At 45.8% G+C, this 121,896-nt stretch overlaps 6 protein-coding genes, 1 long non-coding RNA gene and 1 other non-coding gene across 12 annotated transcripts; 3 read left to right on the plus strand and 5 right to left on the minus strand.

Moving 5' to 3' along the window:
- The first annotated feature begins 14,607 nt into the window (after positions 1-14,607).
- LOC111858883 (U1 spliceosomal RNA) lies at positions 14,608-14,771 on the plus strand. Its single transcript, XR_002841702.1, has one exon. It is a non-coding gene; the product is annotated as a U1 spliceosomal RNA (small nuclear RNA).
- An 11,883-nt stretch (positions 14,772-26,654) lies between these two features.
- Positions 26,655-37,322, minus strand: tekt4 (tektin 4). Of its 2 annotated transcripts, none has more exons than XM_072711853.1 (6): positions 36,707-37,322; positions 33,966-34,036; positions 33,604-33,747; positions 29,143-29,365; positions 28,866-29,020; positions 26,655-27,377 (listed from the first exon to the last, which is right to left on the minus strand). In XM_072711853.1, exons 1-6 carry the CDS (start codon positions 37,241-37,243, stop codon positions 27,164-27,166), a joined length of 1,344 nt encoding a protein of 447 aa, XP_072567954.1. In that variant the 5' UTR covers positions 37,244-37,322; the 3' UTR covers positions 26,655-27,163. The 2 variants fall into 2 exon arrangements, with proteins under 2 accessions (XP_072567954.1, XP_072567953.1); XM_072711852.1 differs by having other exon boundaries at positions 36,656-37,322.
- Positions 37,323-39,831: 2,509 nt separating this feature from the next.
- Positions 39,832-45,652, plus strand: LOC111858878 (cell death-inducing p53-target protein 1-like). 3 transcript variants are annotated; one of them, XM_023841051.2, is made up of 8 exons: positions 39,832-40,039; positions 40,382-40,971; positions 41,114-41,253; positions 42,116-42,216; positions 42,390-42,537; positions 42,846-42,914; positions 43,548-43,695; positions 45,320-45,652. In XM_023841051.2, the coding sequence occupies exons 5-8, from the start codon at positions 42,402-42,404 to the stop codon at positions 45,423-45,425; spliced, it is 459 nt and encodes a 152-aa protein (XP_023696819.1). In that variant the 5' UTR covers positions 39,832-40,039; positions 40,382-40,971; positions 41,114-41,253; positions 42,116-42,216; positions 42,390-42,401; the 3' UTR covers positions 45,426-45,652. The 3 variants fall into 3 exon arrangements, with proteins under 3 accessions (XP_023696819.1, XP_023696818.1, XP_023696816.1); XM_023841050.2 differs by having other exon boundaries at positions 40,382-40,483; XM_023841048.2 differs by lacking the exon at positions 42,116-42,216 and having other exon boundaries at positions 40,382-41,253.
- A 26,834-nt stretch (positions 45,653-72,486) lies between these two features.
- Positions 72,487-80,363, minus strand: LOC111858864 (CD209 antigen-like protein C). Its single transcript, XM_023841023.2, has 6 exons — positions 80,134-80,363; positions 77,026-77,127; positions 76,526-76,678; positions 75,811-75,956; positions 75,113-75,219; positions 72,487-72,976 (listed from the first exon to the last, which is right to left on the minus strand). Exons 1-6 carry the CDS (start codon positions 80,228-80,230, stop codon positions 72,814-72,816), a joined length of 768 nt encoding a protein of 255 aa, XP_023696791.2. The 5' UTR covers positions 80,231-80,363; the 3' UTR covers positions 72,487-72,813.
- A 68-nt stretch (positions 80,364-80,431) lies between these two features.
- LOC111858869 (uncharacterized) lies at positions 80,432-87,709 on the plus strand. The gene is made up of 6 exons (XR_011991658.1): positions 80,432-80,916; positions 81,020-81,146; positions 81,275-81,342; positions 82,821-82,876; positions 83,144-83,228; positions 83,651-87,709. It is a non-coding gene; the product is annotated as an uncharacterized lncRNA (long non-coding RNA).
- On the minus strand, positions 81,816-92,996 carry LOC111858866 (CD209 antigen-like protein C). The gene is made up of 6 exons (XM_023841025.2): positions 90,406-92,996; positions 85,511-85,612; positions 85,224-85,292; positions 84,803-84,945; positions 83,609-83,715; positions 81,816-82,862 (listed from the first exon to the last, which is right to left on the minus strand). Exons 1-6 carry the CDS (start codon positions 90,527-90,529, stop codon positions 82,676-82,678), a joined length of 732 nt encoding a protein of 243 aa, XP_023696793.1. The 5' UTR covers positions 90,530-92,996; the 3' UTR covers positions 81,816-82,675.
- Positions 92,997-93,956: 960 nt separating this feature from the next.
- Positions 93,957-100,797, minus strand: LOC111858868 (uncharacterized). Its single transcript, XM_023841027.2, has 7 exons — positions 100,783-100,797; positions 100,472-100,653; positions 99,445-99,546; positions 96,677-96,898; positions 96,080-96,222; positions 94,747-94,853; positions 93,957-94,407 (listed from the first exon to the last, which is right to left on the minus strand). Exons 2-7 carry the CDS (start codon positions 100,554-100,556, stop codon positions 94,251-94,253), a joined length of 816 nt encoding a protein of 271 aa, XP_023696795.2. The 5' UTR covers positions 100,557-100,653; positions 100,783-100,797; the 3' UTR covers positions 93,957-94,250.
- A 3,658-nt stretch (positions 100,798-104,455) lies between these two features.
- On the minus strand, positions 104,456-120,056 carry LOC111858867 (uncharacterized). 2 transcript variants are annotated; one of them, XM_072711854.1, is made up of 6 exons: positions 119,938-120,056; positions 119,508-119,609; positions 110,604-110,864; positions 110,248-110,390; positions 108,150-108,256; positions 104,456-106,389 (listed from the first exon to the last, which is right to left on the minus strand). In XM_072711854.1, exons 1-6 carry the CDS (start codon positions 120,011-120,013, stop codon positions 106,227-106,229), a joined length of 852 nt encoding a protein of 283 aa, XP_072567955.1. In that variant the 5' UTR covers positions 120,014-120,056; the 3' UTR covers positions 104,456-106,226. The 2 variants fall into 2 exon arrangements, with proteins under 2 accessions (XP_072567955.1, XP_072567956.1); XM_072711855.1 differs by lacking the exon at positions 119,938-120,056 and adding an exon at positions 119,769-119,880.
- Between the last annotated feature and the right edge of the window lie 1,840 nt (positions 120,057-121,896).

Genomic DNA, 121,896 nt, shown 5'->3' on the forward strand with positions numbered 1-121,896 from the left:
CTTTCAGACTCTCACGGATCTGGCGTGACACTCACACTTTCAGACTCTCACGCTTTCAGACTCTCACGGATCTGGCGTGACACTCACACTTTCAGACTCTCACGCTTTCAGACTCTCACGGATCTGGCGTGACACTCACACTTTCAGACACTCACACTTTCAGACTCTCACGCTTTCAGACTCTCACGGATCTGGTGTGACACTCACGCTTTCAGACTCTCACGCTTTCAGACTCTCACGGATCTGGCGTGACACTCACACTTTCAGACTCTCACGCTTTCAGACTCTCACGGATCTGGTGTGACACTCACGCTTTCAGACTCTCACACTTTCAGACTCTCACACTTTCAGACTCTCACGGATCTGGCGTGACACTCACGCTTTCAGACTCTCACGCTTTCAGACTCTCACGCTTTCAGACTCTCACGCTTTCAGACTCTCACGGATCTGGCGTGACACTCACGCTTTCAGACTCTCACGCTTTCAGACTCTCACGCTTTCAGACTCTCACGGATCTGGTGTGACACTCACACTTTCAGACTCTCACGCTTTCAGACTCTCACGGATCTGGCGTGACACTCACACTTTCAGACTCTCACGCTTTCAGACTCTCACGGATCTGGCGTGACACTCACACTTTCAGACTCTCACGCTTTCAGACTCTCACGGATCTGGCGTGACACTCACACTTTCAGACACTCACACTTTCAGACTCTCACGCTTTCAGACTCTCACGGATCTGGTGTGACACTCACGCTTTCAGACTCTCACGCTTTCAGACTCTCACGGATCTGGCGTGACACTCACACTTTCAGACTCTCACGCTTTCAGACTCTCACGGATCTGGTGTGACACTCACGCTTTCAGACTCTCACACTTTCAGACTCTCACGCATCTGGCGTGACACTCACGCTTTCAGACTCTCACACATCTGGCGTGACACTCACGCTTTCAGACTCTCACGCTTTCAGACTCTCACGCATCTGGCGTGACACTCACGCTTTCAGACTCTCACGCTTTCAGACTCTCACGCATCTGGCGTGACACTCACACTTTCAGACTCTCACGCTTTCAGACTCTCACGGATCTGGCGTGACACTCACACTTTCAGACTCTCACGCTTTCAGACTCTCACGCATCTGGCGTGACACTCACGCTTTCAGACTCTCACACATCTGGCGTGACACTCACGCTTTCAGACTCTCACGCTTTCAGACTCTCACGCTTTCAGACTCTCACGCTTTCAGACTCTCACGGATCTGGTGTGACACTCACACTTTCAGACTCTCACGCTTTCAGACTCTCACGGATCTGGCGTGACACTCACACTTTCAGACTCTCACGCTTTCAGACTCTCACGGATCTGGCGTGACACTCACACTTTCAGACTCTCACGCTTTCAGACTCTCACGGATCTGGCGTGACACTCACACTTTCAGACACTCACACTTTCAGACTCTCACGCTTTCAGACTCTCACGGATCTGGTGTGACACTCACGCTTTCAGACTCTCACGCTTTCAGACTCTCACGGATCTGGCGTGACACTCACACTTTCAGACTCTCACGCTTTCAGACTCTCACGGATCTGGTGTGACACTCACGCTTTCAGACTCTCACACTTTCAGACTCTCACGCATCTGGCGTGACACTCACGCTTTCAGACTCTCACACATCTGGCGTGACACTCACGCTTTCAGACTCTCACGCTTTCAGACTCTCACGCATCTGGCGTGACACTCACGCTTTCAGACTCTCACGCTTTCAGACTCTCACGCATCTGGCGTGACACTCACACTTTCAGACTCTCACGCTTTCAGACTCTCACGGATCTGGTGTGACACTCACGCTTTCAGACTCTCACACTTTCAGACTCTCACGCATCTGGCGTGACACTCACGCTTTCAGACTCTCACACATCTGGCGTGACACTCACGCTTTCAGACTCTCACGCTTTCAGACTCTCACGCTTTCAGACTCTCACGGATCTGGTGTGACACTCACACTTTCAGACTCTCACGCTTTCAGACTCTCACGGATCTGGCGTGACACTCACACTTTCAGACTCTCACGCTTTCAGACTCTCACGGATCTGGCGTGACACTCACACTTTCAGACTCTCACGCTTTCAGACTCTCACGGATCTGGCGTGACACTCACACTTTCAGACACTCACACTTTCAGACTCTCACGCTTTCAGACTCTCACGGATCTGGTGTGACACTCACGCTTTCAGACTCTCACGCTTTCAGACTCTCACAGATCTGGCGTGACACTCACACTTTCAGACTCTCACGCTTTCAGACTCTCACGGATCTGGTGTGACACTCACGCTTTCAGACTCTCACACTTTCAGACTCTCACGCATCTGGCGTGACACTCACGCTTTCAGACTCTCACACATCTGGCGTGACACTCACGCTTTCAGACTCTCACGCTTTCAGACTCTCACGCATCTGGCGTGACACTCACGCTTTCAGACTCTCACGCTTTCAGACTCTCACGCATCTGGCGTGACACTCACACTTTCAGACTCTCACGCTTTCAGACTCTCACGGATCTGGTGTGACACTCACGCTTTCAGACTCTCACACTTTCAGACTCTCACGCATCTGGCGTGACACTCACGCTTTCAGACTCTCACACATCTGGCGTGACACTCACGCTTTCAGACTCTCACGCTTTCAGACTCTCACGCATCTGGCGTGACACTCACGCTTTCAGACTCTCACGCTTTCAGACTCTCACGGATCTGGTGTGACACTCACGCTTTCAGACTCTCACACATCTGGCGTGACACTCACGCTTTCAGACTCTCACGGATCTGGCGTGACACTCACACTTTCAGACTCTCACGCTTTCAGACTCTCACGGATCTGGTGTGACACTCACGCTTTCAGACTCTCACACTTTCAGACTCTCACGCATCTGGCGTGACACTCACACTTTCAGACTCTCACGCTTTCAGACTCTCACGGATCTGGCGTGACACTCACACTTTCAGACTCTCACGCTTTCAGACTCTCACGGATCTGGCGTGACACTCACACTTTCAGACACTCACACTTTCAGACTCTCACGCTTTCAGACTCTCACGGATCTGGTGTGACACTCACGCTTTCAGACTCTCACGCTTTCAGACTCTCACGGATCTGGCGTGACACTCACACTTTCAGACTCTCACGCTTTCAGACTCTCACGGATCTGGTGTGACACTCACGCTTTCAGACTCTCACACTTTCAGACTCTCACGCATCTGGCGTGACACTCACGCTTTCAGACTCTCACACATCTGGCGTGACACTCACGCTTTCAGACTCTCACGCTTTCAGACTCTCACGCATCTGGCGTGACACTCACGCTTTCAGACTCTCACGCTTTCAGACTCTCACGCATCTGGCGTGACACTCACACTTTCAGACTCTCACGCTTTCAGACTCTCACGGATCTGGTGTGACACTCACGCTTTCAGACTCTCACACTTTCAGACTCTCACGCATCTGGCGTGACACTCACGCTTTCAGACTCTCACACATCTGGCGTGACACTCACGCTTTCAGACTCTCACGCTTTCAGACTCTCACGCATCTGGCGTGACACTCACGCTTTCAGACTCTCACGCTTTCAGACTCTCACGGATCTGGTGTGACACTCACGCTTTCAGACTCTCACACATCTGGCGTGACACTCACGCTTTCAGACTCTCACGGATCTGGCGTGACACTCACACTTTCAGACTCTCACGCTTTCAGACTCTCACGGATCTGGTGTGACACTCACGCTTTCAGACTCTCACACTTTCAGACTCTCACGCATCTGGCGTGACACTCACGCTTTCAGACTCTCACACATCTGGCGTGACACTCACGCTTTCAGACTCTCACGCTTTCAGACTCTCACGGATCTGGTGTGACACTCACGCTTTCAGACTCTCACACTTTCAGACTCTCACGCATCTGGCGTGACACTCACGCTTTCAGACTCTCACGCATCTGGCGTGACACTCACGCTTTCAGACTCTCACACATCTGGCGTGACACTCACGCTTTCAGACTCTCACGCTTTCAGACTCTCACGCATCTGGCGTGACACTCACGCTTTCAGACTCTCACGCTTTCAGACTCTCACGGATCTGGTGTGACACTCACGCTTTCAGACTCTCACACATCTGGCGTGACACTCACGCTTTCAGACTCTCACGGATCTGGCGTGACACTCACACTTTCAGACTCTCACGCTTTCAGACTCTCACGGATCTGGTGTGACACTCACGCTTTCAGACTCTCACACTTTCAGACTCTCACGCATCTGGCGTGACACTCACGCTTTCAGACTCTCACACATCTGGCGTGACACTCACGCTTTCAGACTCTCACGCTTTCAGACTCTCACGCATCTGGCGTGACACTCACGCTTTCAGACTCTCACGCTTTCAGACTCTCACGCATCTGGCGTGACACTCACACTTTCAGACTCTCACGCTTTCAGACTCTCACGGATCTGGTGTGACACTCACGCTTTCAGACTCTCACACTTTCAGACTCTCACGCATCTGGCGTGACACTCACGCTTTCAGACTCTCACACATCTGGCGTGACACTCACGCTTTCAGACTCTCACGCTTTCAGACTCTCACGCATCTGGCGTGACACTCACGCTTTCAGACTCTCACGCTTTCAGACTCTCACGGATCTGGTGTGACACTCACGCTTTCAGACTCTCACACATCTGGCGTGACACTCACGCTTTCAGACTCTCACGGATCTGGCGTGACACTCACACTTTCAGACTCTCACGCTTTCAGACTCTCACGGATCTGGTGTGACACTCACGCTTTCAGACTCTCACACTTTCAGACTCTCACGCATCTGGCGTGACACTCACGCTTTCAGACTCTCACACATCTGGCGTGACACTCACGCTTTCAGACTCTCACGCTTTCAGACTCTCACGGATCTGGTGTGACACTCACGCTTTCAGACTCTCACACTTTCAGACTCTCACGCATCTGGCGTGACACTCACGCTTTCAGACTCTCACACATCTGGCGTGACACTCACGCTTTCAGACTCTCACGCATCTGGCGTGACACTCACACTTTCAGACTCTCACGCTTTCAGACTCTCACGGATCTGGTGTGACACTCACGCTTTCAGACTCTCACACTTTCAGACTCTCACGCATCTGGCGTGACACTCACGCTTTCAGACTCTCACACATCTGGCGTGACACTCACGCTTTCAGACTCTCACGCATCTGGCGTGACACTCACGCTTTCAGACTCTCACGCTTTCAGACTCTCACGGATCTGGTGTGACACTCACGCTTTCAGACTCTCACACATCTGGCGTGACACTCACGCTTTCAGACTCTCACGGATCTGGCGTGACACTCACACTTTCAGACTCTCACGCTTTCAGACTCTCACGGATCTGGTGTGACACTCACGCTTTCAGACTCTCACACTTTCAGACTCTCACGCATCTGGCGTGACACTCACGCTTTCAGACTCTCACACATCTGGCGTGACACTCACGCTTTCAGACTCTCACGCATCTGGCGTGACACTCACGCTTTCAGACTCTCACGCTTTCAGACTCTCACGGATCTGGTGTGACACTCACGCTTTCAGACTCTCACGCTTTCAGACTCTCACGGATCTGGTGTGACACTCACGCTTTCAGACTCTCACGCTTTCAGACTCTCACACTTTCAGACTCTCACGCATCTGGCGTGACACTCACGCTTTCAGACTCTCACACATCTGGCGTGACACTCACGCTTTCAGACTCTCACACATCTGGCGTGACACTCACGCTTTCAGACTCTCACGCTTTCAGACTCTCACGGATCTGGTGTGACACTCACGCTTTCAGACTCTCACGCTTTCAGACTCTCACGGATCTGGTGTGACACTCACGCTTTCAGACTCTCACGCTTTCAGACTCTCACACTTTCAGACTCTCACGCATCTGGCGTGACACTCACGCTTTCAGACTCTCACACATCTGGCGTGACACTCACGCTTTCAGACTCTCACACATCTGGCGTGACACTCACGCTTTCAGACTCTCACACATCTGGCGTGACACTCACGCTTTCAGACTCTCACGCATCTGGCGTGACACTCACGCTTTCAGACTCTCACGCTTTCAGACTCTCACGCATCTGGCGTGACACTCACGCTTTCAGACTCTCACGCTTTCAGACTCTCACGCATCTGGCGTGACACTCACGCTTTCAGACTCTCACTCTTTCAGACTCTCACGCATCTGGCGTGACACTCACGCTTTCAGACTCTCACGCATCTGGCGTGACACTCACGCTTTCAGACTCTCACGCTTTCAGACTCTCACGGATCTGGCGTGACACTCACACTTTCAGACTCTCACACATCTGGCGTGACACTCATGCTTTCAGACTCTCACGCTTTCAGACTCTCACGCTCACGCAAGAAATCTTATGGCAAATCTATATTACGGTAAGTCAAAGAACTCGTTACAAAATATCGTATTTGGCACCATGTATTCCCTTTTTTGTTTAGACCCCGAAAACAAAACTAGACCACTGTTTCAGATGAATTTTGAGGGAAAAAAAACCCATCTTATATTCGGGTCAAAACGGTAATTATTTCAGTAGTAGTTCCCTCCACTGCCACCATGTGGCAGTACACATTTAGACAGGGCGATGCATGACAGCTAGACGACAATTTTGACTTTTGCAGTTTATCTATGAATGTGAATGAATGAATGTTACATTCATTTTACATTTATGTTACATTATTAATGGGCATTGGGATCCACACAGACCACAGGATGGGCTCCCCTGCTGGCCACAGTGTCCCCGTCACTTCACTGGGGCATTGGGATCCACACAGACCACAGGACGGGCTAACCTGCTGGCCACAGTGTCCCTGTCACTTCACTGGGGCATTGGGATCCACACAGACCACAGGACGGGCTCCCCTGCTGGCCACAGTGTCCCCGTCACTGCACTGGGGCATTGGGATCCACACAGACCACAGGACGGGCTCCCCTGCTGGCCACAGTGTCCCTGTCACTGCACTGGGGCATTGGGATCCACACAGACCACAGGACGGGCTCCCCTGCTGGCCACAGTGTCCCCGTCACTGCACTGGGGCATTGGGATCCACACAGACCACAGGACGGGCTCCCCTGCTGGCCACAGTGTCCCCGTCACTGCACTGGGGCATTGGGATCCACACAGACCACAGGACGGGCTAACCTGTTAGCCTCAGTGTCCCCGTCACTGCACTGGGGCATTGGGATCCACACAGACCACAGGACGGGCTAACCTGTTAGCCTCAGTGTCCCCGTCACTGCACTGGGGCATTGGGATCCACACAGACCACAGGACGGGCTAACCTGTTAGCCTCAGTGTCCCCGTCACTGCACTGGGGCATTGGGATCCACACAGACCACAGGACGGGCTAACCTGTTAGCCACACCAACATCTCTTCCATTCTTTTTGTTAGCACTGAGGTGTATTTATTGCCGAGTGCTACATCAAAATCAGAACTATCGATCTGGGTTGGGTTCTAAGACAGCTGCAACTCCACACTCCACATTCTGGAAAGTACTTTATTGTTTTATTTAATTTATGTTAGCACTGAGTGCCTGGATATAATTGACCTCCAAAGGCAGTCCTCAGAAATTATTAAAGAAGAAACACTAATTAGTCTGAGGTTTCAGTTCTATGCAATGTCCAAAAGATTAATTCACTGTACAGAGGAAAACGATTAGTCTTATAGTCTGATTATAGGAATTGCTCATATTTTCAGAGAAAAAACTGGAATAAGGTTAAAGACTGTTAGAACAAGTACTAGAACATTCTGATACATTGCAGAATTTAACTTGACTTAACATCGGCTTATCAAAGGTGTTAGTTATTATGCTAATAGGCCTCCTTAGTAATGTACGTTTACATAACATTTCAGGTATTTTTTCTTCATTTTAAAACTGAAATAATTGTCAAGCTTTAAGTATAATATAATGGTACAATGTAATGTAAATGATACATGCATTAGTGATCATAAAGGAAACAGAAACTGATTGAGAGTCACGTAACTCATAACTTGTAACGTTATAAATAACGGAACCGCTTGGAGTTGCCGACACACTGGTCCTGATGGGATCCACGTACAGAGAACGATGTGGCCTCTGCGGGCAATCAGAGGCTCAGAGGAGGAAAGCGGGAGTCGCCGTCATTGCAGCATCCTATCATCTCACTGATTCATCTCACCTTTCAGAAGCAGCATTGCAGGAAGTGATTCTCAGACTTTTACCCCATAAGCCGCACTGCGTTCTTTTATACTTGCTGAGAATGGATATATATTAAAAAACCCATAAGCCACTCTGTGTTGTTCCTTTATACCTGCTGAGATATAATGGATATATTAAAGTATATTATAAAATGCAATTAACGCTAAAGACAGTCATTTCCTTAATCCTTCTAGCACTGATTCACTTTTGGAGATTGTACATAAAAGTAACACAATAAATACCTAATAATAATAATAATAATAATAGATAATATATGTGTTCCTCACAAGTTGACATTTACATACCTGATTTATATGTATTACTTTTCTCTCTATTCATCATATTATATTATTTTGATCCTTGCCTTAGTTTTTAGTTTCCTTGAATATTTGTATCACGTCTGCATGCACCCAAACAAATTCCTTGTAAGTGTAACATACTTGGTGAAATAAAGTGATTTTGATTCTGATAACTCCCCCATGAAAGCAACGGGGCAAGCAGCACGGCCCCTTCCAGAATGGGGGCAACTCTCGGTGGGTCTCTGACTTTTTGCCCAGATCTCACACCTGCCTGAGGTGAGTTTCCTGCATTTGTGAAAGACTCCCATTGGCTAAAAGGGGGGCGGGGTGGTCTGGCTCATCCAATTATGAGCTTCGCCCATGGGAAGGATGACAGTTTTTAAGACAAACCTTTTGGACTCTCACACCCAAAGCTGCTGCCTATAAGATCCTGAGCATCTTACAGAAATACTGATGCTAACGTTATTTTCCAGGTGAGACTGTTAGTTACCGATTCGAGAATTTAGAATAACAGAGCAGTACTGGTGCCATGAAAGCAATAGTGTGCGTGTTTTTGTAATTATTATATTGTGGGGTCCAGATTCCCCCACAATATGACAAAAACCTGTAACTTATTACTTCGTGGGGACATTTTTCTCATGCTAGAAGTCTTGTATTTTGTTTGGTTATTTATGGTTAAGGTTAGGGCTGGGTAGGGGTTAAGGTTGTCCTAGTTACTTATGGTTAAGGTTAGGGCTGGGTAGGGGTTAAAGTCGTCATGGTTACTTATGGTTAAGGTTAGGGCTGGGTAGGGGTTAAGGTTGTCCTAGTTACTTATGGTTAAGGTTAGGGCTGGGTAGGGGTTAAGGTCATCATGGTTACTTATGGTTAAGGTTAGGGCTGGGTAGGGGTTAAGGTCGTCATAGTTGGGATTAGGGTTAGGGTTGGGTAGGGGTTAAGGTTGTCATAGTTACTTATGGTTAAGGTAAGGGCTGGGCAGGGGTTAAGGTCGTCATAGATGGGATTAGGGTTTTGCCCATAGAAATCAATGGACGGTCCCCACAAAGATATGACTACTAATGTGTGTGTGTGTGTCTGTATGTGCATGTGCCCCGGATGTGTGTGCATGTCCGTGCCCATGTGTCTGTATCTGCCTGTATTTGTATGTGTGTGCCCATGTCAGGGTGCCCATGTGTCTGTATCTGCCTGTATTTGTATGTGTGTGCCCATGTCAGGGTGCCCATGTGTCTGTATCTGCCTGTATTTGTATGTGTGTGCCCATGTCAGGGTGCCCATGTGTCTGTATCTGCCTGTATTTGTATGTGTGTGCCCATGTCAGGGTGCCCATGTGTCTGTATCTGCCTGTATTTGTATGTGTGTGCCCATGTCAGGGTGCCCATGTGTCTGTATCTGCCTGTATTTGTATGTGTGTGCCCATGTCAGGGTGCCCATGTGTCTGTATCTGCCTGTATTTGTATGTGTGTGCCCATGTCAGGGTGCCCATGTGTCTGTATCTGCCTGTATTTGTATGTGTGTGCCCATGTCAGGGTGCTCGTGTTTGTGTGTCTCAGCAATGGATCAAAGGCAGTTGTCATCAGAGCTCGTAAAAACCTTAAACATTTGGAGGAGGTCTGTAAAGAGGAGTGGATGAAAATTGCTGAGCTGAGTGCAAACCTGGTGACCAACTACAAGAAACATCTGACAGCTGTGCTGGCCAACAATGGTTACTCCACCAAGTACTAAAGCCTGGTTTCCAAGTGATCAAATACATATTTCCCTAGATAAATGACAAATTGCTTTGTAACTGTTACATAATGATTTTTTCTTGCTTGTTTTGTTGATAATCTATCTTTTGCTGTTAAAATAAACCTACCAGTGAAATTATAGACATCACATTTCTTTATTAATGGGTCAACTTAAGAATTCAGCAGGGGGTCAAATAATTATTCCCCTCACTGTAGTATTGGCTGTTTGTGTCTAGTGAAAAAGATCACATTGGAAGATCAAAGTAGAGTTTTCTGAAAATGAAAAATGTCACTGCTGTTGGGTTATCGAGGTTTATTTTTTTATTCATAAATGCATGCTTTTTTGATCAGGGAATGCAACATACCCGCACTGTTTGCTCAATTTGATGAAAGAGAATGGTGTGTAAAGGAAAAATGTTCTGAATAGTAATTAACTTTGTTGATATTCCCCGTCAGAACATTGTCACCATTTATGTCCCAATTTCTACATTTGGATTTTTTAGAGTTACAGTCAAATTATTATTCAAACAACAGAATTTCTTGAAAGTTTCTAGAAATCTGTATTTTACAGAAAGCACGCACACACACACACACACACACACACACACACACACTGACCTGTACTCATATCTTTGTGGGGACCGTTCATTCATCTCTATGGACAAAACCCTAATCCCAGCAATGACAACCTTAACCGCTACCCAACCCTAACCTGAACCATAAGTAACCTCTTGTGGAAACTGAAAAGGTGGCCACCACAACATCAACATAACAGGTTTCTATAACATTCTGGAAACACTTGGTCCCCACTAGTAATATATATGTGACTGGCTACAAACAAACCTTTTGAATTTAAATCAGCAATTACCTAAGAGCCAATGATTGGATCATTGTTATGACTCATGTTATGTAGCAGTAACGTGAAGTCAGTTGAGTACCTGAATATACTGAATGGCCAGATTTCCCATCAATGGACTTTTTCATACCTAATGGAATGAGCATATAATCCAGGACGATAATGCCAAGATTCGCCAGGCTCGAGTTATCAAAGAGTGGGTCTGGGAGTGTCAATGGACCACCGCAGAGTCTTGACCTTAACCCCATTGAAAGTCTTTGAGATGAGCGGAAGAAGACTTTACAGAATGGTTTAAGGCACTTGTCATCAATACAAGATCATGAGAAGTGAACGCAAATCTGGATGAAAAAGCATGTTGAGATGTTGCATAAGCATGTGGAAACAATGCAGTGACGACTGCACCATAATCAAAGCTAAAGTTGGTACAACGAAATATTAAAGTGTGGGACTTACTTTTGGCCAGGTATTGTAAAGTGCATTTTACAGATGGAATAAGACAGTTAAAATATCACTAAAGACAAGTTTGATTATATAAAGGGCATTTGTTACACCTAACTGTGTTGTCTCAGCTGTTCTGGCTGACGACATTAAATGCCATGTGGGCTCAAGCTGTGCTAATGCGTGTGTGTGTGTATGTGTGTATATGTGTGCACGTGCGTGTAAATGTGTGTGTGTGCGTGTATGTATGTGCAAGTGTGTATATGTGTGTGTATATGTGTGCATATGCGTGTATATGTGTGTGTGTGTGCGTGTATGTATGTGCGTGTGTGTGTGCGTGTATGTATGTGCAAGTGTGTATATGTGTGTGTATATGTGTGCATATGCGTGTATATGTGTGTGTGTGTGTGTGTGCATGTGTGTATATGTGTGCACGTGCGTGTAAATGTGTGTGTGTGTGTGTGTGTGTGCGTGTATATGTGTGCACGTGCGTGTAAATGTGTGTGTGTGTGTGTGTATGTGCATGTGTGTGTGTGTGCATGTGTGAATGGGTATACCTTACCTTATGGGGACACAATGTCCCCACAACATGATGAATACCCGTTTTTTTTTTTTTGGCAAACCTAATTTAATAAAAATCTGTAACTGTAATGAATACACTAAAAATGCAAGAACTTGAAATTGGCCACATTAAAGCCACAGTTTTAGTGCATCACATGTGCTAAAGGCATCCACAGCACCTCCTGCTGGATGAGATGAATCCCAGTGATCAACAGCCTCTGCCAAGTAACATTTTGAACTCTGTTACAAAGGCGTTTTGCTGAAGTGAGATAACATGGGGCCACACTGCAGCCAGATAATCGATTCTAATGCTGCGATATGTCCACGCCCAACACACACTAAGGTTATACAGCAGTCATTTGTTCTGCTTCATGCCTCGTTAATCTGTCAGAGGAAGCTTTCAGGCAACCAACGAGATCAATGCCATGGAAACTTCGGGAGACTCCCTGCAAGGTAGCCAGGCATCCTGGTCTCCCCCCTCCCCCTCCGCCTCTGGTGTTAGGTTTTAGTGACGTTCCTTCCTAAATAGCTGGTGATTAAGGCCCTGTGCAGCATTTCATCATATTGAGCTGGTGATTAAGGCCCTGTGCAGCATTTCATCATATTGAGCTGGTGATTAAGGTCCTGTGCAGCATTTCATCATATTGAGCTGGTGATTAAGGCCCTGTGCAGCATTTCATCATATTGAGCTGGTGACTAAGGCCCTGTGCAGCAGTTCATCATATTGAGCTGGTGATTAAGGCTCTGTGCAGCATTTCATCATATTGAGCTGGTGATTAAGGTCCTGTGCAGCATTTCATCATATTGAGCTGGTGATTAAGGCCCTGTGCAGCAGTTCATCATATTGAGCTGGTGATTAAGGCCCTGTGCAGCATTTCATCATATTGAGCTGGTGGTTAAGGCCCTGTGCAGCAGTTCATCATATTGAGCTGGTGATTAAGGCCCTGTGCAGCATTTCATCATATTGAGCTGGTGGTTAAGGTCCTGTGCAGCATTTCATCATATTGAGCTGATGATTAAGGCCCTGTGCAGCATTTCATCATATTGAGCTGGTGATTAAGGCCCTGTGCAGCATTTCATCATATTGAGCTGGTGATTAAGGCCCTGTGCAGCATTTCATCATATTGAGCTGGTGATTAAGGCCCTGTGCAGCATTTTATCATATTGAGCTGGTGATTAAGGCCCTGTGCAGCATTCATCATATTGAACTGGCTCCCATTTATAAGAGCACTTAACTGCAAAATAAAACTGTACATAATTTTTAATCATGTGCTCGGCAGTTAATCACTTCACTATATTCATGTACATAGAAATGCCCTATTAGTTAAATGATTCCACTGTTTCGTTGCCACGGACAACTTTGGGAATAACATTTCCGTGTGGAAAAGTGCATACAGACAGGTGTTGAGTACTAGCTTCCACACTGAGACAACCTGATGACCATGTTGTAAATGTATGTGAGAGAGAGAGTGTTTGTGTGAGTGCGTGAATTTGTGTGAGAGTGCGAGTGTGTATGAGAGTATGTGTGAGAGTGGATTATGTTTATATTACATTGTGGGGACCAAATGTTCCCCACAGTGTAAACCTGTTATTTTGATGTCGTGGGGACCATTGAATACTTATGGTTAAGGTTAGGTCTGGGTAAGGGTTAAGGTCGTCATGTTGGGATTAAGATTATGCCCATAGAAATGAATGGAGAATCCCCACAAAGATATAATTACAAACCCAAGTGTGTGAGAGTGTGTGTGTGATACTGGGTGAATGTGTGTGTGAGAGAGTGTGTATGTGTGTGTGACAGTGTGCATATGTGTGTGAGAGAGTGTGTATGTGTGTGTGACAGTGTGCATGTGTGTGTGAGAGAGTGTGTATGTGTGTGTGACAGTGTGCATGTGTGTGTGAGAGAGTGTGTATGTGTGTGTGTGACAGTGTGCATGTGTGTGTGAGAGAGTGTGTATGTGTGTGTGACAGAGTGTGTATGTGTGTGTGTGACAGTGTGTATGTGTGTGTGTGACAGTGTGTATGTGTGTGTGACAGTGTGAGTGTGTGAGGGGCTCCCTGGTCTGCTTGTCTGGTCCTTGTCACAAGCTCCTTTTACTCTGGTACTGCAGTGCTTTGCTTAGTTTATCTAGCATCACTGTCCCTTAATTCCTTACACCCCCCTCCATTCAGGAGGTTCATAAGCCCCCCACCCCTGCTAAAAAATAAAGAGCTGCAGGAAATTAAAATCCCATCATGAGGGTGGGGGGAAGCTAATCAGACCACCAGGTCTGCACAGCTTGAGAGGTTGGCAGCCATCAGAGGGAAAATAATCAGAATGAAAATATTTTCTCCTGCCACAGCGTGTATACAAAGGAAAGGATAATTTCGGCGATTTTCCGGAGGGCAGAGGGAGGGTGAGCGTGCTCCGTATAATCATCACTAACCCGATGGTAATAGCTGGGATGTGTTATACTAACCTGGCAGGGGACACACCATGATCAGGAAGGTGCTTCACCCAGGGTGAGGCCCAGCCATTGCACTGCGGCTGTGCTGACCCCTGCGAATTCCCCAAATGTGGGAATCTCCACTGCATCATTTCTGGTAGCGGGGGACGGCGTTCGCGCTCTCCCCTGATTTTTTTATTTTTCGGGGCAGTGGCTTAATGGTTAGGGAAGCGCACTTGTAATTGAAAGATTGCAGATTCGAATCCCCGACCAGCAAGGCACCACTGAGGTACCCTGAGCAAGGTACCGCCCCCAAGCACTGCTCCCCGGGCACTGAATTAGCTGCCCCCTGCTATGTCACATTGTCACATATGGGTTAAATGCAGAGAACACATTTCGTTGTTGTGCACTGTGTGCTGTGGTGTATCAACAATGACAACTGATCACCAAATTCTAAATTGTGTGCTGCACACCATACCAGTGGTATTAACTGGGGCGTGTACTGCACTGTAACACCAGTAATCTTTGGGATATGTACTGTACGTTGCATTTCTGGGACAGCAGGGATGAGTACTGCACTGTAACACCAGTAATCTTTGGGATATGTACTGTACGTTGCATTTCTGGGACAGCAGGGATGAGTACTGCACTGTAACACCAGTAATCTTTGGGATATGTACTGTACGTTGCATTTCTGGGACAGCAGGGATGAGTACTGCACTGTAACACCAGTAATCTTTGGGATATGTACTGTACGTTGCATTTCTGGGAGAGCAGGGATGAGTACTGCATATTGTGGCACTAGTAATAACTGGGAAACATATTGCAGATTATTATTATTATTATTATTATTGCATATACAATAGTTGGGATGATTACTGAACATGGTAATACCGGAAGTTGCTGGGATGAGTACTGAACATGGTAATACTGGAAGTTGCTGAGATGAGTACTGAACATGCTGATACTGGTAATTGCTGGGATGAGTACTGAACATGGCAATACCGGAAGTTGCTGGGATGAGTACTGCACATGGTAATACCGGAAGTTGCTGGGATGAGTACTGAACATGGTAATACCGGTAATTTCTGGGCTGAGTACTGAACATGCTGATACCGGTAATTGCTGGGATGAATACTGAACATGGTAATACCGGAAGTTGCTGGGATGAGTACTGAACATGGTAATACCAGACGTTGCTGGGATGAGTACTGAACATGGTAATACTGGAAGTTGTTGAGATGAGTACTGAACATGCTGATACTGGTAATTGCTGGGATGAGTACTGAACATGGCAATACCGGAAGTTGCTGGGATGAGTACTGAACATGGTAATACCGGAAGTTGCTGGGATGAGTACTGAACATGGTAATACCGGTAATTGCTGGGCTGAGTACTGAACATGCTGATACCGGTAATTGCTGGGATGAATACTGAACATGGTAATACCGGAAGTTGCTGGGATGAGTACTGAACATGGTAATACCGGACGTTGCTGGCATGAGTACTGAACATGGTAATACCGGACGTTGCTGGGATGAGTACTGAACATGGTAATACCGGACGTTGCTGGGATGAGTACTGAACATGGTAATACCGGACGTTGCTGGGATGAGTACTGAACATGGTAATGCCGGACGTTGCTGGGATGAGTACTGAACATGGTAATACCGGACGTTGCTGGGATGAGTACTGAACATGGTAATACCGGACGTTGCTGGGATGAGTACTGAACATGGTAATACTGGAAGTTGCTGGGATGAGTACTGAACATGGTAATACTGGAAGTTGCTGGGATGAGTACTGAACATGGTAATACCGGACGTTGCTGGGATGAGTACTGAACATGGTAATACTGGAAGTTGCTGGGATGAGTACTGCACTTCGTAACACTGGCAGTGTGTGTGCTTTTTAATGTACATTGTGCTGTGTTTGCTCTGGGCCTCAGTGAGAGTGGGGGAGGGTTTCCTGAGTGAGCTTCCTGTTGGAGGATGCTAGCAGGAGGCCATGTCATGATGACAGCTTTAATGAAGGTAACATCTTCTGCCGTGGGTATGTTTTTATCCACATCTCCATAGCAACAGCGGCACATAATTGTGGTCAGGGGCTTCAGCAGTAAAATGCAACTTTTTATGAAATATGAAAATATATTTCTTAGTACAAAGCATAAAATCAATAATGACACAAATTTTTGAGGTTAATTTTAAGAATTTCTCTAAGTAAAATATCTTTTATTAATCCCCCAAAATAGAATGCTAATACCTTGAAATGCCGGAAGATAAGATAAATTGTTTCAGAACATTTAAAATAAATTTCATTCAAATAATATTCAAAAGGACAGGAAAGTGAATTCTAAATATAGAGATACCCAGAACTAATTTCAGGAAAATGACTATGTAACCTTTCAGACCTTCCTGGACACAACACTGCAAGATATCTGATGGTTAGTGATGCATTTAATTTATTTATATATTTAACCAAGCATCCATCTCATAATCGCTTATCCTGATCAGTGACATGAGTAGGGTGACCAGATAATCCATGTCAGGGAGGACACTTTGAGCTACTTCGGGTTTTACAAACTACTTTCTAATTGAAAGGCTCCTGTGCTCGGCTAAATAGTTCAGCTCTTCTTGTGCTTTGACTGGTTTGTTTCCTTGACTGAAAGACTCATCCAGCTGTTTCACATTAGCATTAGTGACACATGCATGATTATAGGAGACTGACCAATCAGCACACAGCAAGAGCTCATTGCTCAAGTGAAATTCGGGTCCTTTTAATTGAAATGGTAATTTACAATTCCTGTCCTAGCTCAGAGTGTCCTCCCTGACATGGATTATCTGGTCACCCTAGACATGAGGGATTGGCAGTGCACACACACACACACACACACACACACACACGTAGGGTTAACATATCCTTATGGGGACCGCTCATTCATTTCAATGGGACAAATGCTAATGCTAACTATGACAACCTTAACCCCTACCCTGCCCTAACCATAACCATAAGTAACCTAACAAAATACAAGAGTTTTTGCATTTTTAGTTTTTTCATAGCAATCACTGATTTTTATAAAATAGGAAACCGGTCCCCATAAGGGAAAAAAAACTGATATTTATCACGTTATGGGGACATTATGTCCCCATAAGGATAGGTAAACCCGCTCACACACACACACACACACACACACACACTTGCACACACAACAAGTCTCCATTCATTTCTATGGGGAAACCTCTTATCACATCATGATGACCTTAACCCCTACCCAGCCCTAACCTTAACCATTAGTAACCAAACAAAATTGGAGACTTTTGGCATTTTTACTTTTTTGATTGCTTTCACAGATCTTTGTGGGAACCTGAAAAATGGTCCCCACAATGTAATATAAACCTAATCCACACTCTCACACACACTCACTCACACACTTTTTTACAATTGGTAGATGCCAACTACCTGCTTATGTTTGCATGCCACACAAACAGCATGGCCAGGAGTTGACCTCATCACACATAATCTGGGTTTCCAAATGACTATTTACCTCATAACACACAGGCTGAGTTTCCAAATGACTGTTTATCTCATTGCACACGAACAGGGTTTTCCAAATGACTGTTTACCTCATCAAACATGAGAAAGGTTTCTGAATGACTGCATGGCAAACAAGGAACAAAAAAAAAATCCAGCAGTTCAGGTGACCCCCACCTCTTCCTGTGACACCAACTGTCATCACCACCTTATACAGTCATAATAAAAAAATCAATAATTTCTCAATTTATCGGTATGCATCTGAAAATAATATATATTTTTTGCAAACTCCAGTCTGGTTATTCCCTTTTTCTTATAATAAAGGGCTTCTTCTTGCGTTATGGGACCTCAGTCCTGCTTCTAGCAGCCTGATACACACTGTCCTAGCAGTGCACTTCACATCTGCACTTAATGTTTCCCATTCCTTTTGAAGGTCACTTGATGTCATCCTCCGATTCATGAGAAACTATCGGATAAGTTAACGGTCATCTCTGCCATTAGAAAGTCTCTACCGCCCTATACCTGGCGGTACAAACTTGTGGGTCCATCGTATCACTGGGCCCAGGCTATTACAGTCCATGGGTTCTTTCAGACATCTGCCAGACCGTGCGCCGAGCTCATCACTCTTTTTAGGGGGGTGTTCAAGGTCCCGGTGATGTCAGAGAACCACTCAACCCACTGATGTGCCACATAAGGTCACTAACCAACCAGTTATTAATTTTATAAAAGTATTTATTCGATCATGGGTCCAGCCCTGATCTTGAGTCAGCTCACATGTGGGAGTCACAGGGCTATGTGCATGATTTTTACCAAGCATGACATCATTACCAGGAAGTGTGCTTTCTGAAAGTGCTTTTCTCTCCAGGTATTAAGGGCTGTGAGCGATGCCTCAGACAGGTCAAGGTCATGGAATACAAAAGGATTATTACATCGAATGATGTTTATCATATATTGGCACAAAGACACCGAGGACTGCTTGTCTCAGTGTCCTATTGTGGAAAAAGACAGAGGACTGGACCTGAAAGCAAAGCCACGGTAAGGGAATTTTCACAAAAGAACAGCACTTTTCCAAACTGGCACGGCAAGGTATGACAATACAGGAAGAAAGTGAAAGGCCTGGGCACATTGAGGAAGTGTCATGAGTCGGATGGATGTGGAGATGAATCAAATCAAATCTATTCAAAAAACTCTATTTGTCCCTGAGGGGCAGTTTGAGGCACGTAGAGCAGTGTTGCACAGACACAGAACCAGACATTAAACAAATAGAGCAAATAAAATAAAACTAAAAAATCAGAATAAAAGTAATAATAATAATAATAATAATAATAATAAATAAATTAAGTAATAAAATGGTTCTCAATATATACACAAGCTGCAAAATTGCAGTTGCAAGTAAGTAAATTAACAGACTAACATAAGATGCAAAAAATGGGGAGGTCAGTAGGTAGTGGGGAACGAGAATGTGGTTATACCTTTATGGGAATGTGAGAATGTGGTTATACCTTTATGGGAATGTGACAATGTGTTATACCTTTATGGGAATGTGACAATGTGGTTATACCTTTATGGGAATGTGAGAATGTGGTTATACCTTTATGGGAATGTGAGATTGTGGTTATACCTTTATGGGAATGTGACAATGTGTTATACCTTTATGGGAATGTGAGAATGTGGTTATACCTTTATGGGAATGTGAGAATGTGGTTATACCTTTATGGGAATGTGAGAATGTGGTTATACCTTTATGGGAATGTGACAATGTGTTATACCTTTATGGGAATGTGAGAATGTGGTTATACCTTTATGGGAATGTGAGAATGTGGTTATACCTTTATGGGAATGTGAGATTGTGGTTATACCTTTATGGGAATGTGACAATGTGTTATACCTTTATGGGAATGTGAGAATGTGGTTATACCTTTATGGGAATGTGAGAATGTGGTTATACCTTTATGGGAATGTGACAATGTGTTATACCTTTATGGGAATGTGACAATGTGTTATACCTTTATGGGAATGTGAGAATGTGGTTATACCTTTATGGGAATGTGAGAATGTGGTTATACCTTTATGGGAATGTGAGAATGTGGTTATACCTTTATGGGAATGTGACAATGTGTTATACCTTTATGGGAATGTGAGAATGTGGTTATACCTTTATGGGAATGTGAGAATATGGTTATACCTTTATGGGAATGTGAGAATGTGGTTATACCTTTATGGGAATGTGAGAATGTGTTATACCTTTATGGGAATGTGAGAATGTGGTTATACCTTTATGGGAATGTGAGAATGTGGTTATACCTTTATGGGAATGTGAGAATGTGGTTATACCTTTATGGGAATGTGAGAATGTGGTTATACCTTTATGGGAATGTGACAATGTGTTATACCTTTATGGGAATGTGACAATGTGTTATACCTTTATGGGAATGTGAGAATGTGGTTATACCTTTATGGGAATGTGAGAATGTGGTTATACCTTTATGGGAATGTGAGAATGTGGTTATACCTTTATGGGAATGTGAGAATGTGGTTATATCTTTATGGGAATGTGAGAATGTGGTTATACCTTTATGGGAATGTGAGAATGTGGTTATACCTTTATGGGAATGTGACAATGTGTTATACCTTTATGGGAATGTGAGAATGTGGTTATACCTTTATGGGAATGTGAGAATGTGGTTATACCTTTATGGGAATGTGAGATTGTGGTTATACCTTTATGGGAATGTGACAATGTGTTATACCTTTATGGGAATGTGAGAATGTGGTTATACCTTTATGGGAATGTGAGAATGTGGTTATACCTTTATGGGAATGTGAGAATGTGTTATACCTTTATGGGAATGTGAGAATGTGGTTATACCTTTATGGGAATGTGACAATGTGTTATACCTTTATGGGAATGTGAGAATGTGGTTATACCTTTATGGGAATGTGAGAATGTGGTTATACCTTTATGGGAATGTGAGAATGTGGTTATACCTTTATGGGAATGTGAGAATGTGGTTATACCTTTATGGGAATGTGACAATGTGTTATACCTTTATGTGAATGTGAGAATGTGGTTATACCTTTATGGGAATGTGAGAATGTGGTTATACCTTTATGGGAATGTGAGAATGTGTTATACCTTTATGGGAATGTGAGAATGTGGTTATATCTTTATGGGAATGTGAGAATGTGGTTATACCTTTATGGGAATGTGAGAATGTGGTTATACCTTTATGGGAATGTGAGAATGTGGTTATACCTTTATGGGAATGTGACAATGTGTTATACCTTTATGGGAATGTGAGAATGTGTTATACCTTTATGGGAATGTGAGAATGTGGTTATACCTTTATGGGAATGTGAGAATGTGGTTATACCTTTATGGGAATGTGAGAATGTGGTTATATCTTTATGGGAATGTGAGAATGTGGTTATACCTTTATGGGAATGTGAGAATGTGGTTATATCTTTATGGGAATGTGAGAATGTGGTTATACCTTTATGGGAATGTGAGAATGTGGTTATATCTTTATGGGAATGTGAGAATGTGGTTATACCTTTATGGGAATGTGAGAATGTGGTTATACCTTTATGGGAATGTGAGAATGTGGTTATACCTTTATGGGAATGTGAGAATGTGGTTATACCTTTATGGGAATGTGAGAATGTGGTTATACCTTTATGGGAATGTGAGAATGTGGTTATATCTTTATGGGAATGTGAGAATGTGGTTATACCTTTATGGGAATGTGAGAATGTGGTTATATCTTTATGGGAATGTGAGAATGTGGTTATACCTTTATGGGAATGTGAGAATGTGGTTATACCTTTATGGGAATGTGAGAATGTGGTTATACCTTTATGGGAATGTGAGAATGTGGTTATATCTTTATGGGAATGTGAGAATGTGGTTATACCTTTATGGGAATGTGAGAATGTGGTTATACCTCTATGGGAATGTGAGAATGTGGTTATACCTCTATGGGAATGTGAGATTGTGGTTATACCTTTATGGGAATGTGAGAATGTGGTTATACCTTTATGGGAATGTGAGAATGTGGTTATACCTTTATGGGAATGTGAGAATGTGGTTATACCTTTATGGGAATGTGAGAATGTGGTTATACCTTTATGGGAATGTGAGAATGTGGTTATACCTTTATGGGAATGTGAGATTGTGGTTATACCTTTATGGGAATGTGAGAATGTGGTTATACCTTTATGGGAATGTGAGAATGTGGTTATACCTTTATGGGAATGTGAGAATGTGGTTATACCTTTATGGGAATGTGGTTATACCTTTATGGGAATGTGAGAATGTGGTTATACCTTTATGGGAATGTGAGAATGTGGTTATACCTTTATGGGAATGTGAGAATGTGGTTATACCTTTATGGGAATGTGAGATTGTGGTTATACCTTTATGGGAATGTGAGAATGTGGTTATACCTTTATGGGAATGTGAGAATGTGGTTATACCTTTATGGGAATGTGAGAATATGGTTATACCTTTATGGGAATGTGAGAATGTGGTTATACCTTTATGGGAATGTGAGAATGTGGTTATACCTTTATGGGAATGTGAGAATGTGGTTATACCTTTATGGGGTTTGGTGCATAAAGGCAGAGGGTAATAGTGGCTTCGAGTTCAAAAGTTGAACAGCCCTTGGAAAAAAAGTGTCTCTTCTCCTTTGTGTCCTGCGGTCCGGGCAGCAGATTCGGTGCCCAGAAGGAAGCCACATGGAAGATTTGGCAACAGAAAGTGAGAAGACCTGCTGGTACGGGATAAATTCACAGAACTGTGAGGGAAGCTAAACAAACATTGTCCTCTGACCTGTTTCTGATGCATCTTATTGTTTGTTCTATCCAGCAAACCCGTCATACAGCTTTCATCTCCACAGAATGATGACGCAGTTTTGTATGCTCAGAGGTGCCAGGTGGGTCAGAAAGGGTCACCCTTCTTCTCTGGCTGCTCCTGTAGAAACCTCTTAATGAAGATCTTCACAAGGCCGTACTCCGAGATTCCAGCATTGACACTCACATTAACAGCTTCCAAACTCACAGACGCCCACATCACCTCCCAGTAGCTCCTGTACACACTGCAACTGCAGTGTGTGGCTCAGTGGGTTATGGTGCAGTGCCTGTGATCGGAAGAGCGCCAGTGTAAATGCCAGCGTCGGCAGAGTGGTTTCGCTTTCAGATCTTCAGCCCATGAGGGCATGTGGCTGCCAGTGCCTCATAGGGGGCGCTCTTTCACACACAGAGCTGGACACTAAGTAGGATTTGGAGATGCTAATTCACTGGGGCACTGGGAAGGACATGCACACTTTATACACATCACATCACTTTTATATCTATGTGATCAGAGTGAATGCTTTTGTCCTGTTTGTTCTCTTGAGAACAGCAGTGATTACGACTCAGATGGAGATGTTGGTTCATGCCTTCATCTCGTCACATTTCACTTGCTTAAATAAGATCTCACTGCTATGTTTTCAGTCTATTCAAAATGCTGCTAGACTGTTAACACACTAGTAAGTGGTCACATATCATCCCCATTTTATTTTCTCTTCATTGGCTTCTGGTAGAATTTAGAATCTGTTTTAAAGTTCTAGCCCCCAGTTACAGATCTCCGAATGGTCAAACCCAGTATAATTCTGATCGTCTGCACCGACATGCCACCAGTCGGTCACCCAGGTCGTCTCATCAGGTCCTTATTGTTCCCCGTACGAGGCTAAAGACACACGGCGATCGTGCCTCTGGTCTGTCGCACTGAGATGCTGGAACAACCTTCCTCCTGCTTTGCGGGCTGCCAGCACCATTGATGGCTTCAAAAAACAGCTGAATATTTGTTCAGCCTCGCCTTCGGGTCACCATGTGCTCTTTTTGTTGTTGTCTAGTGTTTACTGTCCACTGGAGTGCTAGCTTGTGTTTTTAATCTTCTGTTTGCCGTTTGTCTGTTTTTATGTACAGCACTTTGTCACTTTGTGAAAGCCGCTTCGTAAATAAATATCTTCTTTTATTTCTTCTCGTTCTCTTAATTTGAATATTGTTCCTGAGTTCCCGGAGCCGTCATTATTCAGCACACAAATCCCATAACTGCAGAGGCCTTTTCTTCTGGCTTCTCCAGATGTCACTCCTGCCTTTTCATTTATAACCCGCCACATAACCCAAAAGCGAACGTGTTCAGCCGCACCCTCCATCGCCATTACATAACTGCCTATCCAGTGTAGGGTCACAGTAAGCCCAAGTGCAAGGCAGGGAGTATAATGCATGGGACGCCAGTCCATTGCAGGGGACACACTGACGTACTCTGGGCACTTTAGAGACGCTGGTTAGCCCGTCTGTGAACAGCGGAAGGGAACCAGGCTTCATATGCAAAGATCATGCGGTCAGGAGTCGAGCCCTGGACACTGTAACGATCATGAATCTGAAAGAAAGGTCGATCACACCAAGAAGGACTGTCCTCCTTGCAACGTCCGGGCTTGGGTCTGCATACTTACGAAAGAAGGTTTCCCAGAATTCCACAAACCACCCCCATCCTGTCATTGTTCAGTAGTTAAGATGGATGCCTAACACACAGCAATCAGCCCAGACCAGCGAGCTGTAAGTGGCAGCCCAGAGTAACACCCAGGGAAGCAGAATGGCCGTTTATTCCTTGAAGGCATTTCAATCTCCATCAAATGCGAAATACTTAGTGTTTCCAGGAACAGCAGCTGCTTCCAGAACACAGCAGAACTACCCTAAGCTGACAAAGTGACAAGCTGAGAAACAGATTGTTTCCTAAAAGCCCAAAGTAATAATCAAAGGCAGGGGAGTCTGTCTTTGCCTTTCCTTGAGAAAGCTGGGGTCAGACCATCCTGGGGGAGACGGAGGATAAGGGGTTTGCTCAAAGGCCAAACTCTGGGTCTCTGAACCAGCAACCCGCCGCTCACATGCACAGCATCCTCAGCCAATGAGTCACTCGCACACCAACCCCTGTTAGACAAGATTAACATCTGCTTTCCCAACTGTGTCAGGATCAGCATTTAATATTGTAGTATCTAACCACTCAGGTTTGCATGGAATCTGATCTGCATGGCTTCTTTAGCACAAAAACAGGACATTGTTGAGTTAAGTTTGGGAATTTGTCATCCTTTGGTTAAAGGTCACAACAAGGAGGCAAATCAAAGCTGTGTTTCCAGCCTGAAACACACAGGAAGCAGAATTACCTTAGAAGGATTCTTGGCACAAGTCCATTAAAAGCTTTTTATTAATCCTGTGCTTCAAAGCCTCTGGAAAACAATTCCTGAGAATATGTTTATTGCATTTGTAGAATGTGTGTGCAGGCTATGACTCCTTTAAAAAGAGGTGCTATATCAAAGCTTTGGACTGTGACCATCAGTCAATCACAGGGAGAGACAGCAGAACAGCCCTTAACTAGGTTAACCAACCCTTAACCACGCTGTTCCACCCTTCCCCTCCTCCTACGTACCTATTCAACTGCTACAGCCAGTGATGCACGCTATTTTCCAGACCTCAGAAGTGGTGCACATGTCATTTTCATACACTAATACAATTTTTATTACACTAAATATTCATAACTAGTATGAAAAACCAACACAGAAAGCATGTGCAGCGATGGGAGATTGCAGAGGGCACCGACTGCCTGTTGTCCAGTGTGCTGTGACTCTCCCCTGAACACTGGCCTCACGCAGGAAAATTTCATTACATTTCCCACTACACTTACTTTGTTATTTGATAGTTATGTCACCGCTTGGGATCTATTGGCTTTGTCTTGTCCTCAAGAGGAGATTGGCTGACTGGCATCTGAACGGCTGGCCAACAGCCAATGAGCAGCACTCTGGGCCTCAGCAAGAAGTGAGCAAGGTGGAGATGCAGCAGGTGACCCCATCAATGCGCTCACTCTACCTCTCGGTCTGTACCTCATCAACACCCTCGCTCTGCCTCTCGGTCTGTACCTCATCAACACACTCGCTCTGCCTCTCGGTCTGTACCTCATCAACACACTCGTTCTGCCTCTCGGTCTGTACCTCATCAACACACTTACTCTGCCTCCCGTCTGTACATCATCAACATGCTCACTTTGCCCCTTGGTCTGCACCCCATCAAGACACTAGCTCTGCCTCTTGGTTAGTTTCTTCTCTCACAGAGAATACCTCGCCTCCATGTATGATTCCATGTAGCCTCTGGATGACAGCTTTGACCTTTCATCATGCTCCTTCAGTGACTGTGTCTCTCCAGTTTCCCTGAGTGACTGCGTGACTCTCATCTCCACGCGGCCGCGACCCCCCAGTATCCAGCATGCTAGCAGCAGCCTGGGGCTACATGCTCTGCGTGTCGGAGAATTAGCTGGATGTCAAGAACATGCCACCATATTTTCTGTCCTGGCATGATCCTGACAGGTGCTGTTAACATGTTTGATATTCCAGTCAGCTGTTTCTCTGAAGGAAGCACAATGTCTGCCGAAACAAGGCGTTATTTGCCATTGTACAAGCAGGAGAACAAGTACATGGTAATGTTTTTTCACATAATGCTCTTTTTAAGTCTGATGCAGAGCAGTGCTCTCTGTTTAATGACACATAAAAGCATGAAACACACAGAGCAGAGTTTCTCATTACCAAAGTCAACGTAAAAGACGCAAAGTCAAGCAAGCGATTACATGACAAATCCTTCTTGTGAGACCCAATGTGTCAGAACACCCTGTTTAAAGGCTTAAATGGACAGTGCTGGACACGCCGTAGGTGTCCTCAGCTGTCCTGCCACACCTACACTGCTCCGTACCTTTTAATGCCAGAGCGGTTTTAATACTTTTGAATTAAGACTGATTTGATGAAAAGTAGCAAACAATCAAATAAGAACAAAAAAAGAGCCGGAGGGCTTGACTGGAAAACATGGGAATTCTACAGCAAAGGAAAAGGAGGAATCACTGAGAGATGCGGACAGAGCTGTTCATGGGGGAGTGGCCAGAGCATGAGGGAGAGTGAAAAAACACAGAGGGAGTGAGAGAGTGTTACAAGGAGTGTTAGAGGGAGAGAGTGAGCCTGTTGCGGGGATCAGTATCCGGCCAGCGTGCTGGCGGTCGGGTAGCGGTCCCGGTGGCTCATGCACATCTCCCGGTCCACCAGCAGACTGTGCGTCTTGGTCGCAGTGGCCTTCTCCAGTGCCATGCGTGTGTCCTCCAGGTGGCGCAGTGACCGCTGTGACTCGGCCAGCCGTCGCTGCAGTGACTCCACAGCGCACTCAATCTCACCTGCTTCGGCGACCAGACTGTTGGGGGGCCAAGGGTGGAGAGACAGCTGAACATTTACCCTCTTCTATACTATACTTCAGTTCAATACCTACAGTCAAATTCAGAGTTATTGGCAACCCTAATGAATGTGAGGTAAAAATAATAACACCTAACAAACCATCCAGATATGAATCATAATTTGCCATTTCCTGTTTCTCTGGGGTACATATATGATGTCAGACACGTGCAAAATCCCATTGTCATCCATCAACAAGCATAAATCCAAAGATCATTCATGTCAAATAACATTAAAGGTTGTTAACCTTTAAAAATTAGGTGAGAGTATAGAAAGATTGATAAACTGTTAAAATGACATTGAGCACAATCAGGGCAACTATTAAAAAAATCAATAAACATGAAACAATTGAAAAATTGCCTGTAAGTGGAGGCATCAGCAAACTGCCCCAACCCACAGGACATGCATCTCGCTAATGCTAACAAAGCCAAGGGCAGCAGGCCTGATGCAGTCACAGGACCAGGACATGCATCTCACTAATGCTAACAAAGCCAAGGGCAGCAGGCCTGATGCAGTCACAGGACCAGGACATGCATCTCGCTAATGCTAACAGAGCTAAGGGCAGCAGGCCTGATGCAGTTAATGGGCCAGGACATGTAGTACACTAATGCTAACAAAGCTAAAGACAACAGGTTTGATGCAGTCACAGGACCAGGACATGCATCTCGCTAATGCTAACAGAGCCAAGGGCAGCAGGCCTGATGCAGTCACAGGACCAGGACATGCATCTCGCTAATGCTAACGTAGCTAAGGGCAGCAGGTTTGACGCAGTCACAGGACCAGGACATGCATCTTGCTAATGCTAACAAAGCCAAGGGCAGCAAGCCTGATGCAGTCACAGGACCAGGACATGCATCTCGCTAATGCTAACAAAGCCAAGGGCAGCAGGCCTGATGCAGTCACAGGACCAGGACATGCATCTCGCTAATGCTAACGTAGCTAAGGGCAGCAGGTTTGACGCAGTCACAGGACCAGGACATGCATCTCGCTAATGCTAACAGAGCTAAGGACAGCAGGCCTGATGCAGTCACAGGACCAGGACATGTATCTCGCTAATGCTAACAAAGCCTAGGGCTGCAGGCCTGATGCAGTCACAGGACCAGGACATGCATCTCGCTAATGCTAACAGAGCTAAGGACAGCAGGCCTGATGCAGTCACAGGACCAGGACATGTATCTCGCTAATGCTAACGTAGCTAAGGGCAGCAGGTTTGATGCAGTCACAGGACCAGGACATGCATCTCGCTAATGCTAACAGAGCTAAGGGCAGCAGGCCTGATGCAGTCACAGGACCAGGACATGCATCTCGCTAATGCAAACGTAGCTAAGGGCAGCAGGTTTGATGCAGTCACGTATACATACTGTAAATATGTAATATTTATAATAATTCTTTTTAACATCAGTAGGTAAACAATAATACTCCTAACCCCTTTGACACGCCCCCTGCTGACCTGAGCTGGGGTTCGTCTTGGCACAGCTCCACGTTGGGCCTCTGGGCCCGCTGGTGCAGCCGGGTCTGGGTGACCCGCTGGGGCGCCTCTTTGTCTCGCAGGGCCTGCTGTAGCATGGCAATGTTTCGCTCCTGGGCCCCGATCTGCTCCAGGATCTGCCAGGGGAGAGGAGACACAGCCACACTTCCATCATCGCCGGCCAGCAGCCCGCGGTTCAGGGCCCGGCGTGTGCTGCGGCCTGGGCGGCGCTTGGTGGTGATGTTGTTCCCCCCCATACCTGGGTCAGGTGCAGCTCCATCGCCACTTTGGCCTCGGACACTTCCTGGCAGCGGTGGGCAAAGGCGGCATCCACAGCGGCACACTGGGCCTGCAGGTCCTCGGCGGTCTCCTGCAGCACACGCTCGCACAGCAGCTGCAGCTCCGCCGAGGCCCGCAGCTCCCGCTGCGCCTGCGCCAGGTTGTCCTGCGTGAACCTGGCCCAGGTCACACGGTCTGACACACTAGGAGGGGGGATGCAGAGATGCTTCTAAGAGATGCAAATGGGAAATCACTTTGAGAAGTCACTTTGGGAAGTCACTTTTGGAAGTCACAAAAGTCGCTTCTATCTTGGAAATAAAGGACTCCTCAGCGCCTGACCTAAAAGGGACTATCTGCCTGAAAGCTCTGACCGAAATCAAAGCAGTCTCACAAAGGGGCACTTCTGGGACTGTATAAATATCACATCATAATCCTGCCATCTCTCAAACATGACAACTGCTTATGCAGTACAGAGTCGCGGAAAATAACACAATAATGATTGAATGTTGGTTGGTTGGAGTTAATCCTATAAAGGGGATGCTGGCATCCTGGTAGGAATGGAAGAGGAGCTTATTGATACACACCTCTGTGCACCGTAAACCTACGAGATGCCGGGACCTCAAAGCAACATGCCTCAAACCAAGCTGACAGTATCCCGGCCAATCGCAGGCTGGCCTCTCTGAGAAGGAGGAGCTAGTTAGGCAGTGTCATAACAGAAAAAAACGGGTCTATCCACACCTCGTAATGCGAGGGCTCACACAATGGAAGAGAAGTGCATTTGACAGCTTAGTGATTTTAAAGACAGACCTCAGCGGGCATCTGGGCCTCGGACCCTGCATGAGGTGCTTTGTGGGGTCACGCAGATAAAAGTAACGCTGTAGCGAAAAGAGACAAGCCCTCAGTGCCACATGCACGGAAAGGTGGGGGGCAGCGGGTTGTGAACAGGCTGGACAATAAGCAGTGGACACGAGGCTGGGAGGGAGTCAGACATGATTAGTATGTGGGGTGGGGGGTCTGTATTGAAGACTGCGATACCTGTAGAGAGCATGACCAATGATGGACTGACACCCTGATGTACCCGATCAGGCCGAAGCACCCCCTGCAGGAACCCCCCCCCCCCCACTGGTAGGCGAAGATGTGATGCATGGGGAGTACATGCTCAAATGAAATACAAAGCTGCTATTATGCAAATACACTGAAAATAATAGTTAAAAGTTACACCCCAGAATGGAATTAAAACTTCTAATAAATTAAAATATCTATCTAATGGTAACATTACAGTTACAGCAGGGTTAACAAGGACGCAATGAACAACTGTCCAGGGAATGTTTACTGTTTAAGCTTTAAAGGAGAACTTTATTAACGACTATGGATGACTTTCAAAAATCTCGGCGCTATTGCTAGTCCTCTGCTGCCCCCAAGTGGATAAATAGGCACAAGTCGAGTAAATGGCAGTGAAGCAGGTAGCGATTAAAAGGTGCGGATCTTTAGCCACGGAAACTCGTCTTATATGATTTAGCCATGCAAACAGGTGCCGTATTTATTGTAATATAATTGTTCCGATTTAAGGAATTTTGTTAAATTTATAAGCGACAATAACATCTACCCCGGTTGAGTTTTCAACTCACGTCTCATTAATTTGTTAAAGGGGAGCAAATCAATAAATAAATAATGTTTTGAGAACACGAAATATTAAAATGTACCTACGCGAATAATGGAGTGTAATTTTTTATTAATCGATTACTTGTCCAGGATTACTATACTATAATATTTTGAGAGAGAACTAATTACTGCAATACTACTACAAGGTAATTACAGCAACCCGCCATTTAAAACAACACCCACACGAGTCAGGTTAATAAGTCTGGGTAATTTTCCAACAAGAAAAAAACACACTTGTTCAGTAACTGGACGACTTTCGATTACATAACGCCCATAGTATCTGGCAGTTTGCATCAGGTACAGAAGTTAACGCCTTTCAACTCAAACCCGCCCGCCGAGGGCAAAGAGCTCTGACGCTTCCTCATCCAACTTCCATAATAGAACACTTCAGAATGGAATGGAACAGAATAGGATGCCTTGATTGTCAATAGGCTTTATTTATAATTCCACGGCGTCGTCCTGCACTTTTGTGCTCAAGAATAAAAGAGCACTTTAAACTAAATGCATTATTCAATTTAACATTACTGCGCTATTTTTTGTGAAATAACTGTAGAAAATTTTGGGTTGTGACTTAAAGACCAAGTTAAAATGTGGGTCTCGAGGCTAAACCTGCTGAGAACCACCATGTCCAACACTTTTAAAAACTATATAAAAGAAATCAGATGATAGCTAGGATTATCCATAGCCAAACAAACAGAGACCGGTGAGAGCTGAATTTCATCTGTTACCGGAGATGAAATTCGATCTCCCGTGAGCACGAGGTACATATAGCAGTATAAGCTATAATCTTCAAACTATATCAGATGTAGACCATTCAAAGAATACATGTTGTTGAACCGCCCATTAATCATAATACCCCCCCCCCCAATCCAAAGTTGCACCGTTGCCATCAAAAATCAAGACAACCTCTGCTTTCATCATACTGTAGCACGTCCTTTGTTTGTCAGCCAACAGACACTCTTTTAGAGTTTAAAAAGTAAAATAAAAATGTGTAAGAGTGGCACAATGCCTTCATGCACGGCAAGTCTGATAAGAAGCCTTTTAAGCACACATTCCACCAGCCAATGAAAACGCATCTGCAGCCCACTTCTGGGTCGCGCCCCACCGGTTGAGTAACAGTGTTGTAGACCAAGGTGAAGCCGCTAGTGACTGCAAGAGGCATCGCCATGATAACTGTGCCAGAAAAATAAGCCACGGAACGTGACGGTCATAGTGAGAAAATAAAACAGGGTCTTTTAAAAAATCAGAATGACCTGTATCCTCTGCCACTAAGCAGAGAACTTCAGCAAATTTTGACTCTGCTGTTTCCCATTGGTCACTATCGTGACCAATAGTAGAACAAAATACTTCAGTACCTTTTCCCAAAGGCACACAGTTTATGTGCTGCAGAGGCTTTAGGAGTATCAGTCACGCACTGTCGTGGCAGGGAACAATTTGCCATCGAACGGGTTAATTTAACCCAGCGCTTGCTTTTGTGAGCAGTGCAGAAGTAAAAAAAAAGCGCAGATGTTTGCTTTGATAAATGGGCATGTCGCAGCCCGGTGTACACCTACGTTTACACCGGTGGGGTGGCCAGGATGAGACCAGAGGACATTTGGGGGGGGGGCACATAAATCTAAATATGAATATAAGGCATCTGAAAAATAAGGGGATATTAAGGTACCTAAACGCTGTAACGGTACATTGTTTATAGATCCGGTAGTGGTTCCCAGGTGTCTTGCGGCTGTGGAGAAAAGTTCCGCCTCTAAAAAAAATATAATCCCTGACAGGAAAAAAAAAATGCCATGAAAATGTAAATACGACGGGGGGCGGGCAATGTGGAGTCACCAGGTTTCAGTCTAGGGTTGACACCTCCCAGATCCATGTATGGCTTAGACATTCATAGTCTAACTATTCGCACGCATATTTTACAAAACAATAGACCCAGAATTATATCTGAAGCAGAAATATCACGACTCTTAACAGCTCTCACTGCTCTAGTGATTCCCCTGTGAGTAGGGGGGGTGTAAGGAGAAAGCCTCACTGGAGCTGGAGCTTAGCGGGGGGTATAAGGAGAAAGCCTCACTGCAGCTGGAGCTTAGCTGGGGGTGTAAGGAGAAAGTCTCACTGCAGCTGGAGCTTAGCGGGGGGTATAAGGAGAAAGCCTCACTGGAGCTGGAGCTTAGCGGGGGGTATAAGGAGAAAGTCTCACTGCAACTGGAGCTTAGCGGGGGGTGTAAGGAGAAAGCCTCACTGCAGCTGGAGCTTAGCTGGGGGTGTAAGGAGTAAGCCTCCCTGCAGCTGGAGCTTAGCTGGGGGTGTAAGGAGTAAGCCTCACTGCAGCTGGAGCTTAGCGGGGGGTGTAAGGAGAAAGCCTCACTGCAGCTGGAGCTTAGCGGGGGGTGTAAGGAGTAAGCCTCACTGCAGCTGGAGCTTAGCTGGGGGTGTAAGGAGAAAGCCTCACTGCAGCTGGAGCTTAGCTGGGGGTGTAAGGAGAAAGTCTCACTGCAGCTGGAGCTTAGCTGGGGGTGTAAGGAGAAAGTCTCACTGCTGCTGGAGCTTAGCTGGGGGTGTAAGGAGTAAGCCTCACTGCAGCTGGAGCTTAGCTGGGGGTGTAAGGAGAAAGCCTCACTGCAGCTGGAGCTTAGCTGGGGGTGTAAGGAGAAAGTCTCACTGCTGCTGGAGCTTAGCTGGGGGTGTAAGGAGTAAGCCTCACTGCAGCTGGAGCTTAGCTGGGGGTGTAAGGAGAAAGCCTCACTGCAGCTGGAGCTTAGCTGGGGGTGTAAGGAGTAAGCCTCACTGCAGCTGGAGCTTAGCGGAGCTGAGGTGCTGCTGAGTGTCCTGGCTGCCGTTGGTGTATCGGCCGCACTGGTCGTCTGTGCTGTACGCCTGGCGCTTGTCTGACCAGTCCAGCTCCAGAGTCTTCTTGGCCTCCCGGTTGGCCCTGGGGGCGACAGAGCAGCTGTGTACAAGTCCGGGGCTCCATGCAGATAATCTTAAACCCCCCCCATCTTCACAGTCATGTTATCCAGGGGACCCTGAGCAACTATCTTTATAATATTCCCCTGCAGGTGCTCTGACAGCTGACATTAACATACGTAAGTGCGAATGGTTCTGTTAAACTTGCACATGTGCAGCTGAAGGAAACAGAGCCGTTCTCACCGTATTTGGTCGATGGTTTGAGTCAGTGTTCTTCTCAGAAGAGACTGGACGTTTCTGATAAGTTCTACCTCCTCCAGAAGACAAAAAAAACCATCCATTACTTAGGAAAACCCTGAAGTATTAAGGCTTAAGGAGTATTAGCATGTACAAAATTAAGTTTGGTTTATGTTTTTTGTTGGTGTTAAACACAATAGGTATCATAATAGACTAATATTTTGTGACTAATGTACAGAAACACACACATTGTAAAGCATCCTTGATTGTGAGAAAGGTTATATAAATAAATAATAATAATAGTTATTATTTTTATCCCTAACCTTAACCATAAGTAACCAAACAAAATACAAGACTTTTGGCATTTTTAATTTTTTTTTTTTATTGCAGTCACATACAGTATTCATATAAAATTGAGGTTATCCTTGTGGGGACCGAAAACATTTTTCCGCAGGGTAAAATGTTACAGGTTTTCTCACATTGAGTGAAATTTCCCCAGAGTGTAATAATTACACACACACATACAGCGGGGAAAATAAGTATTGAACATTTTTTTTTGTAAATATATTTCTAATGGGGCTATTGACATGAAATTTAAAGCAGATGTCGGTAACAGAGAAAGTAATCAAAACAAATAAATCCATAAGTTAAGTTATGTGTAAGGAAGTGAAGTGACAGAGGGAATAAGTATTAAACACATGAAGAAAAGGAGGCGCAAAAAGGCTCGGAAATCCAGGAGACCAGCTGAAATCTGTCAGCATTTAGAAAGCAATCTTGTCCCCTATCGGTGCAAATTAATATCTGCTGGCTTAGTCCTTATTGATGGCCTATAAAAAGGTTTCTCATTACCAAGGTGTCACACCAGAAGCATCTCATGATGCTCACCCAAGACCTTCTCAACCTGATTGTTGCAAAACATACTGATGGCTTTGGTTACAGATGTATTTCTAAACTTCTGTATGTTCCAGTGAGCACCATCGGGGCCATAATCCGGAAGTGGAAAGAACATCATTACACCATAAACCAGCCACGACCAGGTGCTCTTTGCAAAATTTCTGACAGAGGAGTCAAAAGAATAATCAAAAGAGTTGTCCAAGAGCCAAGGACCACTGGCGGAGAGCTTCAGAAAGACCTGGAATTAGCAGGTACAGTCGTTTCAAAGAAAACAAAAAGTCATGCACTCGACCACCATGGCCTCTATGCACGTGCAAGACTCCACTGCTGAGGAAAAAGCATGTTGAAGCTCATTTAAGGTTTGCGGCACAACATTTGGACAAGCCAATGAAATACTGGGAGAATATAGTCTGGTCAAATGAGACCAAAACTGAACTCTTTGGATGTTATAGTACACATCATGTTTGGGGGAGAAATGGCACTGCACATCACCCCAGAAACACAACACCAACAGTGAAGTTTGGGGGTGGGAACATCACGGTGTGGGGCTGTTTTTCAGCATATGGGACTGGCAGACTTCACATAATTGAACGAAGAATGAGTGGAGAAACATACTGAAACTCGATAAGAACCTGCTGCCATCTACCAGGTGCTAAAGATGAAATGAGGGTGGACATTTCAGCAAGACAAAGATCCCAAAAACACTGGCAAAGGAAGGTTTCAGGGAGAGAAAACAAAGCTGCAGGAATGGCCCAGTCAGTCACCAGACTTAATACAATAGAAAATCTATGGAACGAACTGAAGATCAGAGTTCATAGGAGAGGATCTCAGAACCATCAAGATATGAAGGCAGTCTGTGTGGAAGAATGGGCCAAAATCACACCTGAGCAATGCATGTGAATAGCTTCTAACCCTAACCCACAAAGGCTTTTCTACTAAGTATTAAATAAATTTCAGTAAGCGTGTTCAGTTCTTATTCCCTGTGTCATTTCACTTTATTACACAAAACTTAATTTGTTCTGATTTCTTTGTATGTTTGGATTACTTTGGTTGTTACTGACATCTGGTGAAGATTTCATTTCAGTAACCCCATTAGAAATATATTCATTGAGAAAAATAGTGACGTGTTCAATACTTATTTTCCCCACTGTACACACACACACATACACACACACACATTTATCAACAAGAATTTATAGTTACCGAGGTCTGCTGTGACGTATTCTAAGTGACTAACTGTAAAAGCCATGCCCTTGAATAAAGCAAATAACGATTTATTACTTAGAAACCGACCTTTAGAGGTTAAAGCCTTAAACTACACGATAACAGTCTGATGTGAGCAGAGGAGTTGAGACGTGCAGGTGTATTCCCAAGCATGCCCTTTGGAAATGTCAGGCATTTTCTATATAATAATAATAATAATAATAATAATAATAATAATAATAATAATAATAATAATAATACTTTATTGTTGTTGTTGTTGTTATTATTATATAATTGGGTATTGGATATTGGTAAAATTGGAACAGTTTTTGAAATTTTACTTTGTATCTCACTTTGTAATCATGATCTTAATTATATTTTTAAAATGAAGTATCGAAAGCTGAAGAACTGAGCTTAATAGACGACAGATGCGTAAAGATACATAGTATCAAATATATGAGTGTCCCAGTTTACTATTTGTCCCACTTAACCAATATTCACATAATAATAATAATAACAATAATAATAATAATAATAATAATAATAATAATAATATGTTAATGCTTCTAAAGGCTTCATTAACAATAAATATAACTGACTGAAATTAAAGCCCAAACGGCTGGGTGTCGCCTCCCTCTGTCGGACTGCACCTTCAGCAGCTCCTCGTCCACGTTGTCCTTCACCAGGTCGGGACCAAGTCGGCGCTCACGCCAAGCCAGGTTATCAGCAGCGATCCTGAAGGGCGTTTCGCTGGCATCCAGCGCCTTCTCCAGTCGGCGCTTCAGGGCCACCAGTGAGCCGGTCGCGGCTGCCGTTTGGTCAATGTGCTGCTGCAGCTCCGACTTCCAGAAGTGGATGTCCTGCAGCCTGTGGCCGAGGTGCCGCGTCCCGTCCGCCTGGCGGCGCAGCGTGACAGACTCCGTCTCCATCTGCGTTTCTTTGGACTCATGCCGCACCTTTTGCGCCTCGTCGCGATCATTTGCCGCCTGGAGAAGCAGCGCGTCGTTGTTCTCGGTCCACTCCTCCGGGGAGTACTTGGTGCACCGATACCCCGAAGTAGCCAAGCCGGCGGACGGGTAAAATTTATCTATGATTTTACTCTCTTGCGTCTGAGGAGTTAGGAGCTCCGGTTGGGCGACAGACCCATCACGAAAACTGGCTCTGCGGACTAAACTCTGAGACGTCATTCTAAAAAGGTGAAATTTAGTCCGGACTGTCGGTGGGTCAGTGGTGCCACTTTCTTTTATGTGTTTGCTTTCAGTTGCCAGGATCCCGCGTTACCAAGGACGCGATACGGTTGCCCAGCGGTCCGATAGCCGTCCGTCCATCCATCCATCCATCCATCCATCCACTGGTGTATTAAACTTTAAAAATGTTTAAAAATGTTATCTACAGATGCACACGCGGGAATATTACTTCAATAAACGTGTTTATCGCTTTAATGGGCAAATACTTGAATGAATGATGAAATGATGCGCTTTATGGTTTTAGTCTAAATACTAGAACTTGTGGCCATAAGTGGAAATTAGCGGGAGAACATTTTAAAACAAATTTGAGGAAGCACTTCTTTACACAGCGTGTAGTTATAGTATGGAATAGTCTTCCTGCTAGTGTAGCGGAAGCTAAAACCATGGGTTCCTTTAAATTAGAGCTAGATAAGATTTTAACAACTCTGAGCTATTAGTTAAGTTCTCCCCAAACGAGCTTGATGGGCCGAATGGCCTTCTCTCGTTTGTAAATTTTTTATGTTCTTATTATTCCATTTGTACCAGTACAAGTACAGGCACATAGGAATTTCACATATCTCATCTTGTTCTTGTTCAAATACGTACATCGACAAGAATGGCGTCTGCCTGAAGCCCCAGATGCGGCGATCTGTTCTATTGCGGGATTTTAACGGTATAGATGGAAGTTTGAGAAGAAGCTTTACTTCTATTTTTCGCAAGTATTTCAATATTAACTTTCGTTTTTCAGCACGGTCATTAAAATTAACAAATGCTTCTGGAGTGCAAAGTAAATTAATGATTTGTTTTTGTCACACACACACGAGCAGCAGGGAACGTCTGGGGAATCCCGCCGGAAGCCCACGGAAGTGACGCGTGTTTGGAGTGAAGAAAGTCACCTGCTTGGCCATTAATGCTTGAAACTCTCATTCATGCATTCGGAGTTTCACATTTATTATTTTAATATTCAGCCAAGAAGCCGTACTTGAATGTGCGGAGAGTATCATTTTATTTCAGATTGTGTCTTGGCTGGGCCATGTCACCTTGAAGGGGTACTAGATATTCAGAATTCAAAACCTTCACAGTACAACTTTCAAAAATATAGCGCATATTGTGCTAAACACAACTGTATGCCAATGAGACTTTTACAAAATAGAAGAAACCCAAACATAAAAGAAAGATTCTTATGGATATATTAGGCTGATACACCTGTTATATCGGTGTTTAAGGTATAGGGTGACCAGATAATCCATGTCAGGGAGGACACTCTGAGCTAGGACAGGAATTGTAAATTACCATTTCAATTAAACGGACCTGCTGGCAAAACCAGGAAATGCAGCTATGGCAAATAAAATAGAATAAAAATCTATTGCTGCAAGTTTCGAATGTCGCGAAGCTCGAACTGTCAAAAATGTGCATAATACAATATAATTTATTTTTATATTTTGTCATAGGTATCCTATATCTGCAATTAGCGTGTGATAACTTTTTGCCAACCGTAATTCAACTAGTACGAATCATAAAAACGTTTAGATTATTAATGTCTCTTCTGTATGGTCGCGAAAACTCTCTTGCACTAAATAATATCAGAAGCAGAGAAGCGGATGTTAGCAATATTATGAACAAGTCTGCACGTCCACTTCAGTGTCCTCTATAATGGAGCATATTTAGCCACCGGCTGATTCCACCATGCTGTGCTAAAAATGCTACCGGGGATTATCGCTGCCCGAAGCCGTCAGACAACTGGTGACCGACATCACACTTTCTCCACACGTTACACTCCCCATCCATAGCCATAATACAGTACGTCAGGAAGCATCCTCTCTTGTTATAATACAATCCGGTGCCTTGTGTTCTAGCTGCACATAATTTATTTGCAGATGATTATTATTCTCATCTTTAAATATTCACGTTTAGTCTCACATTCTGCTCCTCAAGATTTTACATCCATTTGTGTACTATGTACTTTTTAAATCTGCTGCAGTGTGTTTACTTTGCTCGCGCCATGTGTACAGTCTTCGTACCTTGTCTATTTGGCATTATCTGCATTATTTGCATGTTTGTATGCACCAGGCAATACAGTCAATCAAAACCTAAATTGGGTCTTATATCATTTATAGAGATGATTTATTCCCATGCTTGTGTATTGTTAAAACATAATTTCTGTATTTACATACCATCCGAGTATTGAGTGTACATAGTAATATAATTAGGTACTGAGGTTAGAATACGCATTCTATCTAGGTTTGTGTATGTTGAACAGGTTTAGTTTTAATTAATTTGTATAGAATAGAACAGTGCAAAAACGCAGTTTCAGACAACAGTCTTTGTCTATGTTAGCAATGTTAATATATGTATATGTAATCTATGTGTCTATGCGTACTCTAGATTTTTGATTTATGTTTCTAACTGAATCTAAGCAAAACCTTGATATTACACCTCACTATAGGCCTACTTATGCCTAAATCACACTAACTGCTGACCTGTTTCACTAATACAATTTGACTTAAAATCATAATAATCGCCAAACTACTCGCTCAAACTAACAACGCCGCAAACACCTACGCACCGATTTTTTCCGGGTTTTTTTTTTATATAGGTTTTTATTCTCGCCGTGAACAATGACACGGCGGTCAAGTGACTGATGTTTCGAAACATTTCGTAAACTCCGTATCGCGATCAGAAGTTTCGGACGTCTTCGGAACAGATCGATCCTGGGTGCCGAAATTGCCATCTCTACCAGATCGTCTCTATAGAAAGGTATTGATCAATGCAATGCAAAATGTAACTGAGAGGATTATTTTTGTATCTGCATGCTCAGTTATTTATTTACACACACACACACACACACACACACACACACACACTTATACTGCAATGGGTTTAATTCCTTATCTGTCATAGCTATGATTCGTAATATAAGTTTCTAAATACTGTATATGAGTACACCCATGCATTTTCCATTTACCATTGTTCCTGGGTGATTAATAATTGTTCCAATCTCTTTCTTTCTTTCTTTCTTTCTTTCTTTCTTTCTTTCTTTCTTTCTTTCTTTCTATTTCTTTTCCGTTCTCTCTCCTCCCCCACCCACCCCATGACCAGGATCAGCGGCACATGTACAGATGGAATGTTCTACATAAAATACTTGCAAAACAACTTCGATTGTTAGCCCCCAGGGTGCAGCTCCCAGGGCGATCGTGGCAGGTATCGTACGTACAAAGGGCCCGGAATGGCTGCTGAAGTGCGCGAGGGCGCCGTGTAGAAGGGGAGCGCAAATGACTTGTCATGCACGCGCTACATCAACACAGCGGGATGAGCCAAACTATCGCTTTACAGCATCAAAGCTGTACATTTGAATCCTGCCCCAGACCCATCTCGGCATTTTGCATATTCCCCTAGTGTAAGAACACAAACAAAGATATTCATAAGCTAACTAAATTCCTGGAATTATTTGAATGCTTGTGAAGGAAGTGATTTGTGTCGCAAGCTGCACAATTCTTCAGAATAAGATTATTTTGAAATGCGCGTGACTTTCTCATCCTGAGTTGTGGTTATTACAACATTAACGTATCGCGTGTGTGTCACTGAGGGAGTACAAGGTGCATGATGTCTGACTTTTTATAATGCGACTAATTAAATTACAGGAAACATTCCCCATGTGAAAACGAAACGAAAAAATGTCACAAAACGAGGTAGCAGATGTCTAACAAAATTTAGTTTCGTTTAAGTTCAATATTAAATAAATGCAAACCCACATTGATGTCTGGCTATTATTCTTTGCCATTTATAGAGATAAATGTAAACTTAAAATATGTTATGGGACTTGCTTGGTAGGAGTGCTGTCTGAATGCTGGAAGTCATGGCTCCTCCCCCATGTTGAATCGGACCTAACCCAGGTTACTCAGAGCTCCTGGGTTCCCCGCAGGACGGCCGCGACACCCTCCCTCGGCTGCAGCCCTATTAGGAACGCACAGGTAAGACTGATCCTTACGATCGTGGTATGGGGACGGTGATGGGAACGGAGACGGGAGGTGGGGGCGGTGAGGGAAGGGGCCTCTTGGAAAGGGGGCTACACTGACTGCTTCAGTAATGCCTGTCAACTGCGTTGGCGCTTTAAAAGGCAAGATCAGTGAAATAAACGGCGCGTCTTACGCGGTAACACCGCATTCAGCCGTAGGAGATGCGAGCGGAGAAGGACTGTTGGATTTCTCGAGAGCCGGACTACTTTTAACGTTTGATTAAAGTAAAAAGAAAAGTAGATCGAGGCTTTGGGACATACATCCGCTTCTCTGTTGTGCTATGCACCCCTCCCTACGCGGCCAGTGCGCTGTTCTCAGTTCTTTTCTGCTCTTTCCGTGAGAGCTCTTGTGCCGTTTCTCCGGCGTTATCTGGCCATAATTTATTTATTCCGGCGATTTGACCAGCCCACCCTCGAGCGCTTGCTTGGTAACTCAGCGACTCTGTATATCCTGTTTCTGACCATCACCCCCAGCCCATCCCCTCGCGTTAAATTGTGTTGATTCACTTAGGTTAGGCAGCCTTTATGAAGCACAATGCTTAATGCAAGCCAAACAATAGGCAGCAGCGGAACAATAGATCGAAAGTTCAGCTCCTGACGTGTTTAAGTTTGAATAGGAAGTACCGGTAAACATAAGCTAATGTGGTAGGGGCAGGTAATAGAGGTCTGCTCTGTCATCCGTGGGGAGAGAGAGTGGCTGAAATACAGGCCCTGTATCCTCCCTTGGTGCTGTCCGTCCCTGTCCCGTCTCATACTGTGCTCGGTACCCGCTCACTGGCAGGCTGCCCACTCATTGTCCGACATTCGCCCTCCCTCAGACGGAATTCCCCTTCTACTGATGAAAAGGACGTGAAATCCTGAAAGGGGAAAGACCTTTGCCACCACCTCTGGATAAAAGGCTGCTCACTCTTGTGTACAGGTGATTCCTCTTAGTGGAAGAATGTCATGGCAGTCGATTCCCTCTGAGAGGTGTGGTTAGCTGGTTTCAGTCCGAGCCAGATGAGGGCCCCCGCTGTCTGCTGAGGGCCCCGGGGCCTCCGTCAGCCTGGTCCTATCGCTTACATCCTGGGCTCTCTCCTGTGTTTCCCACAGCCCCCCAACAGCATGGAGAAGGGATCAGCACCACCTATGGACATGGCTCCCCCATACCCCGGCCCCCCCCTCGCTGGCTACGAAGGCATGGCTGCACCCCCTTACCCAGGGATCCCGCCTGGGCCCCAGCCTGGCTACTACCAAGCAGGTGAGTGATGGGCCTGTGTGCCCCAGCGTGCCAGTTCAACATCCCAATTGCAGTATCCAGAAGAGGGCAGTGGCAGCTGTGCTCACACATCCAAGCCCGTCGACGGGGGAGGTTTCAGTCTAAGGGTCACGATCAGCTCTGAGGCTGGGCCTCTGGCAGCCATAACTGTAAATGTATATTTAGAAGTCAGCCAGCAGTGATATGAGCGGAACCAGTGCAGGCGGCATCCCAGTGCAGGCGGCATCCCAGTGCAGCCTCACCCCGAACCAAAGCCAATCCTTCCTGACACCTTGTCACCTCTGTCCCAGGTCCCTGTCCTGGCATGTACCCTCCTCAGTATCCCGCCAACCCACCTGCCCCTCCCCTAACTCAAGTGGGTAAGTTACGTCGTCTCCGCAGCTCCTCCCCCGTGCGAGTGATGTCACTGGCCCGTGCAATGCTGCAGCTATCCATGTGCCCCGCTCACTTTCCACAGTTAACCTTTGTGGCATGTGCCTTATCTCGCCGCGATACCACTTCTCACGGATCCCGGTGCGCCGGGGCCCATTTCGGCGGACAGCATGCATCTGCGCAGTAGCCGTGATGCAGCTCTGTCACATGACCCACGATAAAGGGGATGCCACTCTGCCAGTGTCTGTATGGGGCAGGAACGGGAACCATGCATGTCAGCTGCGGGGCAGCCGGCCTGATTCTTACCTTTTTATGAGTCGTCTGGAGCCAGATAGTTTGTTTACTAACCCTCTTCTCTATGATGACATGAATGGCAGCACTAAAGCACTGTGTTTAATGTTAAACAGCACAGACCCACCAGCCACCTTAAAGGTACAGACACAGCTCTCTGACCAGCTGATGCCCAGCGTGCTGCTTGCCTAGACTGACCTTATTCACCCCCCACACCAGCTGGACTGGGTTAGGGGCCATCGCCTAGGGTCCAACACCAAGGCCCCTTTCAGGTCCAGGGCTTTAGGCTGCCAGCATGTATTTGAAAGTGCATCCATGTGCCCCTACAGTGACCCAGGTGGTGGTGGTCGCCAATGGCCTGACAGCCGTACCAGGACAGACCACCTGTCCGCACTGCCAGCAGCTGGTGGTCACCAGGACGGTGCACAGCACGGGCCTGCTCACCTGGCTCATCAGCGGTGGTCTCTGCCTCTTCGGGTAAAGTCGCCGTGCTTGGGGGGTGGGGGGGAGGTGGCTGGCGAGAACAGATTGGGGGCTTTGTACTTGGGAAGCATGAGGACTAACTTACCTCAGTGACTCAAACCCGGCTTACTTGGGGGAGCTTGACTAAGTGAGAGAGCGGAACTCGAAAACCACTCGGCAGTGACATACACACACCATCACAATGGTGGGCTCAGTTTCCGTTACCCCTCCCCCCTCACCTACACTATACTGCCAAAAGTATCGGGACACCTGCCTTTACACACACATGAACTTTAATGACATCCCTCCCATTCTTAATACATAGGCTTTAATATGGAGTCGGCCCACCCTTTGCAGCTATAACAGCTTCAGCTCTTCTGGGAAGGCTGTCCACAAGGTTTAGGAGTGTGTTTATGGGGATTTTTGACCATTTGTCCAGGAGAGCATTTGTGAGGTCAGGCACTGATGTTGGATGAGAAGGTCTGGCTCGCAGTCTCCACTCTAATTCATCCCAAAGGTGTTCTGTCGGGTTGAGGTCAGGGCTCTGCGCAGGCCAGTCAAGTTCCTCCACACCAGACTCACTCATCCATGTCCTTATGGACCTTGCTTTGTGTACTGGTGCGTAGTCATGTTAGAACAGGGAGGGGCCATCACCAAACTGTTCCCACAAAACTGGGAGCATGAAATTGTCCAAAATGGCTTTGAATGCTGCAGCATTAAGAGTTCTTTTCACTGGAACTAAGGGGCCAAGCCCAACCCCTGAAAAACAACCCCACACCATAATCCACCCTCCACCAAACTTTACAGTTGGCACAATGCAGTCAGGCAAGTACCGATCTCCTGGCAACCGTCAAACCCAGACAGAGAAGCATGATTCATCACTCCAGAGAACACGTCTCCACTGCTCCAGAGTCCTGTGGCAGCGTGCTTTACACCACTGCATCCAACACTTTGCATCGCACTTGGTGATGTACGGCTTGGATGCAGCTGCTCGGCCATGGAAACCCATTCCATGAAGTTCTCTACACACTTGAGCTAATCTGAAGGCCACATGAAGTTTGGAGGTCTGTAGCTATTGACTGCAGACAGTTGGCGACTTCTGCACACTGTGCACCTCAGCATGCGTTGTCGCCGCTCTGTGGTTTTACGTGGCCAACCACGTCATGGCTGAGTTGCTGTTAGACCCGATTGCTTCCACTTTGTTGTAATACCACTAACAGTCGACCGTGAAATATTTAGTAGTGAGGAAATTTCACAAATGGCCTTATTGCACAGGTGGCATCCTATCACGGTGCCACGCTTGAATTCACTGAGCTCCTGAGAGTGACCCATTCTTTCACAAATGTTTGTAGAAGCAGTCTGCATGCCTGGGTACTTGATGGTATACACCTGTGGCTATGGAAGTGATTGGAACAGCTGAAACCAATGATGTGGAGGGGTGTCCCAATACTTTTGGCGATAGAGTATAAGTGAATGTCAGCAAGTGCACTGCTGTGTTTCCTGTAGCGCACGGGGGAGGGTGCAGGGTTGGGGGTGGAGGGGAGCTGGTTCTGGATCAGTTGGATGAGTGTGAGTGGAATGGTCTGGCTGGGAAGGTGGGTGCCTGCACTGATCTCAGGCCTTGTGGTCTCCCCCCCAGGTGCTGGCCCTGCTGCCTAATTCCCTTCTGCGTGGACGACTGCAAGGATGTGGAGCACTACTGCGGCAACTGCAACAGGCTGATCTACATCTACAAGCGCATGTAAAGCTGCTAATTGCAGTCCTGCGTTTTTAGGCCTTTAGCCCCCTAAGCTTTTTATGTAAAATTAGGTTTTTATATATGTTTGTCATCGCCCCCCCCCCCCCCCATCTACACAGCCCTGCATGCCATCGTGTCTTTCTGCTGCTCTTCCTTTAAAGCCTGTACTGTATAAACCTGAAATGTTAATCTTTCTAAATATTTTATTAAATAATAAAGATAAGATAAAATTAAGATGAGATGCTTTATTGTCATTATGCAAGTACAATGAGATTTTGTTTGGAGCGTCGTACCATACAAAGGACAAAAACGTTCATCTTTTATTAGTGGGAGTTATTGGTGGGTCACTGTAACCAAAGTAGGTTTCAGTCCCCTTTGCCCTGCTGGGGGCCACCGCCCTCATCTTTGCTCTGCCGGGGGCCACCGCCCTCATATTTGCCCTGCCGGGGGCCACCGCCCTCATCTTTGCCCTGCCGGGGGCCACCGCCCTCATCTTTGCTCTGCCGGGGGCCACCGCCCTCATCTTTGCCCTGCCGGGGGCCACAGTCGTCCCCTTTGCCCTGCCGGGGGCCACCGCCCTCATCTTTGCCCTGTCGGGGGCCACCGCCCTCATCTTTGCCCTGCCGGGGTCCACCGCCCTCATCTTTGCCCTGCTGGGGGCCACCGCCCTCATCTTTGCCCTGCCGGGGGCCACAGTCGTCCCCTTTGCCCTGCCGGGGGCCACCGCCCTCATCTTTGCCCTGTCGGGGGCCACCGCCCTCATCTTTGCCCTGCCGGGGTCCACCACCCTCATCTTTGCCCTGCCGGGGTCCACCGCCCTCATCTTTGCCCTGCTGGGGGCCACCGCCCTCATCTTTGCCCTGTCGGGGGCCACCGCCCTCATCTTTGCCCTGCCGGGGGCCACCGCCCTCATCTTTGCCCTGTCGGGGGCCACCGCCCTCATCTTTGCCCTGCCGGGGTCCACCGCCCTCATCTTTGCCCTGTCGGGGGCCACCGCCCTCATCTTTGCCCTGCCGGGGGCCACCGCCCTCATCTTTGCCCTGCCGGGGGCCATCGCCCTCATCTTTGCCCTGTCGGGGGCCACCGCCCTCATCTTTGCCCTGCCGGGGTCCACCGCCCTCATCTTTGCCCTGTCGGGGGCCACCGCCCTCATCTTTGCCCTGCCGGGGGCCACCGCCCTCATCTTTGCCCTGCCGGGGGCCACCGCCCTCATCTTTGCCCTGCCGGGGGCCACCGCCCTCATCTTTCTGCACCTTCATTACAGGGCAGAGGAACTGCTGCTTTTTCCACGTGATCTTGCAGCAGATTCATTGACTGTGGCCCCCTGATTTACAATGACTGAATATTCTTTCCTAGGAGGCTGTAAAAGGTGCCATAAAGTAATAAAAGATGAGGGACTGGACTCTATCACTGCTCCTCTGCAAAGGGCAAACGTTTGCCTCCTAGGTCATAAATCTTACTGTTGTAATGAAGGAAATTCTGATGTAGTATCTGATACATCCACTAGAGGCCAGAAGGGAGCCTTTGTTGTGTTTGGGCTGTTTTAACTCAGACTGCTGCATGGGAGAGCTTTTCATGGTATCCAGCCTTGTAGAGGAAATGACCTAATCGGTTTAAAGTTTACAGATGACTTGAAATATGTGGAGGAATCTTGAGAGGCTATGTTTTGAGTCTGAAAAGCCCAGTTCAGATATATCTCCCTCCCTAAAAGGGTCAGACATTTCTAATGAGCTCAGGCCTTCTGCAGACACATTAACAAGGCTTCCTCTCTCTGCCTGATTCTTTTTTTTTTTTTTACAAATACTGCCGTTAATCTAATCTTTGTCTCTGCCTGTGAAGATAAGCCGCACTTTCTTTGTCCAGAAGTCCCAGTTTCCTCCCTGTCTGTCCCTCACCCACAGGAGCAGATGCTCCGTGTCAGAGTAGCTGCTAGGTATGTGTAAGTAAGCTCATGCCCGGCCGTTTGTCAGTGTCACAGAAAAACAGCTCATTTTGTTGGCAGGAGATGGAGATGAGTGGACAGGACCTTCTACCATCACCATCACAAATGGACCTAATGTGCCCTTTAAGCATGACTGTGCAGTTTTATGTCAAATTATCTCCAGTATGGTGGGGTGAGAGTACCAGTCCTTCATACCCTGAGGCAATAGTGCAGGTACAGAATAAACTCAATGAGTGAGTCTGTCAGCACGTGTGAGTACGTGTCAACGTGTGTCAGCGTGTGTGATAGTGTCTGAATATGTGTGAGTGTGTGTGCGAGCATCTGTGATTGTGGGCCCTGTGCTGGATTGGCGTCCCACCCACTGCGTTTGCCTGCCTCTGCCCTGTACTGGGTGAGTGCTAGGAAGATGGATGGGGCCTGATGCTGGGCTCAGGCTGTTTCTCCTACATTCAGCAGCAGTATCCCTAGCATGGTGAAAATGACTCTGTCCACAGTTTCAGTGCTGTCTGTGCTGTGCAGTGTGATTGTCAGCAGGGAATGCTGCGCTGTGCTGTGCAGTGTGATTGTCAGCGGGGGATGCTGCGCTGAGCTGTGCAGTGTGATTGTCAGCAGGGAATGCTGCGCTGTGCTGTGCAGTGGGATTGTCAGCGGGGGATGCTGCGCTGAGCTGTGCAGTGTGATTGTCAGCAGGGAATGCTGCGCTGTGCTGTGCAATGTGATTGTCAGCAGGGAATGCTGCGCTGTGCTGTGCAGTGTGATTGTCAGCAGGAAATGCTGCGCTGTGCTGTGCAGTGTGATTGTCAGCAGGAAATGCTGCATTGTGTTGTGCAGTGTGATTGTCAGCAGGAAATGCTGCGCTGTGCTGTGCAGTGTGATTGTCAGCAGGGAATGCTGCGTTGTGTTGTGCAGTGTGATTGTCAGCAGGGAATGCTGCGCTGTGCTGTGCAGTGTGATTGTCAGCAGGGAATGCTGCGCTGTGCTGTGCAGTGTGATTGTCAGCAGGGAATGCTGCGCTGAGCTGTGCAGTGTGATTGTCAGCAGGAAATGCTGCGTTGTGTTGTGCAGTGTGATTGTCAGTGGGGGATGCTGCGCTGAGCTGTGCAGCAGCGGTTTATTCTGAGGTGTGTTTTAGTGTATTGTGGTGGTGAGATTAACCATCAGGTCATGCTGCCTGCTGGTGATGCAAACTGTGAGGAGCTGTGAAGAAGCTGCTTCAGTAGCAAAAAAAACAGTTGAAGTTTGCAGTTTTATTTGTTGTGTACACAATCATAGAGCGTAGGTGTGCAGTGAAATTTTCTGCCTACTTCCTGGATTGTGCTTGGAAGGAAATATGCAATATAAAGGAAAAACAAAGCAGCATAAAAAGATAACAACAATTAAAAAATGACCGTAAAACAGATAATACAAGTAGAGAGCAGTGCATCAACAATTGGAAAAAATATGCAGTGACAGTGGGGATATGAAAGTGTAGAATATAAAGTAACTAGTTAGCTGAAATGGCCCTGAAGTGAATCGCTGCAGTGCACAGTGGGGTATGTTCCACACACATGCGTGATTAGCAGAAGGGGTCAGCATTCGAAGCAGGACAGAGCTGCCTGATTCTGTCCCCCTGGGGGTCATACTTCTCAGGCTTGGTGAAGACCGTCTGCAGGGCCCTCAGCTTGCCTGACACCTGAGATCTGTACTAGGGCACGCTGAAGCACTGCTGTTCTGCAGCACAGCCACGCTGACACCTGCAGCTCCGCAGGCAGTCTGTCCTTCACCTGATGGACGGCCCATCACACCCCCACATGCCGCATCTCCGGCGGTGGTAGGTCAAGCTATAAAAGCCTACCTGCAATTTCTACAATTGCCTGCAGAGGGCAACAGGTCCCAATTTATCCAGGTTTGAAGGCGCGCATATTAGTGAAAAGTGTAGAATATTACATATTATTTTATAATAAAAACACCTCAGCTTTTCATAATAAAAAAACCCAGGAAAATGTGACTGATTGTGTTTGCAGTTTAATCTGAAATTAATACAGATGTTTATGACTAAACAGATATGAGGATCTACTGCCCCCAGTAGCCATTATGGGAGGTGTCAGGAGAGCTCTAACACTCACTGCACACCCACTGCACATCCTCTCGGTACTGCAGTGCAATCCAGTGGCTTATAACAGCAAGTGTCTTTCTTTTTTGCAGTTTTTGTAATTTCGTGTCACAACAAATACTGAGCTGTGACCATTTGATTATAGCGCCTGAAGACCCCAGGGCCAGAAACGGCTGCGGCAGAAGCCGCTGTGGGACGAGCCGCTTTGAGCAGAACTGGGCTGATGCCAGTGTGTGCACATGGGCGTGAGGGTGTGTGTGTGTGCTGTAGGCTGCTAATCTCTGGGTAAACTCTCTGAACCTGCAGACTGCTTTGTGGATGGGTGGGGGGGGGGGGGGGGGGATGGGTGTGAGCTTATCCTAGAGGATCAGGAACCTGTGGGCAGCACTCCGGGAGAAGCCGGATAATGCCTCTAATGGAATCGTGATTAACAGCGTGCGGAGGAGATGGGTGCGGTTTGTTTAGTGCTGCTGAAGGATTACAGGCCCTGTGGGCACGTCGTTCTGTGCAGGCAGCTTCAGACGTCCAGGGAGCTCATGGGCATGTCGTGCCATGGGGACAGCTTCGGGTGCCCTGGCCGCTCGCGGGCATGTCGTACCGTGACGGCAGCTTCAGGTGCTCGCGGGCATGTCGTACCGTGACGGCAGCTTCAGCTGCTCGGGCCGCTCGTGGGCATGTCGTACCGTGGGGGCAGCTTCAGGTGCCCGGGCCGCTCGCGGGCATGTCGTACCGTGATGGCAGCTTCAGGTGCCCGGGCCGCTCGCGGGCATGTCGTACCGTGGGGGCAGCTTCAGGTGCCCTGGCCGCTCGCGGGCATGCCGTACCGTGGGGGCAGCTTCAGGTGCCCGGGCCGCTCGCGGGCATGCCGTACCGTGGGGGCAGCTTCAGGTGCCCGGGTCGCTCGCGGGCATGTCGTACCGTGGGGGCAGCTTCAGGTGCCCGGGCCGCTCGCGGGCATGTCGTACCGTGGGGGCAGCTTCAGGTGCCCGGGCCGCTCGCGGGCATGTCGTACCGTGATGGCAGCTTCAGGTGCCCGGGCCGCTCGCGGGCATGCCGTACCGTGGGGGCAGCTTCAGGTGCCCTGGCCGCTCGCGGGCATGCCGTACCGTGGGGGCAGCTTCAGGTGCCCGGGCCGCTCGCGGGCATGCCGTACCGTGGGGGCAGCTTCAGGTGCCCGGGTCGCTCGCGGGCATGTCGTACCGTGGGGGCAGCTTCAGGTGCCCGGGCCACTCGCGGGCATGTCGTACCGTGGGGGCAGCTTCAGGTGCCCGGGCTGCTCGCGGGCATGCCGTACCGTGGGGGCAGCTTCAGGTGCCCGGGCCGCTCGCGGGCATGTCGTACCGTGGGGGCAGCTTCAGGTGCCCGGGCCGCTCGCGGGCATGTCGTACCGTGGGGGCAGCTTCAGGTGCCCGGGCCGCTCGCGGGCATGTCATACCGTGGCAGCAGCTTCAGGTGGCCATGCGGCTTGGCTCAGCTCATGCTACACTGGCTCACGCTTTTTACCTGCTCAGACAGATAGCCGCTCCACTGGAACAGGTCTGGGTACAACAGACAGGTCCCTCTTTGGGAATTTCAAGATCGGTTTTGGGATCTGTGACTTTCAATGGCAAGTTCTGTTCCTTTACCATACTGCCATCTGCTGGCCACTGTGTGGGAACCAGAGTGTGCCTTGGTTGAATCTCATTGCATTGCAGACAGAAGCTAAGGAGGCATGGTGTCCAGTTCGCTCTTGGCAGGAGGTCTTCCCTTATCGACTCCCCTCCCTTCTTATTCTGGCCCCAATACGGTGCAGCGACACTCGGCAGATTGTGTGTGTCCTGCTGATGTTATCTGAAGGCCTCTGGCCCTGTGTGTGTGTGTGTGTGTGTGTGTGTGTGTGTGCGCGTGCATGTTTGCCTGCATGCTCGCGTGTGTGGATGCAGGCATAGGAACGTTCATGTCAGCATGTGTGCCAGGGACCACTTTGCCACATTTTCTGCCGGGCAGAAGTGGATCGGTCACACTGATTGGTGGAGAGGATGATTGATGGGCTGTCATCTAATGATCATTTGTCTCATTCCCTCGTCTCTGAAAAAAGTAATTACAATTAGGCAAGTAGAATTTTTCTGTAAAACTCTCAGGGGATCTGGGAGCTTAAGGGTGTGTGGGGAGGTGGGACCGCGGAGGGGTGTCTCTCCCGAGCTTCACCAACCTGGTACAGTGGTGGCCCTGCATAACTCAGTGTTGTAATGACTATTTGTTTCAGCAGGGGGCAGCAGTATTGCTTAAGGGCCCTCTGCAAGACACAACCCTTAGTAAACCATTTGCAGTGGACTGTGTCATTGTCTCCAGTGTGTGTTTGCACGTCCTCTTGTCCTTTCAACAATGTGCAGAGCCCCCCCGGAGGAATTAAAAACATACTGCATGGAAATAGAGGACCAGGGAAAAACACAAGCTGCCCCCCCGACCCAAAACATACATGCCCTGCCCCCTCTTTGAGGACGTTGGGGGGGCTTATATATAGTCTCATCTCCCCAGCTCAGCCTGGACTCCTGTTTCCATCAGCATCACAGCGGAGTGGTGGGGGCAGCATCACAGTGAGTATCTCTGCCTCCCTGCCCCCTCCTTGCCAAGATGGCCTGATCCCCTGCTTTTGATCGGCAGGGGCCCTGATCTGCGAAATCATGTCCATCTGTTCTAGTCTGTCTTCGGCTGCCAGCGTCCATCTCCCACCCCAAACCTGCCTCCTTGCCCGTCCTCAGTCCTAAATAGGGCTTCCCACCCCCCAACAGGACACAGCAAATCGAACCGGGTCTCATTAACACAGAACCCAGCTGCACCATCCCCCACAAAACGCAAGCCTGCACCCGGAGACGGATTAACTTTAGCGCTCGCCGTAACGGTTATTGGACTCAGCGCCAAACTTTTCCCCAGTTGCAAATAACAGCCATTAAGAAAACACCTGGCAATTTTAATCCCACTGCACTCATAATGGATTTAAACCCAGGGACAGTTCAGTGGGTTTACAGGTGGAATAAAAAGACTCAGAATTAATGGGTCAAACTTTGCATGTGAGTTTGGCTGGCGGTAAGAGCTCTCAGAGGGGTCCCTTGGGGGCCGTTCGGCTCCTTGGCACCTCCACGGCGGACACCCTGCCGTTAGAGATGTGGCAGGTGTGCCCCTGTGACACTTCACATGCCCCCCCGTCCCCCTAGTATGGGTAGGACTGCGTTTAAATTCATGGCAGCTACCCGAGAGCACATTTATTAATCCGGAATGGAGGTGGGGGGCAGCTCAGGGGGCGGGGGGGCGATGAGGTATTAAAGGGTGCGGTAAAATCTGTCATCTATCACCACCCTCCAGGGGGCGCTGGTGGGCCAGTGTTCTCCAGCTCTGTCACTTCCTTCCCAAAACAAGGTCCTGTGAATTTCTAAAGCTCCCAATAATGTCCCTCATTTTTATTTGACTTTCTGGCTTTCCCTTCCGGAAACATCCAGATGTCGCGGGAGATTTCTGGCCGCTGGCCGTCACAGGTCGCTCTGTGTGGCTTGCTGTGGTCCCAAAAGAAGCAGCAGCTCCTGTTTGTCAGAGGAATCTCCTGTGGGATAATGGGGGAGGGGGGTTGTCTGCTGAATGCCTCCTGAATGAGACGGTGGAGCAAAGGGGCATGAGATAAGGAAGACTGGGGGGGGGGGGGGGGTTAAGGGCTGTCTTTGCTGTGCCAATGGCGCTAGAGCAGAATCTTAATTATCTGTTGGGGGGAGGGAGTGTCAAACACAAAGCATACGGGGTGAATGGGATTCTCTCTCTATCTCACCACCCTGGGCCATTTGTCCAAAAGTGACAGGCAGCTGGAGATGGTGGCACATATAGTGGGTGAGGCCAGAAAACAAGCACGGTGGGGGTGAGGCTAGCAAACGGGCACGACGGGGGTGAGGCTAGCAAACGGGCACGGCGGGGGTGAGGCTGGCAAACGGGCAAAGTGGGGGTGAGGCTGGCAAACGGGCAAAGTGGGGGTGAGGCTGGCAAACGGGCAAAGTGGGGGTGAGGCTGGCAAACAGGCACGGCGGGGGTGAGGCTAGCAAACGGGCACGGCGGGGGTGAGGCTGGCAAATGGGCACGGCGGGGGTGAGGCTGGCAAACGGGCACGGCGGGGGTGAGGCTGGCAAACGGGCAAAGTGGGGGTGAGGCTAGCAAACGGCACGGCGGGGGTGAGGCTGGCAAACGGGCACGGCGGGGGTGAGGCTAGCAAACGGGCAAAGTGGGGGTGAGGCTGGCAAACGGGCAAAGTGGGGGTGAGGCTAGCAAACGGGCACGGCGGGGGTGAGGCTGGCAAACAGGCACGGCGGGGGTGAGGCTGGCAAACGGGCACGGCGGGGGTGAGGCTGGCAAACGGGCATGACTGAGGTGAAGCTGGAAAATGGGCACGGTGAGGGTGAGGCTAGCAAACGGGCAAAGTGGGGGTGAGGCTTGCAGACACCCCTGACCTGTTGAACAGAGTCTCTGAATGGATAGATAAATGAAAACCAGGATGTCATGCTGTAGATGCTGAGTGAGAACCTGGGAGGAGCTCCGTGCTGTCCTGCCACGGGCCGGACCACAACGCTGACAGGGACCCGGAGGAGCTCTGCGCTGTCCTGCCACGGGCCGGACCACGACGCTGACAGGGACCCGGAGGAGCTCCGCTCTGTCCTGCCACGGGCCGGACCACGACGCTGACAGGGACCCGGAGGAGCTCCGCTCTGTCCTGCCACGGGCCGGACCACGACGCTGACAGGGACCTGGAGGAGCTCCGCTCTGTCCTGCCACGGGCCGGACCACGACGCTGACAGGGGCCCGGAGGAGCTCTGCGCTGTCCTGCCACGGGCCGGACCATGATGCACTGGTCTCATGCTATTTTGGGACGTATCAAGTATGTTATTCCCAGTAAAATATGCGACTTGATGAACACAGAATCCTGTATGTCTCACGTCTCGCCCTCTTTGGTTGGTAAAACAAAGACCCTGTACAATACTAGAAGTCGCACTTTCTTACTGAGGTTCCCCGATAGCGGAATACCGCACGCAGTCGACATTTTCCCTTTTCATGACTCAGGATCTGTTTGCTCTAGGAATTTTTCCGCTGTCCCTCCCCACTCTATGCTACCTGAGTGCTTTTAATGTTGCATCTCTGCTGATTTGAATAGTTGTGTTATAAGATTTCTGCTTGGTTGTGTTTGTGTGAACAAAGCAGCCCACCCCCCATCTGCGTGGGTTTGTGCATCCTGTGTGACTGAAGGGCTCAGGGTGGGAGGGGGAAAATTAAATTTTGAAAAAGAGCAATTTGCTCCCTCTTTGATTTCCTGCATCTTGAGACAGGGAACATGAGCGGAGCTGTTTGATACAGCGGCGTGACACAACCCGGCCCCCCAGACGCCCTGCCTGCTGGCCATCTCGCAGCCTCTGGTACTTTGTTGGGGCGCAAACCTCAGCGAGGGGAGGGGGGGGTTTTTGAAAGCCGTCGCTAAGGACCCCTGTTAGAGTGGCCCGTTGGTGAGATGAAAGTCACAGGGAACCATGTAAAGTACGAGTGGGTGATGGTGGAGGGGTTGGTGTGTGTTTCCAGGTGGGGGTGGGACTTGGGGGATTTTTTATTGGCTTTTCTCCAGAAAAGACCATTATGTTTACATCCACCACCAATTAATATGATTAAACATCAGTATGTTTGGAGACACCTAATGTTTAACACAGTAATAGTAAGAAGAAATGTTCCGACCACCACCAGAAGGAGGCGATCCTTTATTGCACTGCCTCGGTGCCTGAATGAGGGGTGGGGGAGGGGAGCAGCCACTTGGCCTTCTTGACCAGCTGCTGAACAGTGCCAGTTACTTCACAAATCAGCTGGTCCTCTGTGACCTATACAAGCGTTACAGCCGCACATGAACACAACGGACACATTGTTCATTGCTCGGGTACATTTCGAGGAACATGCAGTGAACACGCAGTGAATGCGCAGTGAACATGCTGTGAATCTGCACCCCTTCGGAATCTCACCCCAGGTCAGCCTAATGTTCTTACACGATGTACCAGCCTAAACCTCCGGCATGGGGGAGATTTCAGCGAATTTTCATTATGCTGCATTTAAATTATTAATCACTCATCTTTTCCCATCTACTGCCCAGCTCACTTGTACCCTCATGCCTTTTTACAAGCGCAGGGTTTATCTAACCTAAGGCACAGCTTCACTTAAATTATATTGCTGCTTCCCAGCACAGCCATCCAACAGGAGACGGACATAAATGTATTTAATGATATGAGATTCTGTACAGAAACAGAGTCAGGGTCACAGAGAGCTGGTCGGTGTGTACAGGTGTTTGTGTGAAGCTCATTTTGGGGGCAATGCAGTTTCTGTCATATGCTTCATCTGGAAAATGGCTCTGGCCACATCTGGGTTGAGAAGATGATGGGTCACAAGAAGCAATATCAACTGTGAGGAAGCTCTGGGGAGCTAATCGTCAAGGTTACACATACACACACGCACACACACACACACACAGTCCACATCTTAATATCTTTGTGGGGACTCTCCATTCAATTCTACGGGGAGAACTCTAATCCCACCAATAACAACCTTAACCCCTACCCAGTCCGAACCTTATCCATAAGTAACCAAACAAATACAAGACTTTTCACACGATTAGCTTCTTGATTGCTTTAACAGCATGTCCCCACAAGGTAAAAAATTACAGGTTTTTATCACATTGTGGAGAAATCAGGTCCTCACAAAGTCATAATAACACACACACACACACACACACACACGCTTAACCACACTCACCCCTCTCGATATCTCACTGCCCATTCCATCCCACAGTATCCAAAATCTCATTTCAGCTGTAATAGCCGGTGCTTGGCACTTGTAGTGAATTATGCATGCTCTTGATGAATCCCTCTGTCATTTTACGCTGGGAGGGCGCCGCGCTTCCAGCCACCCCCTGGCTCTCCCTTCTCTCTTTCTGTCTCTCTCTCCTTCCTTCACTCACATTATCACTCCCTCTCTTGCTCTCTTCCGTCCACTTTCAGCACTTTACTTCACATGGCGCAGTGACAGGAAAGAACAACAGTAAATGACGGAGCAGGACGGCGACAGCAAATCGGGGCGTCAGCACAGACAGATAGCGCCCCTTGCAGGTGGGGGCCTGTCTGTGACTCCTCTGACTGGCCTCTAAGTGTCATTGCTGGCCCCTTCGGTGGGCCAGATGCCGACACCCTGTGCAGTCTGCGACACCTTGCAATGAAGGCTGACGCGTTAATCAGTCTCTCCACTATAATACAGCCACTTTTCATTCCGCAATCCCCTCGCTTAGCGACTTTTCGCAAATACAATGATAAAGAATTAATTTTCTGAGCAGATTTCTTACGCCTGACAACAACGTTTAACTTTTAGCTGAGAAATATTGAAAGCCAAGGACTTTGAAATCATAATGGCATTATGATGTTTTTTTATTCTTAATTTTGGTTTTGTGCAGGGCGACTCCAAGGTGTCCACATCACCATTCACCCATCTCCAAGGTGCCCACATCACCATTCACCCATCTCCAAATTTCTTTAAAATGTAGCAGTTAATAATGTCCAGGTTGTTCCTGCGCTCCCGTCTCCAGGAGGCAGGCCGCCCATGACACTCACTGTCAGCACGCTTAGCCCATGAGGCAGGCCGCCCATGACACTCACTGTCAGCACGCTTAGGCCAGGAGGCAGGCCGCCCATGACACTCACTGTCAGCACGCTTAGGCCAGGAGGCAGGCCGCCCATGACACTCACTGTCAGCACGCTTAGGCCAGGAGGCAGGCCGCCCATGACACTCACTGTCAGCACGCTTAGGCCAGGAGGCAGGCCGCCCATGACACTCACTGTCAGCACGCTTAGGCCAGGAGGCAGGCCGCCCATGACACTCACTGTCAGCACGCTTAGCCCATGAGGCAGGCCGCCCATGACACTCACTGTCAGCACGCTTAGGCCAGGAGGCAGGCCGCCCATGACACTCCCTGTCAGCACGCTTAGGCCAGGAGGCAGACCGCCCATGACACTCACTGTCTGCACGCTTAGCCCAGGAGGCAGGCCGCCCATGACACTCACTGTCAGCACGCTTAGCCCAGGAGGCGGGCCGCCCATGACAGTCACTGTCAGCACGCTTAGCCCAGGAGGCGGGCCGCCCATGACATTCACTATCAGCACGCTTAGCCCAGGAGGCGGGCCGCCCATGACACTCACTGTCAGCACGCTTAGCCCAGGAGGCGGGCCGCCCATGACACTCACTATCAGCACGCTTAGCCCAGGAGGCGGGCCGCCCATGACACTCACTGTCAGCACGCTTAGCCCAGGAGGCGGGCCGCCCATGACACTCACTGTCAGCACGCTTAGCCCATGAGGCGGGCCGCCCATGACACTCACTGTCAGCACGCTTAGGCCAGGAGGCAGGCCGCCCATGACACTCCCTGTCAGCACGCTTAGGCCAGGAGGCAGGCCGCCCATGACACTCACTGTCTGCACGCTTAGCCCAGGAGGCAGGCCGCCCATGACACTCACTGTCAGCACGCTTAGCCCAGGAGGCAGGCCGCCCATGACAGTCACTGTCAGCACGCTTAGCCCAGGAGGCAGGCCGCCCATGACACTCACTGTCAGCACGCTTAGCCCAGGAGGCAGGCCGCCCATGACACTCACTGTCAGCACGCTTAGCCCAGGAGGCAGGCCGCCCATGACACTCACTGTCAGCACGCTTAGGCCAGGAGGCAGGCCGCCCATGACACTCACTGTCAGCACGCTTAGCCCATGAGGCAGGCCGCCCATGACACTCACTGTCAGCACGCTTAGGCCAGGAGGCAGGCCGCCCATGACACTCCCTGTCAGCACGCTTAGGCCAGGAGGCAGGCCGCCCATGACACTCACTGTCTGCACGCTTAGCCCAGGAGGCAGGCCGCCCATGACACTCACTGTCAGCACGCTTAGCCCAGGAGGCGGGCCGCCCATGACAGTCACTGTCAGCACGCTTAGCCCAGGAGGCGGGCCGCCCATGACACTTACTATCAGCACGCTTAGCCCAGGAGGCGGGCCGCCCATGACACTCACTGTCAGCACGCTTAGCCCAGGAGGCGGGCCGCCCATGACACTCACTGTCAGCACGCTTAGGCCAGGAGGCAGGCCGCCCATGACACTCCCTGTCAGCACGCTTAGGCCAGGAGGCAGGCCGCCCATGACACTCACTGTCTGCACGCTTATCCCAGGAGGCAGGCCGCCCATGACACTCACTGTCAGCACGCTTAGCCCAGGAGGCAGGCCGCCCATGACAGTCACTGTCAGCACGCTTAGCCCATGAGGCAGGCCGCCCATGACACTCACTGTCAGCACGCTTAGGCCAGGAGGCAGGCCGCCCATGACACTCACTGTCAGCACGCTTAGGCCAGGAGGCAGGCCGCCCATGACACTCACTGTCAGCACGCTTAGGCCAGGAGGCAGGCCGCCCATGACACTCACTGTCAGCACGCTTAGGCCAGGAGGCAGGCCGCCCATGACACTCACTGTCAGCACGCTTAGGCCAGGAGGCAGGCCGCCCATGACACTCACTGTCAGCACGCTTAGCCCATGAGGCAGGCCGCCCATGACACTCACTGTCAGCACGCTTAGGCCAGGAGGCAGGCCGCCCATGACACTCCCTGTCAGCACGCTTAGGCCAGGAGGCAGACCGCCCATGACACTCACTGTCTGCACGCTTAGCCCAGGAGGCAGGCCGCCCATGACACTCACTGTCAGCACGCTTAGCCCAGGAGGCGGGCCGCCCATGACAGTCACTGTCAGCACGCTTAGCCCAGGAGGCGGGCCGCCCATGACATTCACTATCAGCACGCTTAGCCCAGGAGGCGGGCCGCCCATGACACTCACTGTCAGCACGCTTAGCCCAGGAGGCGGGCCGCCCATGACACTCACTATCAGCACGCTTAGCCCAGGAGGCGGGCCGCCCATGACACTCACTGTCAGCACGCTTAGCCCAGGAGGCGGGCCGCCCATGACACTCACTGTCAGCACGCTTAGCCCATGAGGCGGGCCGCCCATGACACTCACTGTCAGCACGCTTAGGCCAGGAGGCAGGCCGCCCATGACACTCCCTGTCAGCACGCTTAGCCCATGAGGCAGGCCGCCCATGACACTCACTGTCAGCACGCTTAGGCCAGGAGGCAGGCCGCCCATGACACTCCCTGTCAGCACGCTTAGGCCAGGAGGCAGGCCACCCATGACACTCACTGTCTGCACGCTTAGCCCAGGAGGCAGGCCGCCCATGACACTCACTGTCAGCACGCTTAGCCCAGGAGGCGGGCCGCCCATGACAGTCACTGTCAGCACGCTTAGCCCAGGAGGCGGGCCGCCCATGACACTTACTCTCAGCACGCTTAGCCCAGGAGGCGGGCCGCCCATGACACTCACTGTCAGCACGCTTAGCCCAGGAGGCGGGCCGCCCATGACACTCACTGTCAGCACGCTTAGGCCAGGAGGCAGGCCGCCCATGACACTCCCTGTCAGCACGCTTAGGCCAGGAGGCAGGCCGCCCATGACACTCACTGTCTGCACGCTTATCCCAGGAGGCAGGCCGCCCATGACACTCACTGTCAGCACGCTTAGCCCAGGAGGCAGGCCGCCCATGACAGTCACTGTCAGCACGCTTAGCCCATGAGGCAGGCCGCCCATGACACTCACTGTCAGCACGCTTAGGCCAGGAGGCAGGCCGCCCATGACACTCACTGTCAGCACGCTTAGCCCAGGAGGCGGGCCACCCATGACAGTCACTGTCAGCACGCTTAGCCCAGGAGGCGGGCCGCCCATGACACTCACTGTCAGCACGCTTAGCCCAGGAGGCGGGCCGCCCATGACAGTCACTGTCAGCACGCTTAGCCCAGGAGGCGGGCCGCCCATGACACTCACTGTCTGCACGCTTAGGCCAGGAGGCGGGCCGCCCATGACACTCACTGTCAGCACGCTTAGCCCAGGAGGCAGGCCGCCCATGACACTCACTGTCAGCACGCTTAGGCCAGGAGGCAGGCCGCCCATGACACTCCCTGTCAGCACGCTTAGGCCAGGAGGCAGGCCGCCCATGACACTCACTGTCAGCACGCTTAGCCCAGGAGGCGGGCCGCCCATGACACTCACTGTCAGCACGCTTAGCCCAGGAGGCGGGCCGCCCATGACACTCACTGTCAGCACGCTTAGCCCAGGAGGCAGGCCGCCCAGTTTCAGACATTATTTCTGTCTCTGTTTCTAAAATGTAACACAGCATCGTGACTTTATACCCTGGGCCAGATTCAGAATCCAAATCAGAATCGCGTTTTTGCCAGCAGGGTCTGGGTCAGTCTGTTACAATTACTCCTCTTAACACTCTTCTCCATTCTCATATCAACACCATCCCAGACAATCCAGGCCTTGGACATTCACCTGCGGCCACCAGGGGCCAGAGGGTCTGGAGGGCACATGGTTACTTTTATTGAAGTTTGAATAGGCAGCTTTGGGTGGTGTGCGGCTCAGTAGGTCAGGCTGTGGTACCTGTCATCAGAAGATCAATGGTTCAAATCCCGAAGCCTGCAGAGTGGTTTTATTGGTAAGCCCCTGAGCGAGGCCCATAGCCCCTCACTGCTCCAGAAACTGCCTGGTCCTGCAAATGATTCTCAGTCACTCCCCCCCCCCTTAGAAGAAAATCAGAGGAAGTTCTGTGTCGTTGCTCTCCCGCGTCATGTGCTCGTGCGGCGACAGGCAGGGGTCTGACCAAACAGCCTCCCTGGGTGAACGTGGACTGCATTTCAGTATGTGTTCTCGTAGCCTATGTGGAGCATGCTGGGAAATATGACATTATCGGCAACATTAGCACCCTGTGCACGGCTGGAGATGAGAGCAGTGGGTTCGCTGTGGAGTCGTTGAGTTTGCAGGCTTTCCAGCCCCCCCCCCCGATATGCATCTCATACCCCAGAGGCCCCCACACACGCACTGCACTTTGTTACCGTGGTGACTCTCTGCCATGCTAGACAGCATCCAGCCCCCCCACAAACAGCTCCACGCTCACTCTGGGAATCAGTATTCGTACGCCTGCCACATAAAAATGACAACACTGATTCTGAAATATTTACACTCTCCGATGCTGGTGATTAGACAATGTGGATACTTTCACAAAGAGCCAGTTTCCGCACCCGCACAGACTCTGTGGTTATGCGCAGTACCCCATGTGGCCTGCAGGGGTCACACTTCACCAAAAGGGTACTCTGCATTATTCCATATGGGCTGCAATGGCAGATGAAATTTACACTACAGTTTCTTGCAATCGTTTTCACACGTGTCTCTGTACCATGTCCACTTCATCTCAACTCTTCACACAGTGTGCTTTACAAAACGCACCTGAGCACATTCATTATCAGCACATCAACTACAAAACGCACCTGAGCACATTCATTATCAGCACATCAGCTACAAAACGCACCTGAGCACATTCATTATCAGCACATCAGCTACAAAACGCACCTGAGCACATTCATTATCAGCACATCAGCTACAAAACGCACCTGAACACATTCATTATCAGCACATCAGCTACAAAACGCACCTGAGCACATTCATTATCAGCACATCAGCTACAAAACGCACCTGAGCACATTCATTATCAGCACAACAACTACAAGCAAATTGAAGCTTCGGCAGACAAATATATTTTGTATTTCTGTGTCCTCTATTTTTGCATAGTTCAGTGTTGCATTGGAAAATAAAAAAATATATATATACAGCAGTACAGAAGGAAAAATCTCTTCAGAAACAACTACATCAACCTTTTTCCTACATACAAAGCTGCAAACTAAAAAACTGAATAAACAAAAATCTGAATAACGGGTCATTTCTAGTATAATTAGAGTTTAATTTCTGTCAAAATGCAGCATATTTCCATCTACATTGATCTTCATTTTGTTCAGGTTCAGAAACGAAAGCTAACTCTTGAACAGATTATCTAAATGTCTGAAAAAATTGCTGCAGTTGTACAGAACTCGGCTGGTGTTGAACAATGAGAGGGGTATTCAGAAATTTCAGGAAGTGGTGATTGAATGCATGTTGTATCAAGGCAATGCAAAAGTATACAGTTTAGTTCATAGTCTACTGATGTGGTCCATGTGTTCAGTGTTTTGAAAAAGGGCCATGGTATTGAGACAAGTCTGAAAAAGTGTAATATGTACTGCAGAAGGTGTTAAGTTGTAACAGCACAGAGGGCAGTGTGTGCTTGGCTCAGTGGGTGAGGATTCCATGCTGATGTTCAGAAAGTCACTGGTTTAGGTCCTGTGAGTAGCAGAGTAATCAGGCCCTTCACCCAGTCGCTCCAGTGATTGCATGATCCTGCTTTCTCAAATTTACATGGATAAAAGTGTCAACAAATACATTAAATGTTGATCAGACAAGACTTCCTCCCGTGACTTTTGTCTGATACATAAGAATTTCAGTATAAAATGCACCTTGTCAAACATTTCTGCGGTACAGCATTTAGCGAATTTAAATTCACAGTGAACTAGTCACATGGCAAACTACAGTGGAACCTTGGACCTGAAACGCCTCTTAACTTGACCAACTCGGATATGGAACGGGTCTGTTGAATTTTTTTTTACTTGACTGAAATCTTGGAATTCGACTGCTCCTGCTAAAGCTTGTATGAGTTAAGATGCGTTCCACTCTACCAATGCAGACCACAAACAGGTCGGTCAAGAAAGAATCACGAAAACTCGACTGAAAACACGACAAAACTAAACATACCTATCATATCTATACCTATATCAACATACCTACTCAGTCTCGTGGTGCTTCTCCGCTGAGTTCGCCGTGTGAAAGCTGTGTTCCTGTGTTCGCTGTGAATTTTTTTGTGCTTTATCTACAGTACATTTAGTGACACAGTAATCATGGCCCCTAAAAAAGTGAGCAGTGATAGTAGCAAACCAAAGAGGAAATCAGTGAGAGTAACGGTAGAACTTACAAAGGAAATTATAGCAAGACTTGGATGTGGTGGGGCTGGCAGCCAGCTGACCTTGGCCCTGCAGAGTTTTTTTCTCTCCTTACTTGGGAGTTTTCGGTTCCTCTCCTCCCTTGTCATCTGGTTTTCTTTATTTAATTTCCTTCCTTTTTTCCGTTCTGTATTACTCTCTCTGATGATGTTGCAATGTACCACGACATCCACGTAAAGGGCCTTGAGACGACTCTGTTGTGAAAGGCGCTATTTAAGAATACATTGAATTGAATTTTATTCAATCTTTACATTTTATTTTTATTTGGTTTATTATTATTTTGTGTATTTGATCACCTTTTTCATTTTGTTGTATAGTGTTCATCATGTCTATTTGTGTCTCTGTCTTTCTGTGCAGTTGTAGCTGAAGCAATTTCCCTCCAGGATCAATAAAGTTTTTCTGATTCGGATTTGGATTCTGATTCTGATTCGGATTCTGATATGGCGGCAGAGGGCAGGTATGGACAGGCCTCCTAGCTGGAAATGTAAGTATCTGCAGAAATAGAACAGCAGAATGCCCAGATCTGTAGCTGATAATGTGATCTGGTCTTAATGGACTTTGTAAGGAAGATGTTTGTGAGATACTACATCAGCATTCACATTCCTAAGTAACAGTCACCCAGTGTGGCGGGGTGTGACATCAGCTAAGGTGCCAGGCTCTGATTGGAGGATGGGAGTGCCCCCATCATGCTCCTCTGTGACGAACGGGAGGCAGTTGGGGGGACAGCATCTGTCATGGAATGCAGCGCAGAGACAATAAAGTACGCAGCCGGGTGTCCTTTAACGAGGGATTATTAAAAACAGCAGTCGCATTGATCTGGCAACAGCACTAATTAATTAGAAAAGCTTGTTTATGATTTTACTTCAGCTGCCTGACACAGTGGTCATGGCAAGAAAGAAAATCAGGTAAAGAGGATCGGATATTGAGGATGGGTTCATTTAGAGCCGAATTATCATCTTTTATGAGGACAAGGGGCGTCAAAGCAGGGCAGGGATCAACACAACACAGGAAGCAGTGCTGCCGTATTGTGTGGGAACAGCGCTGGGATCAGGAGCCAAGAAGCATCCGGTTTGCTGGGAGAAAATCAGAACGCAGAAACGTATACAGAAACGTGTACAGAAACATGTATAGAAACGTACTGTATAAGGAAACGTGTACAGAAACGTATACAGAAACGTATACAGAAACGTATACGGAAACGTACTGTATAAGGAAACGTGTACAAAAACATATACAGAATCGTGTACAGAAACGTGTACAGAAACATATACAGAAACGTGTACAGCAATGTATACAGAAATGTGTACAGCAATGTATACAGAAACGTGTACAGAATCGTGTACAAAAACGTGTACAGAAACGTATACAGAAACGTATACAGAATCGTATACAGAAACGTGTACAGAAACGTGTACAGAAACATATACAGAAACGTGTACAGCAATGTATACAGAATCGTATACAGAAAAGTGTACAGAAACGTGTACAGAATCGTGTACAGAAACGTGTACAGAAATGTATACGGAATCGTATACAGAAACGTGTACAGAAACGTGTACAGATACATATACAGAAACGTGTACAGCAATGTATACAGAAACGTGTACAGAATCGTATACAGAAACGTATACAGAAGCGTGTACAGAATCATATACAGAAACGTATACGGAAACGTATAAGGAAACATGAACAGAAACGTATACAGAATCGTGTACAGAAACATGTACAGAGACATATACAGAAATGTGTACAGCAATGTATACAGAAACGTGTACAGAAACGTGTACAGAATCGTATACAGAAACGTGTACAGAAACGTGTACAGAAACATGTACAGAATCGTATACAGAAACGTGTACAGCAATGTATACAGAAACATGAACAGAAACATGTACAGAAACGTGTACAGCAATGTATACAGAAACGTATACAGAATCGTATACAGAAACGTGTACAGCAACGTATACAGAAACGTGTACAGAAACGTATACAGAAGCGTGTACAGAATCATATACAGAAACGTATACAGAAACGTGTACAGAAACATATACAGAAACGTGTACAGCAACGTATACAGAATCGTATACAGAAACATGTACAGAAATGTGTACAGAAACTTATACAGAATCGTATACAGAAACGTATACGGAAACGTATAAGGAAACATGTACAAAAACGTATACAGAATCGTGTACAGAAACATATACAGAAACGTGTACAGCAATGTATACAGAAACGTATAAGGAAACGTGTACAGAAACGTATACAGAATCGTATACAGAAACGTGTACAGAAACGTGTACAGAAACATATACAGAAACGTGTACAGAAACGTGTACAGAATCGTGTACAGAAACGTGTACAGAAACGTATACAGAAACGTATAAGGAAACGTGTACAGAAACGTATACAGAATCGTATACAGAAACGTGTACAGAAACGTGTACAGAAACATATACAGAAACGTGTACAGAAACGTGTACAGAATCGTGTACAGAAACGTGTACAGAAACGTATAAGGAAACGTGTACAGAAACGTATACAGAAACGTGTACAGAAACGTGTACAGAAACATATACAGAAACGTGTACAGCAATGTATACAGAATCGTATACAGAAACGTGTACAGAATCGTGTACAAAAACGTGTACAAAAACGTGTACAGAAACGTATACAGAAACGTATAAGGAAACGTGTACAGAAACGTGTACAGAAACATATACAGAAACGTGTACAGCAATGTATACAGAAATGTGTACAGCAATGTATACAGAATCGTATACAGAAACGTGTACAGAAACGTATACGGAATTGTATACAGAAACGTGTACAGAAATGTGTACAGAAACATATACAGAAACGTGTACAGCAATGTATACAGAAACGTGTACAGAATCGTATACAGAAACGTGTACAGCAACGTGTACAGAAACGTGTACAGAAACGTGTACAGAATCGTGTACAGAAACGTGTACAGAAACGTATACAGAAACGTATAAGGAAACGTGTACAGAAACGTATACAGAATCGTATACAGAAACGTGTACAGCAACGTATACAGAATCGTATACAGAAACGTGTACAGAAACGTGTACAGAATCGTGTACAAAAACGTGTACAGAAACGTATACAGAAACGTATAAGGAAACGTGTACAGAAACGTATACAGAAACGTATAAGGAAACGTGTACAGAAACGTATACAGAATCGTATACAGAAACGTGTACAGAAACGTGTACAGAAACATATACAGAAACGTGTACAGCAATGTATACAGAATCGTATACAGAAACATGTACAGAATCGTGTACAAAAACGTGTACAGAAACGTATACAGAAACGTATAAGGAAACGTGTACAGAAACGTGTACAGAAACATATACAGAAACGTGTACAGCAATGTATACAGAAATGTGTACAGCAATGTATACAGAATCGTATACAGAAAGGTGTACAGAAACGTATACGGAATTGTATACAGAAACGTGTACAGAAACGTGTACAGAAACATATACAGAAACGTGTACAGCAATGTATACAGAAACGTGTACAGCAATGTATACAGAATCGTATACAGAAAGGTGTACAGAAACGTATACGGAATTGTATACAGAAACGTGTACAGAAATGTGTACAGAAACATATACAGAAACGTGTACAGCAATGTATACAGAAACGTGTACAGAATCGTATACAGAAACGTGTACAGCAACGTGTACAGAAACGTGTACAGAAACGTGTACAGAAACGTATACAGAAACGTATAAGGAAACGTGTACAGAAACGTATACAGAATCGTATACAGAAACGTATACCGAAACGTGTACAGAATCATGTACAGAAACGTGTACAGAAACGTGTACACTGCTGTTCTATCTGGGGCCGCTGTCGTTCCATGTGGGGCCGCTGTCCTTCCATGTGGGGCCGCTGTCGTTCTATCGGGAGACACTGCTGTTCCATCTGGGGCCGCTGTCGTTCCATGTGGGGCCGCTGTCGTTCCATGTGGGGCCGCTGTCGTTCTATCAGGAGACGCTGCCGTTCTATCTGGAGATGACGCCGGGATAATGAGGTGGTTTGCATTTCTCAGCTGTAGCTTGAAGGTGGTTGGCAGAATATGGAAAACCAGAGTGCCATGAAATTGGCATTGTTCGATGGGACATGCATCATTCCTGGAATGTTGAGGAAACATTCTTCTGTAGATAATAAGTCATAGTGTCATTTTAATTTTGAAGTTTGTTCATTTTGAGGAAAATCAACTGGGGAGAAGCAAGTACAATGAATATTCATGCCTGAGATGATGAGACCCCTGTCAGCCAAATACATTTATGACACCTTCTCACTGTGAAGCTGATAAGCATCATATTAAGCAATTTTTAACATCTGAAATGTACTTCGCAATGCCGGGCCGGTGCGGCTGAGCGGGTGAGGAGGCCGTGCCCATGCCGGGCCGGTGCGGCTGAGCGGGTGAGGAGGCCGTGCCCATGCCGGGCCGGTGCGGCTGAGCGGGTGAGGAGGCCGTGCCCATGCCGGGCCGGTTTGGTTGTGAGGTGGGAGGCTGCTTCCACCTTGGGAAATTTTGTAGGGTGTCTGTCTCACACAAACAGATGCTCGCACACACACACACACACACACACACACACACAAGTTGGTCTTCCTATCTAAATGGGGACCGTCCATTCATTTCTATGGGAAAAACCATAATCTCAATCACAACCCCCTTAACCTCTACCCATCCGTAACCTTAACCATAAGTAACCAACCCAAATACAAGACTTTTGGCATTTTTACTTTTTTGATTGCATTCACATATTTTTATAAGACTGAGGTTATCCAAATGGGGACCTCAAAAGATTTTAACAATTCAGAAAAACTGTAATACAGCTTGTAACCACTGGCATAAATCACAGCCAAATATCAACAAGTCTACCGTGTGTCACTCAAGCATTGCAACTCTCTTGGTGCTTCTGAATACGTGTCCCATTGCACTTGAAGCCATTTATGCTGCACCACCGATCCAGACATGAAGGCATCCAGTTTTTGTTGTAAGGAAAAGAAGCATTCAGCCTCTGGTATTCCATGGACCATGTTTACAAGCCCCAGGTTTAGGCTTTGGCCATTAGAGTGCAGATGGAAGGGCAGCTTTGCTGTCTGCGTGACACGTGTCTGCACACCACTGTCATTCCCACTCATGGCTGCGGATGGAGGGGCAGCTTTGCTGTCTGCGTGACACGTGTCTGCACACCACTGTCATTCCCACTCATGGCTGCGGATGGAAGGGCAGCTTTGCTGTCTGCGTGACACGTTTCTGCACACCACTGTCATTCCCACTCATGACTGCAACACCATCATATGCTTCTCCTACCAGATTCCTCTTGTATTCCAGTACAAATCCTTTTAGAAGATTAATGATCTCTTTTGTTAAACCCTCAATCTAACTGCTTCTTTTTTCATTGATCATACCATTGTAGTAGTATCCCATTACAAAGACATTTGTTCCATCTTTTTAAGGTCCTTTGTCTCTTAAGGCAGATAAATGGATGACAGATATGCAGGCTTAGGCTAGACTAATAGCCACATAGCTGGAGGGCCACCTGTAACGTTAGTGCTTTTGTTCACCTCTGCCTCTGGCTCACTCCCCTCCTGGTGCTCATGCTCTCACCTGTAACGTTAGTGCTTTTGTTCACCTCTGCCTCTGGCTCACTCTCCTCCTGGTGCTCATGCTCTCACCTGTAACGTTAGTGCTTTTGTTCACCTCTGCCTCTGGCTCACTCTCCTCCTGGTGCTCATGCTCTCTCTCTGACAGTAATGGTTCCCTTGCTTCTGACCATCCTGCATCATGGCCACTGTTTCACTACCACTTTCTGTGGCTGCATCTGACTCTTCCCCTCCTCCTCTCTCCCACTCTTCAGAAGCAGAAGTGTTCCCTGCCCACCCCCACTGTATGTATCAATTTCTCACTCTTCTGCTTTCCTTTTCATTGAGCTTGACATCTATTCAAGAACATTTTAATTAACGTCACATGCAGAACACATTCTACTGTCAAGTGCATGTCAGCTAATGATAGCGTTAGACTTGGGCTGTTCAAATCACGGTCCACAAGGGCCCGTCACTGCTGGTTTTCCAGCCTTCCTTTACCTGTCAGTCAGGTGTGAAGCCTCTGACCAATCAGAATCAGTAATTATTAAACTAACTACCTGGAAGAACTGAAAACAAGACCTGTATTTGGAATCAAGGTCCACATTTGAAGAGCCCTGATTTAGACCCTGTCCCCGTTGTCATGTTCGATATGCACGTCTCCTAAATGCCGTAAATGTAAATGTAGGCTTGGATAGTTAGCTAACTATGTTAACCTTTATGCTAGCTAATGTTACTTTGTACCGCTAGCTAAAGACAGCCCAGCTTAGTTCACGTGCTGTGACAAATTGTACCACCTTAATTACATTTGGAAATCACCTTAGATGGCATTAATGTTTAAATTATCATCAAATTACCTGATTTTACCATTGGCTAGCAAGTTGTGCAGTGCCTTCAAAGTCTCCCACTGCTGCGTGCGCTCCAGCCTATTAGAGCCATCCGCATTGGAACAGCAGCCTATCAGAGCCATCCGCATTGGAACAGCGGCCTATCAGAGCCATGCACTGGGCAATCACTGTGTGGCAAAATTATCAGTGTGTTTATTTTTTCACAATTGTTTGCAGTCATGTATAGTCTGGGGAGGTGGGGGGAGGAGGGCAACAGAGGGGGGGGCCAAGCTTTACCTGGGGTCACCATGTAGCTCCGCCCCTGTAAATATACCTGAAATGTCGCAGAGGTAATAAACCTGGTTTAATGTTTCATTAATTTCCAGCAGACCCAGAAACTCAGATACCACATAGGATGCAGGCAAGCCACTGCCCACTTATTAAATCTGCACCTGATTTTAATTCATTGAATCCCTCTGCCAGTTCTTGCAGAGGCATATTCAGACACAGACACATCAAAACCAGCTGAAGCTCCTGGAATGCAGTGAGACCATTTCAAGTTCATATGTAAGGGGCAAAGCTCTAAAATTTGGATTAGGAGAAAAAACACTGGCAAGCCAGTGCAAAACTGTCTTTCCATTTGCTCCTGAATCTATTTCAGAGAGAGTATTTTCCATGAGCCTACCGTTAAGTGCCTAACTCACACATCATGGACCTGATGCACGATTCCACACCTAACAAATCTTACAGAGTCCAATCAGTTTGGCATCCAACCCATTTCTGGATCATCTGCAGTGGAGACGACATCCTCAGACCCTGGAACAGCAAAGACTTTTAAACAGTTATTTGTAAGTCAGGGGGTATGCAACAGGGCTGATATTTTGGCACTGGATTAAAAATACACAAGATTCTATAGTAGAAATCACTCACTGCATGGGCTCACTCCAAAAAGCCACTGTCTGTGAACACAGTTCATTGCTGCATCCACAAATGCAGGATGAAACTCTACCATGCAAAGAAGAAACCATATCTAAACATGACAGAAATGGTGCTGGCTTCTTTGAGCCCAAGCTCATTTAAGATGGACTGAGGCATAATGGAAAACTGTCCTATGGTCTGATGACTCAAAATTTCAGATTCTTCTTGGAAATCATGGACGCCGTGTCCTCCGGACTAAAGAGGAGAAGGAACATCCAGCTTGTCATGAGCGGACAGTTCAAAAGTCAGCATCTGTGATGGTATGGGGGAGGGGGGGGCATTAGAGTCTATGGCTTGGGTAACTTGCACATCTGGGAAGGTATCATGAATGCTGAATGCAAAAGCCATGGTTCATTGAGAGCTTAGAAACAATCAAAGGGTCTCACTGTTGAAAGGTATCAGTCAGGAGAAGGGTACAAAAAAAATCCATGGCATTAGATAAACCATGGAACACAGTGAAGACAGTCATCAAGAACTGGATGTCCCTCCAAAATTGATTAAAAGACAAGATGAAAGCTGCCAAGAGGAATTTCTGGCAAATACTGGTTGTGTTCTACATGTGACAACAATCTCCCATATACTCCATATGTCTGGACTGAGGGGTAGAGTTGCAAGATGGAAGCCTTTTCTTACAAAGAGAAACATCCAGGCCCAGCTAAATTTAGTAAAAAATTACATCAAGTCTCCCAAAAGCACGTGTGAAAATGTGTTATGGTCTGATGAAACCAAGGTTGATCTTTTTGGCCACAATTCCAAAAGGTACGTTTGCCGCAAAAACAACACTATACATCACCAAAGAACATCATTCCCACGGTGAGGCACGGTGGGGGCAGCATCATGCTCTGGGGTTGTTTTCCTTCAGCTGGAACTGAGGCCTTAGTCAAGGTGACAAGGGAATTATGAACAGTTACATGTCAAATTTGGCCCAAAACCTTCAGGTATCTGCTAGAAAGCTGAAGATGAAGAGGAATTGCACCTTTCAGCACAACAATGACCCCAAGCATACAACCAAATCAGCAGAAGAATGGCTTCACCAGAAGAAAACTAAAGCTTTGGAACGGCCCAGTCAGAACCCAGAGCTGAATCCAGCTGAGAACCTGAGGGGTGACCTGAAGAGGGCTGTGTACAGGAGATGCCCTCGCAATCTGGCAGATCTGAAGCTTGTTTGTATGGAATAGTGGGCAAATATTGCTAGGTGAAGATGTGGTATGCTGGTACCCAAAAAGACTGAATGCTGTAATTCAATCAAAAGGTGCCTCAACAAAGTATTAATTTACGGGTGTGAACACTTATGCAACCAGCTTATTGTGCGTTTTTAATTTTTTTCCCGCTAACAGATTTTCTTGTTTTTTAATCGAATTGTACAAGTTATAGGTCACATTAAAGGTGGGAAAAGTTTTGAAATGATTTATCGTGGTCTCATTTTTTTTATATCACAAAGCCTGGCATTTTAACAGGGGGATGTACACTCATATCCACTGTAGGTAAATTTTCATTTTCTGTTGTATTAAACAGCTTTGACAATAATTCCATAGCTTCATAACATATATACAAGTAATGCTAAAAACAATCTTTAATATTAGTATTTTAATGTCAATGGAGATAAAATGTGTTTCGGTACACAATTCTGACACATCACAGTATTTTCTCAAGTGACAATTTTGCAACTCAGGTTCACATGCCAGTTGATGTTACTTTCAATACTGTCTGTAATTTGTACATGCAGCTAATCATCACATATGGAAAATCTAAAAAGGAGAACATATCAAACAATTTCACAACAATTTGTCACGCAGAAAGGGCCAAAATATGGCATGCCAAGTATTCTTGCTGTATATAAATACACATAGACATTTCTTACTGGATTCCTATTAACAGGATGAGTGTGAGACTGGAGAATTAGCTTTGCAAACCACTGGGCTGTTTCTGACAGATCCAGGGCATTTTGTTCTGGCAAGGAAGGTCATTCCATCCCTTCTGAGTGTTCGGAAGATAGAATCTACTGGATTCCACGCATCTCTCAATCCCCTGGTGGTTGTCTGGCTGCCCAGGATTCCAGTATCTGGGGAAAATTTTTTTTTGTTTATATCATCTTGTTTTGAATTTAAAGCTAGTACAATATTAATTATACTATTAGTATGCTTTGGAGTAAGAACTAAGCAAGAAAATAGTGTAGCAGCAGTGCTGTATGAAGAACTGCACTCTAACAAAAAGACTACTGTATATTGTCTTTCTTTAACAGTCTTATCCTCTGTATCTCTCTCTAATGGTCCTGAATTCAATCTTACCCCCATGCGTCTTTCTGAAATGGTCCTGAATCCGGTCTTACCCTCATATGTCTCTCTGAAATAGTCCTGAATCCTGTCTTACCTCCATGAGTCTCTCTGTATTGGTCCTGAATCCTGTCTTACCCCCATGTGTCTCTCTGTAATGGTCCTGAATCCTGTCTTACCCCCATGCGTCTTTCTGAAATGGTCCTGAATCCTGTCTTACCTCCATGTGTCTCTCTGTATTGGTCCTGAATCCTGTCTTACCCCCATGTGTCTCTCTGTAATGGTCTTGAATCCTGTCTTGCCCCCATATGTCTCTCTGTAATGGTCCTGAATCCTGTCTTACCCCCATGTGTCTTTCTGTAATGGTCCTGAATCCTGTCTTACCCCCATGTGTCTCTCTGTAATGGTCCTGAATCCTGTCTTGCCCCCATATGTCTCTCTGTAATGGTCCTGAATCCTGTCTTACCCCCATGTGTCTCTCTGTAATGGTCTTGAATCCTGTCTTACCCCCATGTGTCTCTCTGTAATGGTCCTGAATCCTGTCTTACCCCCATGTCCTACCTCCGCCTACGGCAACTACCTTCCAACCTGCCTGCCCTTGGCTCACGTGATGCCTCTTCATCCTTCCCTGCGGCTGTGCCACTATTAATCCTGCTATCGTGCATCAAGCACCCCGTTCCTGCACCGGTCGGACGCTGCATTGAGACTGATATTTCAACCCCTGTATTAGCTTAGTCATATCATCTTGTTTTGTTTGCCTCATCTGCCGGCCCCTGGAGGATGGGCTCCCCCTTTGGGTCTGGTTCCTCCCAAGGTTTCTTCCTCTTAGGGAGTTTTTCCTTGCCACCGTTGCCTTTGGCTTACTCAATGGAGGGTCCTTACGTGGCAGAATTGTAAAGTGCATTGAGACAATGTACTGTTGTGATAATGCTCTATATAAATAAAATTGAATTGAATGGAATTGTCTCTCTGTAATGGTCCTGAATCCTGTCTTACCCCCATGTGTCTTTCTGTAATGGTCCTGAATCCTGTCTTACCCCATGTGTCTCTCTGTAATGGTCCTGAATCCTGTCTTACCCCCATGTGTCTCTCTGTATTGGTCCTGAATCCTGTCTTATCCCCATGTGTCTCTCTGTAATGGTCCTGAATCCAATCTTACCCGTGTCTCTCTGTAATGGTCCTGAATCCTGTCTTACCCCCATGTGTCTCTCTGTAATGGTCCTGAATCCAATCTTACCCATATCTCTCTGTAATGGTCCTGAATCCTGTCTTACCCCCACGTGTCTCTCTGTAATGCTCCTGAATCCTGTCTTACCCCCATGTGTCTTTCTGTAATGGTCCTGAATCCTGTCTTACCCCATGTGTCTCTCTGTAATGGTCCTGAATCCTGTCTTACCCCCATGTGTCTCTCTGTATTGGTCCTGAATCCTGTCTTACCCCCATGTGTCTCTCTGTAATGGTCCTGAATCCAATCTTACCCGTGTCTCTCTGTAATGGTCCTGAATCCTGTCTTACCCCCATGTGTCTCTCTGTATTGGTCCTGAATCCTGTCTTACCCCCATGTGTCTCTCTGTAATGGTCCTGAATCCTGTCTTACCCCCACGTGTCTCTCTGTATTGGTCCTGAATCCTGTCTTACCCCCATGTGTCTCTCTGTATTGGTCCTGAATCCTGTCTTACCCCCATGTGTCTCTCTGTAATGGTCCTGAATCCTGTCTTACCCCCATGTGTCTCTCTGTATTGGTCCTGAATCCTGTCTTACCCCCATGTGTCTCTCTGTAATGGTCCTGAATCCTGTCTTACCCCCATGTGTCTCTCTGTATTGGTCCTGAATCCTGTCATACCCCCATGTGTCTCTCTGTATTGGTCCTGAATCCTGTCATACCCCCATGTGTCTCTCTGTATTGGTCCGGAATCCTGTCTTACCCATTCTTTGTAGGAGCTGCTTTACCATCGACCCATTTCCATGTTCTGTCTTTTTCATTTTTACTCAAACCAATCCAGAAGCTCCCTTTCAAATTTACAATAAATGCCTAAAGAATAAAATACAGCCCATTAAAATATACTTTTAGTTGGAAAATTACAGTAAACCTACTTGTCTTGAATCTGTCACTCATAGGGAAATACCAGTGACTTCTAGAGTGTCTATAGTTTCTTTCTCAGTTTAGCAGCTGAAATTACATTTTGAATATTATTATTTTTTGAAAATGGTTGTCATACACTCTTTGGATACATCGAGTGATAAATAAAATGACCCTTTGACCCACACATCTGCACTTCAGTGAAATTGGTCTTGTTATCTTTCCTTTTTTCTACACATATTTACTATATATTCACTTTAATTTACTATGTGTATTTTCCAGCTATATGTATCTGCCCACATGCTTATCTTTATTTACTTTTTGTGTATTTGAGGATCAGAGTATCAGGTTATTGTTTAATGGCTTTGCGCTCTCTCTTTGCTTAATACCTCCCATTCTTACGCTGTACATTTTATAAATCATGCTCTAGATTTACGCTACCTGCTCAAAATCTCACCTCTTCGGTACATTCAGTGTTGTTAACATCTGTTCTGTGATTGTTTTTCACACACTCTGTTTTGTTGACCTGCACCTGCATCTGACCTGTTCCTGTGGGCTTCTGATGATCGCCAGATCCGCTCCCTTCTGCCTGCAGTCCTCACGGCTGTCATTCCAGCTCTTTGTTCCGTTGGAGACATAGTAACAGTTTATGCTGACATCCAGACTCCAGCCCTTGGGACAGACGCGATCTGCAGGGCATGTGCATACATGGATTTAGGGTCAGGCTCCTCCAACTGCGGGTCCTGACCCCACGCCAGAAGTGACATTGGGGTTGCAGGTTTGAAAAATCAGCCACGCATTAAGGAGCTGTGTGTGAGATCCTTCCCATGAAATTAGTGCTATTTAGCTTTGTATTATTAGCCTGTGCATGCATGTATTAATACGATACAAACCTATGCTTTAAAAACCTGTTATTTTCACTTTTAACTGTAGTACAAATCAAGTGTGGGTTGTGACGTTTCCTCGTGCATAAAATGGGATTGTGACATAAAAAAGTTTGAGAATCCCTGATTGAGGGGATATCTGTGTCTTTCATGATGGGCTTTGCTCAGAAGTTCCGACTGAACCATCCAATGACCTCAAAAGATGCACATGCTGACATTCAGGCTAAGCCATGTAGAGATGTTAGAAATTTTTTACTATTGTGTGGATGAGTACTTTGGGAAGTAATAGGTGACAAAATTGCAAAGGATTTCAGAAGGACCCTTGTTTAGTGTAAACATTTACATCGGTTTATGTGTCATGAACAAACACTCACTGACTAATTGGTTCTTAATGTGATTGCAGCTGGTGTACGTGTTCTTCAGCTGGTCTCTCTCCGCACTGAGCACACTCTGGTTAGACAGTAACTGGTCCCTTTCTGCTGCCAGAACTTGCTGCTTCTTTTCAGCACTGTTAACAGCTCCTATATCTATAAGGACATGAGAGAAGATACTGGGTTCTTCAGAAACATACATCAACTAGAAGTATTGGCCACTGACTCCCATTAGACAGTGATAATGCACACTAGCAGTAATATCACAGTATTGATAAACTCACAGCAGACAGACAGTGACCTAACCCACCCAGCTGATGGACATTAGCAGTAATATCACAGTATTGATAAATTCACAGCAGACAGACAGTGACCTAACTCACCCAGCTGATGGACACTAGCAGTAATATCACAGTATTGATAAATTCACAGCAGACAGACAGTGACCTAACTCACCCAGCTGATGGACACTAGCAGTAATATCACAGTATTAACAGACTCACGGTAAACAGCCAGCGCTATGAGGGCCGTCAGCAGCAGGAAACACAGCAGCCCCAGACACACTACAGCCGGTCTGTGTTTTCGGCTCTCTGTAGACTCAGAGCCTGAGAAGGGAGACCACAATGAATGACAGATATGCTCTCACATTGAACAATGTTGAACAACCAATGCTTGACAGTTGCTTCTATGCAAATCACCAAATTATTTGTATTACATATTCACTTCCATTTGCGGATATGTTATATTAGCCATACACACTTGATGTAGGTTCTTCATCACATATTCCTTAGTCATGGTCTCATATATCTGCATGCTCTTGTAAACTGCACTTATCTAGTAGGAACCTCATGGTGTTTTGATTTGAAAAGGTCCTCTGATGTTAACTTCTGACCATGTACTGTGTAGCATTAGCATCAGGGCTCGCTTGCGGTTGTCACTGGTTCATTGGCAGCTCAGATAAAACTTGATTTCCTGCACACTACAGGCTGAAGGTCTGGGCCCACCCTCCGGTTTTTAAAAAAATAAATGATGCACTGCTTTTGCAAACTTTTATTACAAGAAAATATTAGAAATGCTTCAAACAAATGTAACTGGTTTTTAAGTGTAATGTAACAATTTACTCTGCAATGTACGAGCATTCTAATGAATGCGAGAGCCTAAGTAGGGGTTTAATCAAAACAACCAGCCTTTGCCTTTATCACAGCAGCACAGAATCACAGCATCCTGTCCACAATTTTTGGAAATAACTTTGGATGACAAGTGCAGCCCCACTGACTCTGAACCAAACACAGCTCTTAGTTCTACACTCATAGAGCCAATGGCCAATTATCTTTGGCTCTCAGCGGAGGCGGACGCACTTCTCTCCCTCTCCTTATCTGCCCTGCTTTGCTCCTCTCGTCTTGTCTAGTCTACTGTCTTGTACTTTAAGAGACCCTCTCAGCCCTGCTCTCCAAACTAAGAAAAATCATGGATTTGATCAACTGGTCTCTCAACGCAATAGACACCATCTTCTCGACGAGAAGCGCAGGTTCGGGGGAACCTGACTGTCCTGCAGGAATGTACGTAGCCGGCTACACGATGGACGGATGGGAGAAGTGGAGGGTCGTGTGGCTGGCAGCTCTTTCCGTGGAGGACATCGAAGATATCTACCTATTCGGAACCGTGATTACAGGTCTTATGCTGATTGGATTAGGCATTGCCCTGGTTTATCGAAGATTGAAGAGAATGGTGACAGCCGCTCAAAGCCCCACTAGGCTGGTCGGGATGCAGAGCTGTTGGCACTCAGACTGTGACTATTGATCGCAAATTGGATAACATCACGGAGAAGCTCACGGCTTTGCAAAGGATTTTGGATGGCGGAGACCAGCATGGACATTAGAAGAGCTGTGAAATTACAGCTTCTCACCCATAAACCCAAACAACCCAAAGCCGCTGCTGAATTCAACAACTCCCCCGGAAGAACAAGGCAGTGAGACTCTCTTGCATTCCTCTCCCCCAATCCCAAGGACACCTGGATACACACACACATATACATACGTACAGATATGCACTCACCGCACCCTCCCCCCATCCCACGCCTTCGCCGCTTCATACCCCCAGCCTGAATAGGCGGGTCTGTGACCAGCGCCTCTGGCTGCAGGACCGGATGGCTGTTTGTCTATGCTGGACTACCTCCACCTCCCCATTCCCCTCCCCTGTTTCAAGTCACAACTTTTTATGTTGTAAGGTGTAGTGACCATGTGCTGATGTTGCTGAGGTGTTTTTTCTGTTCCTACATTGTACTCCCTACTGGAGTACAGTCTGGGGGCTGTTTTTTTATTCTCCTCCTCTCTCCTCATGTGATTCTGTTTTTTTCTGTTCTTCCTATATCCATGGCCAGTTTTTTCGCTGGTACTTGTGACTAGTGACATGGTGTATTGCAACAGCAATAAAGGGTTTCATCATTGTCATCATCATCATTCCCTCTTTTTCTGTTAGCATGTTAGCACGTTAGCATGCCGGGGGGGGTTGGACAGCTAGTCGACCTTGGACACCCACAGGCTTTTTTCTTCCTACTTGGGAGATTTCAGTTGCTCTCCTCCATTGTCATCTGCCGTTTCTATCTTTCTTTCTTTTTCTTTCTTTCTTTCTTTCATTCATTCATTCATTCATTCATTCTTTCTTTCTGTCTTTCTTTCTTCACACCCCTTCAGGGTTAGTGCCATACGCAAATACAATTACATTGTAGCGAATGATGCCTGGCCAGTGAACAACACTCTTTGTTCTGTTTAAATAGGAGTCAGAGCTCACTGCGAACAGCTCCGAGTCAGATCACAGACCAGCTCCATAACCGCATCACAGACACGCGACAGGTAGCAATGACCGGATTGTAGTGGCTTTATTCCACACCCAGGACCCTTAACTCTGGGTTTTCAGCAGAGTCATGTCAGCTGTTGTTTGTTTTTTTTTGAAGCTGGCAGTGATTGGCTGCTCACTTCTTACCCACGGTGGGTGTCCTCGGGGGTTGTACCTACTCAAAAAGTCACCTGTTGGCCCCCGGCACCCAAAGCGATGATTGTTTAACAGCCTAAGAGGCCCAATGCAAAAGCTTGATTGCGAATGTGCACCCGGGAGTCCTGTTCACAGTTCTGCTGTTGCTGCATTCGCCCTGCTTGACATCAGTGGCCAAAATTAAAATGTTGCATTACTCACATCCATACTTAATATGTCAAATATATTCAGTGGTTGAAAAGCAGCTTCCTGCCTTCTTTCTAGGTATAAAGCCCCAGCAAGTCCTGCCAGAACCTTCCGTGGAGGAAAAACATTCAAGGTAATTCAACAAATTTATCACGTGTCCCCAATGACCTCACACTGCTTTTGTTCTGGCACATTGTGTCGTGTATGTTGTGGCACAAAATGCTACATAACTAATTTTCTCAATATAAAGGATATTACATTATACACAACACAAAGTTATATCCTAACCACAACAATCAACAGTCTATTAGTACATTACATGTCCACCTTGGGGTCACTGCAATGGCTAGATTGTGTACTATGGTTTCTAAAACTGTGGTAAAGTAAAGTGTCCCCACGTGCATTGATAGCTGTTAGGGCCTTCATGTTGTTACCTGAGAGTCGAGTTCCTGGGTTCTTCAGTGCCTGGGCTGCTATGATGGAACGCTTCATGGAGAAGCTGTTGACATAAACATGCTGATCGAGGTCCATGTCCGTACTGGTGGTCACCACTGATACATCCCAGGTACTCTCCACTGTGTCTAAACCGGACTATATGAACCTGAGGAACATTTGATTGGCTTTGTTTGCTGAATATAATCACCAACACGTTGCAAAACGTCATGGTATTGCCACAGTCTTTTTTATGTATGAAAAGAGGAAGCTTCAGTGTTTATGAGGAAATGATGAAGACAGAATATTCAATATCTTTATAGTACAATACAAAACTCTGGCTGATTTTTATTCCCTGTATTTTCCATCTGCATGAAAATGTTTCGACACATCTGATTAATTGATTTTTTTAGACACACATTGAACATGCTGCCTTTATATTTAAATGGAATGAATTACCTCACGCCTTTATGGAATGAATGTGGAAGAAATGTGTTGAAATCTCAGTTGGTTTCCAGTGTGTCATCAGAGCCTGGGATTTCCTCCACGGGATTTACCATTTTTAAAAGACAGATTTTTTCCTTCTTGATTCATTTTATTTATGAAAGTAAAATTCAGAAACCTTGCTCACTAAAATTTTGCTTAAGATGTTACCTAGTAAAGAACAATATGTTCCCTAACTTTACCAGATGTAATCCCACGGTTACCGTGGTTATTACTCCAGTCAGGCATCATTAAGCAAAATGTAATAGAGTTCAAGTTTGATCAATCCATCTGACTGAGTGGTAAGTAGAGGTCTTTCACTTACTCATACAGATTTATCGGAAAAGCCCTTAACACTAATGTCTTCTAAAATTGCTTTCATTAAAATCACCTTTGGTTGTCTAGATCTCCACATGACCTGGGTATTTACAAATGGGCTCCCCAGTGACAAGCATCCTTCTAAGTCTAAACTCAGTTCTTCATCTGGTCACAGCTATCCACTTGTCCAAAGAATCTTCTCGAGTTACTAGAGGTAATGTGGGAGATCATCTGAGCTCTTGTTAGGATATGTTTTGATTCTGTGAGGGTTTTTAGTCAGGGACTGTCGATTCCCCTGCTCCCAGCTGTGCTTTCACAGCAACGATCCTCTCTGCTCAACAGACCCGTCAGATTGTGAACAGTGATCTGGTCGCCACAGCGCAAGGGGAGAAAAAAAGAGGGTGTACGGAGTGAGTAAAAGAGGGCGTACGGAGGGAGTATATGAGGGTGTATGGAGAGAGTAAAAGAGGGTGTATGGAGAGAGTAAAAGAGGATGTACGGAGATGTTGCATAAGCTTGTGGAAACAGTGCCATGACAAATGTGTGCCATAATCAAGCTAAAGGTGGTCCAACTGAAATTTTTGTTTTGGCCGGGCAGTGTATCTCGCTGTACCTGTTGCATAAAGGTCAGTACTTCTCCATTCATTTGATGAGTGTGTGACTGGACCATAGTCTGTGTTTCTGTAACCAAGTGAACAATCGAGAACGCTGTGCACGTTCAGCGTGCTTCCAATAGTGAACTGTGGGGCACAATCATGTTGGCCCCATGCTGAGAGCAGCCAGTAGAAAAATAATAGAATTATATATGTGAAGACCATTTAGTAAACATCACTTACGTATCGCCACTGCTGATTGTTAGTAATGACAATGTAATCCTCTACTAATAGCAAGGCAATAAGAAACCAAGTCAATGATTTAATCGAAGATAAATTTAGTACCTTGTCAATAGAGCAAAAATTAGAGATCAAGTGATTTATTCAGCAAATAGGTCTGAGTGTAGTTATAGCATAGAGTTTGTTATGGCCCACAAGCTGTCTGTGCCAGAGACCCCAGATGATCGTGTTAAGGGCTGGTGATGGTTTAAACTGGGTTGGAGAGAATCTTCAATGGTTTATGGTGATGCAGTATCTGAGTCACAGGAAGACAGTAATAACAAGGGGTGTTTCCCAAAAATACATTTATCTGCCATAACTGGTAGAGGGTCACAGGAAAGACAGGCAGAAGGCAGGGTACATTCCGGGTGGGATTCCAGTGCATCACAGAGGGAAAGACAGGCAGAAGGCAGGGTACATTCTGGGTGGGATTCCAGTGCATCACAGAGGGAAAGACAGGGAGAAGGCAGGGTACAGTCTGGGTGGGATTCCAGTGCATCACAGAGGGAAAGACAGGCAGAAGGCAGGGTACAGTCTGGGTGGGATTCCAGTGCATCACAGAGGGAAAGACAGGCAGAAGGCAGGGTACAGTCTGGGTGGGATTCCAGTGCATCACAGAGGGAAAGACAGGGAGAAGGCAGGGTACAGTCTGGGTGGGATTCCAGTGCATCACAGAGGGAAAGACAGGCATAAGGCAGGGTACAGTCTGGGTGGGATTCCAGTGCATCATAGAGGTGCACATTATCACTTTAAAGCTATTTAAGGAGTCACTGTATTAGTCATTGTACAATGGGTACATGACACAATTAGTAAATTACATGCAAAATACCTCTACAGTGGCATTGTTCAATAAATTAGCTTCATTTTCACCTCAAAGCGCATCATGCAACCACTGATATTGTTTGGGTTTTAAAAACTTGCTCCCTTTTTCGCAGATGTATTGCAGCCTTACATTACAGTTTTTGTCATTCCATCTTTTCATGTCTTCGGTACCTGTGTTCCTGGACTCCACACAGTCCTCTTCCTGGAAGTCGTCAGACTGGCCTTTCCTCCAGAGTCTGGCAGCAAACAGGTTGTTTCATGTTTTTTAACTCGCTAGAGTAGAGTGTGTCGCTTATCAATGGGGATACATTCTATGAAATGCATCATTAGGGGATTTTGTCATTTTGCAAACATCATAGAGTGTACTTACACAAGCCTAGATGGTGTACCCTACTACACACCTACTGTAGGCTACAGTAAACTTTTTTATTAGTAGGAAGCGCTCAGTTTAAAATAACAATGAAAAATACAGCATATTAAATACATAAACCAGTAATGTTGTTTATTATCATTTTAGTGTCATGTACTGCACATGACTATGTGCTGTACTTTCACACGACTGGCAGTGCAGTATGTTTGTTCACCAGCATCACCACAAACACGTGAGTAATGTGTTACTCTACCACGTCACCAGGCAATAGGAGTTTTTCAGCTCTATTATAAACTTGTGGAACCACCGTCTTATATGCGATCCATCATTGATCGAAACATCATTATGCAGTGCATTACCATGATTAATTGTTGTCAGAGCTCAGAGTGCTGAACCTTAGGCCTGTTTAGTAAATAACAGGACTGCGACAGCAGTGTGCAGTGGTACTTTCACTACTGTACTCTATAACGTCAGGAGAATAACACTAGTGTTTAGTCAGCAGTTTGGCACAGTGGCATCTGAGCTATACTCTGTCACAGTACTGAATAAGACTGCACTGAATCTGCTACTTCCTTCTGCATCTCTCCTTAATGATCCCGAGTCCTGTCTTACCCTTTCTCTTTGGGAATTACTTCCCCATCCACCCATTTCCAGGTTCCTTCTTCATGGAGGTCAGTCAAACCGATCCAGAAACGTCCATTAAAATCATCGATGAAAACCTAGTTTCAGAAATATTATAACCTTTTTTGTTACAGTTCTGAGCAAATGGAAACAATCATAATTACATCACGCTTGATATCACCACTTGGTCCTTGACACCATAATTAACTATGCTTTAAACTGTATCTATTAAACTGCACTTAACTACCAACATGAGTGAAGGTGGTCTTGTAGAACAGAGGTACTTTACATATCCCCATGGGGAAAGCAGGTACTTTGCATATCCCCATGGGGAAAGCAGGTACTTTGCATATCCCCATGGGGAAAGCAGGTACTTTACATATCCCCATGGGGAAAGCAGGTACTTTACATATCCCCATGGGGAAAGCAGGTACTTTGCATATCCCCATGGGGAAAGCAGGTACTTTGCATATCCCCATGGGGAAAGCAGGTACTTTACATATCCCCATGGGGAAAGCAGGTACTTTACATATCCCCATGGGGAAAGCAGGTACTTTACATATCCCCATGGGGAAAGCAGGTACTTTCACAAACCCCTTTTAGTTCTCTTGGGGGGCAAATGTCTATACAGGTGAAAGGAAGGTTTTTGTGGTTTAGGGTTACTAATTAGCGAACACAGAATGTTCTGGACACAGACAGAGAGCCGTAACCCACTGGGCTGATGAGCAGGTGTTGATTTGCTGATATCACAGTTGGTAAACTGTATGAACCAGCAATTCCACCAAATACTAACAAAGTGAAAACTTTCAACGGACCAAAAATCTGCTATTGTAAATAATCTGATATGACCACTTATAAAAATTAAAGTAGATACCCTAACTGACTTCACACAGAAAATGTTGGCTAACATGGAGAGTTGTGAAACATTGAGTTTGAAAGTATGTAACCCAGATGTATGTAAACCTTTGGCCTCAACAGTTTATAGAACCTGCCGGGTCAAAGCAAAGTTACCCACAACCAACCTACAACCCTTTGCTATTTCAAATATATACAGAAAAATATGTGGTGACGTGTTTTGAAAATACGTTCGAAAAGTGTACTCAAACTTTTACTGGTGCTGTAGTTGTTACTATATTACTATTAAGGTCCCCTTAACTGCATTCATTCTCTCTACCTAATTCTTACCTGTTCCACTCTGCTGCTGATGATCACCAAGTCTGCTCCTTTCTCTGTGCATTTCTTCCGGCTGTCATTCCAGGTCTGCGTCTCGTTGGAAATGTAGTAACAGCTTAAGTTGAAACTCATCCAGTTCTGAGGACAGATGCGAACTGCGGGTCCAGAGACATGGTATGGCGTTGAAGATGGCTGCCCCTGGCACTATAGCTGCTGCTGGCACTATGGCAGCACTCCAGATTCAGGCGCCACTGTACAGCATACGCACACGCAAGCATTGATCTAGCAAGGACGTTAAATGGGATCATGCGACGCGAGGATGGGAGGAAGGAACAGCGACGTTATTGTGTCGCAGAAAGATGGGACTGAAAGACGACAGGCTTATAGAGCTGGCAACATGACACAATGCAGTGACACAATGCAGTGAACTCACCTGCCAGCTTCTCTTCACTCTCCTGCAGTTGTTTGACCTGTGCCTTAATGACCTCAAACGCTTCTTTATCTGTAGAATTAGATGGTTGTAGATTACTTATACAATAGCAGTAATATCACAGTAAAGTATTAACAAACTCACAGCACACAGACAGTGACCTAACTCACCCAGCTGATGCACAGTAGCAGTAATATCACAGTATTAACAGACTCACAGTAGACATACAGTGACCTAACTCACCCAGCTGATGGACACTAGCAGTAATATCACAGTATTAACAGACTCACGGTAAACAGCCAGCACTATGAGGGCCGTCAGCAGCAGGAAACACAGCAGCCCCAGACACGCTACAGCCGGTCTGTGGTCTCGTCTCTCTGCCGACTCAGACCCTGAGAAACACAAACAGCATCACAAAGTACAAGGAGATTTAGACTCATTTGCACTGTAAAAAATATTAAAAAGTGGGTTTCTTTTTTTTTTAGTTTTTCCACATTCAATTTTACAGTTTTCCCTGAAGGTTGCCGAGGGTTGTGTTGGTGTTGCCCATGTTCCGAAAAGGAGGTGTTTCATCTTGCAGGACACCTTGGATATTATTGAGAGTAATCTCAGCACAATGCTTGATGGCAATTCCGGTCTGTATCAGAAACAGAAAGACGGTTGTGAAGGCTCTGAGGGTAGGTGAAGCATTTGTAAGAGGGATCTTTGAGAAAGTGACACACTGTCTATGGTCTAGCGACCCATGTCCTGCTTACAGAGGAATCGAAGCATGACGCACATCCTCATCTGTTCCTTGGAGAGTGGAGAGTAGCAGTCAGGATGGGTGATGGAATTGTCCTAACGGATTACACTGCAGTTTTGACCCACTGGGTTGGCTACCTTGAGCAGCTGTTTAACAGCTGTTGGACATCTATGGGTCCACAGTTTCTGAGGTTGATCCTCAGATTAGCTATGAACCACCCAGTCTCACTGAGATGGCACAGGTGGTGAACCAGTTGAGGGTAGGGAAGGCTGCAGGGATCTGTGGTATCTGGTGTGAACTTCTTCAGGCTGGTGATAAGGGTGTCCTCCTGGCACTGCAAGCAATCTTTGCTTCCATTTAGGAGATGGGCCTCATCCTGACTGATTGGAAAATGGGACTTTTTGCCCATATCTGGAAAGGAAAGTGTGATCACCTGGATTGCGACCACTACAGGTGGACAACACTGCTCTCAGGGCCAGGTAAGGTCCTTGCTAGGGTCATCCTCAATAGGATCTATGATCGCTTGCTCGCCTACAACCAACTGGAGCAGTTCTCATCAAGTGCAAACATGAATACAGAGTTTCTTTGCAGCCTTTTGGGCAGGAGTCTGGGTGTTGGGCAGGGTTCTGGGGTCCAGTGGCTGTGGGGCATCTGTTGCAGAAGAAAGATTCACTGATCATCAGTTTCCCGATGATGCAGTGATCTTCACGGAGTCCATGGAGGCTCTGATTATGGTTCTGAAGAGACTGAGTGAGGAGTCTAAGTATTTGGGCTTTTGAGTGTCTTGGATAAAAACCAAGATCTTTTAAAAACCAAGACCTTTAATGACCTCTTGAGCACAGCCATCAACAGTATGTCTGTCTCCCGTGAGAGTGTCAACTACACTGAGAGGTTCACTTACCTCAGCAGTGACAGTCATGTCTCTGGTGCCTCTTCCTATGAAGTCAGTAGAACGACTGGGAGCTGGAAAGGGGTGTGCGGCACTCCCAATATCTTTGTAAGAGGATGGAGTTTCAAGTCCTGAGAGTTCTGGTGCTCCCTGTTTTGCTGTATGATTGTGTGTAACGTGCAGTAAGTGTCTCTTGTGTGCATGTGTCTGTGTGGGGGGGTGTCACATGCCGTAAGTGCTTCCAGAGTTGCGTCTGGTTCCTGCCTCCAATCTGCACTCGCTGGCTGCGTCTTCGGCTCCACACTCTGGATTCCGGATACGCCTCGTCCGTCTTCGGCGCTGGTCCTCACTTCCGGTTCCCGAAGATAAAAGGCCGCTGTTCCTCACCACTGCAGCTCTGCTCATTGGATTATTGTGGTTTGATTTCTTGGTTTATCATGTATTGTTTTGTTTGTTTTGGTTTTCTGATTTTCGCCTCGCCCTTCTCTGTACCTTTGCTTCGGTTTGATTGCTTTTCTGGTTTGATCTCCCGCCTGTTGACTGATTACTCTTTTGCTCGCCCCCTTGGACACTGTTGACTCGGAGTGTGTGTTTGTGTAACTTGGTGCGTAAGGAGTGACTGCCTTTTTTTTTGTTCTGCGAGACGTGTTGATTTATTGATTGTTTGGTTAGGGAGATGGTTCAAGTATTGTTGTTTCGTTTCCACTTGTTTTCGTTGCACTTAGGATTAGATTAGTTTTGGGACGTGTTCGTTAGTTGTTTTTTTGGTGTTTTGGCCTGGGTCACTCCCAAAGTCCTGTTGCACCTGCTGTCTTGTGAAATGTCTGTGAGGTGTGAATAAAATATATGTTACTTGTGTTCCCTATTTCCATTGCCTGTTTGTCTTGTCCTCCCCTTTCCTTTTCCTTTCTGTCGGGCTCCAACCCTAGACTGGAGCTCGTAACAGAAATTGGGGGCTCTTCCAGGATCTTTTTTTTTGTGTGTCTGTCTGGCGGATTATTTTTTTGTGTTGGGGGTGTTGTGGTACTGTGTGGTCATGACCCAGTTAATGTAGAGGAGTGCTCATCGCCCCACTCCAATGAACTGCAATTAACTCAAAATCTATGGAGTTAATTTTGTGCCAAAAGTATTATAGTGATCCTCTGCTATATCGCGGTTCAGCTATCGCGCCCCCGCTATATCGTGGATTTTTCCCCCACACATCACAGATCTCTGCGTATCACGTACCTTGTACAGTATGTAGTCTGATTGTTGTGAGCAAATTTTTTGTGAATTTTCCGTTTTGTTTTAAGTCCCACGATGGCTCCCTAGCATACTCATACTGAACTTGTTTTAACCTGACAGTAATCATCTGTTTTTAACAGATATTCCCCCTCCACCCCCCGCTGTCAGAAAAAAATCCATTTTATCTTAGATCCGACATGTTATACAGCAACCCAACAAATCTCAACAAATCACAGGGCATAAGGCAGGGCTACACCTTGGATGGGATGCCAGTACATCACAGGGCATAAGGCAGGGCTACACCTTGGATGGGATGCCAGTCCATCACAGGGCATAAGGCGGGGCTACACCTTGGATGGGATGCCAGTCCATCACAGGGCATAAGGCGGGGCTACACCTTGGATGGGATGCCAGTCCATCACAGGGCATAAGGCGGGGCTACACCTTGGATGGGATGCCAGTCCATCACAGGGCATAAGGCGGGGCTACACCTTGGATGGGATGCCAGTCCATCACAGGGCATAAGGCAGAGCTACACCCTGGATGGGATGCTAGTTGGTATTATACTATACCATAGATCATAGAGACTATGTATGATCTATGGTATACTATATACTGTATATATATATATATTAGGGCTGTCAAAATTAACGGGTTAACGCGGATTAATCCATCACCATGATTAATCTGATTCAAATTTTTAATGCAATTAACCCATCTGCAGCGCAGAATGATTCAAAATCACTGAAATGTCTCTGTCAACCCATTTCGGGTAGTTTTAGTGCGTTGCAATTCCCCTCGGAACTTGTATTCCGAGTCGGATTCTGGAGTTTTGAAGCCGGAAGTGACTACATGCGCTCCCGTTTCTCGGAGATCCGAGAAATATCTCGGAGCAGCACAGAGGATCCCGAGTTCAGAATCCAAGATGGCTGCGCCCTTTATCAACAGAAGGGAAAGTTGTAGTCTTATACTGTTTAAGCACTACTTCTCATTTGTGGCTCATTAAATCGGTCGCACACGCTATACCGTCCAACTTATCTATGGATGTGTTGCTACGGAGTTTTATATGTAAAGCACCGCGCGTAATGTGTTAACTGATATTGCTAACAATGGCAATTAACCGGGCTAGAATTGGACTTCATGATTAGTTGGATTATTTGTCGGATTTATGGTAGTTCGTGCTAATTGTAAGCGAACGAAGATAAAGACCATTTAAACTGAGGTACCTTAAATCCGACAAGTTGTCCGGCTAAGCAAAAAATCTTGCTTTTTGATATGGGTCCATGGTATTGCACTTCTGTGGCAGATGGAATGCATCTGACTCATGTTCAAGATGTTCAATAAACATGTTAAGTGCATATATATTCCCTTTTTTCTTGAGTCTGTTTGCTCATGCAAAATTAAATGTGATTAATATAGATTAAAAATGAATGATATTTAATCATGATTAATCAAAATTAATCCACAGGAACCCTGTGATTAATCTGATTAAAATTTTTAATCATTTGACAGCACTAATATATATATATATATTTTGTAGCTTTAAGTATCCATCCCATCCAGGGACTCAGGGGGGGGTTGGAGCCCCTCCCACACAGCGCACACACACAATCATACACTGCAGGCAATTTTAGTCTTTGAGCAGCAGGAGGCATCCAGAGTATTTAGAAGAAGCGATCAGACAAGTGGGAATCTGCTGTGTGAATGTATATAAAGCTCTCTTAAAAATTAAGAGAGCACTCTATATAAAAAAAAAAAAATCTGCATTTTTGTATCCAGGTTTAATCCTGGTTCTGCGGGCAGAAGTCTACACTGAGTGGCAGGTTGTTTCCAGATTCAAAATTTCTAAGACAGCAGTACACAAGAATAAGGTGAAGCTGGAGACTCTGGGAATGACCAGAAACCAGCCAGGTAAAGGGCGGAAGCGACTTTCTAATGCAAGAGATGACCATTAACTTATCTGACAGTTTCTCATGAATCGTAAGATGACCTTGAAGTGACCTTCAAAAGGAATGGTAAACATTAAGTGCAGGTGTGAAGTGCACTGCTAGGACAGTGTGTATCAGGCTGCTAGAAGCAAGACTTTAGTCCCATAAAGCAAGAAGAAGCCCTTCATTAATGAGAAACAGAGAAACACCAGGCTGCAGTATGAAAAATATTTATATATACATTACACCCATAAACTGAATATAGACTAAAACAAAATAGTGTGCTGTGGTTTCTTAATTCTTTACAGAGCTGTGCGATGCCAGTTGGTGTGTGTCTGTGTGTAGTTTTGCCTGACGTGTTCATATATCTGTTTTAGTGCATGCCGGCTTGAGTCTTCTTACCAAAGCACCGCCTTCTCGCATCTCCTTGACTTGGGCTTGTGCTGCGTTTATAACCATCAGCAATGGTTGCATTGGCATATATCCCATCATCCAGCTCCACGTTGGTGTAGATATTGTCACCCATTCTTCTGCCTGAAAGGCTGTTACTCTCGCAGGGGCTGAAGCTTCTCTGAATTTTCTGCTGCACATGTAGCCTTATTATCCTGGGATCATTGCACTTAGTGTGACTGTGTGAAAGTGTCGTCGTGGCTTCACATCTTGAGCGGAGTCATTCCTTATCTTTGCATCCTCCATGGAGAGATATTTGTCTTCTTGTTTTTTTTTCAGTGCATGCTATCTTTTTTGCTATTGCCACATTCTTACCCAGCGAGGTCATCATCATTTTGATACCTGAAAAATGAGGGTCGACTGGAAGAAGTAAGACAATTAGCAGTGGGAAAAAAATACTGAATTTATGATTAATTGTGATCCTAGTTTCAACATCGATTCACAAAATCCATCCACCCTTCTATTTTCTGTAACCACTTGTCCTATTCAGCATCACAGGAGGTCTAGAGCTTAAACCTGCAAGGGAGGGAACAACCCAAGAGGGGGCGCCATCCCATTGCAGAGTCACACCCACACATGCACACCTATGTCCATTTTGGTCACTTCAATTCACCTCAGCATATTTTTAGACTGTAGGAAGAAAGTATGCAGAGGAAACTGCACAATCACATGGGGAGGACATGCAAACTCCACATACACAGAACCCTGGAGGAGACTGTGGTCCCAGAGATGTAAGGCAACAGTGCTAACCACTGACACACCATCATCCTGCAAAATCCCAACCTCAATCTAGCTAATTCCTCTGTGACCACAGTCTCCGCGCTCCGTACTTCTCGTCAATTTGCGAGTTGCAGCTTTATTTTGCAAATCTTACATGTTTTTATTTGCTTCCTCCACTGACAGCAAAAGTTTCAATGCAGGGTCAAATGTGAGATTTGTTTCTGATAATAAATGTATCTGATCAAATGCATGGACCTGAAATGAAAGTTTGTGGATGTAACTTGCATTGTGTGAAGAAGCACAATACCGCTCCGTATTCAAAGTTGCAACCTCAGGCATGGGAGGCTAAAACCCATGGGTGCTAGTGTCTGTCATTAACACGTCTCTTAAGTTGTCAGGGAATGAGGTTTACTCACTGCACACCACTGTACCTGCTGGCTACCATTACTTGGAATACAGTTAATTTGGTGGCATATCAATTAGTGAATTAATGCTCCTTAACTGATGATCTAGTAAGTGTGAAGTAATTACATAAAGTCATTGTGACTTCATGTTTAGTTTATGATGAGCAACAGGAATTCATGATACATCTTGTATTAATTCATCCATTACATCATCATGAGTTATGAATTAGTTAAACATGGTACAAATCATAATCATAACAATCATAAGTATATGATTTGTACTCAAAGTGTTAATGAAAAGCGTACATCTGGTTTGTGCTGAAATTTCTCTGCCTCTGAAATGCTGCCTCTGAAAAGCAGGTGTAATCCAGGTAGCACATTTGTGTACACAGGGAAGATATCTGGAAGGAATGCTCCCCCCCTCAATCCACAAGCACATTCACAAAAACTACATCCGCGACACACTGAAAAAATGTCATTGTTCATTAATGTGCGTTTCTTCTCATTCCAATGGGTGAAAATTATTTAAACGTAGTTTTCTTATTTATGTCTACGGTTGAAGCCATTTTTGCAGGTTAAACTGAATAAATAATTTACATTGAGGCAACATCAAATATTTTGTGGAATTGTTTACTTCAAATATTTTAAGCTGATTCAACATTTCCATTTAGATTTAATTTTTTTCAGTGTACATCTGACGTTAAATGACAGGGCACAACCTGCACTATCTGCGGACTGGCCTAGTGAGGACAGTGACATGCACTAATTATGTGATAAGCTACAGGTTTAGTACAGATGTCAAATAACATCTGCCCCTCTGTCTCATTTGGCAGATCTGCATGGTGAAATAGGCAAACATTCCGAAATATAAATGTATAAAACTCAGTCCTCCAACCAACACCAAAAGCCTATGTACACATTTTGAAGGATTCTATATTCCCAGATTCATGCCTTTCATTTTCTTAGATAAAAAATTATTTTGCATTTTCTTATTATTGTATAGCTGTTCTTAAATTATCTCAGAATATTTTATCATTCTTAGAGGAAACCCAAAAGATCTGTTGTTCTTTGGCCTAATACTGAATATTATTTAAGGCATAAAAATGTAACAGAGGGTCTGCTATTGCATGGTGCAGTGAGGTGTGTGGCTATAATAAGGGGTGTGGCTATAATAAGGGGTGTGGCTGCAGTGAGGGGGGTGTGGCTAAAGTCACGGGTGTTGCTGCAGTGAGGGGGCAGAATTCTCCTTCACACACTATCAACAGTGAATAAACAGTCTCGTGTACTGAGGAACTTATCCCACAAAAAAGGGAAGTATAGTTCTTTTTCTGAGATTTCGCAGCAGATATGAAGAAGTATGTAATTTCCAGTCAGCCAGTTCATGGTGTGTAATGGTGCCAAATTTAAGAGCCAAAACTGCTGGACATTGGTGGTGATTTTTCTTTATAAATGAGGATAATGTATGCATGTTAAATGACAAGGTGCTTGTTCCTAGTTGACTATAATATCTTACCATTTGCTACATGCATCTTGAACGGGCCCCTCTGGGGGGGGGGGTGGGGGGGGGGGACTGGCCACGCACAAGCAAAGGCGTCTGCTTGGAAAAGCCCAGCGGAGGGTAAAAAGCAGCACCGGGTTTGCGTCCCGCAGCGGAGGGTTCAAAGCAGCACTGGGTTTACGTCCCCCAACGGAGGGTTCAAAGTAGCGCCGGGTTTGCGTCCCCCAACGGAGGGTTCAAAGTAGCGCCGGGTTTGCGTCCCCCAGTGGAGGGTTCAAAGTAGCGCCAGGTTTGCGTCCCCCAACGGAGGGTTCAAAGCAGCACTAGGTTTGCGTCCCCCAACGGAGGGTTCAAAGTAGCGCCGGGTTTGCGTCGCCCAACGGAGGGTTCAAAGTAGCGCCGGGTTTGCGTCCCCCATTGGAGGGTTCAAAGTAGCGCCAGGTTTGCGTCCCCCATTGGAGGGTTCAAAGTAGCGCTGGGTTTTCGTCCCCCAAAGGAAGGTTCAAAGCAGCACCGGGTTTGCGTCCCCTAACGGAGGGTTCAAAGTAGCGCTGGGTTTGCGTGAACCCTGCGGTACCCCACTATGAACGCAGGCCCACTGTGACATTGTGCCTCTTATAACTACTCGCTGCTTCCTGTCTGTTAACCAGTTATCAATCTAGGTTGCTACAGTTCCTAAAAAACCTGTTTAAGTAAGAGACTCTTGTGGGGGACAACATCAAAAGCCTTTTGGAAATCTAAGTAGATGACATCATAGGCCTTCTTATCATCAACTTCCTGAGTAGCTTCCTCAAAAAACTCCAACAGATTTGTTAAACAGGATCTACTGCATGTAGAAGCAGAAGAGGGTCCTACACAATACAAGGTCGGTGCACCAGGAAAAGTGTTAACTGAATATAAAAAGTTCTAAAAAGACATAAATGACAATGGTAACATACGAATAAGGATAATTGCTCAAAATAAATCATAATCTACAATACTAAATTTTTATAAAAAGCATGAGTATTATAGTATATAATAGAAAAGCACATAAACATTTTACAAAAACTTCTTCTTGCTGCAGAAGAGCTGAGATTAACCTACTTCTAACATACTTTTCAATGAAAATAAACATTTCACCCTGACTGTCCCTCTATAGTCAACAGTGAGTGATGGAGAGACCCTCCATTTGTCGGTTAACACTTGGGTACGGATTCACAAATCCATTTTATATTATCATCACATGGACGGTCGTTCCACCTCTGAAAAGGAACAGAATGTACAGTATTGAACTCCACACAATCTTCATTTCCTCCGGAGTTATCAGGCTGCTGTGGATTTGCTCGCCAGTACCTGGAGACAGTGCAGTGTTAATGGTTTTCTGACATCCACAGTTTGCAATACAATCATTTGTTATTTAACAGTAGCTAACATTGTTAGTTAGAAGTAGCAGCTACAGCAGAGTGGCAGAGATATTATAGTTCTGTACTATAAGGGAAAGAATGCAACGGTACTGAAGTTAGCAGTAGGAAGCAGTGCTTAGAGTACTGTGCAGTTTACTGTTAAGAGTACAATAGCGTATGGAGTACATATTACATTACTGTACTATGTAGTTTAAAGGATGCTACAGTGATGTGGGGGAACCTAGTCTTTGCCTCTACGTCTCTGTAATTGTGTGCAGGCTGGTCTTACCCTTTCTCTACAGGAATTGTTGTTCCATCCACCCATTTCCAGGTTCCTTCTCTCTCTCTGTCACTGAGACCAATCCAGAAATCTCCAGACTGACCTTCAAAAAAGTCCTGAAGTTTAAGAAATATTACAATGAGTGAAAGTTCCCTTTGAAAGTTATTTATTTGGAGAAAGTGGAAATGACATTGGACTGTAAATAACTGATTCTTGGCCTCTGGTTTGTCATGGCAGCTAATCGGACAGTCGGGTGCAAATCACTTGAAGAAACGATGTTTTGAACAAAACACTAGAGGCGACATTCTACCATTCAAAGGTGAATTTTCTGTTTATTTACTATTCATGACGTACTAGAATGAAATGACTAATATTTACATTATACCTTGTTATTATACTATACCATAGATCATATATACTTTAGGGTATATGTTATAGCTTTAAGTATCCATCACATCCAGGGACTCAGGGGGGTTTGGAGCCCCTCCCACACAGCACAGGGCATAAGGCAGGGCTACACCTTGGATGTGATGCCAGTCTATCACAGGGCATAAGGCAGGGCTACACCTTGGATGGGATGCCAGTCCATCACAGGGCATAAGGCGGGGCTACACCTTGGATGGGATGCCAGTCCATCACAGGGCATAAGGCGGGGCTACACCATGGATGTGATGCCAGTCCATCACAGGGCATAAGGCCGGGCTACACCTTGGATGTGATGCCAGTCTATCACAGGGCATAAGGCAGGGCAACGCCTTGGATGGGATGCCAGTCCATCACAGGGCATAAGGCCGGGCTACACCTTGGATGGGATGCCAGTCCATCACAGGGCATAAGGCGGGGCTACACCATGGATGGGATGCCAGTTCATCACAGGGCATAAGGTGGGGCAACACCTTGAATGTGATGCCAGTCTATCACAGGGCATAAGGCCGGGCTACACCTTGGATGTGATGCCAGTCCATCACAGGGCATAAGGCGGGGATACACCTTGGATGGGATGCCAGTCCATCACAGGGCATAAGGCGGGGCAACGCCTTGGATGGGATGCCAGTCCATCACAGGGCATAAGGCGGGGCTACACCTTGGATGGGATGCCAGTCCATCACAGGGCATAAGGCGGGGCTACATCTTGGATGGGATGCCAGTCCATCACAGGGCATAAGGCGGGGCTACATCTTGGACGGGATGCCAGTCCATCACAGGGCATAAGGCGGGGCTACATCTTGGATGGGATGCCAGTCCATCACAGGCCATAAGGCGGGGCTACACCTTGGATGGGATGCCAGTCTATCACAGATCACACAAACATAAATACCATTAAACCCTGTATTTATCTCACCTGCTCCTCTCTGCTGCTGATGATCGCCAGGTCGGCTCCTATCTGCATACAGGCCTGTCGGCTGTCACTCCAGGTCTTCTCCTCAGTGGAAATGTAGTAACAGTTTGTACTGAATCTCCTCCAGCCAGATGGACAGACATCATCTATGGTCCAGAGACACAGCTTGGCCTTGAAGATGACTGTGACTGTCAGTATGGGTTTGCTGAGAAACCCAGATAAGTCATAGCGTATGTATGTGTCTGCACACACACACACATACACACACACACTGAGCTTTGTAATTATATCTTTGTGGGGACACTCCATTCATTTCTATGGGGAAAACTCTAATCTCAACCTTAACCCCTACCCAGCCCTAACCTTAACCATAAGTAACCAAACATAATATGAGGCATTTTTAGTTATTTGATTACATTCATGGACCTTTTTGGGGACCTTTACAATGGTCCCCACAACATCAGAAAACAGGTTTTTATTATATTGTGGGGGACATTGGCTGATGGGGCATGACCTCCATGGTGTCCTCCAGCATTGTGACAGGTTGTTATCACACTTTATCTTTGGATCCTCCTAGAGTTAAACAAACCATTTACTCACTTTTGTTGCAGCATTTATCAAACTTCATAAGTAGCTGGTCTCTCTCTGCTGTCTGGAAGCTGTAATTGAGCAGTAGCTGGTCTCTCTCTGCTGTCTGGAAGCTGTAATTGAGCAGTAGCTGGTCTCTCTCTGCAATCCAAAGGCTGTAATTGAGCAGTAGCTGGTCTCTCTCATTTCTCAGGGTGGTTTGCTCTGTCTTTGCCTGGCGAATAACTGTGATATCTGTCAGGAAAAAGAGACCATTCTGAAATTTACTGAAACATGCAAACTGATCAATGATCCAACTCCCCTAATTGATACTAGCAATAACACAGAAATAAGACTCATGATAAACAGACAGTGACCTAATTCACCCAGCTGAAGGACACGATCAGTAATATCACAGTATTATTAACAGTAGGGAAGGAAATCGGCAGTGACCCTCATAATCGATATTTTATCAGTATACGTTTGCCGATTCAGAATTTATTACTATTATCAATGAGATTTTGCTGAAGAGCATTTCAGCTCTACATTTAAAGTAAAGACAAGGGCTGTAGCGATACACGTATTCATCATGTGCCTTTCGATTACAGCATTTGTTTAGAACACAAAATGAAACAAATTAATGAATTTCTTGACATGTGAAATCTAAATTCACAAGTAGATGTTCGACATGGAAAACATTACGCTAAATGTGGCTTTGAATTGGATACTGTTAGTACTAGGGAGCTCAAAGCTCCTCCCACATCACATAAATCAGTAGTTTGGGAACATTTTGGCTCCCAATAAATTATGGCAACACCAGAGAGAGAGAATGATTAGTTGATAATACTACAATGGCTGTTGACTCTGTTGTATCGCACTTGGATATTTTTCTGGAAACACATCCAACATGCTAACTCATTTTAGACGATATCATCAAAGTATGTAGTTTTGCCAGGAAATTCAGAGGAGACTAAAAAAAGTTTTTATCAACTGGCAACAAATCAATGTTCAGTTACAGGCATGAGTAGGTCCGACTACATCCTGACATACACCTGCAGAGTCTATAATAGCAGCAAACGTTGTTGTTAAAGGATCACTGTCATTCTCCATGTGAATATTAAAATCACCAACAATCACGGCTTTGTCAGTAATGATCACCAGGATTGTTGAGACCAGAACAACAAAGAGATGAGTCAGCAAGACTAAGAACAAGAATTTCAAATGTACTAAAGCTATAAGCACCTTTTATGTACTTTACCGGTTTGTAGCGCTTCGCTCGCTTAGCTGCTACGCGTTAGTACCAAGCAAACTGCATCGAGTTCTAACTAACATCTCCAATCACATCTTCCATTGACTCCGTGAAGATCACAGCATCCCCAGAAAAGTCAAGATCTGTGAATCTTTCTTGACCAACAAATGCCCCACACCTGCTGGACCCCATGACCCTAACCCAACACCCAGTCCAAACAGGCACTGAACAGAGTAGGAGCAAGAACACACCACTGGCGAACCCTAGAATCTGACTTTTCCGGGGGTGAAGCTCCCGGAGGCTTTCGCCCACCCCCCTCATAATGCATGCAGCTTTAATGTGGGCGGCTGCAGCACAGCTACTCCTGGGGAGAGCAGATAGGAGTCCCATCTCCTTAGTCGGAGCTGTATGGAGTTTTTACGGTGCCAATCCTGCCACCAACCCTCAGATTTTTTCTTGAAGGTTGGAGGACTGCTTGCAGATGCAGTTTAACATCATACCTGTAAGGCTGGTTCCCCTACATACCCAAGACACCAACACCATACCCAGCACATAGCTGATGGATACTATCAGTAATATCACAGTATTAACAGACTCACATTAGACAGACAGTGACCTAACTCACCCAGTTGATGGACACTAGCAGTAATATCACAGTATTAACAGACTCACAGTGGACAGACAATGACCTAACTCACCCAGCTGATGGACACTAGCAGTAATATTACAGTATTAACAAACTCACAGTGGACAGAGAGTGACCTAACTCACCCAGTTGATGGACACTAGCAGTAATATCACAGTATTAACAGACTCACAGTGGACAGAGAGTGACCTAACTCACCCAGTTGATGGACACTAGCAGTAATATCACAGTATTAACAGACTTACAGAGTACAGACAGTGACCTAACTCACCCAGCTGATGGACACTAGCAGTAATATCACAGTATTAATTAACAGACTCACAGTGGACAGCCAGCAACCTAACTCACCCAGTTGATGGGCACTAGCAGTAATATCACAGTATTAACAGACTCACAGTGGATAGACAGTGACCTAACTCACCCAGTTGATGGACACTAGCAGTAATATCACAGTATTAACAGACTCACAGAGGACAGACAGTGACCTAACTCACCCAGTTGATGGACACTAGCAGTAATATCTCAGTATTAACAGACTCACAGTGGACAGACAGTGACCTAACTCACCCAGCTGATGGACACTAGCAGTAATATCACAGTATTAACAGACTCACAGTGGACAGCCAGCGACCTAACTCATCCAGTTGATTGACACTAGCAGTAATATCACAGTATTAACAGACTTACACTGGACAGACAGTGACCTAACTCACCCAGCTGATGGACACTAGCAGTAATATCACAGTATTAACAGACTTACACTGGACAGACAGTGACCTAACTCACCCAGCTGATGGACACTAGCAGTAATATCACAGTATTAACAGACTTACACTGGACAGACAGTGACCTAACTCACCCAGCTGATGGACACTAGCAGTAATATCACAGTATTAACAGACTTACACTGGACAGCCAGCGCTATGAGGGCCGTCAGCAGCAGGAGACACAGCAGCCCCAGACCTGGTACAGCCAGTCTGTGGACGGGTCTCTCTGCAGACAGAGATCCTGGGGACAGACATGCTTTCACATTGAGTAAAGGAATTGTGTTACTTAACGTTTTAATGATAAAGACTGATGTTTGCCAGCATGTTTCACTGGGAGAATTGAGCCATCTTTGACAATAAGGAAAATATTGGTTTGTAGTCAGCACCTTCCATAAAATGCTGTTTAAGTTAAATCAATATTCTGCCACAAAGTTTCAGAAACTGTTAAGGCCATGACCACAGTTAATTTCTCAGTTCTCTATCCATCCATCCCTCCATTTTCTGAAACCGTTTAATTCCAACCGGGGTCGTGGGGGGACTGGAGCCAATCCTGGGAAAAATGGGCGCAGGTGGGAACCAGCCCTGGGCAGGTGCCAACACACCGCAGGGTGCACACACTCACACAACTACAGGGCCAATTTAGACTCACCAATCAGCTTATCCTGCACGCTTTTGGACCGTGGGAGGAAACCGGAGCCCCTAGCGAAAACCCACGCGAACATGGGAAGCCGCCCCCTCTCAGTTCTCTATTTTTTTACCTTTTTTTTTTTCAGAGATGATTTATCTGGCTGCTTCACTTATTTTGATAACTGTAGTTTAACTACAGAATAATCTCATCTGAAAGGTTGTTATATCTTCATTTAAATATCCTGCCTTTATTCCCTTTGTCACTCATTTAAAATATATTATTAGCACACTGATGCAGAAAGTTTGTCATGAAGCAGTTTACACCTGAATTTTCTAGAAGGAATAAAAAGACACAAACGCAAATTGCCAACATGGGAAAAAAACAAATTTATTCTGCGTTCAATTTTTAAGAAAAATACCATATCTGTTAATGCCTTTGTGATTGTATATGTTATATTGTCTGTCTGGCAGCATGTGTTGTTTCATCTGAATGCGTGTCTCAGTGCCCGTTTGACTGTGTGAGCTTCATGCGTTCTGACCTGGGCCTTGCGTTCCTCTCCTCCGCTTCTGTATCTCGTCCATGGTGTTGCCTACATTGACGTAAATGTTCTCCTCTGTCTCCATGTCTGTGACCCCAAAGTTCAGTATGTATGCGGAGCCTCTGTGTGTCTCTCTTGTTCCTTTTTGTACTGTAACTGTGAAGCGGAAAACCTCCTGAGACCTTACAAGGAAATGATGAAGATTCAGCGAATTGATCTTTGTGTTTTTGCATGGTTTCTCTTAAAGAGATATATGCTTAAAATATTGTTTAAAACACTAGAAATATTTTATGGAGTGATGAGCCTCACACCTCTAGGGCTGAGGTTGCGAATCCCACCTCTTCTGTGTGTGTGTGTGTGTGTGTGTGTGTGTGTGTGTGTGGATTATGTTTATATTACATTGGGGGGACCAAACCCTACGCTAAACCTAACCTGTTATTTGGATGTTTTGGGGACAAAGTTGTATTATAATGTTTAGTAAACATCAGAAATCAAGCCATGAGCTGAGGCGTGCTTCACAAAGCAGGATTTCTTGCTTAGCCAGATTTAAGGTAGTCTGTGCTAAATGGACTTTATTTTCATTCACTCACATTTAGCCCAGGCTACCTTAAATCTGAGAAATTACCATGTGACCACAATATGTCAGTGTGTTAAAAATGCGTCGCTGAAAATGTAGCTGACAAGTTGTAGCTGTGACTCCCATGGCACTTTTTCACTGCCACCAAGAACTGAGTCATACCCGAGTGACACTGTGAAGAGACAGTTTTCTGTTGCACATTATATGAGCCATACATGACCCATATACACACCAACATGACCCCTTTTTATTATCTTCTCCTTCTAAAGCGACCTTTGGTTTGCAGGATGTGTCACGATCAGCTCCAAATGATCCTCGTGTGTGCCACACCCCCTCATTACCTCACGTCAATTCCTGATTGTTCCCACCTGTGTCTAGTTAATTCCAGCCTGTCCTGTGCACTTAGTCCGCGTCCGAGTCCAGTCCCGTCAGATCTGTCATTGACGTTAGTTGTGTGGTGTTGCCCTGTCCGTTACTGTCTACGTTTTGTCCGTCTAACCGGCTCCTCTCGACTTCCTGCCCGTCCGCCTACCACGCAACGTGACAGGATGCTATATAGGAGTTATATAAATGTAACATTATTATTATTATTATTATTATACTAGCAGGACCAAAAGCATGATTAATGATGGGTTCCTTTTGCCTTCGGGACTCCGCAAATTACCTATCACCTATCCCTGGGAGCCTCTGCATCGCTGCCTGTACTCTTTCCTCTGCACCCAGCCTCCTCTCGGTGTCTGAGCCTCTCGTCCCCAGTCCGCGGTGGTTTTTCTACAACCCGCTCCTAGACCCACTTAGTGAGAGTGATTTGGAGAAGCCCGAGGGGGATGAGTTGCCCCACCTATATGGATGCTGTACTGGGCTCACCCACCTCAGAGACGACACACCTAAGCTGATTCCTCCAGAATGATGTGAAACCGCTCTGCTCACTGCTTCCACCTGACATGAAGCTCACAGCTTCCTTGCAGCTCTCCGCTTCCTTGGGACCTATGCAGTAGAATGAACTTCTCCTAAATGTCCGAAGAGCTGAGTCATAGGGGCAGTCGTCAAACGATCTTGGGTGTCATCAAATCTCTTTTGGAAATACTTGGATTAGCACTTCCAGATGCTCTGGCTAAGGGCATAATTATATGGCACAGTGTAATTATATGGAAATGTTTATAGACTGATGTTCAGTTCCTTAGTGCACTTCATACAAAGCAGCAGTATGTGATGAAACAGCTGGGGGACCCAGGATCTGGTGACAAAGCAGACAGATATCCGAGATGAGAAGCAGAAGCCAGAGACCTAGAGGGTCGGTCCTGGGGGTGCAGGGGAGGCTGGCACTCTTGCGTACAGGGCAGAGTGGAGAGAAAAAGGGTTTGGTCTCATGCTCACGGTGTCGAGGATCGGGAGTCTGACTCACACTGAACCACACAGCCAGGAACCCAGGGAAAAACAGCCATCAAGAACACTCAGTAGTTCTGCACAAGATCAACAATTCCTCACATAGAGGGAACTGGCTAGATCCATTAAGTAGATAGGGCGATTAGACAAAATCAAAAGTGGAATGCGAAACAGCTATTAGAACACCAGTGAAGGAGAGCAGTTGTGAGGTCGTGGCTGCAGTGAGGGGGTGTGGCTGTAATAAGTGGGCGTGGCTGTAATAAGTGGGGTGTGGCTGTGGTGAGGGAATGTGGCTGTAATACAGAGGTGTGGCTGTAATAAGGGGATGTGGCTGCAGTGAGGGGTGTGGTCAAAGTGAGGGGTGTGGCTGTAATAAGGGGGTGTGGCTGCAGTGAGGGGTGTGGCTGTATTACAGGGGTGTGGGTGCAGTAAGGGGATGTGGCTGTAATACTGGGGTGTGGCTGTAATAAGGGGATGTGGCTAAAGTGAAGGGTGTGGCTGCAGTGAGGGAATGTGGCTGTAATACAGGGGTGTGGCTGTAATAAGGGAATGTGGCTGTAATACAGAGGTGTGGCTGTAATAATGGAATGTGGCTGCAGTGAGGGGGTATGGTTAAAGTGAGGGGTGTGGCTATAAAAAGGGGGTGTTGCTAAAGTGAGGGGTGTGGCTGCAGTGAGGGGTGTGGCTGTAATACAGGGGTGTGGGTGCAGTAAGGGGATGTGGCTGCAGTGAGGGGTGTGGCTGTAATACAGGGGTATGGATGCAGTAAGGGGATGTGGCTGCAGTGAGGGGTGTGGCTGTAATAAGGAGATGTGGCTGCGGTGAGGGAATGTGGCTGTAATACAGGAGTGTGGTTGTAATAAGGGGATGAGGGTGCAGTGAAGGGGTGTGGCTAAAGTGAGGGGTGTGACTGTGGTGAGGGAATGTGGCTGTAATACAGGAGTGTGGTTGTAATAAGGGGATGAGGGTGCAGTGAGGGGGTGTGGCTAAAGTGAGGGGTGTGGCTGCGGTGAGGGAATGTGGCTGTAATACAGGGGTGTGGCTGTAATAAGGGGATGAGGCTGCAGTGAGGGGGTGTGGCTAAAGTGAGGGGTGTGGCTGCGGTGAGGGAATGTGGCTGTAATACAGGGGTGCGGCTGTAATAAGGGGATGAGGCTGCAGTGAGGGGGGTGTGGCTAAAGTGAGGGGTGTGACTGCAGTGAGGGGGTGGAATTCTTCCTCATACACTATCAACAGTAAACAGTAAGCCTAAAAAGTCTTGTGTACTGAGGAACTTATCCCACAAAAAAGGGAAGTATAGTTCTTTTTCTGAGATTTTGCAGTAGATATGAAGAAGTATGTGATTTCCAGTCAGCCAGTTCATGGTGTGTAATGGTGCCAAATTTAAGAGCAAAAACTACTGGACATTGGTGGTGATTTTTCTTTATAAATGAGGATAATGTATTTTTAAAACATTATAAATGACAAGGTGCTTGTTCCTCGTTGGTTATAATATCTTACCAAACGTTGGGGGGGGTACTGGCCACACAAAGGCGTCTGCTTGGAAAAGCCCAACAGGGTTCAAAGTAGCACTGGGTTTGTGTCAACACAAGATTTCCTGCCCAGAATCTTGTACATCAATCTGATGAGTCATTTCCTCTGTGCACTCAAATATCTCCATCGCTGTGTTTCATCGGAAAACACAAGGAAACAGACAGACTTTAGCATTAAATAATTAGTTGGCTGATGTCTCACCCTGTATTATTATGTGTAATGGACAGTCCTCAGTTTGCTAGAGCCACAGTATTCTGAGTCTTAGAGGTCAGTGCATCTTACCTTTTAATTATAAACTTAACTTAGTTATTTTGTTGCATGTTTGTCAGTGTGTCTGAATTTAATTTTCCCCTGCTTGGTTGTGTCTGGGTGTGGATTGAAATACCCCCACTGTGACCCCCACTACAGACATGGGCAGATTTATCGGTACCCTTCCACAAAAGAAAAAAGACTCTCTCTGAAATACTGTAACTTGAAACTGACAGAAGTTAAACGGCATCCCTTATTGTTTATTCCATATTTAATACAAATCAGACTTTGGTTTTGATTGATTCAGCTGAATATTTTATATAATTAAACAAATGAAAATGGCTCAGACAAAAAAGATGGTACCCTTAGTTTAATATGTAACAAGCGATCTCTGTACTTCACCATGAGACGTCTGCATATGCCAGCAAGTAGTTTGGCCCACTCTTCCTGAGCAAACTGCTCAAGCTGTCTCAGGTTTGGTGGGTGGTGTCTCCACACTGCAATTTTCAGATCTTTCCACAGATGTTCAATAGGACTAAGATCTGAGCTCATGGAGGGCCATTTAAGAATAGTCCAATGTTTTCTCAGCCATTCCTGAGTGCTTTTAGCTGTATGTTTTGGGTCATCATCCTGTTGGGGGACCCATGACCTGCGACTCAGACTGAGCTTCCTGACACTGAGCAGTATGTTTCACTCCAGGATGCTTGGTAGTCTTGAGACTTCATTGTGCCCTGCACAGATTCAAGGTTCCCTGTGCCAGATGCAGCAAAGCAGCCCCAAACCAAACCGAGCCCCCTTCTATGTTTCACAATAAGCATGGTGTTCCTTTCTTTCAAAGCTTCATTTTTCCTTCTGTAAACACAGAGCTGATGTGACAGGCCAAAAAGCTCCAGTTTTGTCTCACCAGTCCAAAGGACATTCTCCAAGAAACTTAGAGGTTTGTGATGTAATTCTGCTCTGACTTTATGTTTTCTGTCAGTAGTGGAGCCTCCTTGGTCTCCTTCCATGGAGCCCATCATTGTTCAAAATGTGACGGATGGTGCGATCAGAAAGTGACGTATCTTGACCTTGGAGCTCAGCTTGAATGGTTTTGGATGGTTTCCTTTGCTCTTTTTCTACCAACAGGGCAGAGTTTTCCAGATCGACAGCTGGGGTGGTATCGGACTCAGTCGGGCTTCTTCATTCTCTGCCTCTCGCAATGGGAGCAGGGAGAGGGCGTCAGTGTGTCCCTGGGTGAATCAGAGGTGAATATTGGAGATTGTGGTAAAGGATCCCTAACCCTAGGGGTTGAGGGATGTCCACAGTTGAGGGTTCTCATCCTTCCCTCTAGGGTAAGCAAAGCACTCGCCCAGCACTCCACCTCGCAGGCGTCAGATTCCAGAGTGAGCTCCCCGGCCAACCCCCAGCTGAACAAGCCGGACCCTCTGAGCACCCAGATTCTTCAGCAGGCACTGGTACCCACTCTGGAGGGCAGGCGAGATAAGAGCGGGGGACCGTGTCTGGATCACGGCAGAAAGTAAAAACACACACACACTCCGATGTGGAGCTCGAAAGGCTCCAGGGGATGGTCATTAGGCCATTTGAGGAGTTCTATCATTCTGTCATGTGCAAGCAGAAGGGAGGACACAGGATCTACATGTGTGTATTTTGAAAGACAGATGAAGCAGAGAAGGTATCAGGCATTTTTATTTCAGAACTATATATTAACTGAGCAGGTCTTTGAACTTAATCGTAAATGAAATTTCACAATAACCTGCAGTTTCAGCAGAATGAATGGAGGATTCCTAATATGCTAATATGACTAGTAGCTGTGTGAATTGCACATGGTATATAAAAAGCATTTGAGTATTATAGGAAATAAAAAGAAAAAAGAGCAACAATCTCTCAACCGCAGAAAAACAAGCAGAAAATGGCTGTTTTCTTGTTTTAGTTGGAAAAGACTTTGAAGCCAAAAAAAGCGAGAAACTTAATTTCACCTTGACTCTGTCTATAGTGAACAGTGAGTGATCATTAATATGTGGGATAACACCAGGGTACGGATTCACACATCCAATTCAGAGTATAACTACATGGAAGGTCATTCCACCCGGGATCAAAATTTCTGGTCCTCTGGTGCACGCAATCTTCATTTCCATTGTAGTCATCAGGCTGCTTTACGCTCGACAGCCAGTATCTGGAGACAGCAGGAGGTAATGGTGCAACGTTACAGTACAGTAGGACTCAGTGATGTGCGATATTAATATCGGCATCACAAGTTATACACATGTAATCCTCACATTTCAGAAGGGTTGAGATCGAGCTTTTGCACACCTTCATACTGTACAAGCATTATACCAGAGTAGAAGACATTTTCCTAAACAACCTTGTTTTTCAATACAGTTCAGGTACTTAGAAATTTTGGTGATAAAATTCACAACAGTGGGGGGGGGGGGGGATGTTTTGCTAGAACATTCATATTCTGCTACAGGAAACAAATCTTAACAAGCATTGCAATTTTAATGATCGTTCCTTTTCAAGACTCTAGTATATGTTTAAAAATGAAAGTTCACCTCTGTGATGGTTACAGATCTCAAACATTCTCTCTCCTCCTTAGCTGATTACTTGTACATTTTCTTTAATCAAACTGCTTTATTTGGAATACTAATGCATAGTTTACAGTTGATTTGCTTTATTCTTTATATTTTATATGCAGTGCACATATTGACATTGTAGGGTTCATATGCAGTGTTTTGCCTCATTAATCTTTTGATTTTTGTAGTTACTGGTTGTGGGGGATGGTCCTCTACTGGTTGGTATAAAGGGGTGGCGGAGGGCGGAGGTCTCTTAAAGGGAAAAACCCTTGGAGCTGGATTGAACCATGTGCCATGGCAAGAGGGGGGAGTTGGGGTTAGCTGTGTTTGTTTTTAGTTGTATGTAGTGTTCACTTGGTTTATCCCATTTGTGTTAATTGATTTGGCCATTTATTATTCTACAGAATTGATATGACCACACTGCAAACAAAAAATAAGTCTAAAGTCTAAACTGACTGACTAGTAAATAAGTGTCACACGGCGCTGTTTCTGCCTCCAGGAAGTCCAGCGTCTCTTTTTCACAGATACAGGACTTCCTGCATAAAAAGGGTCAAAATGTGTTACCTTTTCTTGCTTTAACACGCTCAGAATTCACATGTTGACGCACACATTTTGTATGGTTCACAAACTATTAAAGATGTTTTGGAATTTGCACAGATCATATATTCAACGCGCATTTTGATGGTGCTTTGGTATTTATGTCAAAGGCTGAAAGTGTGAATGTCACACCAGATGTGTGAGAGATGGCAGCCCTGGTAGGGAACAGTGCTTAGGCTGGTGTCTCTAATGTAAAGATGTTAACTGAACTGCAGCACTAGGCAGACCCAGGCATCACAGCAGCAGGAACGAGACCAGGCAGTTTATTTAAAGGAAAGTGCAATTCCATTGCGAGCCTCCAAAAGGACTGAACATAGCTACAGTATCAAACACCAACTCATTCACACACCTACATATTCTGCCCACTGGGCAGACTGTCCCTACTGCTCCAGTAACACGCGGTGGGCACACACACATCATACACAACACATAACATCAAACACTATACAAGACATTACCTCACAACACAAAAACAACACAATAGATGCTAACTACACACAGCTATTTACATTATGTACACAGCTGGCACCGGTCCAGCATGCCACACTGCCTGGTGCCCCCCCAGCGCTACAGTATTATGGAGTACTGGTTACCACTGTACACTGTATAACCGCTTTTTGGAGAAGGATTTTAAAATTCAGAACTATTCAGGTAATTCTATCAGTGTGACATTGATGAATTAGATCATTCACTGTCTGTCTGTGTACTTATGCTGATCCTGGCCTTTCTCTCTACGTCTTTGTAATTGTGCTCAGGCTGGTCTTACCCTTCATCTACAGGAATTGTTGTTCCATCCACCCATTTCCAGGTTCCTTCTCTCTCTCTGTCACTGAGACCAATCCAGAAATCTCCAGGAATGCTGTTCATGAAGTCCTACAGTTTTAGAAATATCACAATGAGTGAAAGCTCATTTTATGAAAGTTATTTATTTTGAGATAGTAAAGGTGACCTTGGAATATAAATAATTCTCAGCCTCTGGTTGGTCCTGGTAGCTAATTGGACAGCCAGGGGCAAATCACTTCAAGATTGTATAATAATAATAATATGATATTTGTAATGTCTAATATATCTTATTTTCTCTTATTTTGTTTAATATATTGGGAAATACGAGTGTAATTGTCAGGACCTGCCTGTACGATCCTCGAGTGTGCCACGCCCCCATATTAACCACGTGTGCAACCCCGATTGTGACCAGCTGTTTTCTGTCAGTTTGATTCATCCGGTGTATTTAAGTCCACATCAGTATCTACAGTATAACCTCAGGTCTATCACTGACGTTTTGATGTTACATGTTCCTGTGTCCTGCATTTGGAGTGATTCCAAATTAAACCCTTCGATCCTGATTCCTCGTCTCCCCATTCCTGCTTCCGTCTCCAGCAATCATAACAGTAATGGTGACTAAAGGGTGTTATTTCATATCTAGAGGGCTCTAATAATCTTAAAAACCGTATTTAGAAGGTCGTAAACAGGTTTTCTATGCTCTAACTACGAAAATATTTGATTTCTAAATAAAGAACCCTACTTTGTGGAAATTCACTTATCGCGGTAGAGTCTGGAACTGATTAACCGCGATGAACAAGGGCTGACTGTACCATAGATTATATATACTTCGGGGTATATGTTAAATCTTATCAAGGCATTGATCCCATCCAGGGACTCAGGCTTGGAGCCTCTCCCAGGCAGCACAGGGCATAAGGTGGGGCTACATCTTGGATGGGATGCCAGTCCATCACAGGGCATAAGGCCGGGCTACACCTTGGATGGGATGCCAGTCCATCACAGGGCATAAGGCGGGGCTACACCTTGGATGGGATGCCAGTTCATCACAGGGCATCAGGCGGGGATACACCTTGGATGGGATGCCAGTTCATCACAGGGCATAAGGTGGGGCTACTGTACACCTTGGATGGGATGCCAGTCCATCACAGGGCATAAGGCGGGGCTACACCTTGGATGGGATGCCAGTCCATCACAGGGCATAAAGCAGGGCTACACCTTGGATGGGATGCCAGTCCATCACAGGGCATAAGGCGGGGCTACACCTTGGATGGGATGCCAGTCCATCACAGGGCATAAGGCGGGGCTACACCTTGGATGGGATGCCAGTCCATCACAGGGCATAAGGCGGGGCTACACCTTGGATGGGATGCCAGTCCATCACAGGGCATAAGGCGGGGCTACACCTTGGATGGGATGCCAGTCCATCACAGGGCATAAGGCGGGGCTACACCTTGGATGGGATGCCAGTCCATCACAGGGCATAAGGCGGGGCTACACCTTGGATGGGATGCTAGTCCATCACAGGGCATAAGGCGGGGCTACACCTTGGATGGGATGCCAGTCCATCACAGGGCATAAGGCGGGGCTACACCTTGGATGGGATGCCAGTCCATCACAGGGCATCAGGCAGGGCTACACCTTGGATGGGTTGCCAGTCCTTCACAGGCCATAAGGCGGGGCTACACCTTGGATGGGATGCCAGTCTATCACAGGCCATAAGGGGGGGCTACACCTTGGATGGGATGCCAGTCTATCACAGGCCATAAGGCGGGGCTACACCTTGGATGGAATGCCAGTCCATCACAGGGCATCAGGCAGGGCTACACCTTGGATGGGATGCCAGTCTATCACAGGCCATAAGGCAGGGCTACACCTTGGATGGAATGCCAGTCCATCACAGGGCATAAGGCGGGGCTACACCTTGGATGGGATGCCAGTCTATCACAGGCCATAAGGCGGGGCTACACCTTGGATGGAATGCCAGTCCATCACAGGGCATAAGGCGGGGCTACACCTTGGATAGAATGCCAGTCTATCACAGGTCACACAAACATAAATACCGTTTAACCCTGTATTTATCTCACCTGCTCCTCTCTGCTGCTGATGATCGCCAGGTCGGTTCCTGACTGCATACAGGCCTGTCGGCTGTCATTCCAGGTCTTCTTCTCAGTGGAAATGTAGTAACAGCTGCATTTGAATCTCCTCCAACCCAATGGACAGATGTAACCTGAGGTCCAAAGGCACAGTCCGGCATTGAAGATGGCTGTGACTGTAATTATGGGTTTGTTCAAAAACCCAGATATGTCACAGCTTATGTTTGTGCACACAAAGTAAAGATTACATATAATTTTGTTGTCATAGGATATCTAAACGCATCATTTTGTATTGTCTCCCCTGGATTTACATTTACATATTTAATTTAATGAAACTGTTTACTCACTCTTGTTACAGAATTTATTATTCAGCAGTAGCTGTTCTCTCACTGCAGTCTGCAGGCTGTAATTCACCAGTAGCTGGTCTCTCTCTATGGTCTGCAGGCTGTAATTCAGCAGCAGCTGGTCTCTCTCTGCTGTCTGGAGGCTGTAATTCAGCAGCAGCTGGTCTCTCTCTGCTGTCTGGAGGCTGTAATTCAGCAGTAGTTGGTCTCTCTCTTTTCTCAGGTTGGTGTGCTCTGTCTCTGCTTGGTGAATAACTCTGCTATCTGTCTGGAAAAAATAAATCATTATGGACAGTAGACAGAGAGTAAACAGACAGTGAACTAACTCACCCAGCTGATGGACCCCAGGAGTAACATCACAGTATTAATAGTAGAGGTGTACAAATATACCAAAAAATGTTTGATTGTTTTTAAAAGTTTGTACGATTCAATATCAATCTAGGAAATTTATGGTTCTATCTTTTAGGTTAATATACGTGTCTTTCTGTTTTCTAAGTTCATTTAAACAGTGGTTAAACATAGTTGTTGTGGACCCTATTGCCATGCAGATTCCAGTGTCACTTAAATGCCTGAGCGAATGAAATATTTGCTCAGTCAACAGAAGTATCACTGCACCTCCCTTGTCCTGATGTAAGCAGATGTCTAACGTTAGCTAGTAGCTACTTTAAACACGGTTACAAAGCAGGGTTGGCAACTTTGGTTAAGTCAAAGACAAAGTGAACTTTATCGTCATTTCCGCTATATACACATATACAGAGAGAAGGGACGACGTGGCTTCAGTTTTACATAGTACACAGAACAAAAGGCACATAGAATTCGCATATACTGTATAAATACAATATATTAGGGTTGGGACGATTATTCGACATAATCGACTAATTATGAAAATACGTCGACGTGGAATTTTAGTGCCAATGCGTTATGTAAAACTACGTAAATGTTTTGTAACTGCAATAGACTAAATGATAATTAGCTAAACGTATTGTAAGGGAAAGTATACTTTATCCCCTGTGGAGCACGTTAACGCTGTCCTTTCAAGAATCGCGTAATAAAACAGTCTGCTAATAAATGAACTTTACTGTCTACCTGATTATCTCTTCGCCATTCAAGAGCCACAATATTTTATTTATTGGACCTGCGTCATGGTTTTCATTTACAATACAGTACAAAGTTATTCCACTAATAAGCTGGCTAGTTGTTTCACTGCTGTCACCGTTAAAACTATATCAGTTATATACTGAATTCCGATATAGTTTTGTCTAATATCGCCCGTGCCAGCAGTGCCGCACTATTTTGTAAGGCATGCACTGGCCAATCATGTAGCACTTCTCTTATAAATATTAATGAGACATCTCCTACTACACCAGCAAAAGGGAAATTTGCTGTGAAACACGAGGCAAAAAACTGCTCGCACGCGGTCTATCAAAGTTTGGGAATACTTCAGTCATGACACCTTTTCTGCACCTTTACTGTAGCTGACGTTAATGACGCTGTTTCAGCCGTTTTATATTTTCGGTTCATTTATTCTGTCATGTAAGAGTGAGACAAATTATCGTTTACGACTACTCTTACACACTGTGGCCTAAATCGTTCCTTACTCACTGAAGTAAGCTTAACTATAAGCTACCTTTGCTAGTGTTTGTTAAAAACATGTTTCTTTAGTTATGAAATCATTCCATGTTTTAGCATCTATTTTAACATTAAAGTCAAATTGGTGTACTGAAATAATTAAGTAAAACTATTGCAGTGATTATTAACTTCCGTTTAACATAGAAGTCCAATTGAATCTCTCTTAAGATTTGCCTTTTTTGTTAATAATGCTCTAATGTTTAAGAAATGTTTTAATAAATTGAAATGTTAATGAGAATTTCAGTTTTGTTTGTTGGGGTCTAGGGGGTGAATTGTATTAAATGATTAACTTGAAAATAATTGCTTATCATTAAATTTATCATCAGATCAATCGAAAAATGAATTGTTAGATTAGTTGAATAATCGAAAAAAGGAATCGCTAGATTAATCGTTTAAAGAATAATCGTTTGGGACAGCACTATACTAAATACACTATAAAAAATAGACTCTAAACCTAAACATAAGTAGACAAAATAAAAATATAAACTCTGAAGCTAAGCAGACAAGGAAAATGTGGAAGTTAGTTACTGTTACAATACGCTGAGAACATGGCGGGAAAAGAAGTGCCAGAGTGCAGAAGTTAGGGTCAGACTCGGGATTTAATGGAAGAATCACACAATCAGGAGCACGAAAAGACACTAGTGATCAAAACGTCAATGACAGGACTGGGGAAAGACTAACAGGGAAGCATTTAAATACAGAAACTTAATCAGACAAAAACTAGGAACAGCTGGTACCATAGGGATTCCACACGTGGTTAACGGGAGGGTGGTACACAGGAGGAGCGGCACGATCGGGACGTGACAGTTACGTGCGGTGTTTCGATGGTATGTACAAGTATTACCATTCAATATCACATTTTGAACCAGACATATATTTAAATAATAACAGTATCTTCAAAAAAGTATGTTATAAGGAGAGAAAGATGTGCAATTTCATTGTGAGTAGTTCAATAATATGTGCAATTATGTAACAGAAAACAACAAAGATATATGTAAACAATGTTCATTAATGTGCAAATATTGCATCAGTCAAGTAGAGAAAAGCTGGAGTCACAATCACGGAATGTACTTTTTTTGTGCATAAGGTCAGTAGCGTTTGGTTAGCTGGCTGGCATGAGGTTTTCAAGAAATCTGCACACACATGCAGACACACTAACATGTATGTGACAGTTTTGCTATCATGTAAATAGTCTGTAGGGTTTGCAAACTACCCAAACGGTTTTGAGTTAGCTAATTTTAGGTTTATAATGGAAGAATATAGATTTGCCATCAGATTTCTTGCGTAAGCACGTGAGTCTGACATTGTGAGTGTCATACCAGATGCATGAAAGTTGGCAACCCTGAAAAAGCCTAAACCTGAACTGTGTGAAGTGTGGCTGTGTCTCACTCCAAAGGATTCTGACCCTGGAACTTTTTAAGAATTTTGTATTTATTTATATTCATATGTTTAACCCTTGTGTACATACACTATATCGCCAAAAGTATTGGGACACCCCTCCACATCATTGAATTCAGGTGTTCCAATAACTTCCATAGCCACAGGTGTATAAAATCAAGCACCTAGGCATGCAGACTGCTTCTACAAACATTAGCGAAAGAATGGGTCACTCTCAGGAGTTCAGTGAATTCAAGAGTGGTACCATGATAGGATGCCACCTGTGCAATAAGTCTATTTGTGAAATTTCCACCTTACTAAATATTCCATGGTCAACTGTTAGTGGTATTACAACAAAGTGGAGGCAGTTGGGAACAACAGCAACTCAGCCACGAAGTGGTAGGCCACATAAAATCACAGAGCGGGGACAACGTATGCTGAGGTGCACAGTGTGCAGAAGTCGCCAACTATCTGCAGAGTCAACAGCTACAGACCTCCAACACTTCATGTGGCCTTCATATTAGCTCAAGAACAGTGTGTAGAGAACTTCATGGAATGGGTTTCCATGGCCGAGCAGCTGCATCCAAGCCTTACATCACCAAGTGCAGTGAAAAGCATCGGATGCTGTGATGTAAAGCACACTGCCACTGGACTGTAGATCAGCGGAGACGTGTTCTCTGGAGTGAGCAATCACGCTTCTCTGTCTAGGTTTGATGGTTGCCAGGAGATCGGTACTTGTCTGACTGCATTGTGCCAAGTGTAAAGTTTGGTGGAGGGTGGATTATGGTGTGGGGTTGTTTTTCAGGGGTTGGGCTTGGCCCCTTAGTTCCAGTGAAAGGAACTCTTAATACTGCAGCATTCAAAGCCATTTTGGACAATTTCATGCTCCCAGTTTTGTGGGAACAGTTTGGGGATGGCCCCTCCATGTTCCAACATGACTGTGCATCAGTGCACAAAGCAAGGTCCATAAGGACATGGATGAGCGAGTCTGGTGTGGAGGAACTTGACTGGCCTGCACAGAGCCCTGACCTCAACCCAACAGAACACCTTTGGGATGAATTAGAGCGGAGACTGTGAGTCAGGCCTTCTCGTCCAACATCAGTGCCTGACCTCACAAATGCTCACCTGGAAGAATGGTCAAAAAGTCCCATAAACACGCTCCTAAACCTTGTGGACAGCCTTCCCAGAAGAGTTGAAGCTGTTATAGCTGCAAAGGGTGGACCAACTCCTTATTAAAGCCTATGTATTAAGAATGTGATGTCACATATTTCATATTTGTGTAAAGGCAGGTGTCCCGATACTTTTGGCAATATAGTGTAGCTTAACTGGCTAGTGACCCAGATGTCATGTTTACAGCTCTCCTGGGGTCAGGGTGGATGCCGTTCCCAGTGCATGCCATATTAGGGTCAGTGCGGATGCTGTTCCCAGTGCATGCCATGTTAGGGTCAGTGCGGATGCCGTTCCCAGTGCATGCCATGTTAGGGTCCGTGCGGATGCTGTTCCCAGTGCATGCCATGTTAAGGTCAGTGCGGATGATGATCCCAGTGCATGCCATGTTAGGGTCAGTGCGGATGCTGTTCCCAGTGCATGCCATGTTAGGGTCCGTGCGGATGCCGTTCCCAGTGCATGCCATGTTAGGGTCAGTGCGGATGCCGTTCCCAGTGCATGCCATGTTAGGGTCCGTGCGGATGCTGTTCCCAGTGCATGCCATGTTAAGGTCAGTGCGGATGATGATCCCAGTGCATGCCATGTTAGGGTCAGTGCGGATGCCGTTCCCAGTGCATGCCATGTTAGGGTCCGTGCGGATGCTGTTCCCAGTGCATGCCATGTTAGGGTCAGTGCGGATGATGATCCCAGTGCATGCCATGTTAGGGTCAGTGCGGATGATGATCCCAGTGCATGCCATGTTCTTTTCATCTGCAACAACTTGCTATCAAATTTATGGCAAAATGGTTTAAAATTATTTCTTTATTGCCATTTACTTTGCAAAAGCAACCCAAACCCTATAAAGCAGGGTCCAACTCCGGTCCTGGAGAGCTAATATCCAGTAGGTTTTCTCTCCCACTTGGCTTCTGATGAGCCAAGTGGGACAGGTATTTACCTGGTATTCATCAGAAACCGGGTATGACAGAAAACCGACTGGATGGTAGCTCTCCAGGACTGGAGTTGGAGACCCCTGCTGTAAAGTGTGTGTATTTCGAATGGGTGACAGGTCTCGAGCAGCCAGGCCAATGAACAATGCAGACTCTTCTACTACACTGTTGTAATATGCATAGCATGCAGTTGGGCATCGTCTTGCTGAAATATATCAGGCCTCCTCAGAAAAAAGACGTCTGGATGGCAGCATATGTTGCTCTAAAACTTGTATATATATATCATTCAGCATTAGTGGTGCTTTCCCAGATGTGCAGGCTACCCAAGCCATGGGCACTAATGCCCCCCCATACCATCATGGATGCTGATTTTTGAACTATCTGCTAATAACAAGCTGGATGGTCCCTCTCCTCTTTAGCCTGGAGGATGCGGACTCCATGATTTCCAAAAAGAACTGGACATTTTAATTCATCAGGCCAGAGGACAGTTTTCCATTTTGCCTCAGTCCATCTTAAACAAGCTTGGGCCCAGAGAAGTCTGCGACGTTTCTGGATCATGTTTAGATATGGCTTTGTCTTGGTATGGCAGAGTTTCATCCTGCATTTATGGATGCATCAACAAACTGTGCTCACAGACACTGGTTTTCGGAAATGTTCCAGTAAATGATCGTGTCTGATTTTAACGTACTGTAGTACCACCTGAGGACCAGAAGATCACCTCTATCCAATATTGGTTTTTGGCCTTGTCCCTTTTGTACAGAGATTCCCCTGGATTCTCTGAATCGTTTAATATTATTTTGTAATAAAAAAATTGTAATATCAAAACCCATACTGTTTCAAATCATGAGGTTCAATGCATCAACGTTTACTGGACACTCAACGTAGCTGAAGTTTTCGGCATGCGTTGTGCAATTGTACATTGTGCAATGTGCATCCACTGCGTCCTACTGCTATTCCTGTCACTTAAATAGTCACACTTTCCTGTTCTTTCTTTAAATACAAAATAATGCTGTTGAATTTGTAATTGTTTACATGTTTTGTTTTTGTTTGATATTGCTGTAGCGTACCATTTGATGATTGATGTCAGAAGTATAGAGTGTTGACTTGTCATGGTTGCGGGCGTCTCGGGCACGGGAACGAGGCATAGTGCAGGCACAGAAAGGGCGGACGACCCACTTGCGGCTCCAGGAACAGAAAAGGGGTTTATTAAAGAAAACAGAAAACACTACAAATGACTAACCAAAAACAAAGGACCACAGGGGGGTCAAACACAAAAGGGAATAAACTAAGACTAAATCACAAAACCGAATACACATCAAACACTGAAAATAGCAAAACCATCGAACAACAACCATCACATAGAACACTAATGAACCACTGAGGAACTAAACAGAAGCAGGAACTAAAATACTAAAGGGGTAACGAGACTAACACAGGACAGGTGAGACTGATTAACAAAGACCAGGGAAACAGGGCACAGGTGAAACTAATAACTAACCAAGGAAACAGAACACTGGGGAATTACAGACAGGTAATTAAGACAAGCAGGGGCACAAGGAACAAAACCAAAAACCATATACAAAATCAGACACAAGAACTAAAGAAACTCAAATGAAACACTAGGGAGCAAAATACAAAAACAAGAGGTGGGATTCAAACATAGGACAGAAGGGTATTCAAGACAGAAGGGTACACAGACAACCACATGCTCAACACATTGAGCCACAAGACCAGACAGGAAACAGGGGAAACTCAAAGACAAACATGAAGGACGGGATGACCAGCAATGCCTGCTGGTCAAACGGGGAAGGGACACGGAAGGACCACAGCAGGGGCTGACCCTGACATGACTATAATACTGGACTTATAAATCCGCTGTTCTACAGAAAACCACTGTTGCTTTTAAGTGGAATATGGCAACCGCTGTAGCAGAGAAGACAGAGACAGGCAAAGACTTTGACATCTGGTTGATTGGGAGGATGTTGGCGAAAATTGTTGGAAACCAGCTACTAACCAACGAGCAGGTACTGGGATGCCTGATTTTGTTCTTGAGAAAGGAAAACAGAACATTGTCAGACAGTGCTTCCCAGACTATCAACGCGGTATTTGAATTCTGGCTCTCACTCTAAATCTGCTGAAATATAAAGCAACAACACACAACAGCGTGTTTGTGGAGGCAGCCATGTTTGTTATGAGATGTGTAGCTCGAACGGGAGATTGGTCGGATGTGACGTCATGCACTTCGGAACTTCCGACTTCCGAGAGATAATCGAATGCAGGATAATGGTGCGTTCGATTATCTCTCTCCAAGTTGGAACTTGGATTAAAACGTCACGAAAAACGTCACTTCCCGTCGGAAACACGCCTCGTTGAAGTCGGACAAGATTTTGTTGTCCGAGTTGCCCCTGTGACGTAATTTCAACATGGCGACTTGGTTTGTTTGTAGTTTGTGTACCGTTCGAAAAAAGAATATCGCTATGAATGTACTAAAATATTTTATAAAGCTTTTAATGTGGTTTGACTAGTTCGTGTTTCTTGTTTGTCTCTCGGAAAAATCTCCATTTCTCCATTTGGAAAACTTCAAATCTGCTAAAATATAAAGCAACAACACACAGCAACGTGTTTATGGAAGCAGCCATGTTTGTTCCGAGATGTGGGTAGCTCGAACGGGAGATTGTCAGACGTGATATCACTCAACTCGGAATTTCCGAGTTCCGAGAGAAAAATGAACGCACCATTATGGTGCGTTCGTTTTTAATCCGTAATAGTAGGGCTGCCACAATCAGTTGACGTAGTTGATGACGTCAACATCAATATTTTAAATCGACACATTTTTAAATAATTATTTTGATGAAATTACCATTACGATTTCTAAAACGCTTCAATTCACTATACATATGTTTTCCTTTAATATTACTGCGTAATTATGGGAGTCATTCAAATTATGACAAAACAAAAAGGTGGTCTTACACTGTGCAGAGTTCGATGGCATGCTACATGGGCACCAGCGCTATGCACGAGCGCCTGAAGAGAAAACATAGAGGCGCTATTCTGGATCACCAGAATAAACAAAACCACCCTAAGTACTGTCTATTTATGTTCATTAAATTACCATTAGTACAGAGAGCTTTTTAATATTTTTGTCTTTATAGTTGCTAAATACACTCATCATTAAAGCCATAAAATTGTCTGCCTGCTACCTTAGAATCTCCATTGAATAATTATTTGACAAAATGTTTAGGCTAAAATAAAAAAGGAAATTCTTTTTACAAAAAAAAAAGTGTCGGACTTTAATCAGCAAATTAGCGCCACACCACCAAGATCGTTTTACTTTGTTTATATATACACAATATTTCCTCTTTTGACAGACGTGGTTGCTCTGTTGTCCTTTTCTTGACTTCACTGCTTATTGCTTCCATGATTTACCAAACCAGTCACATGCAGCGCGCTCCGCTAACCAAATTTAATAAGAACAAGCATATGCCGAATTTAGTTTTGGGCATCACGATACGCATCCCATTAACATTTTAGGCATACTACTAATTTGCTTATCGAATTGTGGGTGAAAATAATGCAGAAAAGCCGGCGTCCATTATCTAAAGCCCTATAATAACATTCAGTTTGTTATTGTCAAAATAAAATTTTATATTTACTTAAATTAAAGTGTCTTGATTTTCTGGAGAAAAAAAATAACACTGGACACTAGCAGTAATATCACAGTATTAACAGACTAACAGTAGACAGACAGTGACCTAACTCACCCAGCTGATGGACACTAGCAGTAATATCACAGTATTAACAGACTCACAGTAAACAGCCAGCACTATGAGGGCCGTCAGCAGCAGGAAACACAGCAGCCCCAGACACACTACAGCCAGTCTGTGGTCTCGTCTCCCTGCAGGCTCAAATCCTGGGAAACACAAACAGCTACATTGCTGAGGCTCACTGGAAAACACATCAGAGACACACTTCCACAGTGAACGATGCCGCTGTGTTTCCTGATAGATGGTGCGTTTCACTTCAGACTGAACATTTTCAGAAGAAACTTTTTCTGGCATGACTAGCTTACCTTCATACATGCTCCTTGGCTTCCACCTTGTCTGTGCAGATCCATATGGTTTATGAGTCATATGGAAGTAGGTTTAGTAACTTTTCTAACTCTAAAGTGTCTCTCTCAGTTAATCTGGCTTTCTCAATAATCATTGCCCTTATTGCTTAATTTGCTTTTATCTCTTTACCTGGACATTGAGTTGCGTTGCTCCTCTGCCTGATCTGGTCAGTAGTGTTGCTGAGACAGATGTTCTCCTTGGACATGGTTGCAGCTCCCAGCTTCCTCACTGTGCTCTCTGTGTCTGTGTTGTGTCTACTGGGGATTTTATGCTATATGTAACTTTAGCGGTTGACTATAAAAGTAACTGTGAAGTGAAACAAGCTTACTAATTTTTTTCATTGCTGTAAGAAGCCAATACTCCATAGTCTCTGAATGCTACTAATGTTTCACTTTCTGCTGATTAGAATAGCTGCATTGTGGGTTCTTGCTCATTATAAGTTCTGTAGTTCCTGTGCCGTACAGCACACACTGTACCTGGGCATCCATCAGAAGCTCAGCCCAGCCGCACTTATGCCTCGTGGCTCCTAGACAGCCGTATGTCTGTAATGAGCTAATTGTCTGACTTGTACGCTGCTTTGGACAATAGCGTCTGCTAATTGAAGTAAATGCAAATGTAAGAGGCCACCCTATATTGCCTTAAATTTTAATATTTTGTTTTACAGTGATCCCCTGCTATATCACGGTTCAGCTATCGCAGATTTTTCCCCGACGCGTCACAGTTCTACAGGTATGTGTATCGCTTACCTTGCTTGATTGTTTTTGTTTTGTTTTTAACCCTATGATGACTCCTAAGCATCCCGCATCTTGTAAGCCTTCTGGTAGCAGTGAGCCTAAGCGCCAGAGGAAGACCTTGACCATTCAGGAGAAGGTAAAACTCCTGGATATGCTTCGGGAAGGAAAGCGTCGCTTGCCATTATGGCTTGAATGAATCGACCGTACGATACATCAAGAAGGATGAAAAGAATATAAGAGCATCACTTTCCTTTAATCAAACAGGAATTAAGAGGGTGGCAACTCCTCGGAATAAAGCCATTGTTAAAATGGAATCACATACATATACATTACATATTATTATTATTATTATTATTATTATGTTACTCATAACCTTAGCCCGACATCCACATATCATAGGTGTTGTTGCAATAAGTTTACATGTGTTTAAAGTGTGTGGGAGGGGTATTTTAAGGCTTAAACGATTTAAAAAAAAATGTATACGGTCTTTCTATATTGTGGATTTTCACCTATCGCTGCTGGGTCTGGAACGCATCTTCCGCGATAGGCGGGGATCAGTGTATTTGATATGTTGCAGAGGGTGGCATGGTGGTGCAGTGGTTAGCACTGTTGCTACACACCTCTGGGACCAGGGTTTGAGTCTCCACCTGGGTTACATGTGTGTGGAGTTTGCATGTGTTGTCGTAGGGTTTTTTCTGGGTATTCTGGTTTCCCCCCACAGTCCAAAGAAATGCTGAGGCTAATTGGAGTTACTAACTTGTGAAGTGTGTGTGTGTGCATGTGCCCTGTGATGGGCTGGCCCCCCTTGTGCACATAGCTTCTGGGATAAGCTCTGGACCCCCCCCCCCCAGAAGGATAAGTGCTTTGTAAAGTGGCTGGATCATATGTTGATATGTAAGCACTACAAAACAAAAGCAGTAGAGGAACATTACATGAGTTTATTTAACAGACACTTTTACCCAAGTAGATGTACAGGTGAGTATGAGAGAGCAGGTCAGCCAGCATCTTTGGACCAATTGGGGTTAAGGGTCTTGCTCAGGGGTCTGGGGGTGTCATACAGCATGTTGGGTTCCAGTTTTTGTTTCCTTTTATCTCCCTTTTCCCCATCTGCCATTTACAGGATTTTCTGATCGCGGTGCCAAGGTATGTTGCTTGAACCCGTCCAGAGTCCTGCACCGGGTCGGGTACCCGCAGATAGTTGCTGAAACGGGCAGATTTTAATGTTCTGGAATTTTACGGGCAGGTATGAGGGCGGGTAATTCATTACACACAGGCGGGTAGCAGGTTAATCAAAACAGTATTATAGCCTGCAAAAATAACATATAAGCGAAAATATCTATGTATTAGACTATCA

Source organism: Paramormyrops kingsleyae, chromosome 5, assembly GCF_048594095.1.
Source record: "Paramormyrops kingsleyae isolate MSU_618 chromosome 5, PKINGS_0.4, whole genome shotgun sequence".
Classification (NCBI taxonomy): domain Eukaryota; kingdom Metazoa; phylum Chordata; class Actinopteri; order Osteoglossiformes; family Mormyridae; genus Paramormyrops; species Paramormyrops kingsleyae.

Excerpts from the sequence above, each read along its gene's own strand:
- tekt4 (XM_072711852.1), bottom strand. The coding sequence starts at position 37,243 with ATGACGTCTCAGAGTTTAGTCCGCAGAGCCAGTTTTCGTGATGGGTCT. Across the intron at positions 33,748-33,965 it reads CAAACCATCGACCAAATACG|GGCCAACCGGGAGGCCAAGA; the intron begins GTGAGAACGGCT and ends TGTCGCCCCCAG. Across the intron at positions 29,021-29,142 it reads TGGAGCTGCACCTGACCCAG|ATCCTGGAGCAGATCGGGGC; the intron begins GTATGGGGGGGA and ends CTCCCCTGGCAG.
- LOC111858878 (XM_023841048.2), top strand. The coding sequence starts at position 41,023 with ATGCAAACCCACATTGATGTCTGGCTATTATTCTTTGCCATTTATAGA. Across the intron at positions 41,254-42,389 it reads GCCCTATTAGGAACGCACAG|CCCCCCAACAGCATGGAGAA; the intron begins GTAAGACTGATC and ends TGTTTCCCACAG. Across the intron at positions 42,538-42,845 it reads GCCTGGCTACTACCAAGCAG|GTCCCTGTCCTGGCATGTAC; the intron begins GTGAGTGATGGG and ends CCTCTGTCCCAG.
- LOC111858864 (XM_023841023.2), bottom strand. The coding sequence starts at position 80,230 with ATGGACCTCGATCAGCATGTTTATGTCAACAGCTTCTCCATGAAGCGT. Across the intron at positions 77,128-80,133 it reads CCCAGGAACTCGACTCTCAG|GCTCTGAGTCTACAGAGAGC; the intron begins GTAACAACATGA and ends CTCCCTTCTCAG. Across the intron at positions 75,957-76,525 it reads CATTAAGAACCAATTAGTCA|ATCGCGTCTGTCCCAAGGGC; the intron begins GTGAGTGTTTGT and ends CATGCCCTGCAG.
- LOC111858866 (XM_023841025.2), bottom strand. The coding sequence starts at position 90,529 with ATGGGTGACAATATCTACACCAACGTGGAGCTGGATGATGGGATATAT. Across the intron at positions 85,613-90,405 it reads TGCGAGAAGGCGGTGCTTTG|GGTCTGAGTCGGCAGAGAGA; the intron begins GTAAGAAGACTC and ends TGTGTTTCTCAG. Across the intron at positions 82,863-83,608 it reads GTAATTCCCAAAGAGAAAGG|ACTCTGGAGGAAAGGCCAGT; the intron begins GTAAGACAGGAC and ends GTTTGCTGCCAG.
- LOC111858868 (XM_023841027.2), bottom strand. The coding sequence starts at position 100,556 with ATGGAGACAGAGGAGAACATTTACGTCAATGTAGGCAACACCATGGAC. Across the intron at positions 94,854-96,079 it reads TCAGCAGCAGAGAGGAGCAG|GACTTTTTTGAAGGTCAGTC; the intron begins GTGAGATAAATA and ends CTTAAACTTCAG. Across the intron at positions 94,408-94,746 it reads ACAATTCCTGTAGAGAAAGG|GTACTGGCGAGCAAATCCAC; the intron begins GTAAGACCAGCC and ends CACTGTCTCCAG.
- LOC111858867 (XM_072711854.1), bottom strand. The coding sequence starts at position 120,013 with ATGTCCAAGGAGAACATCTGTCTCAGCAACACTACTGACCAGATCAGG. Across the intron at positions 119,610-119,937 it reads CAACGCAACTCAATGTCCAG|GATTTGAGCCTGCAGGGAGA; the intron begins GTAAAGAGATAA and ends TGTGTTTCCCAG. Across the intron at positions 110,391-110,603 it reads TAATAAATTCTGTAACAAGA|GTTACATCTGTCCATTGGGT; the intron begins GTGAGTAAACAG and ends TTTGGACCTCAG.